General features: G+C 38.6%; 7 protein-coding genes across 13 annotated transcripts; 3 read left to right on the forward strand and 4 right to left on the reverse strand.

Moving 5' to 3' along the window:
• Positions 1 to 5,831: 5,831 nt before the first annotated feature.
• Positions 5,832 to 8,188, reverse strand: LOC143706452 (thiol S-methyltransferase TMT1A-like). The gene is made up of 3 exons (XM_077198367.1): positions 7,630 to 8,188; positions 7,187 to 7,272; positions 5,832 to 6,283 (listed from the first exon to the last, which is right to left on the reverse strand). Exons 1-3 carry the CDS (start codon positions 8,122 to 8,124, stop codon positions 6,133 to 6,135), a joined length of 732 nt encoding a protein of 243 aa, XP_077054482.1. The 5' UTR covers positions 8,125 to 8,188; the 3' UTR covers positions 5,832 to 6,132.
• Positions 8,189 to 10,197: 2,009 nt separating this feature from the next.
• scn8ab (sodium channel, voltage gated, type VIII, alpha subunit b) lies at positions 10,198 to 70,105 on the forward strand. Of its 5 annotated transcripts, XM_077198372.1 has the most exons (27): positions 10,198 to 10,308; positions 15,016 to 15,353; positions 21,123 to 21,241; positions 22,617 to 22,706; positions 24,506 to 24,634; positions 28,145 to 28,236; positions 31,792 to 32,013; positions 32,272 to 32,335; positions 32,538 to 32,679; positions 33,168 to 33,374; positions 33,495 to 33,770; positions 37,808 to 38,134; positions 42,011 to 42,143; positions 42,403 to 42,641; positions 43,758 to 43,931; positions 44,695 to 45,051; positions 45,401 to 45,877; positions 48,630 to 48,747; positions 49,412 to 49,566; positions 50,867 to 51,040; positions 53,698 to 53,820; positions 59,160 to 59,444; positions 62,076 to 62,129; positions 62,209 to 62,346; positions 63,609 to 63,713; positions 64,256 to 64,526; positions 64,624 to 70,105. In XM_077198372.1, the coding sequence occupies exons 2-27, from the start codon at positions 15,072 to 15,074 to the stop codon at positions 65,778 to 65,780; spliced, it is 5,910 nt and encodes a 1,969-aa protein (XP_077054487.1). In that variant the 5' UTR covers positions 10,198 to 10,308; positions 15,016 to 15,071; the 3' UTR covers positions 65,781 to 70,105. The 5 variants fall into 5 exon arrangements, with proteins under 5 accessions (XP_077054487.1, XP_077054484.1, XP_077054486.1 ...); XM_077198369.1 differs by lacking the exons at positions 10,198 to 10,308; positions 15,016 to 15,353; positions 21,123 to 21,241; positions 28,145 to 28,236; positions 53,698 to 53,820 and adding an exon at positions 27,809 to 27,900 and having other exon boundaries at positions 22,632 to 22,706; XM_077198371.1 differs by lacking the exons at positions 10,198 to 10,308; positions 15,016 to 15,353; positions 21,123 to 21,241; positions 28,145 to 28,236; positions 53,698 to 53,820 and adding an exon at positions 27,809 to 27,900 and having other exon boundaries at positions 22,632 to 22,706; positions 37,808 to 38,101.
• Positions 70,106 to 77,608: 7,503 nt separating this feature from the next.
• On the reverse strand, positions 77,609 to 82,058 carry LOC143707202 (fidgetin-like protein 2). The gene is made up of 3 exons (XM_077199948.1): positions 81,873 to 82,058; positions 81,468 to 81,568; positions 77,609 to 78,485 (listed from the first exon to the last, which is right to left on the reverse strand). Exon 3 carries the CDS (start codon positions 78,475 to 78,477, stop codon positions 77,644 to 77,646), a length of 834 nt encoding a protein of 277 aa, XP_077056063.1. The 5' UTR covers positions 78,478 to 78,485; positions 81,468 to 81,568; positions 81,873 to 82,058; the 3' UTR covers positions 77,609 to 77,643.
• Positions 82,059 to 84,695: 2,637 nt separating this feature from the next.
• Positions 84,696 to 89,184, reverse strand: krt18b (keratin 18b). 2 transcript variants are annotated; one of them, XM_077198389.1, is made up of 7 exons: positions 88,451 to 89,184; positions 86,843 to 86,925; positions 86,490 to 86,646; positions 85,797 to 85,961; positions 85,597 to 85,722; positions 85,247 to 85,467; positions 84,696 to 85,156 (listed from the first exon to the last, which is right to left on the reverse strand). In XM_077198389.1, the coding sequence occupies exons 1-7, from the start codon at positions 88,889 to 88,891 to the stop codon at positions 85,126 to 85,128; spliced, it is 1,224 nt and encodes a 407-aa protein (XP_077054504.1). In that variant the 5' UTR covers positions 88,892 to 89,184; the 3' UTR covers positions 84,696 to 85,125. The 2 variants fall into 2 exon arrangements, with proteins under 2 accessions (XP_077054504.1, XP_077054505.1); XM_077198390.1 differs by having other exon boundaries at positions 85,234 to 85,467; positions 88,451 to 89,054.
• An 8,655-nt stretch (positions 89,185 to 97,839) lies between these two features.
• On the forward strand, positions 97,840 to 107,372 carry LOC143706467 (keratin, type II cytoskeletal 8). Of its 2 annotated transcripts, none has more exons than XM_077198391.1 (10): positions 97,840 to 98,032; positions 103,431 to 103,711; positions 104,638 to 104,846; positions 104,941 to 105,001; positions 105,367 to 105,462; positions 105,673 to 105,837; positions 105,996 to 106,121; positions 106,227 to 106,447; positions 106,553 to 106,596; positions 106,730 to 107,372. In XM_077198391.1, exons 2-10 carry the CDS (start codon positions 103,433 to 103,435, stop codon positions 106,987 to 106,989), a joined length of 1,461 nt encoding a protein of 486 aa, XP_077054506.1. In that variant the 5' UTR covers positions 97,840 to 98,032; positions 103,431 to 103,432; the 3' UTR covers positions 106,990 to 107,372. The 2 variants fall into 2 exon arrangements, with proteins under 2 accessions (XP_077054506.1, XP_077054507.1); XM_077198392.1 differs by having other exon boundaries at positions 97,884 to 97,911.
• A 16,909-nt stretch (positions 107,373 to 124,281) lies between these two features.
• On the forward strand, positions 124,282 to 130,162 carry krt4 (keratin 4). Its single transcript, XM_077198394.1, has 9 exons — positions 124,282 to 125,822; positions 127,414 to 127,622; positions 127,716 to 127,776; positions 127,898 to 127,993; positions 128,099 to 128,263; positions 128,350 to 128,475; positions 128,563 to 128,783; positions 128,888 to 128,952; positions 129,055 to 130,162. Exons 1-9 carry the CDS (start codon positions 125,427 to 125,429, stop codon positions 129,192 to 129,194), a joined length of 1,479 nt encoding a protein of 492 aa, XP_077054509.1. The 5' UTR covers positions 124,282 to 125,426; the 3' UTR covers positions 129,195 to 130,162.
• On the reverse strand, positions 130,083 to 136,897 carry LOC143706468 (uncharacterized). The gene is made up of 8 exons (XM_077198393.1): positions 136,749 to 136,897; positions 136,061 to 136,111; positions 134,793 to 135,125; positions 134,392 to 134,703; positions 133,659 to 133,994; positions 132,807 to 132,934; positions 132,509 to 132,686; positions 130,083 to 132,073 (listed from the first exon to the last, which is right to left on the reverse strand). The coding sequence occupies exons 1-8, from the start codon at positions 136,750 to 136,752 to the stop codon at positions 131,874 to 131,876; spliced, it is 1,542 nt and encodes a 513-aa protein (XP_077054508.1). The 5' UTR covers positions 136,753 to 136,897; the 3' UTR covers positions 130,083 to 131,873.
• Positions 136,898 to 144,179: the final 7,282 nt, after the last annotated feature.

The following is a 144,179-nucleotide window of genomic DNA, read 5'->3' on the forward strand; positions in this document are numbered from 1 at the left end:
TATTTGTTTTCCCAACAAGAAAGTGTTTATTTTAAAGACATTGTTGGTTATATGTTCAAATTATTGATATTTGTGACCAAAAAAATTACTATGTATTAAGGCAAGGTGTATTTTAATAAAAAACACAAAGCCATTTTTTCATTTTAAAGAAGACCGAAGCCTCAAGTTTAATTTTTTTTTTAAATAATTTAATTGATTAAACAATTGTATAAATGATGGACCAAACAAAACTGATAACAACAGTCCTTTAACTTTATTTTTTAGAAAAAAAAATTTGTAACAGGATTGAACACTTGGGTAACAGGAATGAGTGTCCATATGTGTGTGTATGAGAGAGTGTACATGAACATGACTGTGTGTGCATGAGATTTTTGTGTTGAAGTGATGTACTATGTGCTAGTAGTACTTCACAGCGAAGGAGGTGGGAAGAGAGAGAGGGAGGGTGAGAGAGGGAAGTTAAGACAAAAATGAGGGAAAAGAGAGGTTTGGGGGTGTGTTTCAATCCTTCCCCTGCAGGATGTAATGGGTGGGTGTTACATGGGTTCTGGCACCTGCATAGTATGGGTTCTCTCCATCTTCTACAAAACATAAGAAAGACAAAACATTTAAGTCACTTCGTGGTGGACTGGCTTTCTTGAAGTATGGTATTCACATTGTAAAACTAATACTAATGTCTACAATTTAAGTAATTGCAACCTTAAAACTACTAATTCAGGTTATATATCAACTGATATTTACAATCTTAAATCAACAAAACAGGGGACTCTACTCACTCTCGTTACTTTAACTCACTCCTGTTATTTTTTTCATATGAGTAACAGGACTGAAAGTAACAGGATTGAGTTTTTAAGCAAAAAGTTCTCAAATACATGGCATATGGTCGCGTAGCATACATGCGAATGCATGAGGACACTGAGCAAATTCTAGTGACTTACCAGAAGTTAATATTTTTAAAATAAACAACATCTAAGAAATAATTTAGGTAACAGGACAGTATGTTGAGATTGACCTTCTCAGTCATAGTTACAACTTCATCAAATATACAGAAATTAAAATGAGAGGACTTAAGGCCTCATTATGCTTCTGCGTCAACTCCACGGCGTCGTTGCCGTTTTATGGTTCTGCGTCAGGTTGAGTTGCATCGCGCTGCATTTGACCAATCACAGCCCTTGTGGTCTGCGTCGCCTCGACGCGTAGTTACAATTTTTTGGAGGTGCGCGTCGAGCTACGCCGGAGGGGTTCGCGGCGACGCAGAGGAGTCTGCGTGGGTACGCCGTCGATTCGACGCAGAAGCATAAAACAGGCTTTATGGTCTTCAGAAGATCCAGATGATGCAACTTCCTGTTGAAAATGTGTCTTGTGGAATGTTCCAAGTTTTTCAGAGGGGGTAATGAGTTAGGGTAACAGGACTGAGTGAAAACCTGACATGACTATATCTTTATTGTATTTAAAATATAAGATGAAATATTTTTCTTCTCATGAAAAAACCCCAATCATTTTAAAGCATAGATTGGATTTAAATTCACACAACAAGGCAAAATAAATAAATATTTCTGAATATTTTTAGTCATATTTCATGGTAAAGTTTAGAGATCGAGAGTGGGGACATGCAATAAATGCTATTTTTTGTGTTGGTAGTTTTTATTAATGTTTTTAATACATTTTTAATTTGCAGTTTGCTTATATGTGGGATACTTTGCTTAATAATAAAATGTATTTTAGAGTTAATTTTTATGCATTTTTATACACAATGTCCTGGGGACATAAATGTCACCCATTTGGTGGAATGGCTCAACCTTGTACAATATTTATATTTCTCAACCCAAAATTGAGAATATAAAAAGAATGTATTCAAAAGGCTGAAAACAGTCTAAAAATGTCGCTTAAATTTCATGACCGTGGCTTAACAACTACTACATTTGCGCGAAACTTGTGACAACTGACCATTCAACATCTTGGATTTCAGGCACTCCAGGGAAGTGCTCCAGTCTGTCAGCAGGTGGTGTCCGTGTATCCACATTTGCTTTGCACGAGCAATTTAGCTGTGTCCCCTTAAATTGGGCACTATTTGAAGGGACAGTCATTTATACACTCACTCGTTTTTATTCACTCCCTTCAAGTGAACTGTATTAGTGGACTAACGTAGGGAATATGGTTTAGGGGGCGATTTCGGATTCAGCCTGCAACTCTTTTTATTTTATGTACGCTCAGCGGCTAGAAAATACCCACAATGCACTGTGAGAGAGTCGTGCCGAATGAATTCCCGCGTCTCGCCAGAAGATGGCACCCGCAACTGAATCATTCATCCATCCATCCATTTTCCAAACCGCTGGGACAATGTGGCTACATCGTTTTATTATACAGGTATAACTTAATTTTTGATTAATAAATCTTTTCATTACTACTGGAGCTGCCAGTTCCAAATGATTATTAAACAGCAAGCACAAACTATGCAAATCGGCAGCCCTTCCGGCGCACTCCGTGTCCGAATTCATTTACTCATTTTCATTCTCTCCTAAGTGAATATATAAGTTACTATATTAGTAGAGTAATATAGGTAATATTGAATGAGGTTATAGGGGGCGATTTTAAACACAGCCACAGCTACTTGAAGGCAAGCCTGCAACCTTAGCCAAAAAAAACGTAACGCTGTGGAAGGGAGACGAGGCCTTTTTTTTAAAATAGATATCAATGGAGTTACTTTTTCTTCAATGGTAGAGCCACGGACCCTCGTAGGGTTGCCACCATGGTTGCCACCCGTCCCGTTTTTTTTTTTAACAACCTGTCCCGGGAAATGTATACACTCTCCTGTCACAAGCGCAGCAGTTCATCTACTTTAAATTTGATTGAACGAATAACACACGGGTTTAAAACTTTTTGATAGATGATGGAAGTAGCCAATAGGATTTCTCCTGTGTAGCTGTTTTGCTGTTTCTCAGCCTCACTGTTGCTTCAATGGCAAATAAAAGGGCCGAAACATGGGAACACACCTCACCCAATCCGGCCATGCATGTACAATGTCCACAAATCACGCTGCCAGTCTTCTCCGCTATCAATGAAAAGGCGGTAAACATGAGCATGACAGCTTTGACACACAACATGGCGGCGCGCCGCAGAGGATAATGGGTAATGAGAGAAACGGAAACCCATCTATATGGGGGTAATCCATCAGCCGGAAACTGAAGCCTCGCGGGAGCCGCCATAGTAGCAGAACTTCACCTGCTGTTAGCATTCCATTGACTCCCATTCATTTTGGCGTCACTTTGACAGCGAATAACTTTACATCTGAGGCGTCCAAAGACTTAATTTGTCAATTATTTATTTCTAAAGAAACACGACAATGTATAAAATGCTCCATTACTTTGTATCTTACGTTATGGCCCCGTAGAAGCCGTTTTTGTTAAAAACAGGCTAACGATTGCGTCATAACCACACGACTTTATGTCGCACAATAGAGACATTACCGTATAAACAGGAGGAGAAGCTCGCAGGCAATCTTTTACTAACATAGATAGAGAGTCCATAAAAACAAAGGGACAAAATATTTCAACAATGTTTTTGAGGAATTAGGTGATTCAGATTTGTCTTGCCACAGCTACTAGAAGATTTACAACGTTCAGATTGTCGTCAAGCTCAGTTTGAGCCTGCGCAGTCACTCAGCCATCAGACAGGAAGTGCAATAATCGGGCTTCAGTCTTCTCCGTTGAAATCAATGGGGTCGCTGCGTCCATTTCTTTTACTGTCTATGATCTATACCATAGACAGTAAAAGAAAGATCTATACAAGCAGGAGCCATCTTTGGAAAACAGTCTCGACCAGTCGAGATGGTACGTTCTGGTCGATAAGTCACAGTTCAGCTCACGTAGAACGGCGTTCGTGCTTAGTAAAACTGGGTACATTCGATTATCATAGAAAACCCATCCCAGAGAACGGTCGACTCGGTACCCATGTGTTATTTACCCCTAGGTTCATTTTTGTCCTTTGAGCATAAAGTGATTGCAACCAATTAGCCTAGAATGTTTGAAAAAGTATCAAAGAACATTATTTTATACAACTGTGGCCATGGAAGTGATTGGAACACCTGAATTCAAAACTGTCCCAATACTTTTGGCAATATAGTTTATACAGGGATGATTAGGATACATAAAGTACATGGGTAGGTCAACGGAGGCTTCCATGTTGTTCCGCCATCTTGAAAAACTATAAGAGGGTCAAAAAGTTCTAGGCCAACGCAATTCGTTCAGAGTCAGCGTCACGTAACTGAAAGCAGCAGAAACGGAGGAGCAGAGCAGTGAGAGGCGCTTGTCACTGCCCCGGCAACTTTAAAAGGCTGCATTGCACAGTTATTTTTAATGGCATACATATGCCGAGCCACAGGAGAAGAAATCCTCGTCGCCAAAAAAGTCCAAAATTGAACGTAAAAGGAAACATGACCGGAGATTACAAAAAACAAGAGTCAATGTCGGGATGGCTTTTTCCAGGTGGAAAGAGCTAATGCAGGAGAAAGATTTCAAAAGAGACGCTGAAGTCCTGCTTTCTCCCCAACAGGTTGGCTAAGTCAATATTACAGTCTAAATGACATGCTTTTTTTCATTGCTTGGTTGTGTACTTTATTATATAGACAGTAGAACATTTATAGTTAAAAGTTAAACAGGCTCTTTGATGAATAGCACCTATTGAATAAAGTTGGTTACTTTTTGTAACCTTGAAATTCGATAAGAATATATTTTTAATAGAGCATATGATTGTTCTTGCATTGTTTGTTATGGCTTTTTGGTACATAACAGCTACCGTAGATGCAACACGCATTTGAAAAAGCGAGGCGCTGGAGTGCACAATTCGTTTGAATGCAAAATACAATTTCACCGCTAGATGGGAGAAATTCCTACACAATGTCCCTTAAAATAATTTCTAGACATTTTTGGTCTTTGGACATCTTGTATTGCTCTCTGTGAATTGTATAATAATAATTTTCTCTATGATTCTTTACCATTGTTGCACAACGTTGCCCTTGGGCAACAAAAAAATATTTTGGGGTGAGGGGTGGGTCAGGGGAGGGAAAATTTTCAATAAATCAATAAAATGTTCCCAAATGAGCCAAGAAATGATGTGGAATAATTTTTATCACGTGCCATCAAAATGGATGCAGTAGAGGGTTAAGCTAGTCCCAGATTAAAGGTCCTTGTGCACTGAAGCTGTAATAAATGATCTGGCCTATTTTGAGCTGAAATTTCAGACACATTTTGGGGACATTTATATTACATCTTGTGAAAAGGGGTATGATATGTCACATTTAAATGGAAGCAACTTGTACCGACATCTTAAAATATGTCAGTGCCATTGCTTTTCTCAAGATGCACAGGGAACGTTTATAAAAGTTACTTAAATATCCTAATTGAACTAAGGCCTAATCCTGGCTTAATCTATCTAAGCCCTGTCTGTGAAACCAGAGTATATTACCCAAGTATATTAGTATGAAGTCAAGGTTTTATGCTTAAAGTGACCCTATTATGCTTTTTTGAATATTACCTTTCATGCAGTGTGTAATATAGCTGTCTGTGAATGTAATCGGTTTGCAAAGTTGTAAAGTTGAAAGTGCACGAAAAATAAAGTTATTGTCTCCCAAAAGAAAGAATCAACTCCGACCCGCCTAAACGAGTCGTCAGGAATTCCAGCCGGTAACACATTTGCATAAAATGTATGTATTTAAAAAGTTAGTTTTGTATGCATGTATGACGCACATTCCTCCTAACCACTAGATGGCTGTATGGCTCTTTTATGCATCAACCACAACCTCACAAAAGCTGCCTGCATTAACTTCCTAAAGTCTGTTTTTATAGATAAAACTATTTTATTGTTTTACCTACCTCTATTTTTGTACCATCTTGATAGTGATATGTTTTACAGACATTATACCCATGCAACAAGGTACAGTCATATAAAATATACAATGTTTTTAGATGAAGTCTTTGCAAGTTAAACAAAAACATTAAATTTTATGGTTTATTACAAATTGCTCTTTCATACAAACACATTTAAAAGTAAATGGTGAAATGAAAGAAACATGCTTACTAAAAGAAACATGCTTGAGAAAACCTTTAGAAGGTTGTACTTTTGTGGCAAAATGTATACTTATTTTTTGATGGCATAACCAGCAATGTGTGGTTTGATCATAAAAAACAGAGGAGCTTGGATGTGGCGTAGCTCCAGGTCAGAGAAGCCAGCTGCCTCGATGTGCTTCCAAGTAGCACGGGTTGTCTCACAGCCATCGCCAAAATAGTACCTGACAAACATACAAGTAGTTATAGACTTTCCTATTTTATTGTGGTCATATGCTTTGTTACAAGTATTGTAAATGGATACATTCTGGTTTTATAATCAAATCAACCCCCTCTCTCTCTCCAAATAAACCCATGACCTCCAGTTATGTGTAGGTGATAAGCAGTGGGAGAGTGAATTAGGGTGACCACCTGGTTATTGCTCTGTTGCAGGACAGTAAGTGTGATAATGCGGGACACATGTGTGAGAGATAAATTGTAAATATAGATTAACATTAGTTGGAATGCCCGTTTCCCATCACGTTGGATGATAATGTTTTAAATGTTGTCAATAAGCTTCATTAATTGTGACTGGCTCTATGACTGGCAATTCCTTTGCTTCATCCAGGCAGACATCAGCAGAAAAATTACCCTCTTAAAATGCGTTGGTTGGTTATTTTCCCACTTTAGCAACAACATTACAGCTGCGCAAATGTATTTTTAAACGCTAATCACATTTTTTTTATTATATTGTTGTATTTTAGTATTCATATATTGTCCTATTATAATTTCAGGAAAGAAATAAAATAATACAGACATAATTGAAATGCTGGACACTGATGTGTCTTGCGGGACAAAGCTCACAATTTCGGGACTGGTGGTCACCCTAGAGTGAATATTTATTTTTGATATATTTATTCATGAATTTAACCAACCCCACGTTTTTCAAAGCTCCAACATAGTCTTTTAGCTTTTACATTCACAAAATCTATCATTTCAATTAGAATGCATTAATTTGCCACTATACGAATGCCCCCCTAATTTTACATAGGGCTATTCTAGCTTTAGATGAATAACTTATAGTCTCCAATGCATTTGAATAACTTTTATAAGTAAAATATAATGGTGAATGTTTTTTTTTTAATTACCAGAATGGCTGAAGAACATGTTGAAAAAAGTAAGTCCATGTTGAGGGGTCAGACACCACATGTTCAAGGAAGAAAAATGCTCCTCCCTGAAGACCAAAAAAGTACAAAATTTATAGTACTCAAACCCAAAATTGTGTATTCGAAGACAAGGTGTTCAGTTTACAAGTATCTAGTTTTTAAAAGCTTGAAAACAGTTGTCTACTACTCTGTGTGGCGACATTTGCCCTAAAACAAACAGTTGTTTCTAATGGGATTATCACTGCAAACGGCAATCTACATGTGGTTACGTAATGCTGTTACGTTTCATCTCAGATGTAATTATTGTAATCTTTATGTACTCCTTCATGGATTGGGAGTGATAAGATGACAATTTATGAAATGTGACAATAAAAAAATGAGATGAGATCATAGTTCCACCTGAGCGCGGACTGTCATAAACTTACAGGCCTTAGGACTCTCTTTACTTCTTGCAGAACTTTCGGCGTATCTTTGACTGAACACAGAACCAGTGTGCACACCACAACATCCACTGAGTTTTCCTCCACTGCCTGTAGATTCTCCCCCGACGCCACTATGAAGCTGTCATATACGAGGTGGTCGTTTTTCGCCATACTTTTCTCCAGGTAGTTTTTGAAATGCGGGTTGGGATCGATGCATGTGATCCTGCAGCCCGTCGGATAGTGCTCGAAGTTCGCTCCGGATCCGCAGCCCACTTCCAAGATGCGCAGAGAGCCTTTAGTGGGGTAGAATTTGGACAGGTTTCGAAATAGTTCCCTTTTCTTCTCGTTCATTTTGTCATTGTACGAGAACGTTATTTTATAGACGATTAGAGGAAACACGCGTTTGTAGAAAGACAAAAGTCCAATCAGCTCCGCAACATGCAGCGGTAGAGTGAGGACTTTGCATAAAAAACCGCAAGCGTTCATAAACAGCGTCATTTTTAACAACAAACCTGAGTTACAATTTACAGACAAGAGGGGAGTAGCTGCACGCACCTTGTGACAACTGACCAATCAGCGTCTTCGACGCATGTAATGTACTCCAGTCAGGGTAGTTCTCCAGCCTGTCGACAGATGGCGTCCGTGTATAAAGAATCGCCGTGGATCCTCTTTTACGCGTAGTGTTGTCTTAGTCATTTTCATCACTAAAAGTTTTAACACTGAAAGAAATGAATAGAAATTTTGAGAAACATGTTAAAAAGCATGTACACAAATAAGAAATGAAACCTCAACCAAAAGAGTTTTAAACTAATAAAAGCGTATTCTACGTGGATTGGTCATCTCATTAAGGGCCAATACGTTGAGATCAGATGACCAGATCATCTCTCAGTTTATCTTGGTTACCATCCTATTATCGGACACTTTCACTTGATTTTTGAAGATGCTTCATCCACATCACTGTGTCGGTAAAGTCCAAGACAAATGCCATATTAGCCAGAACAATAAAACAGACAATATCCGTCAAAACAAAAATATCTATCTATCTATCTATCTATCTATCTATCTATCTATCTATCTATCTATCTATCTATCTATCTATCTATCTATCTATCTATCTATCTATCTATCTATCTATCTATCTATCTATCATCTATCTATCTATCTATCTATTCTATCTATCTATCTATCTATCTATCTATCTATCTATCTATCTATCTATCTATCTATCTATCTATCTATCTATCTATCTATCTATCTATCTATCCTCCTGTCAGATTAATTTATCCCTAAAATCCTCCATGGTGACTGAGATTAGGATTCAGGGATTTCTTACTTGAGATTATGTTTACAGTAATATCTTAAGACACTATAATGCGTGCAGGACTACAGTCTTAAAATATTTACATCACAAGCACCTTAAAATGTGTTCTATTAATCTCTGTTTGCTCTGCAGACAGTGTTATTCTAAGATGCCTTTATGTCCCATTTGGCTCACATACAAAGTGGGGCTTCAGCACCAAGGACAGTGACCAAACACAGACTTGGCTAGTGGTGCATTGCACAGCAAGGCTTCATCCACTTGGGGCTCATCAGTGAGGACTAGAAAAGATGCTCAGGTGGCCCAGAAGGGGGTGTTGGAGGTAAGCTGAAAGTCTAAAGCTGTTGTTTCCTTTCACTTCCTAACAGGATTAGAGGAAGATTAACTATTGCCAGCAACCCTTGACCACGTACCTGCTTCCACAACCACACTGCTAGAGAGCTTGAACCAACCCCACAAATACAAACAATGCTTATTCTCAGCATTATGCACAGCCTATTCTCAAAACATCAAAGCTCCAGATGAAACCTGGATTAGTTTTCCTAACACATACTATTTTGTGTCCAGACGTTCCCCAGGAGTTTTCCTTGAAATCTCTGTTTGTCTTTACATTTAAAATCAAAATGTAGATTTTAAGTGACATTTAATAACAACAACAACACATAAAACGTGTTGTTGGAACACGTTTTAGATGTTATGTAAATCAGAATTGTTCCAGCCAGGTAACCATTGTGAAGATATTGAAATGTGACTTGTGTGTGCCAAAGTAGAAATATCACTATTTAATTTGAAAGTGAAGCATTTTCTCTTCTCATTTTCTCTTCTCTCTGATTCATCAGTTCCACAGTGCCATATGATGATATGCTTACTTTCATAAATTCATATTGTGTGCATTGTCCAATGCTCTATAGAACTTCTTTTCAAATAATAAAAAAAACTGTGCAAAATAGGTGGGCCATTCAAGTCTTATATTCTTTAAAATAAAATGAGTTTATTTTAATTTAATTATTTGAACAATTCAATTTGAAACAATTTGACAATTGTTGAGACAGAAATTAGGAGATTAGATGAATTTTACGGAGAAGTGGTAAATATAATTAGACTCCCATCATTGTGATTGATATCTCCTTTTAGCGCTGTTTCGCTTACGTTGCGGCGTTCCCCCGTCAGTACGGAAGTCGGAAGTAGGGTACTTGTAGACGCTCCCTAACAATTTGCTGAGAGTCATCAATTATGCAGGCTAGCCGTACGCACTGGGAAGGAAGATAGCGGCAACAATATGGCGACATCCGCAGTTTCTCCTGGGTCTTTTAAACATCCTTAGGCACGCAAGATCTACATGGATCGCTCTTAATGCGGAAAAAGTAAGTAGACTTTATCTTGTCTACAGCGCAAGTGTCGTGATTTTTTTCAGGTGTTTATAGCCCGTTCTGAGCGTGTCTCATACCTGGACTCATCTGCCGCAGAGCGGTCTCTCGCGCTCAGCATCTTTTCTGCTCACAGATGTGGATAGGCTTGCTGCAGGAAACACAGGGAAACGCCAATTAACACGCCAGCACTACTTAACAGCTATAGTGCTGGTCAAATAGAAGCAATGCAAAAGGAAAAAGTCTGACTGAGGTAAATTAGGGTGTTGGCCTGGCGCTGGAAACATAACATTAGTCTGTGTCGAAATGTAGAACATACGCATACCATGGGACAGGCAAGTAAGACCGCAGCAAACTTTATTGCACAGGAATATTGTGCGGACAGACTGACGCAAGACGCAGTATTCAGCATTCAGATGACATATATGACAGTATTTTGCAACGTAACATGTCAAAATCACTAATATGGCAGTTTTTAGTCCCGCTGCGCCTGCATTCCCCCTCCCTTCGAGTCACCCTCGCCATACTTCATTGGGCTGGACTCTCTAGAATCGGTGTGTTTCCGTTTTTGCCGTTAAAAACAGCGACTACCACCCTTGTTTTCTCACTCATTCCTCCCTAAAGCGTTAGAGGCATGCCCGACCGTTTGCGCGGTTGCGGGTTAAATCATAGAGAGGACGGTCTGACTGCACGGGTGTGGTGCCGAAGCGGACAGGAGTCCCAAATGTTCTTGAAGTGTTCAGATGAGAATGAAATCGGAACCTAGTGAGATAGAAACTCGAGAGGTGTAAAACATTGCAGGCACGACTGTCTGAGACGTCAGTGGCGTTGAGATTTAGATGTTTCACAGATTGATTCGCTGGCTCGTGCCTTTGCACGAGCTCCCTTCAGCTCCACTGCAGTATTTCAGTCGAGAGAGTGGGGCCCACGCGTGTACGTCCAGATGCCATAATTACCGCAAACAAACTTGGGCAGACTAATATGTGAATCCCATAACATGTAGCGCCTTCAGACGCCCAAAGCTTGTTTGGAGGAGAAATTCCATAATACATGTGTGAGGGGCCAAAATGGGCGGAAGTATGAATCAATTGAATGGTTTTGGCGATCGCATATGTTTTGTAAATTAGGCTATAATTGCTTTAAAATGGCAAAGACCGTTCACTTGAATAAGCTGCATATTACTGTTGGTGTAACCAAACAAATATTAAAAAGGTATAATATGAGATACATTTAATCGGACATATCGGTGTTTATGTGTGTTGGCTTTTATTCTCCACACGGGATAGGCCGGCAAGGTTCGTCCTCGTGACAGCTGTGCTGCTCCCCTCCCCTCGATGTACAGTGCCAGAGGCCGAACATTCACTTTCCATATCATTCAGTTAAGGACATCAAATACGGAAAAGTCGCTTTAGTCGGGATGTTTCATCATGCCTTGAGGCAGCATCTGTGACCCCCCCCCATATCACCTAACCTAGAGGACAAGCGTGAGCTCGCGCTGAGCGGTGCTGAACGGACAGCGTCGCTGAGAACCTGCATTCGACGGCAGTGGATTTGTGTTGGCTTCCTAAATACAGACGACACTTATTCTTGCCTGATAAGGAATACCTTTGCGCTGGTACCGGAACGTAGCCTACATTTGACCAGATATGAGAGTATAGGCAATGACTTTGCTTGAAGGCACGTAAGTAGCATATAACCTGTCGAATGGTATCTTTATTTTGGTTTTAATGTGTAGGTGTTTAACTTGGAGCAATCGGAAAGTGGAGGGCGTACCATAAAACAGCATACATTTTCTGTAACCAGTGCTGGCAGAACAGCGTAGTCTATAGGGAAGAAAATGCACGAGTTTTGTTAAGGTCATTGTGTGTATTGTCAGGGCCTGTCTATCTGATGTATCACCTTGAGCTGAGGCGTCTCTACACTATCCCAGGAAGGAGACTTGGAGGTTGGACACAACCAGCGTGTAACTTAAAACGCATGTCGTTTCTTTTGTCTAATCTGTTCAATTAAAAAAAAAAATACTTTGTTGCTGTACCTAATGCATATATGGCAAGCTGTTTTAATAATTATTCATTAACTTGTATCTATTTTTATGTTTCTAATAATAGTTTTTTTTTAAATACCTAATTATAATTATGAGTGAGTGGTCCATTTGTGACTTGTATCTTATACGATTTTGCTATTAACTATTTATTATTCTATTGTTTTTTGTATCTAAGAAATAACTTCTACTGCCTAATGAATAGTAAAACTGGTACCAGCAACAATAGGAATACATAGATGGAAGTAAATACTTGATTTCTGAACCAAGAAGTTGCAAAGAAATAAGTACTAGTATATGGACTGTCTTGATATTAACGAACAAGTACTAGAATCTAATGAATACTGAATAATGAAAAAATGAAATGCTAAAATAAATGCTAGTTATATAATTCTAGTTTAAATTAATAAATGTTCAAATGACTTGCCATAGTCGAACAGGAAGCGTTGTGTTTTAATGATGATAAAGTCGCCCATCATAAAGAGCAATGTCACGTGAACATGGGCACTTTACTATTGATTTGGCCCGTGCTGACTTAACTGAATCAGTTTTTGCTGTATAAATAATTAACAGACTGTGTTATTAAGGATATAGAGAACAGGGATTCAGCATTGGACATATAAAACAATCCCACGAAAAGACAAGTGATAAGACAATCGTTGACGTTGGCTGTTAGGTTTAATATATTTAAAAGTGAATGTGAAGGAATGCGATGTCTGTATGACACTGCTTTGGTTGATTTCTGTACTGTCATAAGCTTTCAGCACATCATACAGCACTTACATTAGTAAAGATTTGTGGATGTATGGAGATAATGGTGTGCAAACATGCGGCTACATTAATCAGTTGAAGAGGGGATTATGGCAGTATTATGTGCATTTAAACAAAGAGTCTCTCATACCTTTTTTTCTTATTTTTGCTTGTCTAATTAATTTAGTACTAGAAAAGGTTAAATGTCCTGGAAAGGACCATAAATGCAAGTCAGCTTTGCAGTACAAAATGCATGTAAAAGGACATTCTGGAAAAGGAATAGCCCAGTTTTGTGGAGCCTGAGGGACTAGGCTGGGACTGACACTGCGACACACACCTGGAACACAGGAGAGTGTGACTAAGTAGTACTTATGTCATTTGGAGATTTTCCTGCACATTTGTGATAAATCTCTTTGATTGGATTCTCCAACAAAGCTCCACGGTGGAAGTAATTTGTTAACCTGCAATAGAACTGCTAAAGCAAGTTTAGTGGGCAAATTGTACAGCATTTCATGAGTGCAAGTAATTCTGTTTGATTGGATTAGAGAGTTTGATGTGCAACATTGTTTTTGTTGCAACTGTGTTTAAAACCAAAGTCAGCCGATATGGGACTTCAATGACTGATAACTTGAATTTACTTGCACCAAATGAGCATATTAGAATGATTTCGGAAAGATCATGTGACACCGGAGACTGGAGTAATAGCTGCTGAAATTGACATTACAAGAATAAATTATAATTGAAAATACACTAAAAACATAAAAAAATAAGTGTTTTTATGACAGTCTTTATTGACAGACACATATTGTGCCAAAAACTTTACATTGCTGTTTTTTTCTGTATTATTTAGGAAGTTCAGTCAGAAACTGGATCCTGTGCTGGAGATTCATTGTCAAGTCACTAAAAGTCAGCACGCGGATACACAAATGCATCTTTGCAATAGAAATGAAGTAAGATACAGTATCAGGTGAAATAGTTCCTGTTAGAACACAATACATCACAAATGTGACATGACAAGTTTGACTTGACATTAATGTTGTCTTTGAATTTGTTAAGACTGCACTTTCTTGAGCAGCCAAACATCCTGCAAATGAGATTACGGACTAAAGCAAACATTTGCATAATGAGATAAAATCTTGCACAGAATTCTCAGTTTTATATTATCTGAAAAGAAAAACCTGCAGTCTGCATAGTGTGTCTAATGTTTAACCTTAGTAATAAAATAAGTAAAGTGGAGAGTTTGTGATATGTGATCCACAAACACCTGATTAAATGTGGAGATTTCCATCTGAACAATGACATTACATAATAAATCCGAAAGGGGCAGATTAAATATGTCTGAATTGATCGAATATTTAATATGATGTTGTTTGGAACGGGCTTGATGACATCATGGACTGGAATATTAGTTCGATTATCCAGCTCATCACAGAAGGTTGATAAGGGCAGTAATGCATTTATGACCTTAGCCTCTAATGTACAGTCTCTCTTGTTCTCTGTCTCTCAGTCTCTCTCTCTCATGCACACACACATACAGGTTGAGCCTCCTGTGCTGCAGTGCATTTGGTATTATTCTGCTTGGTCATCTATTTCTTAATGGATGTAATGAATGTGTGTGTGTGTGTGAGTATAAGAGTGAGAAAAAGAGCAAGAGGGAGAGCTGCAAAAAAGGATGACCGATAACACAGGCCACTGAAATCAATGGATTATTCGCAAACACACACACACACACACAAATATGCTTGAAAAATAGAAATGTTATATGTTTGTTTTGTTTGTGTGTGTGATCATTTGCTATGTTGAACTTTTACGACTTTTGAACTCCATTGAATTTTAATTTCTGTTATTTTTCTTTCCTCGTTTTTCTCTTTCTGCATCTGTCTGGGTGCCTCCCTCTCGCTTCCTTTTCCTAGAGCTGGCTGTCCTGAATGGCTTCTAAATAAAGAGGACTCTGCTGCAGGATGACAATATGGCTGCGCAGCTGCTTGCACCTCCAGGCCCCGATAGCTTCAAGAAGTTTACCCCAGAGTCCTTGGCCAACATCGAGAAGCGCATCGCAGAGGAGAAGAAAAAGAAGCCTGTTAAGCCCAGATCTGACAGCAGTCACCGTGATGACGATGATGACAACAAACCGAAGCCCAACACTGACCTGGAAGCAGGGAAGAGCGTGCCCTTTATTTACGGGGACGTCCCCTCCAAAATGTTGGCTGTGCCCTTGGAGGACTTGGACCCCTTCTATATGAACCAGAAAGTGAGTGAACGTTGAGCCTGTTAAAACTCATCCTCCATGCAGGTGGAATACAGTTACCCTCATTATGGTGAAGTAAGAAGTGTTCAGGGCGCTTCGCTTTCCAGCATTTGGTAGTACAAGATTGGTAGTGGGAAGGTTTGGAGATGAATCAAGGAGACTAATGTTACATACTTTGTATATTAGGATGAATGAACAGTTAAGACGAGATGGTAACAAATAAGAATAGGCAAGGCAAGGCAAGTTTATTTATATAGCACATTTCATACACAATGGTAATTCAAAGTGCTTTACGTAGAAGAAATTTAAATAATCAAAAGAAATAAGAATAAATAAAACAATTTAGAATAAAAAAGAAAGTAAAATACAGTACAAACAGTCGGACGAACAGTGGCACAGTACTCATTTGGATAATGATTTCTGAAAACAAAACAAACCGAAAAACTAAAAATATGGTTATTAAAGATTTTTGTTGAGATTGATTTGATTTGTTTTGCTGAGATTTCTCAGCAAAAGTTGACAGCTGACAGTTCAGAATATATTTTTCTTTTCAGTAGTTTGGGTTAAAATGTATGTATTACATACAGTTAAAGATGCTATATGAAGAATAAACGGAGTGAAGTGCAGCCAGCACCTTATTGCTCGCACATACGTAACATACAAGAGACCGAATGTGATTCAGTGTGAACTCACGGCAAAGTTATTTTTCTTTTTTTGCTCTTTCCGCTCAAAAACAAAATAAACAACAGTTAAGAAAGCATCTGATCATAGCGATGTGGATATGTTTTTCCCCCTTCTCTGCAATTCACTGGCATCATTTCCCCTTAATCTCTTTTCTTTGTATGACACATTTACAATAAAGAATGGCTGTTTCGGCATTATCCTGAACATTATATAAGCATTCATTTCATGTTTTATTGAACGAAAGAGAGGCTCTCAGGAGCACGCATAAGCACCTCATCCTTTTGATTTTCCCGGTCAAAACGTTCCGAGCCCTTCACATTTTTTAGGGTCCGGGCAATAAAAATGTGATTAACACGTGTCAGGGGGGTGTGTGGCTTTAACAAAGCTCACGGCAATGGAGAGTTCACAGTAGTCTTTTGGTAAACAAAAACCCAAGATAAACACACAGTAGAATAAATAAGAGATTACGTACAACCACTACACAAATAACAACAAAAAGACCAAACGCAGAACTGAGGAAACTAAGGGTTTAAATAGATCGAAAGAGATAATCAACTGAACAGAAACAGGAGTGTGGAAGTGATTAACAACCAAGGAAACTGACTAGGAAAACAGTACACAGGAAAAAAACGGGAGCATAGCACTGACTGAAAACGAAACCAAAACACAGTGAAACTAAACAGAGCCCTGACACCATGAATATTCTTATGTAAAGCCCCTTTACATTTGTATACAAGATCTAAATATCATAAAATAAACATAGCATTTGCCTGCTTGCTATAATCTAATTAAGAATGTCAAAATATTTAAATGTAACATTTCATTAATGGTTTGGAGGAATATTTTTTATAAATAATATGTTATTGTATAGTTTTTTATTTTATTTATCTTTTTACTGTTGGTGGAGTTATTTTAATTTTTAATATTTATGTATTTATTATGAGATGGCTTAAAGTTATTTTCATCATTCTTCTGTGGCTTGAGCGGTGCGACCACATCAGCACCTCCTTGTTGGCACACTAGAGGTGTGTGTTACATAACTGAGCACAGTGTAGCATGTGTTATATAGTGGGAGTTGAGGAGATGTTTTAAGATCGAAAATTAGTTGAGGAAAAAGAATTGCTCTTGTCTGCCTTTTCATCATCTGTTGCACACTGTAACTATATCCACCTCACATTAACAGAGATAATGTGCATTGTTCCCAGCATGTCCCATCCATATTACATCCCCTTTTCGGCCCTCCCTCCTCCTCTCCCTCTTGGCAGTGGTATGTTTTTGTGTGAGGGGGTTATAACTGCAGCAGCTGTGGCACACTCATGCTTTGTGCGGAAGGGTTAAAGTGAATAAAGAGACGAGAGGATTGCAAGGAAGAAGTGCAGAGTTGCAGTTCTACTGATCCCTTGAGAAGTGGGGTGAAAAAGCCATTCAGAATGTCATGGGCGTATAAACCCACAGAAGGCCTGTACTCATGTGTGTTTGTTTGTATGTGATTGAGAGATATGGGATGCAGTTTTCTAATGGCTGTTATTGCACCAGCTGTGTGTGAGGCTTTGACCTTTGGAAATGGAAGTAAAAAAAAAAGAGATATTTGAGGTTTTAATAGAGAGATACTTTAATGGATGATTTATGACTTGGTGATTGATTATATCTTGTTCATTGCGTGTTTTATATCTATATTCTTCCTCTATTTTGTTATTTTTTATTTTATAGATAAGGAGTTACTTATATTATTTGTAAGATGAGTGATTATATCTTTTATACCATATATCGTATCTGTATTATTACCCTTTTTTTTCTTTTTTCTTTTTTAGATAAGTAAATAGTTCAATGGAGTCTTATTATCACTATGATTCGTGATTATTTATACCATATTTAGTATCTGTATTATTACCCTATTTTATTTGTGTTTCATTTTATTATTTTTTATTATTATTATTATTTTTAGATAAGTAAATAGTTTAATGGATTGTTTATTATTACCATGAGTAGTGATTATTTTGTTTATACCATATTTTGTATATATTATTACCCTATTTTATTTTGTTTCATTTTATTATTATTATTATTATTTTAGATAAGTATGTAGTTTAATGGATTGTTTATTATTACAATGATTATATTTGTTAAGACCATATTTTGTATCTATATTATTACCCTATTTTGTTTTGTTATTTAATTTTATTACCTCTTTACCTCTTTCCTTGAATTTTTTTTCTTGATTTCTTGTATTTATTTATTAACTGCCTTTGGCAATACTAAGAATATTATCAGTTATACCATGCCAACTTTCACTCTCTTGATGGATGGATGGATGGATGGATGGATGGATGGATGGATGGATGGATGGATGGATAGATAGATAGATAGATAGATAGATAGATAGATAGATAGATAGATAGATAGATAGATAGATAGATAGATAGATAGATAGATAGATAGATAGATTTTGGTGCATCTTGAAAGTATTAAATTAAGACTGAGAAGTGTTGGTTAGCATTTGGATGGGGGTGTTGGTCATTTGAGTCCTTACAGTAAGTGCATTCGAGTAGATCGGATGTACTTGGAGCTAAGTGCAACAGTGATGCTATATCCAGTTTTTTCCACTATTGAACCCCCCCACCCCTTCTCCCTCTCTCTCTCTCTCTCTCTCTCTCTCTCTCTCTCTCTCTCTCTCTCTCTCTCTCTCTCTCTCTCTCTCTCTCTCTCTCTCTCTCTCCCTACCTCATCCACCTCCCCCGCAGCAGTTCCCTGAGCTCTTGTCCACATCTTCATGGCTCTCTGGCTCTCTTCTCTGTAGATGATGAAATTTTCAGTAGCTTTGCAGCATATCACTTAGGCTGTCAGAAGGAAAGTCCAATAGGCTGCATTGTGTGTATGCAGGTGTTGACATAAGGGTGTGATCACATGTACGTGAACTTTGAGCTTCGTGTTTTCGTAGCATGTTTTTGTTGCGCTCACATGTATCCACATTATCATCTGCATAAGTGTGATCGTGCAAAATCTCTGGTCTTTTATAGACACAAGGACAAAGGGTTGAAGTCACAGTTGGCACTATACTAGTGTTATGATCGTGGGTTATTTGGATAGAACTGTTTTGGCCTGATGACACTTGCTGTGAAATTAATATGGAAATCATGTGTTTGTCACACTCATTTTAACATTGTGATAAACATGATGCTCATAAATATGAAGATTTAGAAAAGATAAAAAAATGTCTTTTGTATTTTTAGGCCAGGATATTGAGAGCTGCAGCTATGTCCTCGGTGAAGAGTGCAGCATTGTGAGAGTGGGAGCTCCCGCCAGCGGAGGAAGCCCACAGTCTGTCGCAGTGTGTGTATGTGTGTGTGAGAGAGAGACTCTGGGGAAACCAGTGCTCAGTATTCAGTAACACATGGAGCCTTCTGGGCGGTTCGCAGCTTTTGCTAGTGTGACAGTCTTTGGGATCCTGTGCCTCAAAATGACAGCTGTCTTCAGAAGGACGACACAGCGTTTTCTCTCTGACATACGCTATATCTTTTAAATGATGATTTTGTTAAGCGGTACTTTTGTTAAGTAGGATTTTGACATGATTAAAGGCACAGACAGACACACAGAGAAATACAGTGAATAAAAGGAGATGGAGAAATAGAGAGAGATCGGGACACTTTGAGGTTAGGGCGTTCATTTTGTCCTCCTTCAGACAGATGTCTATTTTTAATCTAATTAGATTTCAGGAAGATTCTCATCCACTCGACTGTGTGTGTGTGTGTGTGTGTGTGTGTGTGTGTGTGTGTGTGTGTGTGTGTGTGTGTGTGTGTGTGTGTGTGTGTGTGTGTGTGTGTGTGTGTGTGTGTGTGTGTGTGTGTGTGTGTGGGTTCAGGTATACCCTAAATTATGTAATAATCTAATAATCAACAAAGATGGCAGTATCCTATTTTTTGATGTTCTGTGATGGGTAGGTTTAGGCTTAGGGGAGATAATATATAGTTTGTACAGTATAAAAATCATTATGTCTATGTAATGTCCCTATAAACATGGAACCCAACATGAGTGACTTTAGTGGTGTTTTGTGTATCATAAAAAGACTATTCTATGTGTGTATCACAGGGTTAAAGAAATATTGTCTTAATTAGTATTTTGTCTTGTTTTCCAATAAAAATCTCTAAACATCCTTAAAACAAGAGAAATTTATTTGAAGAAAAAATGCAAAAGGTTTTAAGAATTTAATAAGATATATAATTAAAATTACATAAGATATTAAGACTTTTCTAATAATATATTTAAGTATAAATATGGATACGTTTTTTTTACCCCATTGGCAAAAATAAATAAATAATTTAATTAAATAAAAAAATATAATAATAATAAATAAATATAATAAACAAATTAATAAACATATGATGTAAACACCGAATTTTACTTGTTTGACATTAAGTCTGTACTGTATATGTGTGTGTGCACTTGGAATGACCTGAATTCATGTGGTTTCAGTGATGAGGATTTGAATGAAGGTTCTCTTGTCTCTTTTCTTACATTATGTAGGATAAAAGGAGCTTTGCAGGGCTTTTGACCCACCCACCCTCCTTCCTTTCTTCCCTCCCCCTCCCTCTCTCTTTTCCCTGTCCCACACACACTATCTGGAGTCAGCACTTCTGCTTCTGATGGATCGCAGTGTTAGCGGTTAGCATTAGCGTTAGTATTACAGTTTGAGTTCCTGTAAGAGGGCCATCTCTTTGCCAGAACTCACTGCGGTTGTTTTAGCTCAATCCGTGTAAATAAATCCCCATTTGCTTTGTAATAGGCTTGATTAAGAAATGGTCTTTGACCTGAATGTGATTTTATTTTATTTTATTTTGTGAGAAAATGCTATGTAGGTGTATTAAGATATTGTATACATTTTGCATAGTTTATTTTGAATGCAGCTGTAATTTTTGGATAAAGTCAAAGTTCTTGTCATGTTAACCTGTCATATACAGTATGTTGTTTATTGCAATTTCTCATCTTGGTAATTTTTTTGTGAATGACTGTGCTGTCTCACCATAAAGACAGATCTATATAGCTAACATATCTTCCTCTCTCTTTTTCTCCCCTTCTTCTTTTTCTCCCCAGACCTTTATAGTTCTTAACAAAGGAAAAACTATCTTCCGGTTCAGTGCCACGCCCTCGTTATATATCATTAGTCCTTTTAACCTATTCAGGCGAATAGCAATTAAAATTTTGATACACTCATATCCTTTTTTCAGTGCTCCAAACATGTTATTATGTCCATGTTATTATGATTGTGCTTCGATCTGCATTCCATGCTTTATTATTATTTATTTATTGGATCCTCTGTATCACAGTACATGGTTTTTCACCTAAATTATTTCACTTGGGGGTGGTGATAGCGCAGAGGATAAGACACATGCCTTTGGTGTGAGAGACCCGGGTTCGAATCCACTGTGAGACACCAATGTGTCCCTGAGCAAGACACTTAACCCCTAGTTGCTCCAGAGGCCTGCGACTTCTGACATGTATAGCAATTGTAAGTCGCTTTGGATAAAAGCGTCAGCTAAATGCATAAATGTAAATGTAAATGTACTTAAAGGCCCACTGAAATGACTTGAATCACGCAGCATTATTCAATGTGTAGACGTAATTTCCAATGAAACAAGACGGGGGGTGACATATCGAACAGCTCCTCCCCTTTTTAAAAATAGTCAATAGCATTGAGTTTATATCACTGCTTGGCCAGAGCTCGATAAAGCCGCAGTTTCCTCTTAATCTCTAACCATTTCTCCTCCTAATCTCCTCCATATTGCTTTAAAATATAGTATTCTATGCAGAATTCAAATGTTCGATACATTTTCTGGTCTGCGCCAACTTGCACATATGATCCGCTCTGTACTATCTTGTCTCTGGACTGGAGCAGGGACACTAACGTGAAAACAGACTTCATTCGCCCCAATGGAAAGCTGATTTACAGTTCAATTACAGTCTGAATCGTTCCCTATCCCCTATATAGTGCACTATGTTCACCATGTAGAAAACAGTAAATGTATGAACAAGTGACCGATTTTAGCTGCAGCTTCACCATCTATTTATAATTTAGGGGCGGGACGGTTTTGATTCTAGAGAGCATTTGATTGGACTGAAAACCTGATGAGAAGCTGAAGTGCAGTGATGTCATCAAAATCATTGAATCCATATTGGCGGAAGTGAGAGAATGTAAGTTTTGAATGGTTACATCTTCTAAATGCGAATTTTGTCATTGTTTTGGAGCACACCAGCTTATATATAACATTAAGGCTGACATATTCATAATAAAAGCCAAAAAAAACTTTAAACGTTATTTAGAAAAAGAGTTCCGAATGAAAGCTCATAATGCTGTGATACAGACGGTGATTTTAAAGGCCATTAATTATATGGAGGTTAACAACATCCTACTCCTCATAGGAGGAACTGCCTATGTCTTCAACCAACAATTGACCTCTGACCCCAGAGTTTGCTACATAACATCCTGAATTATTCGGATTTTGTATTGATGTCCCTTTTTCCTTCATAGTTATGATATCTAATCAATATTTATGACATCACCTTAGAATTTCCTTAACTACTTCTTACAGTTTTCAGCATGATCATCATGTGTACAATTTTGACAAATTGTGTCTTCATGACATTCAGCAATCCTCCAGAATGGTCCAAACAAGTAGAGTAAGTATTCTATTCTATTCTATTCTATTCTATTCTATTCTTGGGGGGTGGGGGTGTGCGGGGCAGGGGCGTGTCCGTCATGGCGATAATAAAAATATTTTAATTAAAACACTGTCATGAAAATTAATGTTGAAAAATAAAAATATGACCTGAAAATATGTCTATGAAAATATGACTGGAAAAATAACACTATATCAATAATCCATCAATGTTTTAAAAAAGAAACATCTATCTGCACAAAAGGACGCAAATGCAAGTGAACTTGAACTAGTTACGTGCTAGCCAGAAAGTCTTATTCCCATTGTGGATGCACTCTTCCCGTAACAACATGCTGAAACACGGACAACTAAAGTACAAAGAATTCACAACATTCTTTAGTGTGCGCATTATAATGTTATATACAGTAAATGGCAGATTGGCGCTGCACATCTTACACTTAATTGTATTTTCATCTACTTTCTTTGCCCGCGCGTTTTTGAAGCCATGACGAGAAACCATTTTAATGAAAAAACAGGCTTACTGTTGAAAACATATGAGAAAAAATAACATGTTCAAAGTGATTCCAGGCATCACTGCGCACTTTCAAATCCATAGTTTCACTTTATTTCACCAGTCTGGATTGCCTGGTGTCCTAATGCTAACCTAGCAGACCTCAGGTACTGCCCAAAATGCCCCAATCATACAAAACAGAAATATATTTTTTAAAGTCCCTATGAACCGGAATTTGCAACTGACTTTACTTCAGTGTTGTGACATTTTTCCAAGTGAAACGTAATATTGAATAGAGGGCGGGGTTTTACTTTAGCGCGCCTCCTCTTCATCCCTCGCTCATCGCAGACTGACGGTTGGAGGGGAGTGGTTAAGGATATTCAACCCATGCCGTCAAACTGACATCATCAGGGAAGGAACGCCATTCCAGAGCGGAAGCAAATTTTGATTAAAGATTACCACGACAAACTTTTTTTTTCTGTGTATTAATTTAACACTGATTAATCGTTCACCACAAGACTAGTAATGAGCTCTAACAAAGTAAATAGGGTTAATTTTGATTTCAAGATGACTTTAAAGTCACGGCGATCAACGTTTTCATGATCGAACGTCGCTGTCAGGTCTGAGTACTGGAGTACTTGTGCACATCCCCATTCTATTCTATTCTATTCTGTTCTATTCTCTTCTAAATGTGACTGTAATGTTATTTATGATTCATGCGCAGAGATTTAATAATAAAATTGTTATAGCAAAAATGGTTAGAAGTTCAAAGATCATAAATTTAAACTCTGAACCAGCAACCACTCCAGTGTGAGTGCTTGTAAAGCTGGGCTTAAATTGTTAGCCCAGTGACAGGCTAATGACTGGCTAGGAGGAAGGAAGTGCTGAAGACGGTGTAAGCTCCACTTGGAAATTTGGCCAGTCCTAAAAATCGCTGGGTCTATTTTTGGGGTAACTGGGGGTGATGGAGTTTTGTGGGAGTTCTTAACCAATAGTAAGCTTGGTTCCAAAACCTAATGAGCTGCCTATAAAAACAGCATTATAGGACATCTTATTAATTATACAGCCTCCTAAGACACTAAAAGGTTAAATTCTAAGGCAGCATTTATGTGCCTTCTGTGCTGTAGCAGATACCATAATGCACTGCGTAATGAACAGTAAAAAAAAAGGTCAGTGAGGGAGAGAGAAATATTATTTATAAACAAACCGATATTTTAATTAAGAATAAAAAGTATCAATTAAATATTTTTTTTTTTTAAATCTAAGCATACGATTTATTTATATGCATTCATTTTATTGCACTCTATCAGGTACACCTTCACAGGAATCTACACTTTTGAGTCACTCACAAAAATTGTGGCTCGAGGTTTCTGTATAGATGGCTTCACCTTCCTCAGAGACCCCTGGAACTGGCTGGATTTCATGGTCATCTCAATGGCGTAAGTATAATCCTTTTGTAATTCAAACATTAATGGAACATTTCGATAATGTTGCACTTAAAATCTGTTTTTGCATGCAATGATTACAGGTGCATAACACTCTTCTGTGCAGCATTGACTTTTAGACTATAGCGGCGCCTCAGTTGGTCCCAACTTTAAATTCAAGCAATATGGTGATATTATCTAATAAAATTATTAGAAAATAAATCATAAAATAAATAAGCTGACGAAAAATTAAATAACAGCTTTAGCATTCAATCCTTATACTATGTGTAGCAATTTGAAATGGGCTCTGCGCTTTTTCTGGTACTTTCTCACTTTCTCACAAAGGCAAGCTTCTGCACTGATTATAGGGCAGTTTTTGCCTAGAAATCTAGACGCACCCTAACGGCAGCAAAAATGATTTTGCAGCCAGTGGGGTCTATCAACTCTCCGTTGACTTTCGAGCTGGAAAAACCAAAAACTGGTCAGGCCAATCAGATCATGTATAGAGTCGGCGGGCGGGCTTAACATAATGACGACAGAGTTGCGACGGTTCACTGCTACTTGAAAACAAAGAATGGCTGCTGTTGCTGGCGAACAGCGGTCTTTCGATTCGGCTTTGGCCGCGACTCTGGATGATTTGAAGTTAAACTTTTCTTTGAAACAAGAACAAAGAAGCTCTGACTCTGACTCCGTCGCTCTGACTCCGTCAGAAGTCCAAGATGTCCATGTCTTTCTTTCTTCAGTCGAAAAGAAATTAAGGTTTTTGATGAAAACATTCTAGGATTTTTCTCTATATAATGGACTTCATTGGGTACCAAACAATCTAAGGTCCAATTGACAGTTTCAGTGCAGCTTCAAATGTCGAAACAATCGGCCATTTCAAAAAAAAAAAAAAAAGTTTTATAGGCACAAATGCTCGCCTTGCTCTGTTCTGTGATGCACGTTCGTGACTCTCCTGTTCGAACTCGTTCATCAAATTGAACAAATCTTTCTTCGAGTCATTTCGTTCGTTTAATGAACGAAATGACTCGAAAAAAGACTCGTTCAAAATTAACAAGCCATTTTAAAGCCATTTGAAGCTGCACTGAAACTGTCATTTGGACCTTGGACCGTTTGGTACCCAATGAAATCCATTATATGGAGAAAAATCCTAGAATGTTTTCATCAAAAACCTTAATTTCTTTTCGACTGAAGAAAGAAAGACATGGACGTCTTGGATGACATGGGGGTGAGTATCAGCAAAAGTTTTTAAAAAAACTGAACTACTTCTTTAAGAAGCATGAACATTCTGACAGTCTGACAATGATAGTTTTGCACAGTAGAGGTGTTAGAACAGTTTGAAATTGAATGATTAATCGATACTATGACCTTTATTAAGGTCATAAGATGACTTTTGATCCTTGATGTCATGCTTGCACAAAAGAGTGTGTGTGTGTCTGTGGTCTTACGTGATAGAGACAGAGGCTTGTGTCCTGCCTCTCATAGGTGGTAGATGGGAGTTCAGTGCTCAAAGATGACAATGTCTGTGCTTATACCTCTGTTTATGTGTGTACATATATACTGTGTGTCATAACACTCTCTTTCTTTCTGAACTTTGATTCGTCTGTTCATCGCACCTTTTCTGTCCATATCTACATTCATCCATTTCTCTGGAGGGCAGCCATTTTCATCTTATTCAAGATCTTATTCATTTTCATCTTTCATCAAAGACAACCCTTGCCTAAAAAGTTAAATTCTCAAATTGAGAATATGGTGAAATAACTATTTTTAAACAAGATTTAAATGTGTTTTTGTTTTCCAGGTATAAAATGTATCATGAATTCTATATGACATGTTGTCAGAATCTGAATATTGTTCATGTTTGATTATTTTTACTTTGGCAGTAAAGAAATGTTCCGGGTTCAATAGAAGGAAAGCTCAATGGACTGTATCTGCAAAATCTTGTCAGTTACCACAGAAAATAATTTAAACTTCAATTTGTTAAAACAGGAAAACTGTGTATACAGTAATGCTATTACAAGACTATGGGCACAAGATTTAAATTCTTACGCTGGGATCACATTGTGTCGAAATTACTGTAATTACAAGATAGCAACTCTAAGATTGTAATTGGAGCCATTCAAGTCCTTGTCTTCAGAAATAATTGGTTTCTAAGGAAATGCTCATAATGCCATGGATCCATGTGTGGCGTTGCAAATAATTTAATCGTTACATTAATCCACCTCTATATGGAATAAATTTTTTTTTTCTGTTTTTAAAAGAAGTCTCTTATGCAGACCAAGGTTGCATTTATTTGATTAATATACAGTAAAAAAATAATATTGTGAAATATTATTACAATTTAAAATAACAATTTTCTATTTCAATATGTTTTAAATTATTATCAGTTATTATTGGTGCTAAATTATTAATAATTGTTCTTCTTATTATCAATGTTGAAAACAGTTTTTGCTGCTTAATATTTTTGTGGAAAGCGTGATGCATTTTTTGATGAATTGACAGTTCAATGAACAGCTTTAACAAAAATAGAAATCTTTTGTAACATTATAAATGTCTTTACTGTCACATTTCTTACCTCAGACTATTGAATGGTACTATATCTTGGTTTCAACAAAAAACATTGAGCAGCAAAAACTGTTTTCAACATTGATGATAATAAGAAATATTTCTTGAGCACCAAATCAGCATATTAGAATGATTTTCTGAAGGACTGAAGTAATGATGCTGAAAATTCAGCTTTCGTCACAGGAATACATTACATCTTAAAGTATATTAAAATAGAAAGCAGTTATTTTAAATTGGAACAATATTTCACAATATTACAGTTTTTACAATATTTGTATCAAATAAATGAGCCTTGGTAAGCATAAGAGGCTTCTTTCAAAAATGTTAAAAATCTTATTCATTCAATTTATGTCAAGTGAGAGATCTTTCAGAGTTTTGGACCTGCGATTTCAAGTTCAACGAAAATGCAAATGTTTTTTTCTAGTCTGAAACTTGTATTTACAGTAATTCTGAGATGAAACATGGAACCTGGAACATTGTTTTTATGTGATATATTTTTACTATACTTAATTTATCTTGTGAATCATCATCTTCCTTCACTGCTTTTTCATCCTGTATCTCTTCTCCTCTCCATCCTCTCACTCTCCTCTCTCTCTGGTAACTTTGTTGCGATCCATTCTGCAGGTATGTTACAGAGTTTGTAAACCTAGGCAATGTGTCAGCTCTGCGCACATTCAGGGTGCTGAGGGCTTTGAAAACTGTTGCTGTGATCCCAGGTAAGTCCAGCATCAATCAGGGCCAACAGAGGGCGCCGCTCGCTGTCTCTCTTTTCACACTCCTGTCTCTTCCTTCCTCCTCCGCTCGTTTCTCTCTCTTCTCCCGTTAGACAGGCTTTGCGTGATGTCTTCCTCCCAGTTCAGTGGTGGTGCTGGTGGTAGTGGTGTGCCGTACGTGTTGTGGTGTTGTGTGTGTGTGTTGTGTCATGGTGTTTGTTCTGTGTGTGATCCTCCCTTGTTGCAGATATGTAACAGAGTTTGTGGACCTCGGGAATGTGTCAGCCCTGAGAACCTTCAGGGTTCTACGAGCTCTCAAAACTATTTCTGTCATACCAGGTGAGAACGCATTTAAACACGAAGGCTGAGCTGCTTCCCACGCCGATGCAAACTATTATTATTACCAGTATTACTACTACTGTTATTATTATTTTTTTTTATTTTTTTTTTTTTACTTGACTTGCTGTACTTTTTCGAGAGGATGCTGCAGGAAGAATTCTTTTATGTTCAATTTATGTTTTAATACACAAACGATCAAAAATGGTAGTGATACATTTTTGATAGGCTTTGCAGTCTGCAGTCAAATCAGTGATGGCAGAAAAATCACATGCCCCTCCAGTAAACTGGGAATAAAAGGTCTTTATTGATCAAAAACTGCATTTATGTCAACGGCGACGTGTTATAAATGTTAGCTGTTATGACGAAAAGTAGTGGGAATACCTCAAATATGCATCTTGCCCTGCTGGAAAATCCACTTTAAGGTCATAGCTGTGTTTTGGAACATGGTAACTGGTTTAGGTGGACTAACAGATGGTGGCTAACTTTCTTCAAAGGCCCTGTTGGTTCAAGGTGGTCAGGCTGGTTGTTTGTTGGTCCAAGATGGCCGACCAATCAGTTTAAGACTCTGGGACCAATTCATGGCCAGTTTGGAAACCAGGTATCATGTTTCAAACCACCTTAAGCTTTTAACTGGATTTTCCAGTTTGGAGATCACATTTCCTATTATGCAGTTTACACTCTTAAAAGTATAGGTTCTTTATTGGCATCTCTGGTTCCATTCTATTGCACATTTCTATTCTTTATAGTGGTAATAAGGTTATTTAGATTTATTAAAATTGATAGTCTAAAGAACCTTTTACCACTGTAAAGAATAGAGAAAAGAAAATGCACACTGACAGGTTCTTTGGGGAACCCAAAATGGTTCTTCTATGGCATCGCTGTGAAAAAATCAATTTTGGAACCTTTATTTTTAAGAGTGTAGTACTCTAGTTTAGTACATGTAGACACAGAATACAGTTCTTATTACTCAACCGACCCATGTTAAAAAAATAATAATTAACTGTGTAAAAAGAAAAAAACTTAAGATTGCTGCCCTATGTTCTATACTGAAAATATCCAGCCTCAGAGTGTAAAACAGCATAGGCCAGATGTCTTTTCTTTGCTGTGTTGAGTTTTAGTTACAGGACCCTAAGCAGACAACATAAAACTCAACCTATGGACATCGTAAAAGCATAGCAACATTTATATGTGCATTACATCCTAGTCTGTTTTTTGATGAACATCTCATCAGAGTTTGTCCAAAAGAAGCTGATGTGATGTGTCATGAAGCAATGGTTTATGGGTAGCGTACTCACTGAGACTGCCAAGCCTAGTTTGACACATTTCTGCTGCATGATGCTTTCGAAGACACCTGCTTTTTTTAGTTTGTCTTTCTTTTATTCTGTTTTTTGTATTTTTAAACAAGTGGCTTTATTCAAATTTCTGCATCCTTTACACACATGTAGATTTATATATTTTTTACCTCATTTTTTTGGTAAAGTTACTGTTTTGTAACTCCCTCCCTATTCTTATTTTGAAGAACTCGGAGTGGAAAGTAAAACAGAGACATCAGAAGATGTAAGAAGAATTGTTTGTATGCACGCATTGTTGCAGGAAGGCGAAAGATCAGGATTAGCTATGTTTACTCACTAGCTTCCCTCACACAATCACACTCAGCTACGTTAAACACACTCACATTGTTGTAGACCCCACATGTGAGTATTTAGAATAGAGAATGACTTCTTTATTAACCTGGTTTCTCTTAGCTAAGAGATTAGCTGAGAAATGAAGACGGGGTTACACATTCTCTGGAAAAGAATGATTGGTTAAACAGACATTGACACCATGGTAATAAAGCAAAGATGATGATGTTGCTGCCTTCAGCCTTGGCGTTTAAATGACCTGCATGCCCTTCCTCCCCTTGCCTGTCCTCTCCTCTTCCTCTCTCTGTGTTGGCTCTCTGCATACTGTTTGTATGGCGCCGCTCTCTTCAAGCAGTGTCCATTTTGCTGATATGTGTTGAATATTGTATGTGTGTTTAAAGACGGTTCCTTGTGTCTCTTCAAGATCTCCACACAAACTGCCCTGAGAAAACTGTAAATGTGCACTTTTTGGAAATCTTTTTACCAGTAGTCTCCACAGAATCCTGTTCATTATATTGGCAACTACTTCATTTGAAAGCCTGAGCTCCTACACAGAAGGAAATTTATGGCATTAAAAAGCAAATAAATGGTATCAACTTTCTTTTTGTGCTCAAAAGTTGAGCTCACAAATGGTTTTTGAAACATGAATGATACATCATAAGTCATGAAAGTCATGTGATTATTGAGGATACTAATACTTACTTCAGCCACAACTTATCAGACTTCTTTTGGCAGACCAGAAATGAGGAAATAATAATATTTTTTTCAGTTGACATAATGAACTGGTATGATTTATAGTATTATATTAATTTAAATTATAAATCAGTGTGTTATACATAAATTCAAATGGTTAACTGATTTGAAATGAATGCAAAATGAATGCATTTCTATTAATGGAGATAGACACAGTTTGTGTGCATCTGCCCTGAGGAGACAAGAGGCTCTTTAAACTGCCTGTTCAATGTAAATCATGGTTTTATATGAACAAACCACACTATTATTGCTTACGATATGTGTGTGTATGTGTGATAGAAAGTTAAGGAAACCAAGTAGGTTTATAGTGTTATTGCTTGAATATTTGATCTGAAGAATTGTTTTTCTTATTCATATATGTTAACTGAACACTACGGCCGTTCAAAAATTTGGGGACAGTAAGGTGCATTTATTTAAATTTTTTTAAAGAAAATGAAATGAGAAAGGACAGACTATTCAGCAAGGATGCATTCAATTATCAAAGGTGGCAGTAAAGACTTTTATGCAAACATTTTCTTTTTCAAATAAATGCTGTTCTTTTGAATTTACTATTCATCAAAGAATCCTAAAAGATATGATATACGGTTTCCACAAAAATATGAATAAACACAGCTGTTTTCAACATTGAGGATAACAATAAGGAATGTTTCTTGAGGGGAAAATCAGCATATTAGAATGACTTTTGAAGGATCTGCTGAAATTAAACTTTGCCATCACAGGAATAAATAACAGTTTAAAATATATTAAAACATTACTTATATATATATAAAACGTTATTTTAAATTTGTAATATGTCACCAAATTACTGCTTTAATACATTTTTATTAAATAGATGAAAACTCTTACAGACCCCAAACTTTTGAAAAGAAGTGTATGTTAAATAAGTGAATGATTCTATTAAATATTTACTAGTAAAAACAGCATAAAATGTAAATGTATATTGTGAGACTTATAGGAAAAAATTTACATCACAAATTGTGTGAAAGAATTTGTGCATTTATGTATATTTTTGTTTGTTCCACTAACAGTATACAAGTGTAGAATCTCATAAGATTTTTTTAATGGTTAATAGTGTGAGTACTAGTGTGTGTTCCTTCGCAGATATGAGCATTATCACAAAAAAGGCATTTGTGGCAGACTGTATATTCCTTGTTGCCTTTGTCTCCTCATCTTCTCACAGGGCTGAAAACCATTGTGGGAGCTCTGATCCAGTCAGTGAAGAAGCTGTCAGATGTGATGATTCTGACAGTGTTCTGTCTGAGTGTATTTGCCCTCATCGGTCTACAGCTGTTTATGGGTAATCTTCGGCAAAAGTGTGTCATCTGGCCAGTCAATTCAACTGAATCCTACCTGGCCAATGGGAGCAAAGGCTTTGACTTCGATGAATACATCATGAATGACAGTAAGTAGACAAAGCTCTGACTACTTAGGGTAGTTGCTCATGCAGTAGCGTCTAACAGTGCTGCTTTCAGCTTTTTTATATTTTTTCAGTTTGATTGTCTCTACAGTGCAGTTTCTACAAAACAAGTTTTTACAACCTTTTCATAATAAATCAAAAGAACTATAAATTGCATTTAAAAAAATACAAAAACTAGTAGACGAATTTCTGGTGATTTCAGGCATGGTTTTCATGTTTTACAAGTATCTCCTCTTGTTTCAGCAAATTTCTACTTCCTGCCAGGCATGCTGGATGCGCTGCTATGTGGAAACAGCTCAGATTCAGGGTGAAGAGCATACACATAACATACACACCACTAAATTAGCAAAAATTGTTTAATGTTATTTAAATCTAAATTGTAAAATCTGAATATTTATTTCCAAATAATAGCACACTTGATTCACTTCATGGTATGATCCGTTAAAGACAAAAGCACAAAAATATTTGTGGTATAGTATTTGTGTGTGTGTGTGTGTGTGTCTGTGTAGGCGGTGTCCGGAGGGCTATTCTTGCATGAAGGCTGGACGCAACCCAAACTACGGCTACACTAGCTTTGACTCCTTTGGTTGGGCTTTTCTTGCTCTCTTCCGACTCATGACACAAGACTTCTGGGAGAATCTGTACCAACTGGTGTGCATTCATTCCTCTCACCATTGTTATTTTTTTATTTACTACTTCTGTTCCATATCACACCAGTTTATTTTTTGATGAACTGGATACAATTTTTTTTCTAGTTTTATATTACTTCCAGTTTTTACTCACTAGCTAACACATTTTTTTTTGTTCATTTTTATTTAGAAACAGCCAAAGTCAAGTTAATAGAATTGACTTGAATAACTGTCAAATCTTAACACTTCTTCCCACTCCTATATAAACCAAGGTTATTATGTGAAGTTTTATTCAAGGTCTGCCCACTGAGGTAGGTAAACAATCATAGTTTAGAAGTTTCGGGTGGCCAATCAGATTTTAGGGGTGGATCAGGCCACCATCTGTACATGCCTCTGATAAAGCACACAGTGAACATACTGCATCCTACAGAAAGTAGTATGGTATTATGCTACAATACTCAAAAACATATTCAAATACCATTATGGGAGCTATGCCCTTCTTTCTCTTAGACTCTGCGAGCTGCGGGGAAGACGTACATGATCTTTTTCGTACTTGTGATCTTCGTGGGCTCGTTCTACCTGGTGAATCTGATCCTGGCTGTGGTGGCCATGGCTTATGAAGAACAGAACCAGGCCACAATGGAGGAGGCAGAACAAAAGGAGGCTGAGTTCAAAGCTATGCTGGAACAGCTGAAGAAACAACAGGAGGATGCACAGGTAGTACACAAGTACATGCATATAACAAGCTGAATTAGTCAATTCTGCGATGTGCTTTTTTGTTCTTTTTCATTTCTCAATTTTTGTTCTCATTCTTGTCCATTTGCCCCTCATCACTAGGCCAATGCCATGGCAACCTCGGCCGGTACAGTATCTGAAGATGCCGTTGAGGATGATGGGGGAGGGCATCTCTCCCGCAGTTCCTCTGAGGTGTCCAAGCTGAGCTCTAAGAGTGCCAAGGAGCGAAGGAACAGAAAGAAAAAGTGGAAGAAAGAACAGGAGGAGAAGGGTGACAGCGAAAAGGTGGTCAAGTCAGAATCTGATGACGGCAGCAAGAGGAGCCGCTTCCGCTTCAGAGACAACAGGCTTGGGCGGAAGGCCTCAATCATGAACCAGGTGAGAGCGGGGTTATTTCCACAGAAGCCCACATAAACACACAGTCCGCATGATTCATGTCTCATGTTAAATGTTAAATGATATGTCTGGCTAGGCAATGATAGATACAGTGAATTTCTTGAAGAGGAGATCATCATTATTATGTTCATTCAGACTTTAGATAAGAACACTAAGGTGAAATGAATATAAGAGGTGTTGTTCTTTGTTGTCATTATACAAATATTTTCTTTTTGTTATTTTGAAAAACTATTGACCTATTTTTTGTCATTGTTAAGTTGACCATTTCATGTGTGTAACTAACTATATCAAAATTTAATCAGCCTTTTAAGACCTCATTCATCATTGTGGCATTTATTCCATGTCTGATAGCAATGAGGCATTTTCAGAAGAACTTTTACCAGATATACGGTAGTTGACATGTCATCTGTACTACAAGCTGTACTCCATCTAAAATTATTATTTTCTTCTTCTTCTTCTTATTATTATTATGCATGCAGATTTTATGACCTTATATTAACCTATGTTATATGGATAAGTCATATTTAAAAACAAATTGTTACACCACAGGACCATTTAAAATGTAACTAATGTAACTAACAAACAAATCAGTAAACATTTTGACTATTTACAGGGCCAAATATATAAAATTTATTTTAAACCTGCACAAAAATTCACAGTGCGCAACTTTTATTTTTATTTTTTACTTACTTACTTAACTTAAAGGAGCATTGCGTAGGTTCTGAAATTTCTAACCGTTTCGAAATCGCTTCTTTCCGTCCGCAGAGTCCATTTGAAACACTAACGCTACTTACTGCTAGCGATTGCCGGATGTAAGCCCAAGTAGACGAGAACGCGCAAGACGTCACATTTTGTGAATTTTCGCGCCAATTCGGACTCGACTCCTCCACACACAATTGAGCCTACATGCTGATAGAGGCAACCGTGGTGGACATTAATGTGTCATTCTTTCTATTACATTATGGTTGGCTCATAAATGTACAAATGAAAACTCTATCTTAAAGATTTTTATAAGTAAAAAGCTATGAAATGCTCCTTTAATTACATAGATATGTTATGCATATGGGAAAATTGACCAAAAATATTCATCGAAAATGACTCATCTTGCACACTGGGGCTTTTGCATGTTTTATTCAATAAACTCCCTTCTAGAATAAGATCTCTTCCACCTTAATCATAAATACCCCTTGCCATCGGCTAGCAATAGCATGTATTGAAATCAAATCACGATTTGTCAGTGTCCCGTGTGAATTCGCCAAGCGCATTTGTTTGATAGACAGTATCTTATTAGTAATGTGAGTGATTAAAGCTCAACTGTGCTCTCTGATTGTACTGATGCGCCTCTTTTATAATTTGTTATGTTGCAAAAGCAAGCCGCTATAATAACCTCTGCTATTTGCTAACACAAACCCAGTTGAGCCCAGCCCAGCCCTTGCTACTACTGTTCCCTGCTCTGTGCAGTCGCTACCACTTTCAGCTGAGTCATCGTCCATATCACCAGGGTGATTAGACAAAGTGCTTCAGCCTTACACTCAAAGATCAGAAGAAGAGGAAGTGCTCTTGCTCAGTGCCCATCTATCTATCGCTGTAATTCTTTCCATCTCATTCATTGTCTTGCTTTGGGCAGCATCTTATGGATTTACGATTGTACACTTGTCTAAAAGCTCAGTTAAATAACTCGAAACCATGTCAAACCTAGTGCTCTGGTGTTCTTTTATTTGATCTCTCTTTCATGTTAATATTGTCACCTCTCACTGGTTTAACGAATAACACGTAGCCATTCCCGAGGGTAGTAGGAACACCTGTTTCAGATAAATGCTGGGATCTGTATGTTGTTGTTGAGAGATGTGAGGAATGGCACAGGAGCGCCATACTTTCACTGGCCCTGTGAATTATTTAACCACCCACTATAAATCTTTCATCTGATGAGAGCAGTAATATAGTGTGCTTAGGCAGGAAGTCATACTCCTGTGCCCCACCCTGCAAATTGTGCTCATATCAGCCTCACTGTGATAATGGATAAAAGCGCCTTATTAGGGCAAATCGCTGCCTTTAATTGGAAGCTGGTTTCATGACTTTAATTATTACCGTGTGATCCGACATTTTACCCCTGGTAGTGTTTTTTCCCCCTTGGATTTAGCATGGAAAGCCACTGTTAGAGATCGTTATGGATATTGAAATAACCCTCTGCAATCTCTGTAGGAATTTTGCATTGCAGCACTGGGGTCACAACACTTTAGCAGATCAACCCACTTCTTTTCAGTGAGTGGTCTGAGAAAAATAGTCCCTGCTGAGAGATTTGGGCCTCCTTCTGCTGTACATAGTGTGCAGTGGTCAACTGCCCCATTAGGGAAAAGGCTTTCAGCCGCACCGCAGTGAAAATGCCTGCGCTAGCAACTAGCATTCTGCATTATCAGTGAATTTCAGCAAACAGTTAGAACTCTGCAATATTAGTGGCCTCAACTAGCATTTTGGATCATCTGTGAATTTCAGATGGGAAGTGATTTTTAGTCAGAAGTGAGTGTTCTGCAGTAGGATAACTGCTTCTTTTTGGTATATGAGCAAGAGTGTGCTTATGTTAACACACTAAGCTACCGTAATATAATATGTTTCTCTGTGAAACAAAATATTTAATGTGAAAAGAATGTATTGATGGGATTGTGAAGTTTGGGTGTTGCAATATTCCAGAATGAAGTCAGAGAGTGCAAGTTTGCTAAAAACAATTGCTAAATAGATGTTGACTAATACATATTGGGTTACATTAAGTCATTTCAAGCAATGTTATTTTGGTATTATTCACATACTTTTATAGTATGTTTTGAATGAGCTTTTATTTGTATATTTTAATAGTTCTAATTTTAGTTTAATTTTAGTCATTTTGTTGTGTGCTTTTGTAAAAAAAAAAAAAGAAAAAAAAAAAAAAATATATATATATATATATATATATATATAATTAGTTTTAATTTATTTTTTATAACTTCAACCTAAAGTTATTTTATTTCAGTTAGTTGCTAAGGCCACGTTTCTAGTTTTTCATCTAATATTTATATTTTATTTAAGCTTTTAGATAATGAATTTGAATAGTTTAAATTGTAAGCCGTGCATACATGGTGCTATTTTTGCTTTCTTAGGAGCTCGCAAGCGATTTTTTTTCCCCCTCAGGAAAATGCACATATGGTCACCCCTCTTCCAAACTCATATACATAAATACATCATAAACCACATCACATAGGCTACCAGAAACCCTATAGCACACGCATACACTGACACACACAAATGCACTCTCTAGTTGTTTTTTGTTAAACAAAACGACCATGCTGCTTTCTGTTATTCACAGAGTCATTTGCATAGCTGTCTTTGATTTATTTTTATTTTTCTATCTGAAGCTAAAGCAGCCATATTGAAAACTCCCATCTCCCACCATTTAGTGCCAAAGCTCACACGATTGCCACCGGCTCGCCATGCAGTAAGTCGTACCGTGTACCAACTGCTTTGACATGATTATCAGGATTACTGACTCGTAATGTGTGCAAGCAAGGGCTTGCGAGCACCTAAACTCACATAGTGTACTAGTGTGCCTTAGTTAACAATAACAACACTGATATTAAGTCTTTTAAGAGGAAAACATGGAGATATTGAAATGAAATGAATAAATCATAACATAAATAATATATATATATATATAAGACAGTAAACGGTCTGTTTTGATTTCATGCTGACTTGCATTGGTCAGCTTTACTGGGTTCTGAGTTATGAAAGAATAGAGAACAAGGGTTCTCTGAATACAAGGAGTGACCTGCAGTTAGCTGTTAAATTATTCATTTAATGACTTTGGTCAGCAGTTATTGTTCTCCACGTCTCTGAGAATCACTAGTTGGCAGACCACTCAGAAAAAAGAATGGAAGAAATCAGTGCAATGCAAATGTCCTTTTCTTCTCATGTTTATCTGTTGCTCTGGCTTCTTGCACTCACTGAAGATTCCTCATTCACATGTGTAACGTTCTTCTTTTTTTTAACAGTCCCTGTTGAGTATCCCTGGCTCGCCCTTCATGTCCCGCCGGAGCAGTATATTCAGCTTCAAGGGCTCGGAGAACGAGTTTGCGGACGATGAGCACAGCACGGTCGAGGAGAGTGAAGACCGTCGTGGCTCCCTTTTTGTCCCATACAGGCGCAGCAGCTACAGCGGCTACAGCCAGGGTTCCTCACGCATTAACCCACTGGCGCCCCACCCAGGCTGCAAGAGAAACAGCACGGTGGACTGCAATGGCGTGGTGTCTCTGATCGGGCCTGGACCCGGCCGGCTACTGCCTGAGGTGAAAATAGATAAGGCAGCTTCTGATGACAGTGTAAGGACGTCCACAGGGGGCAGGTTCAGAGTATAGGCATGACAAAAGTGGCCGATTATGATTCCAGTTCAGATTTTTCCTCTCTCTTTCCCTTTTCGTTTACCGCATTTTGACTCTGTCCTTTCCTTCACTGAGTTTCTAATCTGTCTGTTCTTTCTCAACTCCAAAATGATTCCTTTTTCCTCCCTTCTTGTCTCTTTTTTCCCTTCTTGTCTTGATTAACAATCTTACCAGTCCCACTCCCTGCCAGTGCTCTACCTCTGTGAATGGCATGGCCAATAAAAAAAAACAAAAAACATCCCCTCTAAACCTAATTTACATACTAATTCCATTACCACATTAAATAAGGAACCTACAATATTCTTCAGGTCACACTTAACCCACACCTTCATGTCAACCATAACATCAAATTTGTCATTTTATTTGATAAAAATTTCTCAGAATTTCAGGACCACTCTGTTACCTTTCAAAAAAAAAGTGTGATGCAAGAAAAACCTATCCTTACCTTTCCAATAACAGCATTCTGCCTAATTTTAAATAGCATGGTGGATTGACATCCTTATACTCTCTTTGCCTTCTCCTCCTGTGTGGAAAGCATGATCTCGGGCCCAGTTTTCACCCAGCTGTACAGCATGCTGTTTCAGACATTTAACTGAACATGCAGCCTTCAAGTAATTGCATTGTAAAATCTAGATGAAATAACTTTGAAATTGAAAGGAACAGATAAACATTAGCCCATTTCACATAGCAATTCCGATAAATTACTGTAAAATTACTAAAACAACTTTTCTGGTAAATACACAAATCTGCTGTTTGCACAAGCACAGTAAGATACCATTCACACATCAGTACCAAAATACCAGTAAACTGATGTCAATCATCAAAAATGACCTTTAAATGCTGAGCAGTTTTCTTCATCCACCTGGATGAAGATGCAATAACTGCAGAACCGCAACACTGATGGATGGAAAAAAGGCATTATCTCGAGCGTGAGAAGCGGCGCATCAGACAGATGTTCGTCTAGCTCACCTTTGCATAGAAAAGCAAATTAAAGGTAGGAAAGGCAATTTCAGAGAGGCAAGCAATAGCAAGCTAGCTTTGAAATCATAAGATCCCACCCTTTGGAGCATCTCCAAATCTCCATGCCTCCTCCAAAACACATGAACGCGCATAACCAGAGCAGAGTCTGCAAAGCATTTAATTAACTTAATTAACTCTCAAAGCACATAACATTAGAATAATAATGAACTTAAACAAATTAAAGAATATTGACTTGTACCACCTGACTGCTGCAGATTCATTTCGGCGTTGTTAGTTTTGCTATATAAACCTATAAATCCGAGTCTGAGGATGTGAACCGGGAGGTGAGGATATTATGGCGTGAATGCAGCATAAGCTTGTTGTTTTTTTGCGGAAGAATTGTATTTTTGAAAAGGTCGTATTCACACATGATGGTGGTAATTTCCCAGTAAAGACTGTATATGTGAAATGGGCTGTTGTCTTGACCAACACCAACAATACCAAGTGAATTGATATTCAAGAGATTTTTCTAATGGCAGTGAAAACTGGACCTTAAGCAATGTGTAAATTGTCTTCTTGCATGATGATGTTCTCTGGAGCACAAGTAGGCAACCGTTTGAGCAGCTGGTAGTGATGAATGAATGGTCTTGTAACTGAAGTAAAAAAAAAAATAGGCTAGGTATCTTTCATTTACAATTTCATTTCATACATTTAGGGCCCCAGCCTCCTGGATGAGAACCACTGTTGAAGGCTTCAATTATTTATACTTTGTTCTAGTGTATCCACCTTATTCCTGACTAGCTTACTGCGTTTTGAATTATGGGTGGCACTTCTGGTTTGGGGAACTTCCATTCAAAAAGACTGAAAAGAAACATTTCAAATCATAAAGTTGCCCTACAAATAAAGCGTATCCGTCAGTTTGACTTAATGAGCTATCAGTTTCCTTTCATGTTGTATTTAAGAATAACATGAGAATACCGTAACACTTGGTATTTTAACGTGACATGTTATAACAAGAATATCTATGGCAAGAGCTCTTTTCAGTCGCTGCTTTCTTTTCCTCACGATTATTTTCTTTTTTCCTTTTGCATTCCGCTGTAATAGAATGAAAAGGTCAAAATATTCTGCACATTTGTGGTCTGTTCTCAACGATTTAATTTACGATATATGCCATTAATAATTCACTGGAATGCACGAAGAATCTCTCTTTTTTTTCTCCCCAAATCCTCACGTCTCTTTCCAGGTTTGTTTTCATAGGTAAATACAATTTATTATCAGTCAAAATGACTGAAATAACTTTGAAATAGCATCATCCAATGCTGGACTAGCTAAAAAAATTATTAAGGCAACGTATGTTACATAATACAGATTACCACAGTGATATTTAACCTTGCGATTTTGCTTTGGAAAGATTCACGCTTTTGGGGTTATTCATGGTCTGTTGAAAGTACCTTGTTGATGCTTTTAAACTTTTAAATGTCCTTTTAATTTTCAATGGTTCAATGTTCAATGGTCAGAATAATGTAATGTCATTGTACACAGTTTAAAAATATATGTATTATTGTGTCCATAGAGCTAGTCTTTCACTGATTGTTTACAGCTAAACGGAAGTTACACCCATAATTAGCGCAAAGCGTCATGAGGCGTAGGAATAATGTGGATAAAAGTAAAGGATGGAAATTTTAATTTTAAATTGAGGGTTATGTATGACCATGTATATTATATAGCTACTTACTGTAGAGTGTCTGTGAGGGAAGCTATGGTAGGTCCATATGCTGTTGTCTTGCAAGAATCCAATTCTATTGTATTAAAGCAAGTCGTTTGTTTAAAAGGGATAGTTCACCCAAAAATTAAAATTCTGTCAGTATTTACTCACCCTCATGTTGTTCCAACCTCGTAAGACCTTCATTCATCCTCGGAACACGAATTATGATATTTTTGATTAAATCTGAGAGCTGGATCTCTCCTCCATAGGCTTCTTAAGGGATTGAAGCTTGCCAGCCCCTAAAAGTTATTAAAGATATCGTTAAAATAGTCCAAGTGACTACAGTGACTCAATCTTAAGTTTGTCAAACGACGAGAATACTTTTTGTGCCCAAAAAATAAATAAATAACAACTTTATTTCAACTATTCGTTTCCTTCTCTGTGGGCCTCGAGTCAGTTCATTAGTGATATAGCGCAGTTCTTCTGTTGTTATACGTCACACGCATCACACACATGACCAGCGTCGGCCAATAGTGAGCCTACGTGTAACGTAGCTCTACGCAATCACACTAGTTTAACTGACTAGAGGCCCAACAACAAGGAAATGAATAGTTGAAATAAAGTCGTTATTTTTGTTTTGTTTTTTTCGCACAAAAAGTATTCTCTTCGCTTGATAAACTTGAGATTGAGCCACTGTAGTCACTTGGACTATTTTAACGATGTCTTTAATAACTTTTCTGGGCTGGCAAGTTTAAATCCCTTAGAAGCCTGTGGAGGAGTGATCCAGCTCTCAGATTTCATCAAAAATATCTTAATTCGTGTTCCGAAGATGAACGAAGGTCTTACGGGGTTGGAACAACATGAGGGTGAGTAAATACTGACAGAATTTTCATTTTTGGGTGAACTATCCCTTTAAACTCAGTGTGAGAAATATTTTGGCACAATTCTTTATTTAGAGAGAAAATCGACTTTAGGAATATATCAGACAATTCAGCAGTGGCTAAATGGAACAATACAGTTGAGTATGAGTTTGGGCTTGTGTTTCTGTCAGCTTGTGCATGTGTGTTGACATGGGTTACATGGTTCATGAAAAAAATTCCATCTTTGATTGATCTTTGTCTTTCTTAACATCATGTCACTCCTGTCATCAGACCACAGAGGTGGAGGGGAAGAGGAAACACTCAGGTTCTCTAATGGTGTCAGTGGACCAGCTCAATACTTCCTTTAGTCGGAAAGAGCGAGCCAATAGTGCAATGACGGTTGTAACAAACACGCTGGTGGAAGGTATAATGTGACATCTATCTATCTATCTATCTATCTATCTATCTATCTATCTATCTATCTATCTATCTATCTATCTATCTATCTATCTATCTATCTATCTATCTATCTATCTATCTATCTATCTATCTATCTATCTATCTATCTGTCTGTCTGTCTGTCTGTCTGTCTGTCTATCTATCTCTTTCCTTCTATCTGTCTATCTATCTGTTTTCAATATTTTGATATTCCCCTCTTCTCCTTATTCTTTTTGTCCTCACAGAGCTTGAGGACTCTCAGAGAAAATGTCCGCCCTGCTGGTATAAGTTTTCCAACACATTCCTGATATGGGAGTGTTGTCCACTATGGATAAAAATAAAAGAGATTGTCAACCTCATCGTGATGGATCCGTTTGTAGATCTGGCTATTACTATATGCATTGTGCTGAACACAGTCTTCATGGCCATGGAGCATTATCCCATGACAGAACAATTTGAGGGGGTGCTTTCTGTTGGAAACCTGGTAAGAAGATGGAGATGAATGTCACTGACTGTTTTAAAATTTTTGAATCGCCTCATGCATGACACAGCATTCAAAAAACACGGCGCTTATGTTATACTTTTTTTTTTAAATTTGATTATTTGCAGACCTTTTTGTTGTATTTTACTGCTCTAAGTTTTGCGCTTTAACCACAAAAACCCAAAGGGGCTATTCATACAGGATGCATTCTTGTGTTGAGAAACAGCAAAAGTGGAACAGAATGCGGGTTTTGCACTACGAGTAGTACATTATTTTGAGTCCATTTTTTATTTGAATTATATATATATATTTTTTCGTTTGTCTTTATATGAGGACTTTTATCTCATATACATAGGTTTAATTGATTGGCATATCATGTAATTAATTTGATTACATTTTTAAATCAATTGACAGCCCTAAATTCAATGGTTTCCTTTCTCAGTCCTAACCATCTTCTCATTTTTGTATTGAGCAGCAACACTGGACCCTGTCCCACATTTCCATTTTAAGTTATGTCTCTGGCAGTGTAGCACTGATGTCTGCTCCTTGGTATATGATGTACCTACATTGAAAAATACAGCCTGCATTACACCAATCTTCTGCAATCGTTCCAGTATCTTCTACAACCCATCCCCTCCTTCTTATATCTGATTCAGTGGTCTAGCAGTATTTTACATTTTATTTTTAAAATACAGAAGAATTGAGAGAGATATGTGTAGGCACTTGTACAGGAAGCAAAACATTAATATTTCTGGCAGCTCTGTGTATTAGTACAGTGATAAACTGTTAAGGTATGGCGAACATGTCCAGTGGTTGAAATATTTACATTTAGGAAACATACCCATTGACAGTTCAGCATATATTTATTGAATTTTTTTAAAGGAAAGTTCAAATCTGGTCTTTGCAATGGAGCATTCCAGTAAATGATAGCTGGTAATTATCACAAAACAAACCCCAACATGTTTATATACCTCCAATCTAAGTTATTTTTTTTCTGTGGACTAGATACTAACATATTTATCTACAATGTCAATCTAAAATTAAAATTTTCTTTCAACATTGTTGTTAAGGTCATCCTGAATGACATTTTTCTTTGTCTACTTTTTTTTTTTATCTCAGGTGTTCACAGGTATCTTTACAGCTGAAATGTTTGCAAAGCTGGTAGCCATGGATCCATACTACTACTTCCAGGAGGGCTGGAATATATTTGATGGCTTCATTGTGAGCCTGAGTTTGGTGGAGCTGGGGCTGGCCGATGTAGAGGGACTGTCTGTGCTCAGATCCTTCAGACTGGTGCGTTATGAGTGAAGACATATCCATGCACATGTTTTTGTATTATAGATAGTAGTACAAAATTGTATTAGATATTACCAATTAAATATTTACATAAATATTTAATTGTATATATTAGCATATCCGTTTTTAATGTGGTATTAGATCTGGTATCAATAATAGTGATGTTTTATTGGTATTGGTATCAACTACTGAAATTTGGTATGACATTCATAGTTGTATATACTCTACCATTCAAAAGTTTGGGGTCAGTAAGATTTTTTATATTTGTCAAGAAATGAATACTTTTATTCAGCAAGGACACATTAAAATGATCAAAAGTGAAAGTAAAGACATTTATAAGGCTGCAAAAAAAAAAAACTATTACAAATAAATGCTGTTCTTTCTAATCAACTTTCTATTAATTGAAAAATTAAAGGTTTCCACAAAATATTAAGCAGCACAACTGTTTTCACCATTGTTAATGATAAGAAATGTTTCTTCAGGCACCAAATCAGCATATTGAATCTGAAGAATCATGGGACACTGACGACTGGACTAATAAATTAGAATGTAAAATGTTAATAATTGATTTAAATTGTACACATATTTCACAATATAACTTTTTTACTGTATTTTTGATCAAATAAATGCTGCCTTGGTGAGCATTAAAATGAAAAAAAGAAAAAACCTCCTTCCAACCCCAAATTTTTGGGTAGTGTACAATGTCTCATATTTTCTCATTCCAATCCTTTTGTGAATCCCAAACTTCTCTCTCATACAGCTGAGGGTGTTTAAACTGGCTAAATCATGGCCCACTCTGAACATGCTGATAAAGATCATTGGTAACTCTGTGGGAGCTTTGGGAAACCTGACCCTGGTGCTGGCCATCATCGTCTTCATCTTTGCTGTGGTGGGCATGCAGCTGTTTGGGAAGAGCTATAAAGACTGTGTGTGTAAGATTGCATTGAGCTGTGAGCTGCCCCGCTGGCACATGAACGACTTTTTCCACTCCTTTCTTATTGTGTTCCGGGTGCTTTGCGGAGAATGGATTGAGACCATGTGGGACTGTATGGAGGTGGCTGGACAAACAATGTGTCTCACTGTATTCATGATGGTGATGGTCATTGGAAACTTGGTGGTGAGTTTTAAAGTTTCCCATGTTGCAGTTCTTTCAGCTTCTTTGTCACTATTTCCTCCCTCATTGTAAGAAATGTCCTGCAAGCATGTAGGGTACCCTATGTCATCTTGTGGTTCAGAAGGAGTTTGGGCCTCATTGGGGTTTGCACATTGTTGAAACAATGACGCATTAATTTTAAAGTCTTCAAAAAAGGGTGCATCCAGGATGCATTGTGGCCACACAAGAGCACATCTTGAGCATGGTCGAACCAAAAAATGACAAACGGGACAGTCTATGGTCTTGTGGGCTTCAAGTCTACAATCAAGTGCAACATATAAAAAGCTAAATTGTTGATCTTTCTCTTGATCAGGTGCTGAACCTGTTCTTGGCCTTGTTGCTCAGCTCTTTCAGTGCTGATAATCTGGCAGCCACAGATGATGACGGTGAGATGAACAACCTGCAGATTTCAGTGATCCGCATTAAGAAGGGTATCGCTTGGTTCAAAATTCACGTACGTCTATTGGTGGCCCACGTCCTGAAGAAGAAACCTTTGGAAGACGAAGACAAACCTCTTGATGACATGTATGACAAAAAACTCAACCTCATGGGTAACCACACTGGTGTGGACATTAAATGTGGTGATCTGAATTACCCCAAGAATGGTAATGGCACCACAAGCGGCATTGGTAGCAGCGTAGGAAAGTACATGATTGATGAGGAGCCCATGTCCTTCATACACAACCCCAACCTAACTGTACGGGTTCCCATCGCTGTGGGAGAGTCGGACTTTGAGAACCTTAACACAGAGGACTTCAGCAGTGAGTCGGATGTGGAAAATAGCAAAGATGTGAGTATTCATAGTTCCTTTCAAGGAAAGTCAATTCACCTGGCGCCATTATTATATTTGCCTCTTGAAAGCTATTTCGGACGTGCAAGATATATCTATTTGCTATATGTTCGGTCTTTGGTATTGCACAGGTTGAAGTGAATAATGAATGGTTGTAATGGCAATAGCAAAAAAAATTTACAACACCAAAGCAGCATCAAAAGCACCTCTGATACTAGTGGCAGAGCTAACATATTTTAATGCTACTTTTAATTCCATACTGGATCTTTATAGAGACAAATTTTTACTAAAATACATACATTTATTAGTTATTTTTCATTCACTGTAGGGGAAACTCTTATTAATATTAATTCTATAATCTCAGAATAAAGCTGTATTATTTAGATGTAAATATAATTGTTTAACAAATAGAAAAAAGAAAATAATTCTGTTCTGATGACTTCATATTTTAAAACTAAAGCAGGTGCTGAGGTTATTGTAAAAAAACATTTATTAGGGTGAGGAAAAGCAGTGGAAAATGTTATGTAGCCCATACTGAATTCTTTGAGGAATTGAAAATGGCTTACTACTGCTGCTTACAGTACAGAATTCACAAGGATCATCATTTTGAGTCCATGTTGGTTTTTGCATCATTTTACTTCAGAAAGAGTTGGCTTGTGTATGCTGGAAGAGTCAGACTTTCTCTTCCTAGTACAAAATGATTGTGTAACATTCAGTCGCATCACTTTATATATTTCCATATAGTTGGGCTTTTTGATTAAAGATGACTTATTTATTAATAAAATGACAAAAGGAGGCTCCTTGATTCAGTAGAGGATGACTTCTCAAATAAATATAGATTATTAGGACTGCATTGAATTGTAAAGCAAACTAGTCATTTTTATTTTGTATTTGATACTTTGGGAACTAAATGCATTATGCTTCCATGTATTTAATTAATCAAATGATGAGAAACTTTGATTAAAGGAATTGTGATCAGATTATGACCGTGTGTGTAGATGAAGTCAGTCTCAGTAGTTGATTACGGGCTGCAGATTACAGCAGTATGGGTGGATTAAGGCTTTGCAGGCAGTATAAGAATGTTGAGTAGTGCTATTCCTGTGATTTATTGCCTTGCTGCTTCTGCTGAGTGCTGAGCCACTCAGCCAAAGAATAGATGCAGTCCACCAGATGATGTAATGTTTTTCCTTTGTGTGTGTGTGTGTGCTGTAACACGTGAATGTGTGTGTAAGTTTCAATAAAATTAGGTTATTAAAGCTGTTGTATACCCCTCAAAACAAAGAGCATAGCTAGCCCCTAAAAGGTATTTAATAGTTTTCTGTTCTATGTATGTATTAGCATTGAACCAAAAAAAAATGTCAGCAGTCAACTTGTCATCCAAAATCAAATGTAGTTCAACATGTGTAGTACATACATTTATACTGACTCTCCTGTCATTGTCCTGGTCTCTGTGCAAAGACTGGGTCACCTTGACCCAGTTTAGACGTAACAGATCCAATACTGCTGAACTACATGTGCTGAACATCTAGCCAGTGGCATTACAGTAGATCACTTTTGTTAGCCAGTCAGAGCAGTGCTGGGTGGGTCTTCAGTTCTGATTGGCCAGGCTGGGTCAGGGAGGACTGCAGTGGTGGTGTGGAAGGGTTATTTTATCCCTTTGATGCTTCCGACTGCCGGTGTGTGTATGTGTATTAACATTTTTAAAACAGTTTTATAAAACAGCTGTGTCATCTTGGCCTGCTGTGATCAGGGTCAAGCTCTTACACTAGGCTTAGGAATGTGATTGTATGGGTATATGCATGTGCCTGTGTTTGCATTCTTATTAAATTATGATACTGTAGGTACTTGCAGAGAATATGATGACTCCGCACATGGAGTTATATGCCACATATAATTTTCTTCCTTTTAATAATATAATATAATATAATATAATATATGAACACCTAAATTATAACAATTTATATTATATAATATTTATTATATAATATTTTTATTAAGATATTAACTATAACTAGGATATGTTGCTCCTTTTTTCTCAACATTATTATTTTCTGTTGTAAGATAGACGTAAATACAACTGTGCTGTACCATAATATGCAACAAAAAGTAAATCAATTGACAACACCTGATTTGCATAAAATACAGCAAAAAATCATTCATCACTGTCTGATTTGCATATGTAGATGATAGTTTTTAACCTTGTTAATTTAGTTAGTGTTGAGTGAAGGTTAATTGTGTCTTGGGTAGAGTGAATGCTAATTAAGCTAGACACCCAGAAGAACAGTGAAGGTTAGCTCTAGGACACATCTGGCTTCAGTTTATAACTTACTAGTGGGAAAGATTATTGAGCCATCGTAACTCAGGTGCTGGTATCAAATTATATTGCATCTTGCATTCAGGGATTTCTGTGGACTAACACAGGAGAAGTTTTTCAGTACAGAAAGCATTGATTGGAGTGCTGGATTAGTCAGGATCACACACACACACACACACACACACACAAACACACACACACACACACACACACACACACACACACACACACACACACACACACACACACACACACACACACACACACACACACACACACACACACACACACACACACACACACACACACACACACACACACACATGAAGGTTTGTGACCTTCTGAAAAAACTCTTGTTAAAATAAATTGATAAAATAGAAGTCGAAGAATTAATCAAAATAAACAAAATCTATTTTTATATGTGTTTTTTCCCTTTAGCTGGATGACACCAGCTCTTCCGAGGGAAGTACTATTGACATCAAGCCTGATGAAGAGGAAATGGCTGTAGTGGAGGTCGTCGAGGAGTACTTGGACCCAGAGGCCTGCTGGACTGATGGTGAGAAATATATGTGTGTTTGTTTGAAAGTTAATATGCATCTGACTTTGTGAATTACTTTATGTATGAGTTTTTAGGGCTGTCAGTTGAAGAAATAGGTGAATGAATTACAAAATAATAAGAAAAAATTCATGATCATGTAATACATACCAGTATATACTGTATAAGCTGTGAATGATCTGCATACCCAAGCCATTTGTGGACTCGCTAAGTAATATTAACACTATAAATTAAAATATTTTATATTTACTATAAATTACCTTATTCCCTTGAATCTTTGTTGTTGTTTTTATGTTGCCCTGTTGAATGTTAAATGGATCAAATCCATGTTCTATAGAAATGTTTTGATGATGCAGCAATATACTAGCTAGTATACTTTAATGCGTGCGTTTTTGAACTTTTCTATTTTAAAACATGATCAAAACATCTATTTTAATGACAAAAGTTCAAATAAGAGATCAAGTGACAAATATCGGTATTGGATTCGGCCAATAGTTGTTTGTTAAAATCGGTATCGGCCCAAAAAATCTGTGCAACCCTAATAAATATATATATATATACACCATTGTAGTAAATTAGTTTTACCCTTAGACAATAAAGCAAGCACTGTGAGTGTCAATATGATGTAAATGTGTATTCAGCATATATGTAATATGTTTTTCAGCCTGTGTGGCACGGTACAAATGTTGTGATGTGCCTATTACGGAGGGCTGGGGGAAGTACTGGTGGTTTCTGAGGAAAACTTGCTACCTCATTGTTGAACACAACTGGTTTGAAACGCTCATCATTTTTATGATTCTTCTCAGCTCTGGAGCTCTGGTGAGGTCACACACACATGCACACACACTATTCAATTATTATTTAAATGTTGAAACTGATATTATTTGCTACTATTCTCTCATAAGTGCAAAGATGTAAATCATCTGTAAATTGATGTAAATTTGTGATGTGATGATTGAAGATGTAAATCATTTCCACAGATGCATGTGTACACTTTGGTGTTCCAATCATTTTTGTAAAGTGTTTGAAGCACACACCCTATGTTTTAAAAAAACCCAGAAATAAATAACTAAAGCAACGCTCTCTTTTTTTACTTTTATTATTTTTTATGTTTATGAAATGTATGTTTCTTTAAAATTACTAAATAAAACAAATAAGGGTTTAAGTTGTATTTCGATGTTTTTTATAACAGGGTAACAATTAATTTAATGTTTAGTTTGACCTTCTGAGGTCAACATTTTCTGAAGGTTAACCTCCTTTTTTTACTTACCATTGTTTAAAAAGAATTAAAAAAATATATATTGAAACTCTTAAAACAATCTTAACTCTTAAAAGTCCCAGGCCTTATTTTGTACCTTATTCGTTGAAAGTGATTTAAATAACTTTGATGCATATTACAGATAACTTATAAGTAATTTAATTCAGTCTAACAAGCAGTGGAGACCTCAGACATTTGCCAATTCATAACTGCTTTGGGCATTTTTGAAAGTCAGTGATATAGATTTACAAAAGCTGAGATAAAGATTCTCTGAGATGGAAGATATATGGGTAGATTTCTCATCCTTGCACAATGTATATGTGCAAAACTAATGCGCTAGAAGTGCAGGTAGATTGTAATGTGATTGAGGCTGCATAGCATGCTGTGTGCTATATGATCTATGTAAGTTGCTAATGGCTATCACTATATTGCGCTGAACCGGCCCCTGCACCTCAGCAGTCTGTCTTGGGGCTGCAGTATCTCATGTCTGCTGTTAGGGACCATAGCCAAATGCTGTGGAAAAAGGCCCCACATGCAGAAGATGCTGCCGCCTCTCTCACAGCTGCTGTTAGGGACCATAGCCAAACTCCCACTGAAGTGAAAGTGTGAGCTTAAGTAAGTGGGGCTGCAGTGCCACAGTTTGGTGATGTCAGGCACTGAAAGTGATTGTGGGAAATTTGCAGATGATAAATCTTTATCAATTCATCAAACAAAACAATTATTTTTGACAAACATGCATCATTTTATTAACAAAAATTAAAAAAATGTGAATTAATATTGCAAAAAGTGAAAATGAAATAAAATTATGGCCTAATTAAAAGCTGATATCGAAATAAATCCTTTTCTCTGTTTTTTTCCAAGGCGTTTGAGGATGTATACATTGAACAGAGGAAAACCATCCAGATCATCCTAGAATATGCAGACAGAGTCTTCACATACATCTTCATCCTCGAAATGTTGCTAAAATGGGTGGCCTATGGGTTCGTCAAATACTTCACCAATGCATGGTGCTGGCTGGACTTCTTCATTGTGGATGTAAGTAACTTATAGTATGTCCATAAATCACAGCCATTATCCCTTGCAGTGCCTCATCATGTCATGCTCTCACAATTAACTTAATTTTCACACAGTACAGATGGATTATTCTGCAGATGTATATAGTGGTTTTGATTATTTCATGGTGCATTGTTAGTCATTTGGGCGATTTGTTTTCCATTTCTGGACCTTTGGGTCCTTGTGGTCTGCTTTGAGGTCAGTGGTCATTATCTTAAAATTAGATTTGATTTAAAATGCTTGGGTGCTGCGCCACTTACCACAAATCTGTTTATTATACGTTTCCAACAGTGTCCATGTCTTGACAGTCTTGATAGGGGCGTGCGGTCCATATAAGCTGCGAATGCTCTTCATACCCAAGCCATTGGTGGACTCACTAATTAGTATTAACACTATTCCCAAATGAACAAATTCCCTTGTTTGAGGTGTACCATAAAGCTTACATGATAAAATCTTGGTAATATATATTTAACTGTCCTTTATTTATTTGCCAAACGACGGTAATTTTCTTCAAATCTGCCAGTTACGGAGGGTTTCGGGTTAGCAGATCAACAACAACTTTGGTGCCTACACTCTGTTGTTATGTATCATCATCATTGTCCCGCTTTCTCATTGGTTTGCTCAAATATGGGGGATTTCTTGTGCAGGGACAGCTGTCCGCTAATCGCTAGCCCAAGCGGAAAAATGTGCAGTTGCTGCCAGATCTCGATCAACGAAAATCACATTGTATTTAATAAAAAACTAAATAGACTAAATTAGGGGGAAAAAAGTCATAACTGAAACTATTTTCATAGTATTTCATTTTCTCCATAGGGAAATACATTTTTTACGAAAACTGTTAAAGACAGTAGTTATGTAGACCTACTGTAACTATCAGAGCTCATTAATCGATATTCTATGCTTTTGTTAAAGACACTAATAGGGGTGGCACCATAGAGGAATTATTAAAATACAGCATATTTTGCAAATGGCCCTTTCGCGTGTCGTGCCTCCCTCAACTAAAACATCACAATCACAGCTCTTATGGTTGCTTGTGAAGGCATGTCTCAACAGGTAAATGTAGGCTTCTTTCAATAAAAGGTGCGACATATTAAGAATACTTTTAGCTGTTTTGCTATGTGTCATGAGAGTAAGCAAATGAGTAGCTAACACTCTGTATAGAGCGAATGCGAGAGTCTCGCTTATAATAAACCCATCCAACGTATCTGCGTCGGGCACTTTTTTTGACATGACGCACCATCTAGAATACCCTGTTAAAGAAGTCACTAAGTCTTGGTATTTATGTACTGAAAAATGTTATGGAAACATTGTTATTAGTAACATTGTTATCTTCTTTTATTTAATTTCCAGATATATTATGATGTATTATTATTTCCTTGAGTCAGCAAAAAACTACTCAATGTAAATGTTAGGTATATGAACAAATTGAGCCTGAATTCGTCTACTTGCAAATTGCAATCTTGAAAAATGTAAACAGAGGAATGTTTTACATTTTAAATGTATAATTTTATATCTATTATAAATAAGTTAGTTGAAACCACATTTGAAAATACCACCATTTAATATGACTGATTCATTTTGCTTTTCCATGTCAAAAAATTCAAGTGACTAAATTTAGTGTGAAATCCAGGTTCAAAAACCAGAAAATCAACCAAAATTCATGGAATTATTAATTAATTTTAATTAATAAATGTTTTTATGTAGTAATTAATCATTACTACATACAGTAGATATACGAGCCATATTTTTGTAAATAAGACTGCAAAAATTGGTCATTTGGAAATGGCCGATATTGTTTTGACATCAAAACCTTAAAGACATCAACATGACTGCCCATGTTTACATACATAGCCTGTTTTGGTATGCAGCAATTTGGCAGGGCCAAATTTGTGTTCTATGTGGATGAAAGTCCTAAACGCAAGTGTTTCCAGTTGCTAGTTATTGTCCCTGACAGGTGCTGTAACCTTGTCTCTCTATAGTGCTGATGGACACAGAGGGCCTGAAGGGGCATAAGAGGGCCAGGAATTGAGGGTCCAGGGTAAGGTCTCTGTTAGGACTCTCTTGTTCTTTTACAGGAGTTCCTCTCTCTTTGCCTCCTTACTCTCCCAAACTGCCCTATTACCCTAATGACTCTCAAATGGTCTCGTCTGTACAGTACACGGTTGGTGTTTGTACGTATTGTGTGTATTTTGTGTGTACAAAGTACAGTGAATGTGCTTCTAAGTTTGTGCACACCTCTTCTCTATATGTGTCCCTTCACCTCTGTTTTTTGTGTTTCTCAACCACAAGTTTCCTTCCAGGTTTGCTGTAAGCTGCTTTTCAAGCTTCGTCTGCCTACGATATCAAAAATGAATCGCACAATAAGATCAAAAGTGCAAACATTTGGGTCGCCCAACAGTACCTATGACTGGTTAACCCCATGTTTAACCTGAATCTCTCTCCTTCTTTCTCTCTGTTGTTGAATACACATATATGCATACATACTTGAGCAAACCCTTCTATATGTATGTATATATCTGTTTACTGCCTCTCCAGCTCAGTGTCAAAGTAGGGTCCTCTCTCTTTATCCCCGACATCCTCCTTGACTCTAACACTTTGGCCCACTCTCTTCCTCCCTTCCTCTTTCTCTCTTTGTATAGGTGTCTATAGTCAGCCTTATAGCTAATGCGCTGGGCTACTCAGACTTGGGCCCCATAAAGTCCCTGAGGACTTTGAGGGCTCTCAGGCCCCTGAGAGCCTTGTCCCGGTTTGAGGGCATGAGGGTAAGATCCAGGGCTGCCTTATGCATGCCAGTCACTCTGTGAGAACACGACTGCATGCCGAAAACCACCATTGTGCAGAAACCAAAACCACAGCTAAAGAAGAATAAGCAAACCTATCAGGATTCTGGAAATCCACATGACATTGTTTTGGCTAAACCTATCTTTCAAGTGCATGTATTTGAAAACTCTCCGCATGGACAACCTTTTCAACATTGCGTCATGATGCAGCTGAAATATGAAGATTTAGCTTCCTTTTATTGATTTGTTTGATGTCTGGAAGAATAATGAAATTCATTTTTCCATTCAACTGACATAGAAAATAATCTTATAGCAACTTTTGGGGAAACTTATGGTTTTTAGAATAAAAACGAGAGAGGATATTATATGAAGCTGCCTCATCACAACCATTAATTTATTTTTTTCTGTCTTTTAATTGGGCTAAGATCGCTACCATTCATGCAACATTAGTCAAAGGCCTTTTTGTGATGTTTCAAACATCCAAATGCCTTATGGTTCATTGTTTCTCTCAAAGTACCTCTGTCATTTGCTCAAGTCGTCTTCCAGCCTGAACCCCAGTTCCCATGCTCTGTCTTCACCATGCTCTTTTTTGCAACCCAATACTTATCCATCAATTCCTGCATCCTTACTCCAGTCATTAGCAAATACTGTGGGGAAAAAAAGACACAGCTTTCCTTTTTCTCAGAATGTGTCATTCATAATGTATTCTGATTAAGCAAAGACCTTTGCCGGTAGGTCCAGATGACCATATTTTAGGGTTAAATATCAAGAGTATGAGCCAGATCATTTGATCTAACAGCGAGTCAGCATGGTTAATATTAACCAATTAATCTTATTGGATTTCTATCCATCAGTTTTCCTCACGAGTTTTGTGTAGCAAACCTGTTTTTATTTGTCATATAATTTTCTCAGTCCTTAAAGCTAAACTTTAAGGACTAATAGGTAATGCAAATAAAAGCAACATAATTAGACAGTAGAATGGTTTCTTAATAGTTCATTACTCAGTGAAATTTAGAAATTTATAATCAGATTTTTTTGTCACTCAAGTATTGAATTACTGTTCTTTGTATCCACTCAGTTGTTCATAATCTGGTTTCATCTCTTTGCATCGCATATCATGTAGAATGCATGTTCTTGAAGGTGTAAGCAGAAAGTCATGTTCCCCTCCGTGGTTCTGTCGTAGCTAATCTCTTGAGATTGCATAACCATCTCATTGGCATCCTTTTGATACATTCATACACTTTGAAAAACAACAATAAATTCAAGTTGCACTAATTTAAGAAAATTTGAAATTTATGAAATTTGAGGACCCTGATTTGTGTAAGGATCACCAATTAATAGGTTTGGAAAACGAAAATCGATTCCGATTCTAGAATCGGATTCCTAAAGGTCAGAAATCCGATATTTGTAATAAAATTAAAATTTCGGTCCCACTTATCGATTGCTTTGTGCAAATTCTAATGTGATTTTAAACCATTTACAGTTGAACCATTTAACTCAATTCGGCATTCGCGCGAAAGCGGTTTTCTTTGCGCACACATTCAAAGCATATACACAGAGAGACGCCTCTCATATAGTGCTCGATACTAAATTGAGTTCTTGTGCGTATCTTCTTGCTCTTGAATGCACAAATACTCACAAAATTCTAAACTCGTAAACAGTTATGAAAGAAATAGCATGTGTAACAGTATATTGGATCCTGCATGAGGTCTTAAAGTGACAGCAACCTAATAAATCTGCTCCAGACTGTCATCAACATTAATCAAAGAAAAACACTCAGTGATCTTGACTGAATGACTTTTGTACCTCTTATAAGGATTAATCTATATTTTATTTATTTAAAAGGAAACTATGCAGTGTTATTTTACATTTGATTACAATTTCTGTACCTGAACTTTGTTCAGTTGTATTTATTTGTGCTATTTGCTAATTGCTTTATTTGTTCTCATTTTATTACTCTTTACTTGTCTTTAATAATGTTTGAAATGTATATTATTTAGTCTAGTTGTTTTTGCTGTAGTATTTTTATTAAAACCATAAGAAACTGTTATTGTTCTTTAGGCTGCTGATTTTTTGTTGGCTGCTGATTTTTGTGCATGGAAATCAGCTGCAACAAAACATTTTGCCAAAAGACACAGAATAAATATATTTGATATAAATATTTGACTAAATGTTTTTACCTTACTGTAAATTGAAACCGGGAATCGATAAGAATTGAAATCGATAAGCAGTGACGGAATCGGAATCACAAAAAATTCAAACGATACCCAACCCTACTAATCAATAAGTTAGTAAAATCATTGATATGATTAACTAACTATGTAAATGTAATGGGGGGTGGGCATGGCTGTTGCTAGGACTGACGCCCTGCATGCACTGTTACTGGCTGACCATTTTGACATCACCAAACCAGTGTGCTGACATCTCAGCTTTTCTGTGTACCATAAATAAGAGGTGATTGGGAGGGTGGGAGTCTTCCTCTACAACAGTGGTTTTTAATCCTGGTCCCGGGCTCTGAACATTTTGTATGTCTCTCTTATCTGACCCATCTGACACAGGACCAGGATTTAAAACCACTGCTCTACAATGTCTACCTTTACATTTCAACCACAAATGGGATGGGTCGTTTTCTCTTAATATCTGGGTTCTTTCATGACACTAAGCAGTGTACTGGTATGGCAAGAAAGAAAGAAAATGTTTGGCTGTTATGTACATATGAGCAATAATAATTCAAAAGTGGCAATGGTCTACAAATTTAATTCCACATGTCCTCTGGATACCAGCGTTGTTTTGCTTCTGCTTGTTCTTTACTACTTGACTCACCATTGTCACACATGAAATTGCTGCCCATTCATATTTTTGAAAACTCAAATTACTTACATTTAGTAGAATTCTGAATTCTTTAGATAGTATAGCATTTATAATAATACTTTTATCCAATCATCTGAATGGGTAGCAATATTGACTTATTGGAAATAAGGTAGCAAGTTAGTCATGATAAGCAAATAAGCAAAGCATGTGATATTCAGCATGCAACTGAGAAAAATCAGTGCTGCTCTCCTGCAAAAAGAAAAAAAAAGGATAAAATTTCACTTTAAATAAAACATTTAATCAAGCACTTACAGAAAGAGTTGTATTGCATTTTGTGTGTATAACCATTGCCATTTTAATTATAACTTTGTAGTTGTTTTTAACCTATAGCTTAAAAAAAGCATATTAATTTATATTTGGGGGATCAAGCCATACCATTTTACATCTTAGTGCTGTCATCTTTAGAATCTACATTAATTTATAATATATTTGTGCATTTATCTCCATGCTCTTTAACAAGAAAATTATAAATTGACTTTTGAGTAATTCATTTTTAAGAGGTCAAAAACTGAGTAAGTCTTAGGTATAAGGCTTAAACTTTTCGCAAACTTTTATTAGTGATACTATATTTGCATGTATATACAGTACAATACTATAGAAATTAAACTTGGATATATTTTAGTGTAGTCAATGTGCTGCTTGTATAGCAGTAAATATTTATTGTCCTCTGAAAAAAAACTCAACATACAGCCATTATTGTCAAAATAGCTGGCAACAAAAGTGAGTACACCCTAAGTAAACATGTCAAAACGGTGTCCAAAGTGTCAATATTTTGTGTAAGCACCATTGTTATCTAGCACTGCCTTAATCCTCCTAGGCATGGAGTTCACCAGAGAGCACAGGTGGTTGCTGGGATCCACTCCTCCATAATGACATCATGGAGCTGCTGGATGTTAGACACATGGCGCTTCTCCACCTTCCACTTGAGGACCCCTCACAGGTGCTCAATAGGGTTCAGGTCTGGAGACATACTTGGCCACTCCATCACATTCAGCTTCCTCAGCAAGGCAGTTGTCATCTTGGCGATGTGTTTGGGGTCGTTATCATGCCGTTCACCCAGTTTCTGAAGGGAGGGCATCATGTTCTACTTCAGAATATCACAGTACATGTTGGAATCCATGTTTCCCCTCAATGAAGCTCAGCTCCCCAGTACCAGCAGCACTCATGCAGCCCCATACCATGATGCTACCACCACAATGCTTGACTGTAGGCAAGACACAATTTTCTTGGTACTCCTCACCAGGGCATCGCCACACATTCTGGACACCATCTGAGCCAAACAAGTTCATCTTAGTCTCATCAGGCCACAGGACATGGTTCCAGTAACTCATGCTCTTGGACAGGTTGCTTCAGCAAACTGTTTGTGTGCTTTCTTGTGAGCCAGCTTCAGAAGAGGCTTCCTTCTGGGAAGACGAACATGTAAACCGACTTGTTGCAGTGTGTCTGGTGCAGGTGCAGCTGACATTCCGCTTCTGCAACCTCTAAAGCAATGCTGGCAATCTGTTTTTTGAAGCTAGCTTCTGCACCTGACGCACAGCACGTGGACTCAACTTCTTCGATTGACCCTTGCGAGGCCTGTTCCAAGTGGAACCCGTCTTATAAAACCTCTGTATGACCCTGGCCTGTACATGTAACTCAATTCCAGGGTGTTACCAATCTTCTTATAGCCTAGGTCAACTTTGTGGAGAGCAACAATTCTAATTCTCAAATCCTTAGAGAGTTATTTGCCATGAGGTGCCATGAACATCCAGTGGTCAGTATGATAGAATTGTACTCAAAGCACACATTTGAACTGATCTAATACAAGATACAACAATTTGTATGGTCCTGTCAAGCAGACAAAACATGAACATGATGAATAGGACACTGCATGGTTAAACGACGTACAGCTATTATCACTTAGGGTGTACTCACTTTTGTTGCCAGCTATTTTGACAATAATGGCTATATGTTGAGTTATTTTCAGAGGACAGTAAATATATACTGCTATACAAGCAGCTACTCTAAAATATATCCAAATTTCATTTCTATAGTATTGTCCCTTGAGAAGATATACTAAAATGTTTACTGAAATGTGAGGGGTGTACTCACTTTCGTGAGATACTGTACATGCAATGATAATACTGATCTACAAATGCCTATGTAATACTATTTATTTGTTATTACACAACAAAAACTAGATATCGTTCCAAAAGAGATAAGTTTACCTTTTTGAGTTTGACTAAATGTGTAGAGGCCTTTGTAGTAGAAGAAAATTGGATTGCTTTCAAAAGAGCTTGGAGATATGCACATTCCATGTTTAACATCTGAACATCAGAATAGCTCAATTTTGCTCTAACTTCCTCTTTCCTTATCTCTCCTTCTCTTTTTTAATTTCTCCCTCTCAAACACTGAAATCCATCTCCCCTTCATTGCCCACTTCCCCCAATCTGTTTTTTTCCCCTCTGTAGGTTGTCGTTAATGCTTTAGTGGGTGCCATTCCCTCCATTATGAATGTGCTGTTGGTGTGTTTGATCTTCTGGCTTATCTTCAGTATTATGGGTGTCAACCTGTTTGCTGGGAAGTACTATTACTGCTTCAATGACACTTCAGAGGAGTATTTTAAACCTGACATTGTCAACAACAAGACAGAATGCTTTGCTCTCATCTCTGCTAACTACTCAGAAGTTCGCTGGAAGAACGTGAAGATCAACTTCGATAATGTAGGCGCAGGTTACCTGGCACTCTTGCAAGTGGTAAGCCATTGTCTTTAACCACTCACATCTTTTGTATGTCAGTTGTTTGAATACAATGATCCAAGTTCTTGCTCTGGGATAACAAATCTCTTAAACTGCTCAAATACAGGGGTTGGACAATGAAACTGAAACACTGGCCAATATATTGTTGGAGGTTTCATGCCTATGTGTGGCCTGGTGGCCAATCTTCACTTTTGCATTTTACATTCCATCAGTAAGAGAAGGTATGAAGGTTGAATTAGCATAATTTGAGACATATCGGAGTTAAAAAGGGGACAAATTGTTGTTTGTACACTGTAATGTCAGTGTAACGAGGTTTAAGATTCAGGGAAGGAGGAGGCGGAAACCGGCGAACATTTAACAATTTTAATAAAAAAATTAAACAAATACAAAAACAAAAGTATAAGCCAGCAGCCCCTCACGGACGACTGCTGGTCAAACAAAACAGAAAGCCAGGCCTGTTCCTCTCTCTCTCTCTCCTCTGTCGTCGCTCCCCCTTTTATGCTTCCGCTCCTCCGGGAGAGATACGAGACCGGTGCGTCGCGCAGGTGGCGCTCATCAGTAATCACATCACCGGCCTGGCGCCATTCTCCCACGGCCCTTGGCCTCGTCCTGCTCACCACATACCCCCATCGCAGGCCGGGGGGTACACCCGAGACAGCTCTCTACTCCCTCTCGGCAGCGGTGATGGCAGTACCTGGGGGTATGGACAGACGAGGCGAGAGAAAAGGAGACGGAAGCATGAGGAGCGACAGAGACGAGAGAGGGAAAAAAATTGGTCCGGTTCCCACAATTCGCTGATCTGGTCCTCCACCAGCTGGGCGATCTTCTCCATGGTGCCTGGCGGTGGCGCTGGATAGCCCTCGGTGGACGGCTCGACACTCCTCCGTCGCCTGGTGGACGGCGACGGCTCCTCCGTGTTCGGGCAGGCGGCAGGAGTCCCCCGTTCCCTGCTCCTCCGTCATGGCAGATGGCAGCAGGCTCCGGCCCACGGCGACCGGCGGCAACTCCTCCGCTCCCTCACGGACAGCAGCCGTCCCTCCAGCACCCAGGCGGCCAGCAGCGAGCAGGACCGTCCCCCCGGCAACTCATTCCAGCGCACCGCCTCGAGCGTCCATGGTGACGGAAACTGCCCACCATGCTCGATTGCACCGCAGATTCCCCACAGCAGCGAGGACTCTTTGACAGCGTGGTCCTCCTTCTTTCCGGGTTTCAGCACCAGTGTAACGAGGTTTAAGATTTAGGGAAGAAGGAGGCGGGAACCGGCGAACATTTAACAATTCTAAAATAAAATAAAACAAATACAAAAACAAAAGTATGAGCCAACAGCCCCTCACGGACGACTGCTGGCCACACAAAACAGAAACAAAACATAACATAAAACTAGGCCTATTCCTCTCTCCCTCCCCTCTGTCGTCGCTCCACTTTTTATGCTTCCGCTCCTCCGTGAGATATACGAGACTGGTCCGTCGTGCAGGTGGCGGTCATCAATAATCAATCGTCCTGCTCGCCACAGTCAGCATACCATCACGAAGGACAAACCACATCCAACAGGAGTAACTGTTGACGCAAAAGGAAGCTGTCTAAAAGGGATGTTTAGGTACTAACCCAGATTGTATCCAAAACACAAAACCACAGCTGCCCAACTAACTGAAGAATTAAGTGATGTTAATTAAGTTAATTGAAGTGATTAAGGATCAGTGATGGTTTGGGCTGCAATATCATGGCATTTCCTTCTGTGGTTGATGGGGGTGTCACTTCGAAGGACTACCGAACCATTCTCGAGGACTATGTGCACCTAATGTTTCAAACATTGTACCCGGAAGGAGGTGCCATGTATCAGCATGCATGATAATGCACCATACACACAGCAAGACTTGTGACAGAATGGTTTGATGAACATGAAAGTGAAGTTGAACATCTCCCATGGCCTGCACCGCATTTTTGAGCCACTTTGGGGTATTTTGGAGGACCATGTCATAAAAGGTTTTCCTCCGCCAGCATCACATAGTGACCCACTATTCTGGAAGTGGAATGGCTCAAAATCCCTCTGGCCACTGTGGATGACTTGCATTTGTCATTCTCAAGATGAATTGATGCTGTATGGCCACAAAAGGAGGCCTCACATAGGGTGACCAAAAGTCCCGAAAAATTCAGGATAGTCCCGAAATCTAAGCAGTTGTCCCGAATCGCGAATTTGGCCCTGATTGTCACGAAAATTATACTTAAGCAAAATCTTGAGTAGTTATTGTCTGATAAAACATTAAAAACTGTCCGTGGAGGTTGAGTCGTGAAGAGAGTGCAAGTTGCAGCAGCCGTGAGCTCACTGAATGAATGTGCAGGCAGCCAGTCGTAAAGGAGTGATTGATTTGTCGCGGTACTGTGTACCCAAAAATATTTTGGCATCGAACAATGACTACATATTCCACCCCCCAAAGTCACCCTAGCCTCACACCATACTAAAAAAATGGTTTTCAGATTCATTGTCCAACCCCTGTACATAAACTCTTAAGAGGATAAACCCAAGTAACCAAATAAACCCATAGTTCATAAGCATAAAACAAGCATAAAGAACATTAATTCGTGCTGCTGTACATGGCTTCGAGTTTGTTTTTTCTCCATATGACCTAGGCCACATTCAAAGGCTGGATGGACATCATGTATGCTGCTGTGGATTCCAGAAAGGTGCAGACACTACTGTCTTTATAGTTTGACACTACTGGCTTTGTTCAAGTGAGTCACTTTTTGCCTTTGTTGCTTGCAGGTTGAGGACCAGCCCATCTATGAAGACAACATCTACATGTATATTTATTTTGTCATCTTTATAATCTTCGGCTCCTTCTTCACTCTAAATCTATTCATTGGTGTCATCATTGACAACTTTAACCAACAGAAGAAAAAGATAAGTGTTCAGTCTCTTTTTCGCCTCTACAAAGCTGACTTTGCCTGAGTATCTTCTCTATTCTTTGCACTTTCGCTCTTTCTGTATTCCATGTCATCTCCTATTCTGTCCATATTTTTCTAAGACATGCTTTCAGTTAAGTGCTAAATGGTGAAAACTAAACAGTGCAAATTAGCATGGGAGTCCAATTTCCCCCCAAAAAATGCAGATTGAGGTGCAGAGTTCTATTAAAGTTTAAAATGAAAGAACATAGACACAGCCGGGTCATTTACATAATGACCAACACAGTCTACCAAGAGAACCACAAATTAGCATCTGATGCTTTTTTGGGTGTTAAATAATGGTGCAAATACCAGTAAATTGACTAGCGGAAACCTTACTCTGCGTCTGAAAGGGAAACTCCTACAAATGCATATGTTATAAGGTCAGCTGCAAAACTGACCCTGTTCACGCCTTTTTAGCACTAATTTTTACTGCGTGTCTTTAGTAAATCCTGACAGTTGTTTTTTAACGCCAAAAGAGGGTTTGCACTGGCACAAACTGTTATTAAATCTGGCCCTTAGGCCCTGTTTACACAAGAACGCTCGCGGGTGAAAACGTAACAATATTTTATCAGATGTGCCTTTCGTTTATACGGCAACCGCGTTATTGGGGCTTAAGAATGCAAAAAAGTTAAACCACCCTCCAGAGTGGAATCTTAAAAACGCTCCAACGTCGCGTTCCCGTCTACAGGGTAAAAACGCAAATCTGCTCACGGTGGCTCTCGTCACGTACGCCTTTACGTCACAGGCATGCGCCAGTACAGGAAAATAGCAACCAACATGTCGGATTATTTCCATACGTCGGACCTTCAAGTTGCCCTAGCAGCTCTGATAAACGTACAAGGGTTTTTTTGCTGTTTGCTTCGCAATGTTTTGATTTCGCGCTACTAGGGAGAGAAGGAAGGTTGTACGCAGGCGCACGGACTTGGTGTTGTTGTGTGGCAGTGCTTCACATTGCCACCGAGCCGCCCGGAGTACATACTACATCGAATTTCACACACTTTTGCGTAACCATATGCACGCAGACCCCCCCCCCCCCCCATAACGTTCGTCTAAACGCAAAATAAAAAGTGATAACGCAACGCCACTCTTCAGATCGTGTCCATGTAAACATAGCCTTAGTGTGTTATGCTGTAGGTCTGTATGGACATGTACCCCATTTGAGCACATATGGTTGAGCAAGATTATTAGGTTGTAACCAGTCTTCTTTTGTCCCTATACTTTGGAGGTCAGGATATTTTCATGACAGAAGAACAGAAAAAATACTACAATGCCATGAAGAAACTGGGATCAAAGAAGCCACAGAAACCTATCCCTAGACCTCTGGTAAGCATTTAGACCTGGGAAATGTCTATCTTCTTAGCAGCAAAAAATTGTGATAATAGTTAATTCAAAATTGACTTATTCCTAAACCACTGCCTTTCAATGATAGAACACTGTTCTTTACTTTATCTATGTCAGTGCTACTTAAAAATACAAGTTCTTTGGCTGCTCCCATGAACTGTCCTGTGACAGACTATAAAAAAGCATTTGACAAAAGGATCATAAAAAAATGTCAATGTTAATGTTTTTAAAAATGCAATTTAAACATTGCTTTTAAAAATGTATTACATTTGTTTTAATTTGTATTTGTCTGTCATCAATTATTTTTATCAATGTATTCTTTAATTTGTTATATTTAAATATATTTTTAAACATTAATTAATTTGATTAACATTAAAAAATGTTTTTTTATTTTGTCAGTTTAAATTTTTTTATTTACATTTGTTATTGATAACTGATTTCTTCATTTTAATTTTAAGCAACATTCCTAGTCCCCTGTACTAATCCTCCTTTCTTCTGTATTTCTTCTTTTCCTTTTCTTACAGAACCCAGTCCAAGGGATGGTTTTTGACTTTGTCACTCAGCAGGCCTTTGACATTTCGATCATGATACTCATCTGTCTTAACATGGTAACCATGATGGTGGAAACAGATGATCAGTCCCCTGAGACAGAGAACATCTTGTACTGGGTAAACTTCATATTTATTGTGGCCTTCACTGGTGAATTTGTCCTGAAACTCTTTGCTCTGAGACACTACTATTTCACCAATGGTTGGAACGTCTTTGACTGTGTTGTCGTCATTCTGTCCATTGTGGGTGAGTGCTGTTTCCAAATGTTATTTTTCTTGACATATCCTTTCACATTCTTTGAGCTATGGACAATTTTGTAATTTGCTTTTGCTTCATTTTTCAGGTATGTTCCTGGCAGACATCATTGAGAAGTACTTTGTGTCACCAACTTTGTTCAGGGTAATCCGTCTGGCTCGAATTGGCCGCATCCTCCGTCTAATCAAAGGAGCTAAGGGCATTCGGACATTACTGTTTGCTTTGATGATGTCACTTCCTGCACTGTTCAACATCGGCCTGTTGCTTTTCCTAGTCATGTTCATCTTTTCTATCTTTGGAATGTCTAATTTTGCCTACGTGAAACGAGAAGTAGGAATTGATGACATGTATAACTTTGAAACCTTTGGCAACAGCATGATCTGTCTATTCATGATCACCACATCAGCTGGTTGGGATGGCCTCTTGGCTCCTATCTTGAACTATCCGCCTGATTGCGACCCAAACAAGGAGAACCCAGGAACCACAGTTAAGGGCAACTGTGGCAATCCCTCCGTGGGAATCTTCTTCTTTGTAATGTACATTATTGTGTCTTTCCTGATTGTGGTGAACATGTACATCGCTATCATCTTGGAGAACTTCAGTGTTGCCACTGAGGAGAGTGCTGATCCACTGTGCGAAGATGACTTTGAGTCCTTCTATGAAATCTGGGAGAAATTCGACCCCGACGCTTCGCAGTTCATCACCTTTGCCAAGCTGCCAGACTTTGCGGATACATTAGAACATCCTCTCCGTGTGCCAAAGCCAAACATCATCGAGCTGATCGCCATGGACATGCCCATGGTGAGTGGCGACCGCATTCACTGCTTGGACATTCTGTTTGCCTTTACTAAGCGTGTGCTAGGCGACAGCGGCGACCTGGATATGATGCGACAGCAAATGGAGGAGCGCTTTGTGGCGGCAAATCCTTCCAAGGTGTCGTACGAGCCCATCACCACCACGCTGCGCCGTAAGCAGGAGGAGGTGTCAGCTGTCATGATCCAGAGGGCATACCGTGGCCACCTGGCGCGCAGAGGCTTCATCTGCAAACGCCGACCTGCCAACAACAAACTGGAGAACGGAGGGGCCAATCAGGAAAAGAAAGAGGGCACACCTTCCACTGCATCCCTGCCATCCTATGACAGTGTAACCAAGCCCGAGAAGGAGAAGCAGGACGACAACAACGAAGGCAAGGCCCGCAAGGAGAAAGGCCGAAACCAAAAAGATGTCAGGGAATCCAAGTGTTAAGACTGCTGCGATACAACTCATGGACAGTGATAATGATCATGACGATACTATAACAAAAACTGTCATTTCAAGCGAATGGAAACCCTGATTAAACTATACAGATGTACAGATTAATTTCATTTAAGGGGAAAAAACAAAGCCGAAGTAACACGACATAAAATTGTTTACAAAACGTCACTGGTAATCGAGGCAAAGAAAAGTGTTGGGGTTCCTCAAAGCTTGAAAAACTCTTTACAAGTTAAACCAAACATAATCAGCTTCCTGTGTGACACTGTTGCATCAAGACTTGATTTAAACAGAATCAAATACGAACTTAAAAAGACCGATACTTGATCAAGTGTATTTTAGAGGGCTATATCGCGCTTCAGTATGGAACTCTTCACCGAGCGGGAATGTGATAATCCAAGGAAATCTAGGATCGAATCCCATGCTTCTGAACTGCGTCGGCGAACTTTCCATGCAGATAACAAACACTCATTCATGAAAGAAGCGGCTTCCCGAAATGGATTGCGAAGGAGTCTGCACCGTTTCATTTCACATGTGTAAGAACTCAACGTTACTGTGAGAGTGAGCAGGATAGACATGAGTGTGGAACAAAACTAAGAGTCTGGCTGATTCCAACGGTCTCTTTGCGTTTGTTAGTGTTGAATATATTTTACATGGTCTTTACATTATTTGAGCGGCAAAAAAGGAGAAATGGGAGGAAAAAAATGAATTAACATTTAACATTTTGCCCATGTCACCCTCAGTAACTGTGTCATGATAACTTTGTTATACCTGCATCAAAAGGCTTTTTCTACATGGGCTTTCACACCGATAGGACCGGGGGCAATAACCAGGGGCCCCCAATACACATCTCCAAATGAATAATAAATTATTGTGCTTGTTCAATGCATAGAAATGACTTGCATGATGGCATGTTTTGATCAGAAATTTTGCATGAGTAATCATAGTCCACAAAACACTAATACAGACCACCACAGTGGCTTGACGATGTTTTAGGCTGTCCACTGGCTAAATTTAGGACCAGAAATCAAATTTTATTTGATACTGAGAAACCGGAATTGGGCCTAAGATGCTAGACTGCATCTTCTCCTCTACTTAACATTATGAAATAGATTATCAAACATTAGGACAGAATTTGGGATTGGCTTCAGATGGTGCAAAATGCCTGTGACTAATCAGTGGCTTACGTACATTGAAACAAAGACTAGCATTGTGGCACATTATTGGAGAGGAAGGATACAAGGGACATCCCTTTTTTTTTTTGCTGCTCAGGAGATAATGAATGGGAAAACTAAATGTTGGAATGTGTGTGTATGGCGACTGGAGGAAAATGATACAAAAAATAACACTGTAATTCCTAAAGCTTCTTATTTTATTTGTATGCAGCAATATTGCTTACCTCACCTACAGCACTACCCGCGCTGCGGGTCATATGGTAGGTGGGTCCAGGGAGGGGCAAGAGGGTGGGATGGGGGTCAAAGTTTTGGGCATTATTAGGGGTGTAGCAAGTTGGTTGGCATTTTTAATCCTCATCAGGGGTTAGATGAGAAGATCTATAACTGTTTTGAGAAAGTGGCAGTTTTTTTATTTTAGGGAAAATAGAATTATGATACTTTTTCATTTGATTTTTACATACTATATTACTTTAAAGAGTTCTGCAGCGTGTCTACGTCTAGTCTCGTCACGGATTGTCCCTCGAGGATCAACCAGACATTGTTATCCGTGTATAAAGCCATCACATCCTCAGCAATGGTTTGATTGTAGCCAGGACAAAAGGACAGGACTTGAGAGAGACAGCTGGATGGTTGGGCAGTCACAGCTGTTTAAGGAAAAGCCAAAGATGTTTGTCTGATTATTCGGTGTGTGCAATTTGTGTCTGGAAGTTTCTGGAGACTTTCCCCATTTTTCTCAGGATACAACACAGATGTATCATGTGACAGTGATGTGATCAATAAGGGCCTTCAGTAGGTCCCGAGAATGTTTTTAATATGGAGTGGAGCTAAAGCAGGAGCGCTCCCACCACATTGAACTCTCATGTAGAGAGAAGAGCAGGACTATCTGATACAGAGCCGAGCTTCAGAGATTTCAGGCCGTAATAAAAGTGTTGTTGTGGCATTGACGATGAGATGAGCTCCAGACTGAACATACTGAGGGCCTTGGTTTTAAATGTGCAGTTATTCGACCCCTGGTCAGCCTTGTTTCTCATCAGTAGACCACCACACTAATGCCAAATAACCATTAGGCACTGGTCCCACAGCAGCTTACTGTGAGCCGGGCAACTCCACACATCCGTGCAACTACATTTTCAGTTTCTGTTAGTGATGTCAGCGGTTTTCCCTTACCTTTCATCTGGTGTCGATGGTCCAGTTGCTGCATGCGAGGGTGTTGACCTGAACCAAAACAAACAAACTAACAAACAAACAAACAAACAAAAACTCTGCTCAGCAAAGCTCAGCCATTCTCATTTATGCAGCCATGCAGGCTCAACTGTATAAACAACAACACAATGAGCAAATAACACATCATAAACTCATTTAAAAACAAAAATGAATGAAAAATCAGTTAAAAATATAATGTACAGTGTAGGCTATGTTGTAAGCAGCACAAAATGCTGAAAAGTTAAGAATGAACTTTTTAAGAGACTATAAATAATGTAATATATAATTTTATTTTAACAGCATGCATAGTTTTTTGTAAATACAGAAATACTATAAAAAAACTACTGCTATTAATCTAATACTGAAAATTGATTATAACCTTGATAGAATGGCTTCACTCATTGCCCTGGTCTCACTAGGTAGACTGTGACATATTTGTTAGAAGGTGTAGATTTTTTGACACAATTTTCACATTAAAGAGGGGAATCCAATATATGTTAAATGCAAAAAGTATATATAAATCTATACATCAATCAAGACATATATAGAGCTATACAACATATGTATCTATGTATACATGTATATGTACATATGTGTATATATATGCACACATATACATATGTAAGTATATATGATATGAGAGCACTGTCCTCCTCTGTGTTGACCTCTGCTTGGAGTGGAGAGGAAGCACTACTGGCGACATTTTCTCACGTTCTTCTTTCTTTCGTGCAATACATTCGGTGAACGACCAAAACTCTGACCTGGCCCACACAGTGTGCGCTTGTGTGCGTGTTTGAGATGTTTGGGTTTGAGCGAGTGATGTCTGTGTGCGTGCGCGGGTCTAGCTTTCGATGCACGATGATGTACTGGCTGCTCGCTATGGCTTATGTCGCCCGTTTTTGGGAGAGGAATGCACTACCAGCAATTAATTTACACCCTGTGTGAATACATCCTAACATCTCCAACTTACATACTAAGTACATATGCACTGGACGCCACATGTTCTTACCCCATAAACCCTGTTTTCATCTTCCGGCTTAATCAGCAAATGCCATGATCTTTCAGTCCGAGTCTGAGAAAGCGAGTATGAATGTGTGTGTGCGTGAGTGTGGGGTGGGGTTGGAGGGGATGAAGTGTGTATGTGACCGTTTGGTCACTTTAAATGTGTGTGATGCAGCTTGACTTAAGCTTAGCTTGTTCTTCATCTCTTAGATACACAGCCATCCAATTTGCAGTCTTAGGTTTGGTTAGGCTTTATATTATGCTTTTCTTGTCTTTGTATGTTTGTTTAAGGTGCCTTTTGCTGCCAATTTTGTTTGTCAAAAATGTAGATGATGTTGCATAAAATTCTCCTAAACAAGTGGAGCTTGTTTCAAATGAGCACTGGGAGAAAGAACTGAACTAAAGAATGTCTGTGACATCTATTAAAAAGCAAAAAAATAAAAAAATAATAAAAATGAACAAAAAAAATTACAAAATACAACAAAAAAAAAAAACTACAAAAAGAGGAAAAAAGAAAAGAAAAAAAGAAAACTTAACTGGCATCAGCCTGACTTCATCATCAGAGATTGTCAAATAGCATGGGGTGGGAAATGGAGTGTGTTGGTCACTCGATGAATCTCTTAAAGGTTGAGTCTGTTGAAAGAGAAACAGTTTGCCTTCTGTGCTCAGCTTATGTTAATTTTCAGCCACTTCTTTTTATTTTTCTATAAATACTGATTTCTGTCTATTATTTTGTAGCATGACTGAGATGCTATTTCCTTAATTTGCTGAAAATAATTCAAGTGGTTTTTGGTTCATAAAGTTGTTCTTATCTCTTGCCACTGATGTTGGAGAGGAGAGGGTGTGTTGCACAACCACTTGACTTAGTGAGAATCAGTGAAAGATTGTCTTCATTTGAGCACGAAACCTTTTCCAAACAATAAAGCAGCCTTCCAGTTATGCCTGAGTGCGTGTGTTTTTTCTTTCTTTCTTCTGTTAATGATGTTGAGTGTACAGTATATAATTTAGGAGGGTGAAAAAGCACTCGCTAAGGCTTTTCACATTTAAAATATTTAACCTTCTAAACCCTGGGTTATGTTTCAGTCTTTAACATGGGGTTGGAATTTATGTATTCAGGTTTGTATAAAATTTATACTGCACGTTCATAAACTGAGGCCTGGTTTCAGAGACAGGGCTTAGATTAAGGCCTCGTCCACACTACTGCGTTTTAGTTTAGAAACGGAGAATTCAAACGAATACGATCTCCGTCCACACCAGCGTTTTAGCTGCGTATTAGAATAGAATTGATCTCCGTCCACATTAAAACGACTGAAAACGCGGATCACGTCACCATTCACCTACACTGAGCATGCGCGTGCCGGTGTAAACAGGAATCAGATTGACTATTCCTCAGATTTCGCCGAGGTTGATAAGTGCCGATCTGGACATTCGAAAGTTTTCGCACCATTCCTCAGGAACCACAACTTCATTGATAAAATTACCCCACCATGCGCTGGTTCTTCCCGGCTTAACCCAAAACCGACGCTCCATGTACGGTCGATACCGCCGCTGCACACGGGAATTGTCACAGATCGCTCGAATAATAGCTTGCCTCCGGCGCTTGTAGGCAGTAAAATACAGAATTTACTTGCACTAACGTAACTGGTAGTCCAGGCTGTTGTTGTATGTTTTCTTCCGTTGTATGATGACTCCCAGAGAGCCGAGCGTGAGCCTCTGCGTCATCGTTTCTAAAGTCCTCCGTTTTAGGTCTTCGTTTTTGCCGTCTTAGTGTGGACGGGAGGTGCAAACGTAGCAAAAGGTCTGCGTTTCTAAACTAAAACATAGTAGTGTGGATGGGGCCTTAGGCCCTGTTTACACGATAACGATTCTGGGTGAAAACGTAAAAATATTTTATCGGATGTGCCTTTCGTTTACACGGCGACGGCGTTTTGGAGGCTTAAAAACGCAAAAAAGTGAAACCACCCTCCAGAGTGGAAATCTTAAAAACGATCCACCAATCCAACGTTCCCATCTAAACAGTAAAAACGCAAATCTGCTCACTGTGGCTCTCGTCGCGTACGTGTTTACGTCACAGGCATGCGCCATTACAGGAAAATAACCCCAATATGTCGGATTATTTCCATACGTCGGACCTTCAAGTTGCCATAGCAGCTCTGATAAACGTACAAGAGTCTTTTCAGCAGTTGTACAAAATATTCTCAGATATTGGTGTTGTTGTGTCGCAGTGCTTCACATTGCCACCTAGCCGCCTGGAGTGCATACTACATCGAATTTCACACACTTTTGCGTCATAGTATGTTTTTCAGTGAAAGTATGTGAACTTAGCGTGTTTCTTAAATATCTGCAAACATATTGGGGTATTTTTATGCTTTAGTACAGTAAAAAAAATTAGGCCTACATACAACACCTTTAACAGTTGAGCCCAAGCCCCCATAACTAATTCCAAAACATCACTTTAGAACTATAGCAGCTAGAACGCGGAGTTGTTTATTGCATCTAGCTGATATTCGCAGGTCAATCTTATATTCATAATTACAAAATTAGTTTGAATGTCCGCTGATGAAAGCGATATCTTTGTTAAAGTTAGGGTAAGCGGTTTTTCAAAAACACTGTTGAACATTGTTGATATTTTAATTCAATCCAAACAAGCACACCCCTCTCTTCATTCCGACTCCAAAACTCCGCATCCAATCCTAACGCTCTGCTCCGAGTCAGTCTTGAAGCTAAACACTGCATTCTATACACTCTCACTAGCTGGCCTCTGTTGCACATGTAATGTCTGTTTATCATAGCAGAAGCACCAAAAAATAATGCTTCACGAAAAATAAAGCGCAGATGATGAAGGACAAAAGAAAGTAGCTACAGTACACAATAGTACTTACAAGAGTTTGTTAGTTGCCAACTGCACAGCAGCTCCAGACAAACAATGACACTCAAACCCAGTTACTCACGTGTGGAGTGGAATCAAAACAACCTTCGCATCTGTTTTCAGGCCTTATCGCTTAGCTCTCTCCAGAGCTGGAAAGCTTTTCTAATATTAACGCTCTTGCCCAGTTATAACCCTTCATTTTCCAGTGATTTCTTAAACTTTTCTCTTTGTGTCTTATCTCTGTTTCTGTAGTCTTTCTTTAAATCTCCCTCTTGCTCGTTCTCTCTCCTCCAACGTAATACGGCCCCTAATGTTGACTGGCTACACATGTTTGTTGTTTGTTCATGTGTCGGTCCAACTAACTTCCAAACAGCGTTTTTCAAATATCGCTTACCCCTCCTTTAAAGAGATTCCCCATGACAGCGCTAGTCAACGCATTTTTAAGTTGCATCTTGTTTACACACTTCACCTTATTTCAGTCTCTTTCAATATAAAAGTCTTTGATCCTGACTCACTGATAAAAGTCCCAATACTAAATTACGACATGTTATTTATATAAAATACATTTCATTCATATAAAAACAATATTTAAATAAACAATATTAGCCATTATAAAAGTATAAGAAGTCCGTACAATATGAAATAAATACAAGCAAACAGTTTATTCAAAAGTAGGCCTACAAAAGCAGCACTAGTACAGGATTTCAGTTAGGCTAATGTTATGAAAATTATCTTTGGCCTTTGGACCAAGTAGGCTAATAGATTAATAAGACCAAATATTACCCGCTTGATATACCCAAAATTAATTATACTTCATGTTAAAACACTATCTACATAAGAGCCAGTGGCAAATTCCCGAAGGACTGGACAAGAGAAAGCTGTTCTCGGCGGGTAGAGCTCTGAATGGCCGGTGATGCCCTTGACCTCGCATCTGGGAAAGCGTCTTAACAAATTGTCAAATATGTGCTATGTTTATATACCTATAAATTGCATATTTGAGGTCTAAATAACTACATTCTTGTCTAAAAACTATTCAAAGACACAACAAAAGTAGTATTTGTAAAATTATGGTGGTTTGCTCGTCCGCATGACATTTTCCGTAAGAAATGCTGCAAGCAGAGTGATACAAAGGTGTTACGGTTCCCGTGGCGATACTTGTAGAATATATTGCATGGCTGGAAAAGGCTCTCAGCCAATCAAAATCGAGAACCATAACGAACTGTTAAATTATATAGCCTATGTATAAAAAAAATCCAAAAGTACCTCCTGGGCCCTCAAGGTATGCATACATCCTCTGTTCAGGAATCACTGTTCTATGGTGTTGCTGGATCCACGCAGCATTGACTTTGTAAGGATGGCTGACAAACACTTCCTAAGGTTTCTGTTTTCGGTGTCATGATGGGGTTGTGTATGTTCCCTTTCTGTGTTCTTATCATGATGAATTGAAGGCTGTGTTGTTGGCTGTTGAAGAGCATTCATCCACTCCAACCCCGTCAACTGTGAGCCAAACAAAGAATCACTAAAAACAAAAGTCCACATGTCCTTACATCCGACTGGTGCTTAAAAGAGAGAGAGTCATAGCTTGACTAAAAGAACAGGCAGTATAATTTGTGGTACTTTGAAGTGAAATATCTTTAATTAGGCTGAATACCAACATATACAGGGACTAGAGTTTTTACTCGATTTATCAAGTTTCTGGTGCACTTTGCCCAGCACCACACCCAATCACTGGTAAATTTGTGTAACTGGTAAATATTTAAACTTTAAATATGTGACTAAAAACCAGCAGATCAACATTTGTTTTAACCAAAGGATGTTTGTACCTGACAGGGCCAAAATGTTGGGAAACATTTGATGACACAGTCACTTTACATGTTTATCTTCTTTTGTGTTCCACAGAAGAAAAAAAAAGCATAGAGTGACATGACGTCGAGTAAATAGTGACACGACGGTGAGTAAATTGTTACAGAATTTTAATTTCTGTGCAAACTCTCTCTTTAAATGTGTTAGGAGAGCAGCTGCAGGGGGAATATCATCCTCAGGAGAAAAATAATACAATAACATGTACAAAGCTTCTGTAGTTACTAAATAATGTGTTATACGGTATATGTTAGATGTCCACCTTCACATTATGTCCCATCTATCACTGATTTTTTTGTAGATGTACATGCTAGATTATTTTTCTTTATGTTGTATAAAAGAGAGTAAAGTGCTAGAAAGATCAATCACAGAGATTTTGTTGGTTATCAATAAAGATTGATCTAAATCAGAATTTGAAATATATACAGTATAATTATATACTGTATGGGTCATTTAAATTTGTAGACCAAGAACCATTCTCAAAACTGGTCTTAGGCTGCACAAAGATGTTGATCCGTCAGACGAAAGACCCGATTCATCAGTCTAAGATTAAACGGCTCACACTGAGGCGAGAACAATATTGAAACTTCTGAAAAACAAAGCGCTGAGGGATGTGTGTGCTGGGAGGTGGGGGGTGGCTGGAGAGAATAGAGCATCTGTCACACTCTGCTGCACAGTGACTGCAGGGAGCGCTTTTGGGTGGGGGGTCGCCATAAGGAAGAAGTGGAAAGTCAAAAGTCAGCATCTGTGTTTAGTGTTTAGTCCGAGAGAGTTGAGGACTTCCAAAATAAAAAGAATGTGTGGAAAAAAATTATAATAGAAGGAATATTCTATGATTTTCAGGATAGTTTGAGTGTTTAAACGGTTGGCCACTAGAGGGCAACACACAAATAATACACTGTATGATAACTGTCAATAATAGAAAAGAGCGTAAAATTGTATTACAGTTATAGAGTAAATTTAAAAAAATATACAAATAAGTTTGAGTGTGCTTCCTACGTAGATGGAGGGGACGGTGGTTTAGAAAAGATTTTCACTTTATCACTGAACACTGTTTTAATAAAAGGACGATACAAACCCATACAAAAATGTAATATATGGCCATATATGTACTTATATTTTAAATAGCATGACATATATCTATACATTTATCTGACTTATCTGAGAACACAATATATGCCTGCAACATATATGAACATTTATGTGTCCAAACATGTGAAGAAAATATTTGAGTTCATCCATATATGATACCATATATCTGCATATATTACAGTATAGCATTGGTTTCTCGCATATATGGACAACATTAAGTATAAATATGTGACATAGATATTTGTTTCCCACATATTTAATAAATGTATGTAAACATACATGCATGTGATACTGATGCATTGAAATAAGTACATATATGCATATATACCTATATGCGTCTTACATATATTTAACATTTATGTGCATATACTGGAAAATATATGGCACTTACATGAAAACGGCCATTTTTGCTATATTTTGAAATATATGTTTCATATATGTCTATGTCTTTTATATATATGAATTTTGCATATATTCTCATATATGCAGCAGACATACATGGGCACTGACATTAGGCCTATATATGTAAATTACATATATTTACATATATTACATTTCTGTATGGGAATATTGATTAAAAAAGAAAATAGCCAATAGAATTAAAAATACAAAAGAAAAGAAAAGAAAAAAGAACACAAAACCCTCTTGACCTTTTCCTTGAAAAACCATGGGTTTGAAGGGCTTATATAGACACATCTGCACAGCCATAAGGTTGTGATTTTCTGTTGGGAGTTGAAGACCATGATATGTGAATATCATTCTGGACAGGATACAAGGTGACCTAACGGCACCAGCTGTGCATTTGGCATTATGGAACTACAGTGCTAAGCATGAATACTGTTAACTGTAAAGCCTGTAAAAGCCATATTAGCAGATTGTGGAATCATTAAATCACTGTGTATTTGAGGACTGCATACATTACTATGTTTTTTTTATATCAATATCAGCTACATTTATTTAGAAATAAATTAATACTTTTATTCAGCAAAGATACATTCATTTGGTCAAAAGTGCATTAATGACTTTTAAATTCTTACAAACATTTCGATTTCAAATAAATTATGTTCTATTCATCAAAGAATACTGAAAATATATTATGGTTTCCACAAAAAATATAAAGCGGCACATCCGTTTTCTACACTGATAATATAGGAAATGTTTCTTGAGCAAATCCAAAATCAGCATACTAGAATGATCTCTGAAGGATCATGTGACACTGAAGACTGGAGTAATGATGCTGAAAATTCAGCTTGGCCATCACAGGAATAAAGTACTGCATATTTTCAAATATATTAAAATAGAAATATTAAAATAGAATATTTAACAATATTACTGCCTTTGTGAGTAATAACAAAAATCAATAGAGCAAATGCTGTATTGGTACAATAGTTTTTATTTTGTGTATTTTTCTTTCTTGAGGTAGACATTTAGACATGTAATACACAATTGCATACTTTGAACATACAGCAATGTAACAGTGAGGTAGATGAAAATTGTACATGCATCTCCCATCTATTGTATTTGTGAGTGTTAAAATAACATACAAATTCAACTTTAAAATATTAGCTATACTGTCATTTTTATTTTGGTTTGTACATTTCAGTGTATGTCCCACTCGCCTCTCCATAACAAAAGCTCTCTATTCTCTCATTTAAAACAGAGAAGGGTCAGAGGGTCAGAGGAAAACACATCCAGTGATCAACTCAAAGGGCTAGGACAGCTCTGTGGGTTTCCATAGTAAACGTCACAATAGGTGAATGGTGGAAAAGACTGCAAAGACCCTTTTAGCCTTTTTTTTGCAGTAGCCCTGTGAAAGCTATATTATGTGTTCTGTACGCTTTGCATTTTAATCATTGAAATACTGTTTGTAAGGTTACAATTTATTTTTTAAATGATGGACATGGCAAAGAAACTACTAGACAAGAAAAGACGAAAACTTCTGTCAAACTCAAAAATATGTGTAAGATAAACATTAAGTATGGCTTCATTCACAATTCCTGAGGGAAATCAGATTTACATTCAAAGCTTATAGAGGAATCTTAGATAATATTCCTAAAATAAAGAGTTTAATCCCACTGACTTCAGTGTTGAAGAACATCCATGACAATTACCACTGACATGCTCACTAACAAAATGTATGAAAACAATATGACATATGAAACTTTCATATGTGTGCTTTGATATACAATCAAATGTGTGTTTTGATTTACTATATTTTCTCTCTTTTCTATTTCTCTCTTTCAGTCATTCTCTGGCTTGGATTTCATTGATTAAAGCGCTGGATTAGTGCTTGCCATCATAATGTGCTTCACTGCACAACATATATATATATATATATATATATATATATATATATATATATATATATATATAGAGAGAGAGAGAGAGAGAGAGAGAGAGAGAGAGAGAGTAAAAGAGGAAAGGAAGAGAATAAAAAAAAAGTAATTTCATGGCTATAAATGAGTGTTTGTGCTACAGGTCACATGGAAGCTGCAGTCAGGAATAATGATAATGCGCATAAGAGAGACATCTATCTTCACAGACCGTCATCTCGTCTCATACCGTAATAATAATCGCCCTGATGTTTGATACGTGCAAGTATTGCTATAATCATGTATTAAAAAAAAAGGATAGACTGACTATACATCAAGTAGACTCAAGGATATGTGTACTGTCCCGGACCTCCGTAAGACCTTGTCTCCGGAGGCCGTAGATGACTGGTCTTGCCCACAGAATCTGCCTCGAGATCGGACTGAGTGGAAAGTCTATCGGACCTGTAGCTTGGAATATCCGTCCCACAGCTTTCATTGGCATTTCCACCACTGTCGTTGTTCTGCCGTTCGCTCTTTTCCCTGATTGTGTAAGGTGACACTCTGGCCGTTTTGGACTGGTCGAAGCCAAACTTCCTGTTGCGTGGGAGATCAGCAGCACCGTGGCTGCTGTGAAGAGGTGTGGGGGTGTGTAGACCCGAGGGCAGCAGAGTAGGGGTGCTGTGGGGGTAACTAGCCGTCAGACCGCATTGCTGGGGATAAGCGTAGCCTGGTGCGGGGGGCAGGTATGCAGAGGGCAAGGCAAACGCTGGTGACGGAAGATAGGATGGTTTAGGTAGCAGATGTTGGCTGCTGTAGGATGAAGGGTAATCCTGAGACGTGGGACCGCTGCTGTACTGTTGCTCTGAAAGATCACTTCCGCTCCCCTTCAGTGGGTCTAAACCGGGAGGCCCGTCCGTGCTGTACCCCCCAGGCCACGGCTCCTGGTGCTGCTCACTTCTCAGGAAACTCCCATGTTCTGGTAAGGCCGAGTTGAAGGAATACCTCTCCGCATAGCGCTTTAGCAGGCTAGAGGCACTGAGGGCAGTGATGTCATCAGTGTAGCCTGAGAACGCAGGACGACTGGGCTGAGGAAATGGGAGGGGCTTAGGGTGAACTGGAGATGGTGTGGTGGAGGAGACATCATAGTGTTGCTCCGCCCACTCAGATGACCACATCATTGCCACACCTGGAAAATCAAAATATTTAATGAAAAATTCTGCACAATGTTACTATTACTTTGTATTCATCGTTGAAACGTGAGGCACACGATAGCTAGAAGTGGTATTTAAGGGACAGTTTATGCAAAAATGAAAGTTCCGAAATTCTGCATGGTATTAGGCTACTATCTACTTTTTATTCCTTGTTGAGAAATAATGAAAAAGAGAAAAGAGGTGATTAAAGAGACACTTTATTTACTATTAGTTAATAGTTTATTTACTATTACTTTTTATTCATCGCTGAGAAAAGATGCACATTATAGCTAGAGGATGTATTTAAGGGGATAGTTCACCCAAAAATGATAATTCTGTCAGTATTTACTCACCCTCATGTTGTTCCAACCCCGTCAGACCTTCGTTCATCTTCGGAACACGAATTAAGATATTTTTTGATGAAATCTGAGAGCTGGATCACTAGTCCTTACTAGTCCATAGGCTTCTTGAGGGATTGAACTTGCCTGTCTCGAAAACTTATTAAAGACATCGTTAAAATATTCCAAGTGACTACAGTGGGTCAATCTTAAGTTTATCAAACGACGAGAACACTTTTTGTACGCAAAAAAAAACAAAAATAACGACTTTATTTCAACTATTCATTCCCTTCTCTCTGGGCCTCGAGTCAGGTTACTAGTTTAACAGCGTATGATCTGTTGTTGTACGTCACATGCATCACCCACATGACCAGCGTCGGCCAATAGTGAGCCTACGTGTGACGTAGCTCTACGCAATTACACTAGTTTAACTGACTAGAGGCCCAAAGAGAAGGAAATGAATAGTTGAAATAAAGTCGTTATTTATGTTTGTTTTTGCGCACAAAAAGTATTCTCGTCGCTTGATAATCTTAATATTGAGCCACTGTAGTCACTTGGACTATTTTAACGATGTCTTTAATAACTTTTCGAGGCCGGCAAGTTTCAATCCCTTAAGAAGCCTATGGAGGAGTGATCCAGCTCTCAGATTTCATCAAAAATATGTTAATTCGTGTTCCAAAGGTCTTACGGGGTTGGAACAACATGAGGGTGAGTATAATTACTGACAGAATTTTCATTTTTGGGTGAACTATCCCTTTAAAGGGTAGTTCACCAAAAAATGAAAATTCAGAAAATTCTGCCTGATGTTACTTTTACTTTTTATTCATTTTTTACTGAAAAAATGACGTTATCACGGCAAGTCATGACAGCATGTTTTTTTTTTACATTACTTTAACTTAAGATATTTAATTTCAGTTATGTGAGATTCAACTTGATTTTAAAAGTCAGTTTAATACAATTTAAGTTGCAATGAGTTGTAAAGCCAATCTGATTATACTTAAAATGTAAGTGCAAAAGATAGCTAGAGGAGGTATTTAAAGAGACAGTTCACCCCAAAAATTGAATTTTTTAAAATTATGCACGATACTATTACTTCTTATCCTCCATTGAGAAATAATCCAAAAGATATCTGGAGGAGGTATTTAAAGGGTCAGTTATCAAAAATACACATTCTGAAAATTCTGTATTGTGTTATTATACTTTTCATTCATCGCTGGGAAATAATGTACACAACAGGGAATGAACAGTTTACCAAAGAGAAATAATTCATAAGATCTATCATTTAGCTACTCACCCTCATTCCAAACCTGTGAGTAAATGATGACAGAATTTTCATTTGGTCCCTTTAAATAACTTCTTTAGGTACCTTGTGCCTTTTTTCTCCAACGAATAGAAAATAAAAACAAAATCACGAGGTTCAGTGGTTTTGCAAAACCACTTCAAGTTCACAACTGGACTGCAACAAGAATTCACCATATGGAACCGTTTAGTATAATCTGGACAAGATGTGATCTATTCTTTGCATCTTAATCTGTGCGAGTGTAAACCTCTCAGTAACCTTGCACACATCATCCTCACACATTTTGATGAGGGGAAGACGATTTAAATGAGCGATTGAACGCTGGATTTTCAACCAGTTATATTTATATATGTGTGTGTGGATGTGTGTCTATTTTCGTGTGCTTTCTGGAAGATGAAGGCAGATTAGAATCGACAGATTAGAGCGAAGTTCTAGAGGAGACTGACAGAACACTTAGAATTTAAGATAATTTCATTTTAAAAAAATATACACAAGCATTAACATATTAGCCAGGGTTCTAGAGAGTTGAAATTCCTTGCTAATCCCAACAAATCCTTGCGAAACACAACTACTCTTGTTCATTTAAAAATATTTCACGTCTGTTTCTATACAAATCTGCTTTTTATCTATGTCTTTATATCTTTATGTTGCTTCCCTCCAATTGACACACTTCCTAGAACTTCCGCTGAAGATATGGATCCCATTTATAAATATGGCTGCACCCGGAATGCCAAGAATTCAGCCTGGAATCTTTTTACAAAGCACATCCTCTACACAAACACACAAACACACATACTCTCTCTCTCTCTCTCTCTCTCTCTCTCTCTCTCTCTCTCTCTCTCTCTCTCTCTCTCTCTCTCTCTCTCTCTCTCTCTCTCTCTCACACACACACACAGACACACACACACAGACACACACACACACACACACACACACACACACACGCTCCAGGTTGGACATCATAAGAAGAGTTATTTAAATGCCTGAAGATCTGTGGTGCTAAATGTATTATTCATTATATTACATAATTCCATGCACTGCAAATGACCTTTGAGTTGTTGGCCATCTTTTAGTTTGAAAATGTAAATCTAAATAAAGGTTTTTGTTTTATCAGTAAAACAAATAATATTCAAGACTTATTATTCTTCCCTTGATATAGTGAAAAGGCTAATGAGCTGAAAGCAAAGAAACAGCTGGTAAAGTCATTACTCTTCTCTGGCTACTGCTGAACACACACACTTTCCAGCAGAATCTTATCCAACATATGCACACATCTACACAGACATATAATAAATATGCAATTATTAATATTATTATTTTTGCATTGTGCATTAACTCACCATGCTGTTTTAACCAGAATTCTGTACCAGCGTGTTATTCTTGATTGTAAATGCTATTGGGGTGCACAAATCTTTCCACCATTGCTCATAAACACGGATACCTGAAAGAAAGAGAGATAAACTATACTTTGCATGATGTCACACTTTCTTAAAATTAAAATAGCACCATCTTAAAATCTCACATACCTATAACCATACAAACCAAAAGGAACAAACAGTAGACATTATAATATATAAACACAGAATGCCTGTGCAACCAAAATGTTTTTTCTCTCTCACTCTCATTAACTTTACAAGCAAAATACTAATAACAGATAATGAGAGACAGAGATGAAGACAGAGTGGTTTTAAAAATGTAAACAGATAAAAGCTGTCATTGTATTCCACATGCATTAAGAAACATACCAGTCCCTCTCTGTGAATCCCTGGTGAATCCCCATTGCACTGTTGCAGTTATACGTAAATTCCCAGCTTTACGCTGCCATGCCTCTCAGACTCTTTTTTTTGTCTCTTGCCTCTTCTTTTTTCCTTCTTCTATCCAACTCTGCACTACCTCCCTCTGTCCCTGTGACAACAGCCCACATGCACAGCCCCTCCCCCACCCAAATCCTCCCCTCCCCCTGCCCTCCCTTTTTGTTGAAAGTATTTAAGCAGATAGAGAGAGAGAGAGAGAGAGAGAGAGAGAGAGAGAGAGAGAGAGAGAGAGAGAGAATGGAAATCTCTTTAGGATATTTTAATTTTAAATAGCTGTTACTGTTTATTTTAATTTAATATATTCAACTGTGTCTTATAAATCATGCACACATGTCATTGGTGCTGCTTTTTAATAATTAGTCCAATGCAATAACTTATATTTGTCTAAGTTTCTCTGAGGGCTTTGATAAACATCCCTTGTGGGGGATAAAATGATCTGGATACAGCAAACAGCTGAGGGTGCTGTTGGCTGTAATTCCACTGCTGAGGTGTTGAAGATCCCTGGAATGCGAAGAGGAATCCTTCCACATAAATGAGCTTTGGAGAAGCTCTCTGCTGTGTTCTAAACACTCTTCCTTTCCCCTCATCCAAACAGCTTTCATGTAATCATTTGCATTCTTTTTATTGAAGTCACAATCAATTACAAAATGTATTCATTTTATGTGGAAACTTTCCCTGCCGTGTGAAATATGTTAAATAGAAAATTCATATTTAAAAGTCAAAACAAAACTGAAAACCTTAACATATGTGCTTGTGCTTGTCATTGTTTGAACAGCCGCTATGTCAGTCTCTGAAGGGACGCTTGATAACCAGAGAAAGATAAAAAAAAAAAAAAAAACTATTAATGAACATGCAAAGTTTCATCTGTAGAAATACTTTTGCAAACTCTTGTTAGAAAAGCTTGTAAAATAGATGTTTTCTGCGGAACACTATTGCCCAAAGCAGAGAAACAGAATGTCATTCATGTCATTACTTTCATTGGACAGTCTAAAAAAAAAGTACTACATTGTTAAATCCATCAGTGTTTTTTTAAACATTGCTGCTCTCTATTTAAATGTATAGCAATAATAGGTTTTTCAGCAATGTACAAAAAAAGTTCCCCTTATTTTCCCTTGACAGGAGATCAGTCACATGACAAATGTTCCTGTAAATGCCAGCCTTCAGGATGTACTGTATACTTCCAGTAAATCATGCAACACTAATTGGGAATGCTAACAACTTTTCTTCAGGAAGGCTTGGAGGTTTCTATGGTTAATAATGTATGGCATCTTAGCCATCAAAGTACATCAATTAATATATTTTAAGCTATTCACCAGACATCAATTTAGTCATGACACTTGTTTTGGCACTTACACATCCCCCTCCCCCCAACAAACTAGTTTTTCTTACATCTTCTGTAAGTTTACACGCACTCTCTGTTGTAAGTTTAAACTCTCAGTTGTTGCGTGATAAACATAAATGATGTATATATAGAATAACCACTTGCAACAGGTCATTGATGCCATTACTGTCATTTATTTGTATACACTGTATACAACCTAAAAGTTGTTGTATATTTCAGCTGATTTTACGTAGCTTTCTGTCTGATTGCAAATAGGCTATAATAGCTCTTTCAGAATATTTTAGATGTGTGTGTTTAGTAAAAAACTTTTTGCCCCAGTGTAATATTTGTATTATTATTGTAATTCTATTTTAAAATAACTTCCTTTGTGAAGCCAAAGTGTAACTGTGCAACATACGGAACTGTTATCAAATAAGCAGCTGTATTATATTTCTTGTTAATTAATTAGAAATGGTACTTTTGGAGCTATTCACAGTCTCTCAATCTTTTTGGAGAACTCAAAATCAATCCACCTTAGCTTTTCAGCTAATCAGTTTAGTTAGAGGCTTACAGGACCCAAGCAATGGATCTCTAACTAGCTAATTAGCTATCATGGCATTAGCTCATTGTGCAAAAGTCAAGTAAACAAATCCCAAAGACCTTTCCAGATTGATAAATGCTTCATTGTCTTATAGGACGATTAGCAAACTCAGCAAAATATCATGTACTAATACTGTTTATTTTTGTCTTGATAAATTATATGTTTTACTTTTAAAACTAGACTAGAACTCATATGGATTTGTAGTAAGAGGTTTTTCTTGGATTGAAACCAGATGGCCTTTCACAGCTCTTCAAATGGCTAACATTAAATGCTAACAGGCTTGTGTGTCTTGTTAGTGGAAGTTAACAGCACTGGCAACTAAAAAATCTGTACCTATATATGATTTTAAATGTTGTCTATCAAATGCCTTCTTTTTGTATCCTTGGTGTTAGTCTCACAGCTGACTTAAAACATATCCATAGACCACAAATATTAAACCAATCATTTGTATGAATCCTGTGGAATTTTAATGTTCAGTAAGAATGGAAGTCCTGCCTTAGAAGAGCCAGTCACAGTTTTGGTTGGGTTTGTTTCATATGAGCACATTCATATATGAGCACATTGGAATATATGAGCAAATTCATTTTGACCAACCTGACAACTGGAGACCGAATAATGAGCAGTAGCTAGACTTACCGTGCTAAAATTTGAATTTAATGAATTTTTGTGTGAAATCTTATGAAATCTTACGACCCATTTATGCTCACTAAGAGCCATTCAATCTAGTGGATGTAAGTACAACATCAAAGAGGAAACCATTGTACTGTGTTTAAAAGATTTTAGATGTCTGTTGACTCTATGTTTTCTTGACTCCAAATTTCACTTTCACAAATTTCACAAAGCACGTTTTTATTTCATTACTGCCTTGACTTGATAGAGAAGTTCACATTTCTCTTCACATTTAATCGTAATGGTTAGGTTTACTGTATAAATGTGCAATGACATGGGATTGTGTATTATAAAGACTCATCCTCAACTAATGTTTAAAAAGCTGCCTCTGTTCTGTAATTCATATTGTCTGTGTTAAGTCAGACTGGTGGAACAGGCTTTGTTGACGTAAAGTAATAATTAACCTGTAAATGACAACCAAAGGAAACCAACATGACAGACTTTGTTGTGTCTAGACATAGTGGAAAGGGACTTTCAAATGATAAAGATTTGCCACAAGTTTCAATGTGAATGCTATCTAAAATTGTAACTTTATTTGAGGAGTCGTTTAGCCGACATTCTGTAGTCTGCTCTTCAAGGTTGCCGCTTGTATATTACTCTCGGCCGTCTAGTGCATCCTGGAGTCTAAACAACAGAGAAAAATCAGAATCAGTAAGTGTGTATGTATTATACACTGTAAAATATAACAACTAAAGTTTTACTTCATGTCTTTACTTGAAGTCTTCCCCATCAAGAAGTTTCCTGTAAGTGCTGATCTCTGCTTCCAGTTTCATCTTCATATTAAGCAGGGCTTCATATTCCTGACCCTGCTCTGTGATATTTGACCTCAGCTGTCCCAGCTCAGCTTCAAACTGCAGAATGATGGTATTGTACTTCTCCATCTCTGCATTTGAACGTTGCTCTGTGTTCCGCAGGGTATCTTCAAGTGACGCTTTCTAGAAAGTTTGGCATCATATAATTTCAACATGAACTTATTATTTTATTAAAAGTTTAGCTTTTATAGATCTGAAATATGATATCTGAAATCTAAAACATTCATAAAGTGGCATGTGTGTGCACGTTACCAGGCTTTGTTGGGATGCGAGCTCTATTTGTAGCGTTTGCATCTGTCGCCGAAGATCATTAATCTCCATCTGAGCTCCTTGTAATGCCTCTGTGTTCTGAGCGACCTGCACCTGAACTTCTGACAACTAAGGAGAAAGAGTTTGATGGTTAGATTGGTTAGTTTCATGGCAAAATTGTTGTCATGTCAGGGGTTCTGTACCTGGGTTTCGTGCCACATTTTGAGTTCTTCTGCATTTTTGAGAGCTTGTTTTTCATAGTTAGCCCTCATATCTTCCATCACTTGAGCCATATCCTGTCCTTTGGGTGCATCAACATCCACCTGAACACCTGACTGGGAGATCTGGTTTCGCATCTCCCCAACTTCCTGTCAAAGTTGAACAGAAAAGAAATCTGAGACACTTGGAGTAAATTATGCCTTTTCTGAATTTCGATAATGTTAATATGTTGTTGAAGTAAAAACAGACTGTGATCAATTTAAAGGCCCCATGAAGTTTTGTGTCTTTTTGTCTATGTCTGTAAGTTATAAATCCATCTATATGCTAGCGTACCCCTAAACGCTTACACAGTACATTTTTAAATTTTTCAAATTTCCCTTCTGACAATATCCATCTGATGACTCATCTTGCACCACACAGAATTTTCTACAATGCTCTCTAGAATTAGCTCCTCCCTCTAATACCCCCCTGTAATTGACTTACAAATCATTGTTTGTGGTTGTGATAAATCAAAAGCCTATTGCTGACCACCCTGATTTGTCCCACCCCAAATTTCTACTTTAATAGGAAATGCATCAACACTGGTAAAAAAAAGGACTCATCAAATTATATCATGGGGTCTTTAAGAGAATCTCTTTCTGTGTGTGTTAAGTGGCTCTTATGCAATGGTTGTTTACATTTTCATGGTTTTTCTTGAGGAAGGCAAGCTCTTCTTTCAAAGACTCAATTTCACCCTCCACATTCAGGCGTCCAATATTGGTGTCATCAATAACCTTCTTCAGACCTGCAATATCTCCTTCCACAGACTGCCTGATGGCCATCTCATTCTCAAACCTATAAGACGCACATACATACAAGTCTTTAAAGTAATGCACTATAATGTTTTGGTGAGCAAGTCCTCATCATGTCCATCCATTGATTTTCTGGCTTGTCTATTTTGTAATTCTAAAAATTATTACATTCCAGAAGCATGTTCATTAGATTTCAAGTTACAAGATGCTTGTGGTGTGGTGTAATAAGGGAAACTAACTTGACTCTGAAGTCATCTACAGCCAGACGAGCGTTGTCAATCTGCAGAACAAAACCAGCATTGTCCACAGTGGCATCAAACACCTACAGGCAAAACAAAGCACACACTTCACCAAACAAAACCTGTTTTTGACATCCATCCATCTTATTTTTTCTGTGGCGAAAGATAAGATTTGTCAGATGGTTTTGATTACAGCGTTCTTGGAATGAGGTTCAGACGTATCAGTTCTTATCTAATCATCGAAATACCTGGAATCATATTTTGTATTACTGAATTAACTTTCTTTATGAAATTCTGAACCATTAAAGGGTCTGATTGAGCAAGACCATAAAATAAGAAAAAAGGCAGAAAGGGTTTTTTGGTTTATTGCTATATGTTTGATGTGTGCGTGTGAGAGAATGTGTGTATGTCTGTATATACTGTATTATCTATGTGTGTAGAGCAGAACATTTGAAATAGAAGTTATTATTAAACAATAACTCCTACAAAGTTTGTCTATGTGCCACATCCTGCACTGGTGAAACCAGAAGCTTATCAGACCTGGGTGTTTGAAATCTCATAATATTTGTAGTAAAATTGAATTTCCTAAATTAAGAATTTAGTAATAATTCATCTTAGTTTAAGGTTTTTTATTAGCTCAGTTGTCTGCTTTTCAGTATTGCTGGAATTAAGGAAAATATTAGACATTTCTGAACTCTAAATGTTCTGTAATGACTCAGCCACATCTGCTAAAAATGATGCAGTTCTTCATTACATTCTTGTTGTGCGAGAGAGTGCTGTTGTGACTGTGTGGGTGCATGAGCGTGTGCGATTGCTCATCCAACATCTGTTTTGCATTATGACTCTACTTAGAGACTCTGTAGGAAGTTTCAGCTGGCTATAGCCGTCAAACATACTTCGAATGTTTTAGAAACAATTGTTAATGTTGTATTTGTTTTGACCAATGTCATGGTTGCATAGATTTTTAAAACCAAATTGGAAGGTTTTGAGGAAAGTCCTGGTAGTAACCAGAATGCATAATGAAAAGCAGAACAAGCACAAAAGAAAGAAGAGAGCGAGAGAACAGGGCGTGTGCCACACCCTCCATTGAGATGTACGGAAATATGATCATGGATTTTTATTTCACTGAGGGTTCTCATGAACACAATTTTTGGTTGACATATTCTTAAGACATGAAAGAGACTCAGGTTTTGGTGGCAAACAAACAAACAACAACAAAAAAAATACACATAGTTTTCATTAGTTTAATATCCACAAAAACTAACAAAAAAAAACCTAAAAGAAAATTATTTATGTTGTAAATTGACTATGTTATATTATATACATTTTTACATACCATAAATTACAAGATGTCTACAGTACACTACACTATAGGAATTCATTGTGTTTTGTTGAAATTAAAATATAAAATTACTATTTTCTGCTTGAGCAAAACTTTTACATCACTTCAAAGTTTTGATTATGATTCTCTTTTTAGTTCAAAACATCTGGTATCTCCTCCTCCTAACATAAATAACTGCCTGCCCTTCTCAAACTCTCAAATGCTTCTTTTTGCAGCTTGAAAACCCCCTCACATGGAAAGCATGTAAACCCAACAATGTCTCTCACCTTCCTCCTGAGGTCATCCAGGATGGCGTTGTACTTGCTGTAGTCGCGAGATTCTGGTCCACCTTTCTCCAGAGCCTCTCTGATCTGCATCTCCAGTTTGCTGTTTTCCTGTTCCAGCCTGCGCACCGTGTCCAGGTAAGTGGCCAAACGGTCATTTAAATTCTGCATCTGGCCTTTCTCATTGCCAATTTGGGCCCCTGAGGAGCCAGCACCGGCCCTGAGGGAGCCCCCTGCACCAGCACCCATGCCGGCTGAGCTCACCTTGAAGGCCGAGGAAGAAGAAAGGCCACCACTTCTAGGGGCCGAACGGAGAGACATGGAAGAGGCGGACGAGATCCTGGTGCCCTGTCCACCTGCCCCACCATACGTACTAGCAGCACGGTGTGCGGGCACAGAGCGGGTGAAGGACATGTGAGAGGCCTGAGGTACGTAGAAGCTCATTGTGGTGGAGAAGTGAAGTACTGGTGGCACGAGAAAATGAGTGTACGCTGAGGGAAGTCAACCCTTGAGAGCTACAGGAAGAGAACTGTGCAGCTTATATACCCCCACTAAACTCTTTCTGTTCCTCCTTTTCTCTCTCTGACTCACACACACACTGACCAGCTAAGACCCTGCCCACATGGTCCGTTTTTTCCCTTACTTTTTTTTACTAACGCCCTTCCCACATCCTCTCTCCCTCCTTTCTTGTCTCAAACTCACCTCCCTCCTACTGAACCCAGTCCCTGAGCTCGTCTGGCCCCGGCCACATATACATACTGCAACAAGATACAGCCTTGAGATCAGGCTCATTTTGTGCTTTTAGTCTCACAATGCTTTTGTGAAAGCTTAAATGACAAATCCAACTAAGAAGAACAGTGGTTGAGAAAGAAAACAATGGTTTATGATTTTGATCAGGCACCTTTGGGATATGCATTTTGTGGGATATGCACACTGTGTTCATTTTCTCAAAAGAATGGCCACATGTGGATTGGATTTAAACTTTTTTTAAAACTCAGGTTCTTAAAGGGATAGTTCAGCCAAAAATGTCATAATTTACTCATCCTCAAAACAACATTGACCTTTATTGCATGAACAAAACATAGGCCTACCTATTTTTTTGTTTCACAGAAGAAAGTCATACGGGTGTGGAACAAAAATGAGAATTTTAATTTTTTAGCTGAATTATCCCTTTAAAACATCTAAAACTACTACTACTATTTCTGCAAACTGCAGTGCTACAAATAGTTTCACTTGCTTTTGGCCTTTTAAGGTCCTGCTCAAAATTACATAACTGTCCAAATATGTGGGCTATGTTTAAAAAACTTTGATAAAGTCTAAACACTCAATAAAAAACAAGGTTGTTAAGGCAAAACCTCAAGATAATGTCTGAAGGTTTTGAGTTCATTGAATGAGGAACTGTGTGAACCTCTACTTACCAGGTTTAAACTTTATGATTTTGGTAACAATTTTGCTGTCTGAGACCAAATTCAGAAGAGATTTCTTGTAGCGCAAAACTTGCAAATGTGCGACTGAAAATGTGCAAAACTGTAGTCTTGGCTGCGATGTGGACGTAAAATATTGTTGATGTTGCACAGTATGCCATGGCTTTTACCCAAGATCTCACTAGGATCATATTGAACAGTCTGACAGGCAACAATTATAAAGGATTGTAAAAATTGTACAGTATGAACCCAACCGTAAACTAAAAAAAAAAAAACTGAGGTTCCCTTTCAAGGGAACTTCGAGCTGCGTCAAACGCTGCGGGAACGCCCCTGCGTTGTGCGTCATGAAGCACGTATGGAATCAGCCCAATGGAGAGATGAAACGTCATAGGCGGGTGACGTCATCGACCAGGAAACTATAAAGCACCCCAAAAACACAAGCGCATTAGCTTCTGTGCTTTCAGTCGCGCTACATGTGAATCTGTCCCTGTGTGATATTGTCTGTCTTACATACCCTGCACCACACAAACAATTTATCCCTATATATATATATATTGAGAGATTATGGCGGACGAACAGCAGTTTAGAAAGTGTGTTCCTCCCTGCTCGCGTTATTTAACGAGCGGGGATACACATGATCTTTGTGTTGTTTGTTTGGGAGTTCAGCATGCCCAGTTTGCTCTCGAGGGAGCAGACTGTGAGCATTGCGAGCGTTTGCCGTTAAGGACGCTCCGCTCCCGCCGGTCGCTCTTTGAGGAGAGCGGTTCGGTGCGCGCTCCCCGCGGTTCGGGTCCCGCTTCTGCCGAGGCAGAGCGGCGGCGCTTATCGTGGGGATCGCAGATGGATCTCACAGCGGGGTTTGAGACGGGCTCTGCCTTATCTCTCCCTTCACCTGTGAGATCCAGTGCCTCAGTCCCGGGTTCGGAAGCACGCGCTGCGGTTTCTTCCGCTCGGGCTGAGGCACCAATGCTATCCAGTTCTGAGGAACTTGATGTTGTTAGTGTTGAGGGAGATGTGGAGGATTCGCCACCCCACACTCCTGAGAGTGATGAGCTTATGGAGGTGTTAACAAGAGCTGTTGAAAAACTTAATATTGAATGGCCAGTGACTAGACAGGAGTCTGTTTCTAAATCAAAGTTGGATGAGAGATTTTTGCCGTCACGTGTGCAGCCTCCACGCCGGTGCCTGCCGTTTTTCCATGATCTCCACACCGAGGTGTCGAAATCATGGAGAAAACCGGTGTCATATAGAGTGTTTAGTCCCCAGACTTCAACATACGCTAATATTATGGGAGCCAAGGCTCATGGTTATGGTGCGTTGCCTCGTGTGGAAGAGACGCTTGCGAGCCATCTCTCCCCCGAAGCAGCATCATCTTTTAAGGCACCGGCATTACCCACCAAGCCTTTAAGAAACACTTCGGCTTTGGTGGGTAAAGCATATTCGGCAGCAGGTCAGGCTGCGTCATGTCTGCATACTATGTCAATCTTGCAGGCATACCAGGCTGATCTGCTAAGGGACATGAGTGAGAGTGAGGAGGTCAGTACTGACGTAGTTCGCGAACTGCGTCAGGCTGCTGATTTATCCCTGCGTGCCACCAGAGAATCGGCCAAATTAATGGGTCGTTCTATGGCAGCTCTGGTGGCCGCAGAAAGACATTTGTGGTTAAATCAGACTAATATTAAAGAGAGAGAAAAAGCTTTTCTTTTAGATGCTCCTCTTTCTCCCATGGGGTTGTTTGGTGATGCTGTGAATTCAGTTATCGATAAATTCCAAGAAGAAAAGAAACAAACTGCAGCTTTTAAAAAGTTTCTTCCCCTTAAAGTTCATGTCCCTGGGGCTGCTGGGCGGGAGCAGCCCCGGCCGTCTTCGAGCTCATCACATAGAGCGCAGCAGAGGCAGAGTGTCGCGTCTCGTGCTCCCCCTGCTGGACAGTGGGCTCAGCCGCGACACTCTCAGCCGAAGCCTTCTCCCAGTAGAACTGATCTGAGGACAGTTATATTGGCTAAGAAGGCTTCGGCTAAGAAGAAGTCCTGACGCCAAGCCGTTCAGGATGCTGAGGGTGGTCCCCACCGAGGCGGAAAGGTGTTCACCTCTTTTTACGGTGCCCATTCCTCCTCGGTGCCCTCAGGGGCTCGTTCTGCCAACCCCGCCTTTATGCCGGGGCACAGACGATCCCAGCGAGCGCTTTCCCGAGGGACGCTCGCTCCCTCTGAGGAGGGTCTCAGAGCGGTCAGACCAGTTGTTCCCTGCCGGTGCGCCGTTACAGGGCGCTGCGTCTGCTGCTCAAGTTACACCAGAGGCCAGTCTCGAGAGGCTGGTACCCTTAGTAGAATTTCTGGCAGAGTGGAAAAGCCTTCCAAAAATATCTCATTGGGTCCTGCAGACAGTAGAAAAGGGTTATGCTATCCAGTTCAGGTGTCGTCCACCAAAATTCAGAGGGGTTCTGCACACAGTGGTGGGCCCCGAGCAGGCTCTGGTATTGGAACAAGAGGTGAAAACGCTCCTTCAAAAAGAGGCTATAGAACGGGTTCCTCCTCCCAGTTTGGAGTCAGGTTATTACAGCCGATATTTCATCGTTCCAAAGAAGGATGGGGGGTTGCGTCCAATTTTAGACCTGCGCATATTGAATCGCTCGGTAGGGAAGCTAAAATTCAAGATGCTCACTATCAAGCAGATCGTGTCTCAAATCAGGTCCGAGGACTGGTTTGTCACGATAGATCTGAAGGACGCATACTTCCATGTGTCCATCCTTCCACAACACAGGAAGTTCCTGAGGTTCGCCTTCGGGGGCGAGGCGTACCAGTACAGGGTTCTTCCGTTTGGCCTAGCTTTATCTCCCCGCACTTTCACGAAATGCATGGATGCAGCACTAGTGCCTCTGAGGCTTCAGGGCATTCGTATTCTCAATTACATCGACGATTGGTTGATTTTAGCTCAGACCGAGCAGATGGCGGTTCGGCATCGAGATGTCGTCCTCGCTCATATCAGAAAGTTGGGGTTGAGGCTGAACGCAAAGAAAAGTGTATTATCTCCTTCCCAGAAGACCACTTTTCTGGGTGTCGTTTGGGATTCGGTATCGATGCGGGCGCGACTCTCTCCGACCCGCATCGCTTCGATTCTCTCAGCTGTGAAACAAGTGAAGCTAGGCCAGCTACTCACTGTCAAGCAGTTTCAGAGACTGTTGGGTCTGATGGCAGCAGCGTCCAACGTTATACCTTGCGGCCTGTTGTACATGAGACCGCTACAGTGGTGGCTCAGGACCAAGGGATTCTCCCCGAGGGGAAATCCGCTCCGCACGTTCAAAGTCACGCGGCGCTGCCTTCGTGCTCTGGTCATGTGGAGAGAAACTTGGTTCCTATCCAAAGGTCCTGTGCTGGGGGCTCTTTGTCGTCGCATAACGCTAACGACGGATGCTTCCCTCACAGGGTGGGGGGCGGTCATGAGTGGTCGCCCAGCCCAAGGTCTGTGGCAGGATCATCATCTTTCGTGGCACATAAATTGTCTAGAGATGTTGGCTGTGTTTCAGGCTCTGAAACACTTCCTAACAGACCTGAGAGGCCATCATGTGTTAGTTCAATCAGACAACACGTCGGTGGTCTCTTATATAAATCATCAGGGGGGCCTGCGGTCTCGCCGGCTTTACAAGTTGGCCCGTCAGATCCTCCTGTGGTCCCAAGGGAAGCTACTATCTCTGAGAGCAATGTATCTCCCTGGGTATTTGAATGTGGTAGCAGACTCCCTGTCGAGGCAGGGGCCGAGGCCAGGGGAATGGAGACTCCACCCCGAGGTGGTGGAGCTCCTTTGGTTGAGTTTCGGTCGCGCCGAGGTGGACCTATTCGCTTCCAAGGAGACCACTCATTGTCATCGGTGGTTCTCCATCACTCTTCCAGCCCCCCTGGGGTTGGATGCTATGGTGCAGCCGTGGCCGAGGTCACGTCTGTACGCCTTTCCCCCGATTGCTCTGTTACCAGGAGTTCTGGAGAGGGTCCGCCGGGACGGGGTCAGTCTACTACTAGTAGCCCCGTTCTGGCCGGCCCGAGTATGGTTTGCGGACCTGATTTCTCTCCTGGACGGTTCTCCTTTGGAGCTCCCGGTCAGGAGGGATCTACTCTCCCAGGCGGGGGGCACGATACTTCACCCCCGCCCAGAATTGTGGAAACTGTGGGCTTGGCCTCTGAGGGGGCCCAGCTCATAGACTCCGGTCTCTCAACCGAGGTTGTTGAGACCATTCTTAACTCCAGAGCTCCATCCACGAGGAAGCTTTATGCCTTGAAGTGGAAACTTTTCACTTCTTGGTGTGGAGAACACCTGCAGGACCCAGTTAACTGCCCAGTGGGTGCAGTGCTGGAATTCCTGCAGGAGCGCTTCTCCACAGGGTTATCCCCCTCCACACTAAAGGTGTATGTGGCGGCACTAGCTGCTTACCACGTCCCTTTCAGTGGAGTTTCTCTTGGGAGACACCCGCTTATAACTCGTTTCCTCCGTGGCACTTTGAGGCTGAGGCCAGCAGTTCGTACGAGGGTGCCGACTTGGGATCTGGCCATTGTATTAGAAGGTCTTTCCCTAGCTCCTTTTGAACCTATCGAAGAAGTTCCCGAGAAGTTTCTCACTTTTAAGACTATCTTTTTGCTTGCTATCTCTTCACTAAAAAGAATCGGAGATTTGCAGGCTCTGTCGGTTTCACCCTCGTGCCTGGAATTTGCACCTGGCATGGTTAAAGCTTTTCTGCATCCTAGACCAGGTTACGTTCCTAAGGTTCCTACTAATATTGTTAGACCTACGGTTCTGCAGGCTTTCTGTCCTCCTCCATTTATGTCATCGGACCAGGAGAAACTTAATTCACTCTGCCCTGTTAGGGCATTAGACGCTTATGTCCACAGAGCTGCCCTGTGGAGGAAATCAGAACAACTTTTTGTATGTTTCGGGCCACCCAGGAAAGGGTGTCCGGCGTCTAAACAGAGAATGAGCAAGTGGGTGGTTGAGGCTATCTCACTTGCTTATGAGTCGGCTGGCCAGCCTTCACCTTTGGTTGTCCGAGCTCACTCTACCAGGAGTATGGCTGCTTCTAAAGCTCTTTTGTCGGGGGTTTCCCTGAGTGATGTTTGTGATGCGGCTGGATGGTCTTCACCGCATACTTTTATTAAGTTCTATGACCTAGACTTAAGCTCTACCCCTGGGGCACAGGTGCTCTCGTCCTCTGTGCGCTAGTCTCACATGACGGTCATTTGGTCCTATGGCGACGTGGGTATTCGCGTTCCCGCAGCGTTTGACGCAGCTCGAAGTTCCCTTGAAAGGGAACGTCTCGGTTACGTATGTAACCCTAGTTCCCTGATAGGGAACGAGACGCTGCGTCGCTCCGCCATACTCCCGGCACTCCCGTTAGCGCTTCCTTCAAGCCTATCAGAAGCTAATGCGCTTGTGTTTTTGGGGTGCTTTATAGTTTCCTGGTCGATGACGTCACCCGCCTATGACGTTTCATCTCTCCATTGGGCTGATTCCATACGTGCTTCATGACGCACAACGCAGGGGCGTTCCCGCAGCGTTTGACGCAGCGTCTCGTTCCCTATCAGGGAACTAGGGTTACATACGTAACCGAGACGTTCTTAAAAGGATAGTTCACCCAAAATTGTCATAATTTACTCACCCTCAAAACAACATTAGACCACAACACTGACCTTTATTTTATGGATTTTAAATTCGAGAAGGACAAAAAACAACAACACAGCTAATTGTTGTGATGAAGATGTTGCTTTGAAATGCCTGTGATCCAAAGAACAAGACACCCAGAGGCCTAACACACCCAGGAGATAAAAGAAACATGAGGAGTTTTCAAAAAGCATTTTTGAAAGATGATATTTTTTTCTTTCTTTCTTTTAAGAAAAAATTGAATGATTAAGGAATGTCTGTTTTCTAATTACATTTTTGTACAAAGTGTACAGGGTCGCTAGCGACCCAAGGTAGGTAAGTATTTTTTTCTGTGCAACAAAAGTTGAATCTCTGATGACTCAAGTCCAATTAATATTTATTCCTCAAGGTGGCAATGTCTGATACACAATAATGACGTGATGTTTCACTCATAATTACTGCAGGCATAAAACAAAAGAATACATAAGTCAGCAAAACTTGAAATGGCTCAGTGATTTAGGCTACAGCAGTGTAAGTACTGTATGGAATCTTGCACTTGATGGTGGCTCTGGTAAAGAAGCTGTGAGTGATCAAAATTTAGATTTTGAAGACATTGACAAGGATAATTTTGAGAATATGGTTGAGATTGCGAATATGAGCCAGATGCTGAATGTACTGGAAAATGAGCTCTGCCGAGGACAGTGGTGATGGTAAAAACCATCTGCTCAAATTGAATCTTTCAGAGTTCCAAAAATTTACGAAATATGCTTTATTGTAATAAAATATGTAATTGATATTAAAATATCAGGAGAGTTTTACTGAGTATAATATACTAAGAGATCTTAGAGATCCATCCATGTTAGATTTCCGGGTCACTAAAGACCCGAATATGTAATATTGATTGGCGAAACATTAATGCATTTAAAGGTTAACATGCTTATCCAAACTTGTATCTGTTTTCTTGAGTTCAGTGATCTCAGCAGTACTTGTATTAAATTATTTTTTTTGTACTCACACAATGTTTGTAAATGGCTACAAACTTTTAACGTCAAGGAACAAATCGTTTTCGATTACGATATAACGTTTGCATGTGCAGCTTAAAATAGCCTACCTGTGATGTGTAACAGGCAGCAGACTGAATTCATTGATTTCATGGAAAGTTTCTTTGACTTGGATCAGAATGCTAACTGCATCTTGTCTGTGTCTATAGTAATTTCTTTGTCAAAAGTGCAATCTGCAGTGTCTTTGTTTGGATGGGATGTCTATAGATTCCAGAGAGCTTTGGTTACCAGATGAGTCATCCATCCCATGATTTCCGAGAGCTCTGAATACAAATCACAAACTGCCCTGCAGGGGAAAAGTGCATGGTTTGTTCAACCCTCTCTTCTTTCTTCTCTACTTCATGCTTTAAGTCCCCTGCATGCTCTCCAGCGATAGCTTTTGCTTTATATACATGGAAATACATTGTCGCATTCAAGACCTTGAAGGATCAAACTGATTGTTTGTTTCAATCATACACATGGCAACCTTATGTGTGTGTTTTGTTGTTTCCTAGCAACAGTTTCATTTCCTTTTTTGTGGCTACATCACCAATGCGCTGTGCACATCAACAATAGTCACATTGAGATACATCACTTAAATCAGGAGGATAGAGCGCTGATCATAAGAAAATCTTTTTACAGTCTTTTCTCACTTCATTATTTAATTCTTTCCAGTCAGTAGCTTAATGGATGTCACATGTCTGAACAAAGATCCTCCTTGTGTTGATAAGATCTGCAGAGCACAGACAAGCCATCATGGTTTACAAATGAAGAGTCTAATGAAAAGTTGGCAGCCACAGAAAAAGGAAAGGAAATTTAGAGGAAAAGCAGGAAAATAGAGGGAGAGTGAGTCACACTCCAGAGTGAAGGAATTTCACCACCCTGCCCCCTTTTACAACATGTGACCACCCCCACTCCTAAACTCGTTTTCTTCATTTATTTCTGTCACCCACAAACGTGCATGCTTTATTTCTCAGTTACATGAATGCAATGTTTTAGGCTTATTAATTAACCAACCGGCTCAGATTTACATTCATTGCATTTATGAAACTGATAGCCTGCCCTTTTTTGACACATTTTAATGTGTTTGCTTTGAAAAGGGTGGAATCACATTTTTAGTTCAGTTGCACCCATTTCCAGATGAAACTGCATGCAATTGGCTGGACGGGATGTAGCAAGAACGAAATGAAAGTCCTTGGCAGATCATATTAAAATCAACTTTTTATTACTCTTTGTGTTTGTGTTTTTCATATTCATGTTTCCACAGTCACCCTCTGCTTTACCCGCTCATTATCTGCAACTCGGACATACTCAGGAAAGTGAAAATAAAAAAGAACAATGAAAAGAACAAGGAAAGGAAAAGCTGAATCCTTCAGTAAGGGGAAACTGGAATCAGAAATCTTTTTTCCTTTTCTTACTCACCACCAAACCAGCAATGTACATGTGTAGAATGTGTTTTTGCTAGCTACACCCACTGATCAAAAGTTTGGGAATCGGTAAGATTTTATTTAATTGTTACTTTTATTTATTACATTGTGACAGTAAATATACATAATATATAAATAAATTGTTTCTAAATATATATATTTTTAAATATATAGGGTCATAAAAGGTCTTGACAATGGCTTCTTCAAAAATATCAAGCACCACAACTGTTCTCAATGTAGATAATAATAAGAAATGTTTCTTGAGCATTCACACGCCACAGTTTGTGACGAAGGGCAGTTCCAATAACTGTGTTGATCAGGACTGAATCAGCATCTTACAATGATTTTTGAAGGATCATGTGACACTGAAGACTGGAGTAAAATTCAGCTTTGCCATCACAGGGATACATTACACTTTTAAAATTCATTAAAATAAAAAAACATTTAATTCAAGTTGTAATATTTCACAATATTACTTTTTTTCTGTAGTTTAAATCAGATAGATGCAGTATAGGTGAGAATAAGATACTTCCTTTTTTAAAAAAAAACTTTTTAACAGTAGTTTATAAGGGAGTACAATGAGAAAGTAAAGACAAAGGTTCTTTCATGAAACTAGCAGTCAGAAATATACACAACAATGGCGACCTTAATGATTAGGGCAGAGTATGATGACTCTTTGTAGATGGAATATGTGGCATGATCACCTATATGTTAATGCTAATTATAGGCTAAACATTATCTCTTTTTGCATAAGAAAAAATGCTGTAGTTTGATAAAAATTTTAAATCTGCACTCAGAAACATCATACATACACAATCAAAAGTGAATATTTTATTTCAACTTAGTATATAAATGTTTAGATTTTTACTTGACAATCTTGTTTTCTGTGTCTGTAGACTAAAGCAAAGATAGAAAGCTGTGAGATGTGTGATTGGTTCGGGTGAGGTCAGATGTTATGATGGATTAGTAGAACAGACACACCCTGCAACATGCTACATTTAAATTAATTTTCTCAGCAGATTAAGAAATCATTTTTATGATTGGCTTAATTCAGTTGGTGAGAAAAGGCAAAAGAGGGTGAAGCTACAGGAAAATTACGTCCTGGCAACACTGAATGGCACCGAAAGAGTGCACACAGACCAAAACCTCCCCTCTTCTGTAAAGTCATGGAATTTTGTTGCTTTCAAAAATAGTTTTTGTTAAGTCTAATACACTTACTTTTGAATGGCTGTCAATGGAGAAAGTTGTGTAATACAGAATAGCATAATATCCATCTAAAATTATTATTTAGCCCTTGCTAACCAGCTAAATCTAAACTCCTTGGTTTAAACCAAAAGTCCTTAAACTGTCAATATTCTGTTAGTGGTCTGTAGAAAAAATGCAATGCCAAACTCAGGCACTAGGGAGTGCTCAAATCCGCCACATTACTGAGGAATCACAAAACAGACTTACTAGCATGTCGTTAGTTTACCGCTAGCACATGTTTTTGATTAGCTTCTTTTCCACTACATCTCTCAGTTTTTCTCTCATCATTCACTGGGTCAAAGCACACTTGTATCCATCTTCAGAGCAATTAATTCTATTCAACATTTTACTCTGCTAATGCTTGCAATGCAACATGTTGCAGTCATCCATTACATATTTTCAGATTGCTTGTCTTTGTCTATTACATTAACCCAACTCCTCATTGTCTTCACTAAAACCTACCAGAGTACTGTTTATGTAAAACAGCTCCCTCCTTTAGTTCAGCACCTAGTACTTACAAAGAAGGCTTTCTCCTTTGGTGAAACATTTATCCAAAAGCAAACAGATGTTATGCCTGCCTTCACAGCTTGTCACTCATGAGCCAATTATTTCTTATTAGTGTTGTCATAGATTTACCCCCCTGGTGCCTTAGAAGGGAACACCAGTTGTGGTGCAATTCTCCTTTTTAAAGATCTGTTTTAAAGACAGCCACCTGTTTTTGCCTTCAGGACAGCACGCTCTTTTTTATATTACAGAAATACAGACAGTGCATGAAGAGTAGATACAACCAGAATTATACTGCTGAAAACTCATACCTCAAGCCAGCAACAGCAGGTCACCAATGGCTAGCTGCGGGTTTGGGCTTGTTTGTGGTCATATAAGTGATTGACACGACTTCCAGCAGTCATTAGAATTAACACGAAATAGTAGAAAGCCCCCAAGGAAAATTGTGTGTTTATTGTTACTCTGTGTCGTGACCATCCCCATTTTACTAAATGTAATACTCTCCTCTGTGGTTTATTTAGGAGCACAATGAATTTACTAACAATTATTAATGTAACTATATTATTCATAAATAATTCATTAGTATATTGTAGATTAATAAAATAAGTCACCACTCTTCTCACTCAGACCCATTTATTCATGTTATAATTTTAATAATATATTAGTTTTTACACTCTGTGTCTGTGTGTGTATTTGCTGAGACTGAGGCTGAGACTGATATATCAGAACTACAATATTTACTTCTTTATGGCGTCTTCCAGATAATAGATATGCAGTTAAGTTGTACTTCGTTTATTGATTTTTGTGTAATCATGTTTAATCATTAATTCCAGGGGGCGTTTCGATTTATATCTTTTTTAAATTTTGATGTGCATATTCAGTTTTGCCATCACGGGAGTATATTAAATTTGAAAATATCTTCAAATAGAAAACAGGTATTTTAAATTAATATTATTGTTTTATAACATTTTTGATTAGTTGAATGGAGCCTTGGTGAGCATAAGAGACTTTTTTGAAAACATTAAAACAAATCTTACCTACTCCACACTTTTGATCAATAATGTAGCCTATATATTGGTATAGCTCAAGTTTATATATAATGTTTTCTCTCCATTTTTCTCTGTAGACTGTTGTGACTGTTGTTAATTTGGCAATAAGTGCTAGAATGCTGGAAGGCATAGTCTTGCATTGTGCTGCCAATAACTTGCAATATTCCAGTAAAATGCAATATTTGTTCAATCATTTCTTATTTTGTGTATCATATGTCTAGACTGTCACATCTTATCACATACAGTTTGCATACAAGTTGTTTGTTGAGTTCAGCTCTAGTTCCTACAGAGTCTGTAGGAGAGAATCCTCCTTGCTAGCAAAAGTAACAGTCATTACACTTTATATCTAATCTTACAAACGAGTGCCACGTCTACTACTGTCTGTCTTCACGGCAAGCGGACGATATTAACCGTTTTTCTAATGTCATGACAAGCCGCTCACAATCACTCAGTGCTGTAAGTTTTCTCTCACCTATAAAGAAAAGACAGTAAAAATAAACTTTTTTTAATCAACTGCCTTTAGTCTGCATTAACCTGCATTAGCAGAGGAGAACTGAAATGTGTCTTCAGTGGCATGTGACCTTCATGAAAAAGGGGAACAAAATATTTAGACATTTTTATGACAAAAGTACATAGACTTCTCCCCTATAAATTACACTCAGCAACAACACGAACATGATACACATACATAATGAATATAAATATCAAATATTGCCTTAAAGGCCATAACTTATAGGTATAATTTATTTTGATGGTGCCCTTTAGACATTCTGTTGACAATAAATAACACTTACCTATGTCAACTAACTCTTATTGGAGTATTAGTTGAGTATTAGTAGACTGTTAGGGTTAGTAGAATAAGGGGTGTGGGTTGGTAGAAATTTGGGAAGCTGTTATATTTAAAGGGAAAGTCTATCTACTTTGTCATCGTTTACTCACTCTCATGTTGTTGCAAATGTTTATGCATTTCTTTCTTCTGCTGAACACAAAAGACGATATTTTAAAGAATGCTGGTAACCAAACCGTTTCAGTTCCCATTAACTTTCATTGTCTATATGATGGAATTCTATAGGAACAAACACTCCTTGGTTACCAAGATTCTTTCAAATTAGGGATGCAGGATATATCGGCCACATTATCGGTATCGGCCGAAATATGTTCATTTGTAATGTTATCGTTATCGTCTCGACAAGAAAATTTTGCCGATAAATTAAAGCTGATAAATAATGGATTATTTCCATCAGCTGAGAATTTTCAGATGTGCACTGTTCAACATGATGCTTTTAAATTGCTTGAAATATGATGGAAAATCACCTCCAAAAGGAAAATCCAGTTAAAGTGCAACATGTGCAGTGCAAGTCTGTCATATCGGCTACATACTTTATTATGAGAACATTATAATTGTGTTTGTATCTTGGCTTTTCATGGTGAGACTTTTGTTTTTGTAATCAGGCTCTCAAAAATTATTTAGAAATTTAGATTTATCGGCCAATATTGGTTATCGGTATCAGCCAAAATGGTCATATCCCTAATCAAAATATCTTCTTTTATGTTGGGCAGAAGAAGAAAAAAAGTCATAAAGGTTTGAAACGTGATGAGGGTGAATAAATAATAACAGACTTTTCATTTTTGTGTGGACACTCCCTTTAATAGGCGCTATTATCCAGGGACCATAATCGTGTCTTTCCTGCTGATTCATAATTTAGAGATCTAGAAAAAAATCAGAATGCTTTTTCTGTAAGTTCACAAGAACATATTAGATTCTTCATAGCATTATATGAATATATGTCATTCCATTAGGTACTCATTTTATACTATACTATAGGCCTATACTATGTTGTGGAGGTCGCAGTTAAAGGGTTGGCTACAGTTAGATTGAAGTTAGACTGTAACTTAGCCAGAAATATGCAGCAGTTGAAAGTCTTGGACTGTTATCTTTACAACAAGTTGGAGGGATCAACCCATTATGGCTTTTGCCTCCGGAAAAGTACAACATACAACCAACCAATGTAGTGTTTGTATGGAGGAGGCTACGAGGGGAAATCAGACTTGTTTTTATAATGAGTTTAAAGGGTAATTATTTTTGTATTTGTTGATAGTGGGGACAGACTCAAGTCAGCAATTAATGATCCATTCTAAGGATATAGAAGTAAAGCTGTCAAATATCATACGTGAACACTCATATGGTTATGCACTTGTGAAATTATATACACTTTATTTTGTGTAGTTATAGGTTTTTTGATTCTTAATAATTGAAATAATATTTTTGACTGGTCTTCGATTCTTTTTCTCTGATTGGCTGATCCTGGATCTACTTTCTGTGCTCTCATGTCAATTAAGGGTGCAAAGTAAAAGTATAGATTTGCTTCATGGTGTCTCTAGCATATTCAGATATCACAAAAAAAAAAAAAAAGTTTTTGAGTATTCGAAGCATTTCCCCTTTGCTCAGGGATCTAAGTGAAACAGTTAATCTATAACTGTAGGATTGTCCTTTTGACGTTCAACCCCATAACTCTCCATACATATCTTGAAAATAGTTTTTTGACCAATAAGCTGGTCTTGAGCCACTCCCTGCACTCCATATAAGAGTTTGAGGGCACGTCTGTCATCCCACCACTCCGACCCCTCAACTCTCTGTCCTCTCCAACTCTGATTTCTGTATTGTCCAGAGATGCTGAGCACGCAGAAAACCGCGAGGTCTTTCAGCAGTCACTCCTCAGCGGGTGTGAGGAGCAACAGGCGCACCCCTCTCACCCGTTCAGGGATGGTTTCGAGGGAAGGTTGGGGCTCCAGTCCTGTTCTCTGCCCTCCAATTACAGCTGTAAAGGTCAATGAAAGTCTTCTGGCACCTCTGAACCTGGAGATTGACTCAAACATCCAAGCCATTAGGACTGACGAGAAAGAGCAAATCAAGACGCTCAACAACCGTTTTGCTTCATTTATTGATAAAGTAAGTTACTTCCTTTATCTTGTCTTCATTTTAACTTTTTGCCTGGACCTTTTATATTTTCACTTCTAACCGAATGCATGTGCATGTGTGTGGTTCATATGCTGGTGTGAGGAAGTATGTGGTTGTAATAATAGGTCAGTAACAGTAGGTCCAGTCCTATCAGTGTCATATTTTATCAGGACCCCCACTTCACTGACTTACCTGAAGGGGCAATGTCCATTCTCTGCCATAAACACACCTTTGTCGTTTTTTGGGGCAGTATCAGTTTACTATCAGGTGCAACGGCCACTCCCTTATACATTCCTTTCCTGAACACCCACACAAACACACACACACACACACACACACACACACACACACACACACACACACACACACACACACACACACACACACACACACACACACACACACACACACACACACACACACACACACACACACACACACACACACACACACACACACACAAACACCTATCTGTGCACACATCTTTGAACTCACGTAATCTGGACAATAAAGGACAGAGAGACATTTGCACTTAGGCTGCATTTAACATTTCATTTGAAACTCTGCATGACTATTTAATTTCATCTTATTTACATTTTATTGCTAAACAAATATATTTTTCTTAAATAATGACCAGTTACAGTATCTAAAAATATATCCTTATACACAGACCTAAGTAAAAATAATGGCACATTTATTTTTTGACAAACGTTAAAACAAGGCTGTACAGGGAAGCACAGTGTGTTTAATGGATTTTACTGTTGTTTAACATTACAATTGTTCAGCTGAGGAAACACCTTTAGAGGATAGAGACTCCATAAAACAGTTCTGATAGTTATGGGATATAAAAATTAAAACCTAACCTTTAAAAAAAAAATTCTCTCTCTCTTTTTCACTCTCTTCTTGTCTTTCCCCAGGTGCGGTTCCTGGAACAGCAGAACAAGATGCTGGAGACTAAGTGGAGTCTCCTACAGGAACAGACTAGCCGCCAATCCAGCATTGATATTATGTTTGAGAGCTACATTGCTAACCTACGCAGACAGCTGGATGTTATGGGGAATGAGAAGCTGCGTCTGGAGTCTGGACTGCAGGACATGACCAGCCTGGTAGAAGACTTCAAGATCAAGTGAGAGCATTGGAAACATCTGCACAAATCTAGCATGTTTGTACATTAAAGAGTTGAAGGACCTTCCCCACAAACTTTGTACATTTCTTCTCAGGTATGAAGATGAAATTAACAAACGGAATGATTTTGACAATGAATTTGTGCTGCTTAAAAAGGTACAGTAAGCACAAAATAAGTGCACACAGATCAAATACTTTTACCCCCCGGTTTCACAGACAAGTTTTAAGCTAGTACCAGACTAAAATGCATGTTTGAGCTGTTTTAACTGAAAGCAACTTACAGTGACAAATCTTAAAATATGTCAGTGCCATTGTTTTGTCTCAAGATGCACACCAGTAATGTTTTTTTTCAAAGGCACACTTATAAAAGCTACTTTAATGCCCTAATTGAACTAAGGCTTAATACTGGCTTAATCTAAGCCCTGTCTGTGAAACCTGGCCATAAAAACTTGACAACTAATTATAAAAACCATAATTCTATTATTATAAATATATTTTGTACTGTTTTATGTTTATGTTAGGAGGCTGATGGTGCATACCTGAATAAAGTGGAGCTGGAAAGCCAATTGGATAGCCTAACAAATCAGATCAACTTCCTTTGGCAGATTTACGAGGCGGTAACATTCATCCTTCACATTTCTAATTACCTACAGTCACATATTCACTTTGCCGATAGAATGTATTAAGTTAACTGATAGTAAAACATAAATCATAAGAGCTTATAAAACTTATTGAGTGTAAGCAATGCAAACCTTCAAAAATAGTGGTAAATGGATGCATAAACAAGATTCAGAATGTTTTCAGTAGTTCTTGTTCCATGTTTATAGGAATTGCGTGAGCTCCAGTCTCAGATCAAGGACACGTCAGTTGTGGTGGAGATGGACAACAGCAGAAACCTGGACATGGACTCCATTGTGGCTGAAGTCCGTGCTCAGTATGAGGACATTGCCAGTCGCACTCGTGCTGAAGCAGAGAGCTGGTACCAACAGAAGGTGAGTTAACATTCTTGCATTGTGTGTGTGCATGTCACAAATCACACATTTTTAAACATGCTTATTTTATTGCATTGTAATATGAGCTTTTCTAAATATGATGTATTTTTTGTGTATGTGTCTGTACATGAATGTTCATGTGTCCTACACAATGTTAGTATGAAGAAATGCAGTTGACAGCATCCAAACATGGAGACGACCTGAAAAGCACAAAGGCAGAAATCACAGAGTACAACCGAATAATTGCACGTATACACTCTGAGATGGAACTTATTAAGGGACAGGTAAGAACTCTATTAAGATGATCTCAATTAATCCCAGTTGATCACAAGTTTTATGTGCCAGAGGGTGGGGGTAAGGATGTAATATTTTGTCTCCTCTTATTTTAGCATTCAAACCATGAGGTGCAGATCAAAGAGGCAGAAGAACGTGGTGAACTAGCTGTGAAAGATGCAAAACTCCGTCTGCAGGAGCTGGAAGCAGCTCTTCTGAGAGCTAAACAGGATATGGCCCGACAGGTGCGCGAATACCAATCATTGATGAACATCAAACTAGCTCTGGACATTGAGATCGCCACCTATCGGAAACTCCTGGAAGGAGAAGAGAGCAGGTGGGTGAAGCTTGAGACATCAGTGCTTGTTTAATACTATGAAACTTTAGTGAATCACAATGGACTCCTATGGACGTCATGTACTTTTTGTGTGTTCCTTCACAGAATGTATGGTTCATTCCAGACTTTCTCCATCTCTAAACCAAACTGTGAGTTTCTTTAGGCACATAAAGTATTTTTTTAATATACACGCTTTTAGAAGTATTTCACATCAGCTACCCACATATGTAAGACGCTGCATTTGAACAGCATTTGTGACTGTTTAATGTCCTTTTTTCTTAGCATTGAACTACGACATTGGAAGCAACCACTTCTCATCCCAAAGTGCTAGGAAAGATGTTCATAACACAGGCCTGGTTAAGAAGGAAGTCCCAATTGCTAAGGGTGACAGCAATAGCGGCTTCGTCAGCAGCACTGCCACTGTTACCAAAAGCACAAAGACCACAATCATCACCAGTGAGAACAAACTTGCAGCTACAGAGGGAAGTATGCAAGTGATGGATAAGTCTGCAGGCAAACTAGAGGAGGATGTTTTTGAATGACGAAAGAACAGATGAAAGGATTGTCTTGTGTACAGAGCCCAGGATCAGATTTGTATAGGTTGGCCTTCACCCCCTCCCTTGGGCTCCATTAGCATGTCCAGTTTAGCATCTGTTTTTAAGGTGTGGCAGATCAAAATGAATTACAGTTATACAGTATATCATATTAAATTATGTTGTATATTTTTAAGGCCCTACGATAAACTCATATATTCTCTTATTTCTAATTTGCTTTATATAACTAAAAATGACTTAATGTCTGTCACTCTAAGCACATCAAAACAAATGGAGAAACATCCGTTGTGCACTTTTCTGATTACTATTGTGGCCTATATTCAAATAAAGTGAATGGAGTAAAAAATAAAGAAGTACATTTCCAACTATGAGTTTTGAAGTCTTTATGCTTAATTTTATGTACTCTAGTCTAGAAAGCCTAACACTGATGCGGCAGAAATAGACTTTTGTTCAAAATATGAAGAAAATATATTCACATATAATATATGACTTTATAGGGTCTGCTTGACGGTGATTGTGATGTTCCTGGATTGACATCTTTGTTCCAATCAATCAATCAATCAATCAATCAATCAATCAATCAATCAATCAATCAATCAATCAATCAATCAATTAATCAGATTTGAGAGACAAGTTTAGGCTACAGTTTCTGTCATGTTTAGGCTTACAGGCAGGGTCAGGTGCTCCTACATCAGTGTTATTCACCTATCATTTCCTTTTGATTTTAGTGATAAGCAATGGGTAGAGTTATGTTTAGGGATAGAATTTGGATTACGACTAAATATTCAGACAGGAATGTTGTTCCAGGATCAACCAAATATGTTTGTAATGAGGTTAGATGTTACGGGAAGAATGAGGCGGGAACGTAGCGAACAGTCAACACTTTTAATAAAATAAATAAACAAATACAAAAACAAAAGTATAAGCCAGCAGCCCATCACAGACTTTATGCTTCCGCTCCTCCGTGAGAGATACGAGACCGGTGCGTCTCTCAGGTGTCTACCATCATTAATCACGCCACCTCTCTCACGTCCCTCGACCTCGTCCTGCTCGCCACAATGTTGATCCAGGAACATTGCAAAATCATAGTGACACTGGCTTGACAGTCAGTTATGAAGCAGGCTAGAATACAAATGAAGTGGTAAAAAAAAAACTGTGATGCAACGCAATAAAACTACTTTCTTTGAGCTTTAATTCAACCAGTTCAGCAATTTACTTTGAATTTGCTTATTTGGAGGTGAACCAACCTTGATGGCACTTCCATTCTTAACCAACAGAATTGTGCACAGAAAAAAAGTAACAAAGGGTTTTTTAACTTGAAAATGTATAATGTTAAAAAAATTACAAATATTTCTGGTTCATTTTATATCAAGAAAATTCAATCAACTGCTTGCTCTTTTAACTCAAATAAAAAAATGCTTTTGCACGGAATAATATTGGCGATTATTTTAAAGCAAATGTGAATGTGATATCTGGAACTCTGTGAGTAGCCTGGTAATAACTGCATTTATGACAGTGTCTCCTCCCCTTTTAGCAAACACTGCCGTTTAAGGTTTTCCAGTCGTAAAGGAATTTAGACTCCACACCTATGAACTGGTGTAAAACTCGCTCAGACCCGACTAACCTAATCCTTCACAATCATTTGAGCACTAGGCTATTGAATTATTTTAGAAATAACCAATTACTTTTACAAATCTATTAAATGATTATATTTATGTATTATGTATATCTATGTATGCACCCATGATGTGACTTATCAGCCAATCAAAAAAAAAAAGAAAGGGGCTACACAATAGCCAATCAGAAAATAGCACTATTGTATCTGGGTAAGATTTAACGCAACAACCAATGAAAAAAAAGCATATCCTGGAATTGTCACTCTTGCCTGTCTTCAAAACTTGAGAGCTCTGAATTTGTTTAGACGTAGCCTACTTTTGCGATTTTAATCCCGTCCCAATCTGCCACGTTTGTGTTTTTCAGGGCAAAACTTCTACTGTTTTTCGGAAAACACAACGGTCCTCTGAGAAATCTAACGAGAATGTCTGTGATTGCTGATGCTGATGTTGTATCCTAACACTTCTCGTCTGTTTTGACCTACCTGAGCTACCGTTTGTGCACCAATCTTCAGCAATGCTTTAATCTCGTTTCGATATGGATGGTATCCAACGAAAAAAAATAACATATACAATTAATAAATAGAGCCAAATCGCGGCAACTGCAAAGACTGCCCATTTTTATAGGCTATGTCAGGTAAGAGTAAGATATTTGCCTAGATTTCTCTGCTCACTTATTTATAATCAGCCACTGCTGAACTCGTGAAGTTTACTTTAATGTTTTTTTAAATAATAAATCAAAATCATATCAACAAATAATAGGCTAAATTAAAAGACATATAGGTGACGCACGCACAGCACATGACCTTCTGTAACGTCCACGTATAGAAAACACACTCCTACTTCTATAATAAACACGGAGATGTTAGTCCTGTACGAATCGGTAGCCTACATGAAATCACTGACGTCGAGTGATAAGAATTGTAACTCAAACTTCGCTTAGAAAACTATTTGCGTCCGAATAGCTGCTATTGATAAATAAATAAATAAAACCTGCCCTTGTGGTGATAAATGGTCCTTGTGGTGGGGACAAGTCACAATAAGTTGCACTTGAATTTCTTTAGTCTTGCCACAACATGCACAGAGCTATTATATGTTCGGTTTCATGTACCCTCATTGACTCCAGCTGTGCAGTTATTTAGAAGTTATTAACACGATGAGAAATGCAGTTATGGCAGTTATTGTTTTCTGTGGTTTGTTATACAAAAGCTATAATGAGCTGAAAGGTGAAATAAGAAAAAATTACTGGTTCATTTTATATCAAGAAATTCAATCAACTGCTTGCTCTTTTAACTAAAAAAAAAATGCTTTTGCACAGAATAATATTGGCGATTATTTTAAAGCAAATGTGAATGTGATATCTGGAACTCTGTGAGTAGCCTGGTAATAACTGCATTTATGACAGTGTCTCCTCCCCTTTTAGCAAACACTGCCGTTTAAGGTTTTCCAGTCGTAAAGGAATTTAGACTCCACACCTATGAACTGGTGTAAAACTCGCTCAGACCCGACTAACCTAATCCTTCACAATCATTTGAGCACCAGGCTATTGAATTATTTTAGAGATAACCAATTACTTTTACAAATCTATTAAATGATTATATTTATGTATTATGTATATCTATGTATGCACCCATGATGTATTAAACTAAAGAAACTGACAATAGCCCTATTTTGCGTTATTTAATCGTCTACTGCGTAGCCTACGACGTACACTAAAAGCCTGCCACTTATCAGCCAATCAAAAAAAAAAAAGAAAGGGGCTACACAATAGCCAATCAGAAAATAGCACTATTGTATCTGGGTAAGATTTAACGCAACAACCAATGAAAAAAAAGTTATTAACACGATGAGATAAAATGCAGTTATGGCAGTTATTGTTTTCTGTGGTTTGTTATACAAAAGCTATAATGAGCTGAAAGGTGAAATAAGAAAAAAATTGTGAACCCTTGTAGAGAATACCACACATAGCAGTTCAGTGAATGCTTGATTTTGGTGATACATTTTTGACACATGTCGGCCCTTGGTGTTTAACCTTTTTCCTGAGTTACCACACCTAAAAAAGACCCACCTAACCAGATCCATATCTTCCCTCCCCCACACCCCTCTTGCAACACATCCATTATTCACTCTGACTTTCTGCTATCAACAGCTGCAATCTGTTCTAGTTTCTCTTAGTTTGACCTTTCACGCCTCTCTTTTATTGATATATATCAAATTATTATTTTAATTTTACTCCTGTAAAGTAACCTTCTCTCCTTCTTTCACTCTCTCTATGTCAGTCTCTCTCTTTCTGTGCAGGCCTCAACCTGCCGATACTTTTTTTGAGGATACCAACAGAAACTCAAGAGATTACAGGGCTGATGCTCTGGTCAAACCTCTCCATAAACCTCCTACATCTGCACTCATTCTGTCACATATTGCAAAACCAAATCTTCAAACTACATTGAGAGAACATCGGACTCTTCTGATAAAATCAAACAATTGCCTCAAAAACATTTTATATGTGTTCAAAATCAAATAATGCTTTCTTACACACAGCCAGTCACAATATAAACACTACAGATCATTCATTAGACACTATACATAAAAAAATGGAGAACATAGCATCTAGCATGCAGTTACAGAAAATAGTATATTGTAATATAGTTAACAAAGTTTGCAATTACGTAAAAAAAGTAATTGAAACTTAGAAGTAGTAAGGTGAATAAATTGTATACTGTATACACTGCAAGTATAAAATTGTACTAAATATTACGGAATGTATGTATATTTAGCACTTGCATACTGTAAAATACAGTAGTCCAACTGCAAAAGCCAAAAAGGTTTTGCAACACGAGTGCATCACAGTGCAATATGTGTTTTATTGAGTGATCATTTTTTGCTCTAAAAAACACACAAACTTGTGTGGGTGGTTTTACAGAAAGAAAGAAAAGGTTTTACAGAAAGAGTGATTTGGCTTTTCTCAAGTAGTAAGCTTGCTCGGTAACTCAGTTATATGATTCCCCTGAAAAATAAGTCAAGATAAGAGAGCTCGAAGACTTGTAGAAACAAGCTAAAATAGCATGGTTGCAGATTTGTTTCATGTATGGGGAGGGTTTGATTTAAGTGGTAAGTTATTTACATAACGCGATAGAGCATTAAAGCAACACTGTGTAAGATTTTCTCTCATCTAGCGGTGAAATTGTAAATGACTTCCAACTGAATTACTTTCTAGCCCCTCCCATTCCGAGGGGGTTTTAACTCCTACGGTGGCCGTATTATTCCAAGATTAACTTGGCCTCCAGTTTGACTTCGTCCATAAGTGTTCCTTCAAGTGATGAGGTTACTTTAGAAAACAAATTGCATTTACAGATTGCATCAGCTATCAGGTTCCCAAAGGAATGCAAGCTAATGTTAGTAAAGTATCAGTGTTCTCGTTATTCTGTATATTGTACGAGATTAATAGTGTAAGGCAATGTTTACAGCGTAGAATAGACGTGATCCTCCATCTTCAACAGGCTTTCAAATCTGCCGGCAGTCGTAAGTAATCTCCCCCTTGCATTCGTCACGGTGCCACTGACTTCAAAAGCGCGAAAGGTAAAGCTTGAATTTCCAGGTATGTCCCTCTTTGGCTAATGTATTTTCAAGACGGAGGCGTAACATGGCTGCCGCCATTCGAGCGACTCGCTCGTATGTATTCTGACTGGCAGATTCTAAGCTTAAGAGTATACTTGATTAGTTGGTGGAAGTAATTACACATGAATGAGCACATATAATTTTGAAAGAACAAAGTGTTTTTGCTAAGAATCAATTTAAAATATTACACAGTGTAGCTTTAACCATTTTGCGACATTCACCAGACATTCATTTCCGATCTGCCATGTTACAACAACTAACCTAATAAATTGTTACCAGATTATCGTTCATAATTATCGGCCCCCTATTGGATGGACTGAGGACAAGGTAACGCGGTTGGTGAGCGCTTCCGTTAACTCACACTGAGCCCCGCCCCATGTGTTTTTCCAATGGTTTGCAAAAAACATACGTAGTAGTTAGTAGTTACTTAGGCCTATTAGAGACACTTAAAATGAGTATAAACTATTTAGAGCCAAAAACCTGCAAAGATTTACAGCTGATGTCAAAGCATGCTGCATAATCTCTGACTTTTTTTCATCATAAAGTGAAAGTGTGCTGTTTTTATCTATTTCTATTATCTATTTCTTCATTATTTAACTCAAAGTGGGCAGGTCTATTCAGCCATATTACATACCACATTCCAAGCATATGTGTGAGATACCTAGCAAAAAATTCTTAAAAATGTTTACATTTTCAAAATGAACTCAATTGACACCTTAACTTCACTTTCACATGCATACACACAAACTCCATGAAATTGCCAAAGACATATGCATACACGTGCAACTTGCACCAATATGCGCAAATGGAGTGTGTTTGTATCTCTGTTTTTTTTTTAAATGCTTACGCACTAAAAGTGGTTCTTGAGGCTCATTCAGTGCAACCATTCAGTCATGTACCTAATCTTCAGACCAAGTCTGCAAAACTGCAGGCACGTTATATGCTTTACATTCAGTTTGCATTTGTAAAACAAACTTTTTGCAAAAATGCTGATAACAGTTCTCTACATAAGACACTTCAATCAAAACTAACAGCTTTTGTGTTGCATGTAGAAAATACTGCCATTTAAATGCCACAATAATTACCCAATTACCTACACCCAATGATCATGTGGGGAAACACTTGTAGATAAATATAACATAACTCAATGTTTTGAGAGACAAATACATTTTTGACCCTTGCATTTCTGTTTATTGTGTAATATATACTGAAAATGCATACAAGTCACCTTCATTTCTATAGGACTTTACACAATACAGATTGTTTCAAAGCAGCTTCACAATAACAAATTCCAATTCTGCTTTAAAGCAGCTCTAACAAGCCAATAGTGTCACTATTCAGCTCAAGTTCAGTGTTGATTCAGTTTAGTTCAATAACTGTAAAGTTTATCAATTGTGCATACATACTGCATGTCCAGTGGATATGTGTACATGTGTATGTGTGACAAACCCCTGTGTGCTCAACTGCACAATGAACCAGCAAAACAAGATAGTTGTGTTTTACTTTTTTCACATATGTGTTTAATTTGGCGTGTATGTGGCTAATCATTTAATGGTTTGTGTGTAGAGTTACTATGCAAAAACCAAAATTTTTAGAAGAGTTAAAATAGTTTTGAATGAAGCGTTTGCTTTTGCAAGGGATGTGTTCATCTCCAGCCAATCACAATTTGGAAAATTAGCAGCTTTTTACAATTCTTGTGGTATCCCTCCCTCTCCCCAACTGCATCTCCACAAATTAAACACTGGTCACATCAGGTTGAAAGGTTACATCAAACATTTTTCTCTTTCTCACTATCTTATACTCTTCATTTGCATAATCTGATGGATATTTCTGACAGGTGTGTCTCATTCTTAAACTCACATTCAATTGCTCATTAAGTGTTAAGATTAGCCCGATACTGGAAAGAAACTTGAGAAACCAACAAACCAAGGAGCAGAAATGACTGGCTCAAAGTTTTCTTGGTTTTGGGACTGTTTCAGTTGCATTAGATTTATTTTAGTTAACGCTTCTGCATTTATTTACAAATCTGCAAGGGTGTACTGCAAGAGATACTGCAAAATTCACTTATGTGAATGCAATGATTATGTATACTGTAGGTTTTAGCCACATACTGCATACTGCATAATGCATATAGTGGGATCCAAAACATATAAACATTGAAATAAACAAGTGCTGAATGTGATCCTTTAAAAAAAAAAAAAAAGTATAATGAAAACATTAAATATTTAATTTAAACCTAAACTCATTAAACTTTCATTTAAAATAAGCCGTTTTTAGGGTTAGAACTAAACAATGAAGATGCAATTTTGTGCTAATCTGCACTATTTCTTGGTTACAATTTAAATGTAAGCAAATGTGTGACTAACCAAACTAACCAAATCTTTTTAAATCTTGAGATGTTCTTGGGATCATTCTCAAGTCATTCTGGATATCATCATGTTTATTAAACATGATTATGGCTAGTGGTGTGGGTTTACTCTATAGAGTAAGGAAAATGGAACATTCCTTTGAACATACATATGAGGTCAATGTGTTTTCAACACAAGCTGCTGCTGCAAACCTGCTGGAGCTGTTTCTGCATGTATGTATGTGTGTGTGTGTGTGTGTGTGTGTGTGTGTGTGTGTGTGTGTGTGTGTGTGCGTGCGTGCGTGCGTGCGTGCGTGCGTGCGTGCGTGCGTGCGTGCGTGCGTGTGTGTGTGTGTGTGTGTGTGTGTGTGTGTACCAGGTATTCCATATGTTATGGGGACCAAACGTCCCAACAAGGATAGTAAGAATTTGAACAAAATTCCCATGAGGAATATATATAGGCCTATATATATATATATATATACAGTATATATATATATATATATATATATGTATATATATATATATATACACAGTGTATATATATATATATATATATATATATATATATATATATATATATATATATATATATATATATATATATATTAATGAAAACCCTAAAAACACAGACCCCGGTTTTTACAGACAAGGTAACCTATAATTCTTTATATTTGAAAGCCGATAAACGACATATTGGCAGATAAATCAAAATCCAAATTTTTATATAATTTTTGAGAGCCTGATTAGGAAAACAAAATTCTCACCATTAAAAGCCATGTCTCAAGCACACAATTATAATGTTCTCATTATAATTTTATGTAGCCATATGACAGAGTTGCGCTGCACATTTTACTGTATTTTCCTTTTTTGAAGGGATTCAAATCATATTTCAAGCAATTCAAAAACATAATGGAGAACAGTGAGCATCTGAAGTGTCTCAGCTGAATGAAATAATCCATTATATATTGGCTTTAATATATATCGAACAAATGTTCTTATTGGGCCGATAACGATAACATCGAAAGTGATCAAATATCGGCCAAGGAAATATCATCAAATATGATATTTATAATAAAATCATCATGCCTAGGGAGAATCCATATAAAACACATGTACATGTGCATAAGTGTGTGGGCACTTGTGGAGTCTGGCAGATCGGTATAGATCAAGGTGCACAACACAGAGAACTTAGACACTCCCAGCATCAATATTACTTTTTTTTTTTGCATGTGTGAGGGTGAAAGATCTTATAAAGGTTTGGAATGTAACATTAGGTGTTGTCTGTTTGTATAACTTTTTTTCTTTCTTCAAACTGGTTAAACTTTTAAACACTGTCACACTTTAAGATGCACACACCGTCTTGTGACAGATACTTGTATAGACCTGTGTACTTAAGTTCACTTAGTTTTCTTAGTTGTCAATGCTGAAAACTGAAGGAGCTTATTTAGTGACATTTCCCTTCTCCCAGAAGCGGTAAATCCTCACCCTGTCTATTTTTAAGACAGTGGCGGCTTTGTTCAAGGCCTGTCAGCTAATCAAACTTCTAATGTCCCATAAAGGCGAGTGTAACCTGTATGGGTGTAGATGTGTGTGGAGGGAGTGTCCACTTGTCCAAACACATACCCTCATCAGGGGTGATGGGGGGTTAAATCTTTGATTAATGTAGCCTAATGGCACATACGAGTGTGATTAGTAATAATCCTTTTTTTTATATATATATACAGAATATGTAATAAAAATTAGACCACAAACTACAAGAGTAAAACTAGTAACCCCCTCGACTCCACCCGCATTTTATGTGTTTGGATGAGTGCACTCAGAAAGAGATAAGCTTGAGGAACGCCTCAGCATGGTATGATCCACACCCTCAAGGCCTGGATGGAACGTTCACTAACCTGTCACTTTGGGTGACATAACTTTCTGTTATGTGTCAGACAGATTGAGAAAGTTTCATGTCACATTTACATGCAGTACAGATACACATACCCACCCACTTAGACACTACAAATATTCAAAGAAATGAATCTGTTGTGCCTGTTGAAAGGTTACAAAATAATTGCATGTGATTGGTGTTGAGCGGGTTGCTGAGAGATGTTACTAGACTGTCAACTGGCATTGTAATTATGTAATTTAAAGGGCTTGTTTTATAGATAAGAAATCAATTATTTCATTGATATGGACTCAAAATGATCACATTAAGTACTGTTTCTTATCCAAGCATCTCATTCTGCAATGTTCTATTATAGTGATTTAAAAAAGGTAACATTTTACAATATTGTTCATTAACGTTAGTTAATGCGATTAGATTACCAATGAAAAATCTTTTATCTTTTAAACATTTAAAACATATATATTTTTGCATTTGTTAATCTAGTTTACTATTATTCACGGTGAATTCATGTTCCTTCATAATAATGTTAATTTATTTTAACTATTGAACATGTATTAGTATATGTAGAAATTAACGTTCATTTAGATTTAAAAATGCTGTAAAATTGTTAATTGTTTTCATACCTAATACTTTAATATAAATTAAAATTATTGTAAACGTTTTCCAGTAATATTTGTGCACCCAATTATTCATTTTAATATGAAATTATTCCAACATTCAGTTATTGTACTAGCCTTTATTAGTCCAAAGTAATGACCAAAAATGAAAGGAGTAAAGTGAACTAAAAAGTTCAAAATCTCACAGGATTATGAGCGATCATATTTACGATTCTTCCAGTAATTTTGATTGACAGATCCATTGTGCATCCTATCAGATTTCATCTAAGGTCACAGTTATGCTCTGTTTATGATTTCTAGACCATGACCAAATCGTGACATTAACAGAGTTATGAATTACTGGGTAACTAAAGACTGAAAAAAAATGATGGGGGGGGGGGGGGGGGGGGGTGTCAAAAAGTAATAAGTACAATGTGTATGCACAAATACAAGTGCAACAGATTAGACAGAGAACAGATAACAAGCAGCAGATGTTTCAGTGGCATTGGGCAAGAAAAGCTAGAGTTTGCATGTTCTACTGTGAGGTTGATATGGTGAAAGTGCTTGGCTACAGTTGGCATGTGTTACCAACTAGGGTGTGTGTGAATTGTGACTGTATGTTGCCATGGAAATTGTCTTTGGAATATAAGTGGAAACAATGATTTTATATATAGAATACCACATTATTCTCCCCCACATTAATGTATAACAGAAAAAACCTGTAAGTGGGCTAAAACTTGAAACTTGAAATTTTGCGTAGTAGCAGGAATTTAACAAAAAAAGTGGAGCTAGAAAGACTTGCAGGCTGGAGTTACATAAGAAGACTGCTGGGTAATGATCTCAGTATGTATATTACTTGTATGTAAAACAATAACTGAAATACATGATTCACTTCAAAATATGAGTTTATATAGCAAAAGAGAGTCAAACATATTTATAAAGTAAATTTAAGCTACAGCATTCACTGTAGGCTTTAATCTTATGAATGGAGCATATGATGTTAATCAAATGGAGAGGTAGCCTACTGAAAGCTCACTACTGTGAACGGGAAAGTCTTCGTCATAAACTCTGTGGTTGCTAGGTACCGAAAAACAAAAGCAACAATAGTAAATGCTACAGGAATACCCTCTTCTGACTGTTGAGACAAGTCAGGTCTAGGATATTTTATCCTTTGTAAAGAAATATGATCTGACTGCTTTATGCTAACACCTCAAAATAGGAATCCAAAACTAGTTTTAGAATAGAGAAGCACTTCCATGGGAAAAACATTCTGTGGTCATGTCACTGTTGACTGCTGGATTATAGGGGCATTACCATATGTTGGGAAAATATGACTGTATCTGCTACTGATGTAGAAATCAACAGTTGTCCACCACCCAGCCGTCCTTGTCTGACTTCATCTCTCTGACTCCATCACTACATAAAAGACTGTCATGACTAGACAATGTAGTTTAGGGTAAGGGAGTCTCCTCTAGACCAATGGGTTGATGTTTAGTTCGTCAGCATGGTCTAGTTCAGGGGTGTCCAAACTCAGTCCTGGAGGGCCACTGTCCTGCAGAGTTTATCTCTAGCCAGACTCAACACACCTGCCTGGAAGTTTCTAGCCTATAAGACCTTGATTAGCTGGTGGTCCAGGTGTGTTTAATTGGGGTTGGAGCTAAACTCTGCAGGACAGTGGCCCTCCAGGACTAAGTTTGGACATCCCTGGTCTAGTTGTAAGAGTGGCTCACACTAAAGGATTTTTAAAATTTTATCAGATTTTCAAAATGTCAGTGTCCACAAACATGACGATGAAAACAAATTATAGATTTACCAGTGTGAAGTTTCGCCATGTGACCAAGTCAGTACAACACACAATAACATATTCCATTCACATGCAACCAGATTGCGACTACATGGGAAATCTCGCAAAATCTCTCGTGGTCAAACGTGACTTTAGAGTAAACAAACATGGCGGATGATGGGCAAGATATTCACAATTTGTGATCGGTGCCCCGATGACAAAGGGAACCTTAATGTAAAGTGTTACCATTTTCTTTTGAAAGCAACATTCATCCATCTTTCCATGTTCTAGGGTCGTAGAGATGGAGCTTATCCCAGTTAAAATAAATCATAATTCTCTTATTTTATTATGGTGTTTGTATTATAGTGGATGTTTATGACAGATTGTGAAACAAATGCTGATGCGGTCAGTGCCAATAGCCTCGTGAGCAGCGCCGTCATATAGCGAAGTTGCGCTTCGGACGTCCAAGTTCGAATCCCGGCTCGTGGACCTATCCCGTTCCCTTCCCCCTCTCTCTCTCTCCAACTTTGCTTCCTGTCAACTAACTGTCCTGTCATAATAAAGTCAAAAAAAAAAACACACAAAAAAGAAAAGATATGCTGACGCTGGATTAAATTAAATAAAAATGTAGGATTTTAAACCATTTAAGAAATATTTTTTATTAAATATGTATAAAATTACGGACCTAGAGAGAAAAACAATGGATCCGCACATGACTAATTAGGGCAAAAGCTGTCCCAAAAATATTTTATTATAATTTTACAGAGGTCACAAAAAACAAAGGTGCAATAAAGTGCAAGGTTAACATTAAAAACCAAGATAGGACATTAACTATTTTTTGTAATAATTTTTATTTATTTATTTCAATTTAATAATTAGGGGTGTGTGTGTGTGTATGTGTGTGTGTGTGTGTGTGTGTGTGTGTGTGTGTGTGTGTGTGTGTGTGTGTGTGTGTGTGTGTGTGTGTGTGTGTGTGTGTGTGTGTGTGTGTGTGTGTGTGTGTGTGTGTGTGTGTTGGGGTGTTAAATGTTATAGAGAAAATATAAATCAACTTTGCTCATCTCATCTGTGTGCTAATGTTTTTAGCTACTGTATGAGTTCTGTTTATCTCTGCTTCACACCAGCCGACCACACCTGCTGTCGAGGCCCTTTCTCTTCTTATAAGTTTAAGTATTATTATATTTTATTACTTAATTTTTAACTGCGTCTTTTTAGGCTTACACTTGTCTTGTGTACCTATCATAATATGGACAGCTCTGAACCTGTTTTATTTGAAAACAGAACGACTATATGGACAAGTAATTGCTCAACATCATGTTGAACAAGTAGGTAATTGCTCTCTGTATCCGAGTGAGTAGTAAATGGCCATGAGCTACTTGCAATGAACTAAAGCAAATCCTTTCATTCATGAAGTCTTAAAGTCTGCCTGGAGCTGCAATAATATTCAAACACTCATAAATTTCCATCTCACTCTATTTTTATTTCTGTTCTTCCCTGTGTGTATCTTGTGCATTTTTATAGAATGAATCACACATATTGTGAAAAAAGTGAACCCTGTCATTTCTTTTGGTCAAATTTCATTGCCTAACCATTCCAGCTGTTTTTAATTCAGTGGCCTTTTGAAATGGTGTATAAATGTCATAAATGCTCTTAAAACAACAAAGTCTTAAATTTCTAAGGGTAGATTTACTTAGTTTCTGTATAGGTCAGGCTGTACCTTAAAATCTAAAGTCTAAAAAAACATTCCCACATTTATTACAACGAGAAAATGCTGCTTTATACTTATTTTATCATGTTTTTTAATATAAAAAGTTCACAAATATCTATATTTAAAATGTTTTAAAGGCTACTGGATTTTCATAAATATTTAAGCAGATAACATACAAATTTTGGGCTTTTTGGGAAAAATCCACCTCCAAATATAGCTGAACATGGCCGCCCGATTTGTGTGTGTTTGCAATATTTTTTCCCTAATCTTTATTGAGTTCAATAGTAAATCTGTTGAGATTATGGGTGTGCCATAAAAAAATCCCATAAAGGCGACTCTGTGAACTGGCAGATTGATTGTGGCTGTTTATTTGAGCACCCTCATTGTTTCAAGGTACGTTGGATCACAGCATTTTCAGAAGTTGGCAACTCGCTGAGTGAGTAATGAGATACTCCAGAGTGAGTTTCGTTTAGTTCTCTAAACCAACACATGTCCACTATAAGAAGGCATGTTCATGTTATCAGGTAGGACAGGGAGAAGAAAAGAGGCCTGTAGAGACAGAGCCATTCATACACTTCTTGCACTCCTTGGCCTTTGAAAAAAACAACAACAAAAAAAAATAAAATAAAATAAGGACAATAAAATAAATTTTTAATTGATACAAAAGTATTCTAGTTCAGTGCTGCACTTATAGTCATGATGAATTAAATTTTTTATACCATCTCTATTGTAGTTTTTTAATGACATGATAAGTGAAGAAATGGTTTGGCAGACCCCTAATAGACAGTAGACCCACCAACTTAAATAACTTAATAACAGCCACAAACTAAAATTTACTAATTTACGTCTTACCTCTAAATTACTAACATCTACATTTGTGTGTGTGTGTGTGTGTGTGTGTGTGTGTGTGTGTGTGTGTGTGTGTGTGTGTGTGTGTGTGTGTGTGTGTTTGTGTGTGAAAGAAAAGTCTTGCCTGTGCAGATGCATGAAGTACTTTTGTGTAGGTGTTGGTTGTGTCTTTATATAATTAGGTCTCACTTTTGTGTGAACAAAATATCTGGTATATCATGATGGCTTTTAAAAGAAAAAGTTTGAAAATAGCAGTTTTGGGTGGATGGAATGTGTGTGATTAGTGACACCTTTTTAGTGCTTCTTAAGAAGCTCAGTCATGCCAAGCTGGGACAGGTTTAGCAAATCATGGATAGGGGACTTCAGTCTACCCTCTATAATCCAGAAATACAGACCCGACTGGTTTCATTCATCTTAATTCTTAATAGAAACCTCAGATCTAAATTTAATTTAGTTTTGCATATTGGGCACAAAGCTGGGTGGACTTTATGCAGTAAATCAGTAGAATTCTGAGTAAACCTCAGAATTGAGATATCTTACTATTAAAAAAACATTGTGTAAACTATTAAAAATGTATATTCTAGAATGCCGAGTGAGTCTCCATTGTGCATTTACATACACGAAAAAAAAGAAAAGAAAAGAAAATGAAACCCTGCTTATATGCAAATTACACAAATAACAGCATCTAAAAGTCAAGTAAATCCAGGTATTCAACTTTTAATAATAGACAGACATGTTCTGTTCTTGATGTTGTTTAAAGTTCAGTTCCAAAGATTTGAAAGATCTGACTGTGGTGTTTTAAAGTATTGATATCGCTATAATCCAGAAATGTTTAACGTGAAAGAAAACCTAAAATAATGAGTCCTTTTCAAAGTGGGTTGACATGGAAATACTGAATTTATCATCAATGAATAGGACAATTAGAAGATAATAGCATCCCATCCCCACATGCATTATTAAAAATTCAAATGAATGAATGTGCTGTTCAGTTGTGTTTTTGTTGTATTGACTTTTGTTTTGCACTCTTTTAAAATGCAGACAGGTGTTTTGTCTGTTTCTCTTGTTAATTCCCTTCGGAGAAACTACTGCGACTAGACTTAATAGGATTCAAAACAAGATTTTAGCTTTATTTTATCAGATCTAGACTATTGGGTGCCATTAAAATACATATCAGAAGATGACTGACTGGTGGCCTGCATACTCTTTTTGTGATGAATGTGATAATACACATGAACTACTCTTACTGAAATAAAACTGAATTTAAAAAAAAGTATTGTGGGATGTGGGTAAACGTGTGGGTCCAATCTATCCATGTGTTAATCCATAATATTTTTTTAATATTTCAAAGCATCATTTCAAAGGTGTTTTAGCGTCAGTCAGTTGATGACCCTTATAAAGGGTGTGTCCATTCTTGTCACTACTACTTAAACTAGGAATGTAGCAGATCTCTCATCACCAAACATGGCACTTTACTTTTTTTGCTTACACACAATTTGTGAAACTATGGCTCCATTTCTCAAAACTCTACACACAAAACCTCAGAACAAACACACAAGATGCAAAAGCAAACACTTCATTCAAAACTATTTTAACTCTTCTGAAAATGTTTTTGCGTACAACACTACACAAACCATTAAATGATTGGCCACATACACGCCAAACTACACCAGATGTGAAAAATGCAAAACACAACAAAGTTCGGTACAGAGTGTCATAGCACTTACGATTACATCTATGTGCACAAATACACTTTATATACAGTATGTATGCACGATTGATAAACTTCACTGTTATTGAATTAAACTGAATAAACACTGAACTGACTTGAGCTGAATAATGACACTCTTGGCTTGTTAGAGCTGCTTTAAAGTAGAATTGGAATTTGTTATTGTGAAGCTGTTTTGAAACAATCTGTATTTAGTAAAGTCCTACAGAAATAAAGGTGACTTGACTTTTTATGCATATTGAGTTTTCTTTCTGAAAACTTTGAGTTTTGTATAAGTGATTTACAAGTTTCACACATCATCATTGGGTGTAGGTAATTGGGTAATTATTGTGGCATTTAAATGGCAGTGTTTTCTACATGAAACACAAGAGCACAAGAGTGTCTAATGCAGAGAACTGTGTTTAGCATTTTGCAAAAAGTTTGTTTAACAATTGCAAACTAAGTGTCAGTTTTGCAGACTTGGTCTGAAGATTAGGTACATGAGTGAAATTTTTCACTGAGTGAGCCTCAAGAACCACTAGTGTGGAGGGATTTAAAAAAAACTGTAATAGATAGATAAATGCTCATTTGTGTATATATTTCCCTGTGTGTGTGTGTGTGTGTGTTTGTGTGTGCGTGCGTGCGTGCGTGTGTGTGTGCGTGTGTGTGTGTGCGTGTGTGTGTGTGTGCGCGTGCATATTATTTAGTAACATATCTACTGTCATCACGCTGGATACAGAAAAAATTGCATATTCTTTTCACAAAACTAGCAAAGAAAATGCAGGTGCTTACTGCATTGCACTAATTCCAATGTGCCATGCCCTGTTAGATAGCAAATAATGTACACATTGGAAAATATGCATAATACACCCCAACTTCAGATCTGCTAAACTTGCAAACACAAAAACATGCTTGCACACCTATACGCGCATATGAATAATTTCCAAAAAGTTGATGATGAGTCTGTACCCAGCAGGTAGCATACAGTCTAGCCAAACCCCAGGCCAAACCCTTGTCTGACTAGTGTAATGGTTTGCTACATTAAACTTTCTCCACAATGTCCCGGAGATCCAGCCCGGACATGCATTCTCTCGCCTTACCTTCCCGCCTGACGTCTTTAAAGGGGCTTGTCCACGCCATAGCTAAAGACAAGCTTGTTACTCATCAAAAACAATCGGGCAAAGCGATGATTGCTGTACCATGATCTAACCTTTCACACCTGGATTATACTATCATAGTGTCATGATAGTTTATATGATTGTGTAATACTATGCGATGGTGACTGTGACACCAAACCTTTGGCTTATCATGTTGACTTGAACTGGAAATGAATGGTCTGACTATGCAGGGCGTATTGCGTGGGAACGCTGTATGAGTGAGTGATCATAAAGAAGTTTAAAGGTAGAGTGAAATGTACTGTACTTTTGTGGAAAATTTTCTCACTGTTGTTTTCTCCCAGCTCTATCACACCACTTTGCTCCACCTCAAACACACACTCATATGTACACACATATGGTGGAGTTTAGAGTCATAAAATACATTAGCTGCATTAGCCGCTAGCGCTACAGTGCAGAAGAGTGTGTGCACATTTTCCAAAATCAATCCTGACGGAAACTCCGCTCACTGTTCTTTTTCCCTTGCAAATCTCAACAATGCAACTCTTCTTCTCTTAGGGGAAAAAACGCCCTGCCAGTTTCAAACATTGGCAAAAGTAGATGGAAAAAGGCCATTCATAAATGTGAAAGTTGCAATGTGCCTGAAAAGAGCAGAGGTTAACTCACTCTCTACAGCTGCCCAGCCAACCAGATACTGAGGCAGAAACACTCCCGCTGGCAGACTGTGAGAATTACACAGTCTTGTCTGATTTTTTTCAGAGTTTTACTGGAATGTCTGTCCTCAAGTCTCTGCCTCTCCTCTCATTTTCTCACTCCACCTGGGGCAAAGCCTGGGGCTGGGTGTGACACCATTTATCTTGAACTTTCTCTCCGTACCTGTCTAACAGGTAGGGTGTGTGTAAGAGTAAATGAGTGAGTGAGTGTGTGTGTGTGTGTGTGTGTGTGTGTGTGTGTGTGTGTGTGTGTGTGTGTGTGTGTGTGTGTGTGTGTGTGTGTGTGTGTGTGTGTGTGTGTGTGTGTGTGTGTGTGTGTGTGTGTGTGTGAAAAGGCTGGCTCCGCCCACAAACCCCCCTTTCAGTGTGTGTATAAAATCGGTCAGCTAGCTGCAGAGAGACACACAGAGGGACTTTGACTCTCCTTTGTGAGTAATCTCCTCCACTCCACTCCTCTCTCAAAGAGCAACTGAAAGACACAGGCACCATGGCAAGCACCAGGTCTATCAGCTACAGCATTGGTGGCAGCAGCGGTGGCTCCGTCAGAAAGAGCTACTCCAGCCAGTCAGCCTATGCATTTCCCGCCGGCTCTAGCAGGATCAGCTCTGTCAGGAGATCCGGCGTGGGTGCCGGCCCAGGCTTCGGTGCTGGAGGCAGCAGCTTCAGCAGCAGCAGCATGAGCGGAGGATATGGTGGTGGTTTTGGTGGAGGTCTCGGTGGAGGCATGGGCTTCATTCAAGCACCCATCACTGCTGTAACTTACGACCAGCGCCTGTTGACCCCCCTCAACTTGGAAATTGACCCCAATATTCAGGCTGTCCGCACTCAAGAGAAAGAGCAGATCAAGACCCTCAACAACCGCTTCGCATCATTTATTGACAAAGTGAGTATTCATGCATTTGTTCTCTCTTATAATGACAATGTCTTTTACATATTATGCAAATATATGAAATGATATAGCTCTGCACAGTGCCTGGAGTGCATTCAAATGCAGAATTCTCATTTTACTACTAAGTGTGACCTTTGAAGCAGTATGAATGCTGCAAGTGTTACTACACACCATAAAAGCTGGCAGCTGTAGTAAAATTAATTGACTGACACTTAAATATGTTTAGCCTTGCACAACAGCATTCTTTAAGAATATCTGCAAGCTAGGCTTTTTTTCTTATTTGTAAAAAAAATTAATCTGCTTACACCAGAGGCCTGTGTGGTACTATATTTACTAATTGGGCAGTGCAAGCATAGTAGTAGTGTTCAGCAAATAAGCTAATGTAAATTCTACAAATGTTAAACCATTTGTACTAGATCTCTCTCAGTATGGCTTTAGCCTTGGAAAAAAGTCCTCAAAAAACAGATGACTGGAGCTTTCCAAATATGGGTGGAGTTTAGGTAATAACCTAGCAACCATGTGAGTCATAAATACACACATACATAGAGAGTGCTACTAGTAGCCAGTGTGTGGATAGTCCAAAGTCTAGACTTTATTACACCACAAAAAATCACACAGCTTGTGAAATTGATAGTCATTTTGATCCCTTTGTGCTGTGCATTTTTATTTCACTAAAGTCAGCTGTATGTTACACCCATATTTGGCTGCAAACAAACACTTCATAACTTTCTGAGTAAATGTGGACAGAAGACACACCCTAAAGGGCATGCAGTCTACACACACACCTTTATTTTTTAGTGCCTGTGGGAGAATTTTCAGTAAGCAGTGTGTGACCAGGATGAGTCACCTCGGCCATAGACGCTGGATGCTCTAAACGTTTACCCTGCTTTATAATTTGCTAGTAGGTTACAGGCCAGGTTACCTTTGAGCCTTATCTGAGGTTTAGATAACAGGGAAATGCATGTAAATCATTGTTAATTTAAGATTATTAAATCAAGAAGTCTTGAGGAATAGGGCATTAGTATTTTTAGGGTACATTCATACAGACATCTAAAAAATCTTTTTTTAGTAGATTAGCTAGGTAGGTGCTGTCAGCTATGGCTGATCTCCAAAGACCACACACAAAACCTGCCTTAAGGTGTGGCAGGTATGTCTTGTTTCTCTGATGTTGCTGTTTTATCTGTGAAGCAATGCAGGTTTGGGGCGAGGCCATTACTGAAAGTTTTTTTCCGGAGTATGTAGCTTCTGTACAGCACTGCCACACCCAGTCAGTCCACTCTCACCTTCCCCTCCCCCTTCCCTCACTTCACCCTGCAGGAAAAAAAAATGCCAGCTTAAATGACTCATGACCATTTGTATTCCCTTAAACAATGCTTCCAGAGAGCATACACAAAGATACTTAAAGAGCCAGCACTACAAAGGAGTCATACAAGCCCGACAAAACCACCAATCCACTTCATGCAGTCATGTTTTTTAGAATGCATTTTTCCTCAACTACGTTTAACCCCCATTTAAGAAGCTTGAAAATCAGAAAAAAAAGAAAAGAAAAAAAAACATCACTTATTACTTTCTTTTTTCCCCCCAGGTGCGCTTCTTGGAACAGCAGAACAAGATGCTGGAGACCAAATGGAGTCTCCTCCAAGAACAGACCACCACCCGCTCTAATATTGATGCCATGTTTGAGGCCTACATTTCTAACCTGCGCAGACAGCTCGATGGCTTGGGAAATGAGAAGGTTAAGCTGGAAGGAGAGTTGAGGAACATGCAGGGCCTGGTTGAGGACTTCAAGAACAAGTGAGTGAAGTTGTAATTTAGAAGGTGAATAATTTAATCGATAAAACACTGAGAGCAGAATTGATTTACTCACATTTTCCCATCTTTTAACAGGTACGAAGATGAGATCAACAAGCGTGCTTCCGTAGAGAATGAGTTTGTCCTGCTCAAGAAGGTAATGATGACCATTCATATTTTTGAATGGGTGGGGGTTGCCTCCCTTTTCACTGCCTTAAACTTTTTTTTCGTCTTATTTTGTAATAGCAAAGGGGTATAATGTCCTCTCATTTTTTCAGGATGTTGATGCAGCCTACATGAACAAGGTTGAGCTTGAGGCCAAGGTTGATGCTCTTCAAGATGAGATCAACTTCCTCAGGGCAGTCTATGAGGCTGTAAGTTCCATTCTGTTGTGTTTGGCCAACAAAAACTACTTAGCATATAGCACTGCTGCTTTGTTATGGCGTGCAATTTATAGATTGTTTGGTCTGTGTTTGCAGGAACTGCGTGAGCTCCAGTCTCAGATCAAGGACACGTCAGTTGTTGTAGAGATGGACAACAGCAGAAACCTGGACATGGACTCCATTGTGGCTGAAGTCCGCGCTCAGTATGAGGACATTGCAAACCGCAGCCGTGCCGAGGCAGAGAGCTGGTACAAACAGAAGGTGGGTCAAGCTCTTATAGGTTCAACTCTTGAAGCCCACCTCATCTGTAGCTATGTAAGTGCTCATTGTCTCAATATGTGTTACAGTTCGAGGAGATGCAGTCCTCTGCTGGTCAATACGGTGAGGACCTCCGCTCAACCAAGGCTGAGATTGCTGAACTCAACCGTATGATCGCCCGCCTGCAGAATGAGATTGATGCCGTCAAGGGACAAGTAATGATGAGCAAGGATTGATATGAAAATATTTCACATTCTGTTTATGTGAAAAAGCTGACTTTATGTATGTTGTTGTCATTTTAGCGTGCCAACTTGGAGGCTCAGATCGCTGAGGCTGAGGAGCGTGGAGAGCTGGCAGTGAAAGACGCCAAGCTCCGTATCAAAGAGCTTGAGGAAGCCCTCCAGAGGGCAAAGCAAGACATGGCCCGCCAGGTGCGTGAGTACCAGGAACTCATGAACGTCAAATTGGCCCTGGACATTGAGATCGCCACATACAGGAAGCTGTTGGAGGGAGAGGAGAACAGGTAGGAAGTGTTAAAAAAAGTGTTTCTTTGATATTTACACTTTTCCACCAACCTCTGGGTGTTGAAAAACATCACTAAGCAAATCTGTCTTATTCTTTACTCAGACTGACCAGTGGTGGATCTTCAGCCACCATTCATGTGCAGCAGACCTCTGGAAGTCTGTCATCTGGTAAGTAAATCCTTCTTACTCTCTCTCAATCAATCCAACTTTTTTATGATCTTATTCTCCAGGTCACGTTGGATATGTTTCTGAACCTTCATTCTCTTGCAGGTTTCTCTGGTAGTGGCTCTGGATTTGGCTATGGCGGCGGTTTTAGCGGTGCTTCAGGATTCGGAGGTGGTTCAGGAGGATACAGTGGCGGCTCCATCAGCAAAACCAGCGTCTCCTCTGTCAGCAGTAGACGCTATTAAGGAGAAGCCTTCCAAACCTACCCATCCAAGCGTCCCACCTTTCTTACCTGCAACCAGATCACTTCAAACCTTTCTACAACTCAAACAATCTATGGTGCTATATTATAGCCAGACAGCTATCCCCTATTAATGAGGAGATGAGGACAATGATTTGTAAAAACAAAATATGTTTTAGGTCGTTCTGTGCGTTTGATGGTAGTGACCCTTCAGCAATAATCTATTGTCTGGTGGTATCACTGCCATTTTAAATCATCAACGCAACTTAACACTTAAATGACACCAGGAAGAATTTAATGAAGAATCTGTATTCCCAGCCACTGAATTTTTATTTCTGCACTGGTATGTATGGGGAAAGAGAAACTTGAATGAAATACACATAGAAACCACTGAAGTAAATTAGGCCTTTCCCAACAATAGGATTTCAAGTCTCATTAGCATGACCACAAGCAGTACCATGTTTCACTGGATCAGGGATGTGCTATACAGGTTCTTAAAGTCCTGGTTGAATGTTTTGTGCTGTGTTACAACTCCCTGCTGTATTTTAGTTGACTAATATGTCTTTTATCATTATGCAATGGCTGTCAGTGTCAGTTTACCGATTTGCTATAAAAACATGCCCTACAACCTGTAACTGATGACAATGACTTGTGGGCTACCAAAGTCCAGCTACCTCACATTCAAGGGAGATCTATTACAGCAAAAAATAGGCACAATGGCATTTCTGTGGACCATCCCTCCTTAACTTTGCATACTTGCTGAGTTGGAAGCTGAGAGCTCCATTTACTTTGTGGTGACTGTACTACCTTACACTTTCCCCAGTATTCAAACTGCTTCCAGAGCATATTTTACAATCCCTGCTATAAATGGAAAAATGCAACAACACTGAAATCATGTTCAACCAGATTTATTTTGTATCGATTGACTTGACACCAACTTAAAATTTAAATACAATAAATCTGAGACCACAAGTTTTGCCTTGCTTTGTCTTTCACTGCTTGTTTTGTTTGGGTCACTTCAATTTTCAAATCATCAAATAGCTACATATGGCTTAAAATTAGACAATGGAACCACCAAGAAACTATAAATAGTAAGAGATATTTCAACATATATATATATATATCTTTTAGTTGTTGATATATATTTTCACTTATGTTGGCCTTAAACTATGATGATGACACTTGGCTCTATTTCCTCAATTAGTCTTCATTAAAATCCTGCCTAACATGTTAAGCATCTTGCAAGGCAGAACTTACTTATTGCAACCATTAATGGCAATAAGTAATGTAATGGCATTACAGACTCCCTTATTCTTAATACTTTTAAAACACTATGTTGGTTCATTTTCAAGATACAGTTTTAGCCACGTTAACTTTGTCCCACTTTCCTTTATGAAGCCAAATTTTGATGTCTAAAATTCTCTTTTAACCCTTTCATGCATAGTGGACAGCTATGGCAAAATTGCACATCAACCACTACAGTGGACACCAGTGCATCATCCTATACACTGTCACAAAGTGGAAAGCCGTTGTATGTTGATTTTATTTCTCCAAACCAAGATGTCTGACAGCTGAATTACTCCGGAAAATCCATCTATTCCTTCTTTCCTAGGAGGCACTTGCAGGTAAAAAAAAAAAAGTTGTAACATCTAAGGAGTCATATCATTGTTACATCGGTATTGATTTTAGATTGGAAGGAGATTCTGATTAATCATCTGTCCACTAAATTGGACATCATACATCACTATATTTCAGATACAACTCAAACTATTACTGTGACAGTTGTTCTTAAAAATACTCCAGATGTCAAAAAGTAATTTGATTACATAATGTGTTACTTGCAATGCATCACATCAAAGAAGTAATCTGATTACATAATGCATGTTACTTGTAATGTGTTACATGAGATTGAAAACACCTGATCACTAGTTTTTCCACAGTCTGAAAACATTAATAGATCAATGATGTTCTCTGAGAGGAGAGCTATGGTAGAAATTTGTCCATTTTGAACATAATTTGAATGATTAGCTAATACGGGTAAATCAACGTGGGAGCATGAGCATTTTCTACATAGTCGTTAGAGTTAGAGTTAGAGTTGGGTTTTCACAGAGTTGCACCTTCACCGCAGTTGTAGAGATCTTTGATGGAATCACGTCCTCATGTTCTGATATCAAAAACACACAAAGTTCAACTTGTATGAAGTTCTCGGTCTAGTGGTCGAACGGGAACAAACTCAATTGTGTTTGGAATAATTTAAGCTGTATTCATTTTTTGTATATATTTTATAGATTTCAAATGATTTTATATAATTTTATTCATTGTCTTGTTAAATACACACAGTATTTAACAAAAACAAAAAAACAAAAAGCACATAGTATCCACTCAATCTAAAAATCTTTTTGAAATTTTTTTTGTTCAAATCTAGTTTTTCATAACCTAAGGCAATAAAAACACAGAAAAAAAATCATGACTGAGGTTGTCATAACTAATGCAAGAAAGGGTTAATGAACCTTTCCAAGAACTCCTTGTACAACTTTGCAACTTTACACATTGCAAAATAAATCTCTTAACATTTCTCAACATTCATCAAACGTCATATTTCATGTGGAAAGTTGTTGGGATGATATATTTCTATAGTGAAGTTCTATAACAAATTTCAACCCATAAATAATTTTTCTTTGGTCTACAGCTGCTGTGGTATGTAGACATTGTTTTCTGGGTTTTCAGTATTTGTTGCTGGGTCCTGGGAATGTGCTGGAAACTCATTGCCCTGTACCTCTTGTGTGGCGGTTCTATAGACACAAATATATGTCAGAATTACTAGCCCAATAACAGTTGTGAGAACACCTGCAACAATTGGTACTGGATCCGGAGGATTGTAAACTGCAAAAGACAAACAGAAGTGAACATATGGAAAAGTCAGAACAACATTTAGGGACACAGTCAAAGTTACATTTTAAACCAAAGGACCTTGCCAGTGTGGCGGAAATTAATATTGTGGCAAACATTGTTAAAACGTTGTTTAATCAATCCTTTAAAAGTGGCCTGCTCCATCTAAAATAAAACAGCTTTTATTAAGTTACTGATATGACAGGGGTATTGACAGAAAGAACTTCATTCTTTAGGTGTATTTTTTAAAGATGTAAAAATTACAAATTAAAAACTCAGCACTGACCCCTAGTGTTTGTTCTTTAAAATTCTACACTAAACATTATAGATTACAGATCAAGAGCATGACTAGACGCAAAAAAGTGCTGAAACAAATTCATTTATGTTAGTTATCATGGATTAAAAAGTTAGTTGTTTATAGGCACTCACTGTAAATGAAGACTGTATTGCTGGGCTGAGACACAGGTTTCATTTTTGAAGAATAAAGTTGGTATACACAATCATATTCTCCAGCAACTTTGTCATACAGTGTGATAGACGCAGAGGTGATTGGTTTATTGTAGATTTCACTAAAAATAGCACCATCCTTTCTAAACATGATGTACCCCTAAAAAGGAAAGAAAAGACTATTGTAAAGAAAACTGCCGCATATGTTCCAGAAACAATATTTGCAACGTAATTATAAAACAATTCAGTGTAACAGTATAAGTGTGAATGGGGTGAGTACATAGTCGCTTGGTTTTAAATAAGTTGAGTCAATGGAGCAGGAGATTTCCACATTTTGTTTGTCCGTGACATACAATTTAGGGACAGGACCGTAAGTCATCACAGACAGTTTAGGAGGGGGCAATGCATCTGGCAAAGAGGAGAGTGAAAGAAAACATTTATTAGAAAGGTACAAAGTATGCAGGAATTAGTCAGACCCCATGAATTGGTGTTTTGTGGGTTTTGGACCATTTTTTAGAAAGCCATTCATAAGCTTAGGTAGTGTACTCCTAAAAGTCACCTCAATTAACCTTTAGCTGATATACAGGACACGTACATTAAAATTGGCATTAAGAACTCTCTCTTCTGGGAAAATGGGACAAAATGTTGATGATTCATTTTGCACTACACAGATTTTTGTCCAGTTTTAAGTCAAGTCAAGTCAAATATATTTATATAGCGCTTTTCACAATACAGATTGTATCAAAGCTGCTTCACAGTATCAATCAAAACAACTTAATGTTTGTTTATTACTGGAAAAAAGACATCCAAGTTTGGTAGAGCTGATCAATGGTATGATTGGTTAATTAATTTGAATATCCCCAACTGAGCAAGCCAAAGGCAACAGTGGCAAGGAACCGAAAAACTCCATCCAGTGACCTAATGGTGTCCTAACACCCCATCAGGTGACCCAATGGAGAAAAAAAAAAAGTTTTACCCCTCTAATAGTACCTGCAGCCAACTAGCAAGTAGCAAATTAGGGTTCATGAAAACATTTCATGGTGTCTTTAAAACATCTTCGGGTAAAATGACATCGCAATCGTGCAAATGACAAAAAAAAAAAAATAGTATTATTAATCTCAATCTGTCTCACCTGAACAACTTATGTAGAGAATGCCTCCATTTTTGCACAATTCAATTTCATTCATTGGGCAATCTCTGGTCTTTTCTTCTTTCCCACTGCACCTGATACCCCCTATTGTGTCTGAGAAATGCCGGTTGTTTTCCAAAATCCTCTTCCACTCCAGCACATGCCCACATCCTAGTTCCCTGCACACCACTTTAGCCGTAGCAATAGCGGCAGATGCATCGGCTTCAGTATCAACTTCCTTCTGACAAACCGGTGCCCACTTGCCTTTGAGCTTGACATTCAGGTATCCCAGACAGCTTTCTCCACGATCTTGCTCCCAGAGGCGAACCGGAAGCTCTTCTAATGGAGCACAAGGGAAGACAATGCACCATGTCTTTAGAAAACATAAGTGCACTTGAAATGTGTAAACACATGGGAAAGAAAATCTCTATTGCTTTTTAAATAATTTGGTCAAAGATTTGGCATCTCAGATCTCAAAGCCCCTATTAATCTCAACCAAGTCTCCTTCTTTCAGAAAAGATCTGAACAATCTAAAATTAAACTCAGATGCTATCCACATTCATTTTACAGTTTAATACCCTCTTTAATTCATTTTTATATTTCTCCTAAAGAGGTTTAGAATAAATATCCCAAGCTCCATTAAGTCTTTTGAGTGAATCTTTGGACCGTGTGTGTGTGTATATTAGCACACATATTAACTCTCATACATACAAAGAAATGCATTGCTTCTCTGTACCTGGAAATGCTTGCTCAATTTTAGACTGCATTGAATGCAAAACTTTTCCATTGTACAACATCTCCATAGTGCAGGCAAACTCTATTTGGACGACTGCATTCGTCTGTCTTAAATAGATTCTTTTGCCATCTGTGAGAAACACCGAACCAGCGAAGGTCCAGTTGGTTCCGGGTGTGACAGGGAGGATGCGGTAATACAGACTTAATGTGAAGTTTGTGACTGGACCAGCGCCTGAATCACAGTACACAGTGTAATTCCCACCCACAGGAAAGAGATTGGGGTGCAAAGACACTATGGGAGGAGGGATGGCAGCTGGTAAAGGGAAACAGAGAGAAATAGTGACATTTCAGTAGAAAATTTCTAATATATATTTTTTAAAACACACTTATAATCAAACTTACATACAACTAAGGGAACAGTGTTACTGAATTCAGAATAAGAATTCTTCAGTTCAGTACGAGTGGATTGGTACCAGCAAACCATTTTCCCTTCGTACTTGGCTATTGCGGGGATATTGAAACCCACTGAAGTCGGATAAGTGACGACCTTAGAGGTCACCCAGGGTTCTGTGGTCTCTGGGGTCTGTGAGGGGCTTTCCAGTTTGCCCACAGACACAGTTACAGGATACGGAGCACCACTAGGGGCATCACAGGAAACATGTAATAAAGTGTTTAGCACAATATTACTTTCATTCACATAGTACGTGAACTTGAGTTTAGGGGCTGGAACAGATGCTAGAGGTGAGAGACAGAATGAGAAAGAAACAGAAAAAGAAAAGGGAGGACAATACATATTAATGCAATATTGGACCAGAATTTATAGTTTTTCATTTAGTTACTGTGTGTTTGTTAATTTCAAATCAATCAGCAAACCGCATAAGCAACACGAAATAATAACAAATCATCGGATTTGTTTTTATTTAGTGTTAGGATTTTATGTTGCACTGACCTTAACAGGCCATTTGAAGTCACACATACGGTTCAAAAGTTTGGGTATTTTGGAAAAGAAGAGAAAATAAATTGCTTTCATTAGTCAAGGACATTGATCAGTAAAGACAGAAAATGTTGAAAAGGTTTTCTATTTCAAATAAATGCTGTTCATTTGAGCTTTCTATTCATCAAAGAATCCTGAAAAGAAAAATGTATCACAGTTTCCAACGAAATATTAAGCAGCACAACTTCTTAAGCACTAAATCAGCAAATGAAAGATCATGTAACACTGAACACTTTTAAAATGTAAAAATATATATATATATAAAAAAAGAGTTTTTATAAATTGTAATAATAGAGACTTCTTTCAAAAACATAAAAAAATGTATCAACCCAAACCGTTGAACTGTAGTGCACAATAAAAAGAGAACCTGCATAAGTTAGTCCAGGCATGATTAACTTAACATTATGAATACTGTTATTCATCAGATTTTATGATCATTCACATTTTTACACATTTATGTAGCTACTTTTTAGGTTGCCAGAACCCTGATTTTCTTTAGATAAGGACAAGTTGGTGAGAATACAGTACTTCTATAAACATCATGACATATGTACGATTATATGACCTGTCACCTGAATGGAAAACAAAATTGCCATTCTTCCCTCGTACTGACCATACAGTATGTGTGCTTCTGCCTCTGTACAGGAGTAGGTTATTCAGGTGAAATGATTCTTACCCTGCGACACCGTGATTCTCACACACATTATCCAGCACACCACAGCCAGCGCTATGAAGAAAGAGCGATTGCAATATACTGTGAAAATAGGTCTTACCAAATAAAGTATATGAAATGTGCAAGTTTCAACATTTTATACATGGGGAAACAAACAACAAGAAATTATTTGAACACAAATAAATTATTTAAACCCTTAATATAGTTTTAGGCTACTGGTTGAAATATATTTTTACTATTCAAAAGTATATTATTGTGAGTCAAACAAACTCAAGATTTAGAGGAGTACTGTTTTCAACACTTATTCCTTACTTGGCTAAACTGACTGGTCTGCAACTAAACAGTCCTGCTAATGCAAATGTTATTAACTCAAGCATTGGGGACTTATGATGATATTTTCAGAATCAATAATAGTGCCAGCTCTATCAAGCCAGTTCTCTTCTAGTAAATGCAAATACATTGTATATCTTGTTGCAGAAAGAATTGGGGAAGAATAAAGCATGTTCACTGGGAAGCCCTGATTCATACATTCAAATTTAATGAACTGAAAACAACAATCGTTAACTGGAAATCAGAACATGTTTTTGCATTTAGCTAAATTTAATTAAATGTTCCACTAATGGACATTGTACTGCAATGAGATGAGCAAGATTTACTTTAAAAACATCAGGAACATGAAATAAACACTTACCCATTGTGTTTGGGAGAAATATCCTGACAGGTAAAAGGACCGGTAAAGGTAACTGTGACACAGTACGAATGAAAACTTAAATCCACAACAAAGCTGAGCAAAAATACCCAACTGGTGAAACACTGCATTGAGTAACTAACAGGAAGTCCATCGAAAAAAAAAAAAAAAAAGGATATTGACCCCCAAAAAAGGATGTGACAGTTTTTTGAAATTCCGTTTAATTTTTGTAAGACTGGAAAAACTGGAAGGACTTTAAGAGAGGGCCACTCTCTGAGAAAACAAAGGAAATTAACATTTGAACTCTCCCTCATGCACTATTGAGTCGAAGGTCTCCACTGCTAGCAAATGGTGACTTACCACTGTGGATGATGTTTAGATTTGAAATGAGGCCTGGGTATATAATGAACGCAGCGAGAGCTCGGGGTCTTTTCTATATTTGAGATCGGCCCGTGAGGCTGAGAGTTGCGAGACTCTCAGCCTCACGCATTTCTTGTCGGGTAAACTTTTTCCTCTTTGTTCTAGAGCATTTGATGTTTTGCATTGATTATCCTTGAATTGATTATGAAATTATAATGATACATTTACCTGACATATTAAATTGTGACATTTGATTATTCTAATTGACTTTGACATTATTTTCATTCAACAGTTTAAAAGAATAGTAAAACATTCGCTCACATTTAATGATGCACAGATATCATTAAAGCCTTTTCATTTATGGAGTCAGATGAAATAACGAGAAAATACATATGAGAAAATTAATTGCATTTAACCAAAAATACTTTGCCTCCAGAAAAGACAGTAACACCAAGAGACCTTCACCGCTAATTCGATTACCGCCATTGGATCGAGTTAGACGGCCTTACATTTTAATATCCTTTTAGTTCACTAGATACTGTGTGTGTAATGTATTTAAAATAATTCTATCTTGAGTATTTTTGTATTATAGTAGAAAGGAGTCACTTGGGCTTCAGCCTAGTTCGTGCTTACGGAACAGGACACAAAAATCTGAGGAAAAGGACCCACGGTCTAGCTAGGACCAAGGAGCAGGACCGGAGCACAGAAAGTTTTATATATATTTATTAGTACAGAATGACTAACGTTTCGACGCCATGCCTCTTCTTCAGAGTCAAACAGTCAATGGCAACAATATACAGAATTTAAAGAATCCAACTTCAAGGTATTGGCCACTGGCCTAGGTGGGTGTGGTGCAACAATTAACCAATCCTATACAAGCAATCAAGCCTATTTTTATTTATTTTAGAAATTAAATAAATAAATACAAAAAAATAATAAATACAAAAAAACATAAAAAAACAAGCCTATAACCCATATAGACATAGACGGTATATAAACATATATATACAAATATACACATACACATATAAAAACATACATAAAAACACATACATCTACACAGACATACATAAAAAAAAAAAAACAACAACACAAAGGTACATGCAGACACGCTAGTGTAACGTGATGCGGTGAAGGCAGATATGAGGCTGGATCCAAACGCAGTGTACACGCTTTATTTAAACAAACTATAAACTCAAACAGAGACTCAGAACGTGGAACAAGAAAACTTTACACAGGGAACGACCCACACTCACGTTAATCCTGAAACATATAACAACTCCCAAAGACAGGGCAGAAACACAGGGCTTAAATCAGAAACTCAATAACCAATAATGAAACACAGCTGAACATAATAAAACATAATGAGTCCATAATAAAACATAACATAAAGAGAGAGTGTCCTCCAGAGGCTCTCGAGGGCACTACAGCTGCCGATCGTCACAGCTAGCAACATGCCTATAATTAAATACGAAAGTGAATTATGAATTATAGAAAGCATGAAAGGCCCAGTTCCTCATTAAGGCCATTTGGTTCTACTGTGTTAAGAGTGAAAATCCAGAAAGCGCCCCGTTGCAGTAGGGACTTCACTATGTCACCTCCTCGCTGGGAGGGTATAATTTTTTCTATACCCCAAAAATTTTATTTTAAATGTTTCTTAATTGCGTGTTTTATTTCTCCACCAATATGGGAGAAATCTGTGGAGAAGCAGAGTCTTTGGTCTGAGGCGCGTTTGGTTTTAACTAGGAGATGTGCTCGTTGCGTCAGTCTAGCTCGTTCATAGGCTGCAGAGATGTCACTTATAGCATAGCCCCTGTTAATGAAGCACTCTGTCATTTCTACTGCCCCACGCTCAAACTCTGCATCACTACTACAGTTCCTTCTAAGTCATAAAAATTGGCCAATAAGAATATTTTTAATCAGTTGTTTGGGATGGTGGCTGTCCACTCTGAGGAGGGTAGGCCTATTCCTACTAAGAGGTTTACGATAAATCGATGTCTCTAAAACTCCCTGAGAATTTTTGTAAATAGTCAGATCCAGAAAGTTAATATTGTCTGTGGAGTGGTCTACTGTAAATCTCAGGAAGGGTGTGGTAGAGTTAATATAGGCCATGAATTTATCCAATTCAACCGAAGTTCCCATCCAAATGAAGAAAACATCATCAATATATCTCTTCCAAAGTGGAATTTTAGGGAGGAATAAGTTGTTCAAAGAGTTATCAATAAATTTCGCTATCCATAAACCCATTACTAGGCATGCGTACGATGGTGCAAAACAGCTACCCATACTGACCCCACGCTTTTGCAGGTAGTAGGCCTAGTCGCCGCATACTGAAAATAATTCATTGTTAAAACAACTTTCGACAGTGTCAGTAAGAATTCATCGGGAGGAGCTATATCAGTGGCCCACCTTGCAAAGAAATGTAGTAGCGCCTCAGTCCGTGCTTCATGAGGAATGCATGTATACAAACCCTGATATAAACTTTGCACGTCACAAGTTACCAGCATGAAGTCGTGGTCACATTCAAACGAATTTAAAAGTCTCAATATGTCGGATGTATCACGTAAGTAAGATGGTAGTTCATAAACATATTTCTTTAAAAAGAAATCAAGATATTGTGACAGAGGTTCAGTTAGACAGCCAATACACAATGGGCCTGAGTGGTGGATCAATCAGGGATTTATGTATTTTGGGAAGTCCATAAAATATGGGACATACAGGATGTTTAACAGTCAAAAAGACTTCTTCTTTTTCAGTGATCCAACCCCCTTGTAATGCCTTCTCCAACACCTGATCAATCTCCGATTTATGATGTTCTATGGGATTACGAGTTAATAGAGTGTAACATTCTTTGTCATTTAGTTGGGACATGATGCTCAAGTTGTATTTTTAAGTATCCATTACAACAATCGAACCCCCTTTATCGGCAGGGCGAATAAGAATATCTGATCTTTTTTCTAATTCACTCAAACTCTTTAATTCGGATTGTGACAAATTCGATCTCTTTTGGCGTGCTTTTTTGCACATCTTATTAAACTCGTTTTCTACTTTTGAAAATAAATCTACTTTTGTTCCCTACTCGAATTTGAATCCTTCCATTACTACATACAAGAATTTAGTGGAAAACGAGTTTAATAAGATATGCAAAAAAGCACGGCAAAAGAGATCGAATTTGTCACAATCCGAATTAAAGAGTTTAACTCTGTGAACAACTTATTCCTCCCTAAAATTCCACTTTGGAAGAGATATATTGATGATGTTTTCTTCATTTGGATGGGAACTTCGGTTGAATTGGATAAATTCATGGCCTGTATTAACTCTACCACACCCTTCCTGAGATTTACAGTAGACCACTCCACAGACAATATTAACTTTCTGGATCTGACTATTTACAAAAATTCTCAGGGAGTTTTAGAGACATCGATTTATCGTAAACCTTTTAGTAGGAATACCCTCCTCAGAGCGGACAGCCACCATCCCAAACAACTGATTAAAAATATTCCTATTGCCCAATTTTTACGACTTAGAAGGAACTGTAGTAGTGATGCAGAGTTTGAGCGCGGGGCAGTAGAAATGACAGAGTGCTTCATTAACAGGGGCTATGCTATAAGTGACATCTCTGCAGCCTATGAACGAGCTAGACTGACGCAACGAGCACATCTCCTAGTTAAAACCAAACGCGCCTCAGACCAAAGACTCTGCTTCTCCACAGATTTCTCCCATATTGGTGGAAAAATAAAACACGCCATTAAAGGTGCTCAAAGTGATGTCACGCGTTTTTTAGGCCAAAACATTTTTTGTCACATACAACAAACATCTCCTCACTATCCGCTAGGTGCCTGTCCCCTGAACACACTGTAAAAAAACACGGTCTCTGCAGACACCCCAGGCTCCACAAACATCAACAAAAACGTCTCGGTTACGTATGTAACCCTCGTTCCCTGAGTAGGGAACGGAGACGTTACGTCGGATGACGACGAATGGGGTTTCGCTTAGAACACCTATCGACTTCGAGTATTACAAAACGAGCCAATGGCAAAGAAATGCCATGGGTCTGCGGAATTTGCATGACGTAACTCCGCCCCACCTCGTGGGTATAAAAGGAGGACGCCGGCAACAAGCAGATATGTTTCTTCGCTGAGGAGTCAAGACTGAGCTCAGGCGATCCCCGCGGTACAGCGGAAAGTGGCAGGCAGACATAACGTCCTGAGTAGGGAACGAGGGTTACATACGTAACCGAGACGTTCCCTTTCGTTGTCACTCCGAGTTACGTCGGATGACGACGAATGGGGTTACCAGTCTAATCACGCCACCTTCTCAGCTGTCTTCCAGTGCCCTGCGTAAATCTGAGATCCCTGTCGTGAGACTGGCACGGACGAAGGACTCCTATTTAGAACAGGAATACCAAGGTACACTGGGGAGCATATCCCATAGCTTAGAGGAAATATGCAATTATTGCCAACCCAGAGGGGGGGGGGACTTAGAGAATACACATGTGACCCGAAGGAGACATGGAGAACACTGGGGTGTCCAGCCGCAGGTGGAATATTTCAACCCCAGGGGTGGCAAGGTGGCTTGCCAAGGGAAAGACACATGCTCAAGAGGCTTACAGTGGAAATACACATGTGGGGGTCGCTCAGGGGAGGGACCATGCACACGGGAGGCACCTAGCCGACGCACAGGCAATAGACACTGGCGCCAACGTCAGGAGTGCTGGAGGAACTCAGGGCTTTCGGGGAAGCTCACCTGAGGAGAATATCGCACGTATCCAGTCCGTGGAGTGGAATGGCGAGCAAGCGAAGACACCTGAGCGGGTCCAGTACTAGCCGGTTGAAGCGAGTACATGAGAGGACACTGGCTCCACTCGGAGATTGTAGAATCTGGCGAATGTGTTAGGTGTCGCCCAGCCTGCAGCTCTGCAGATGTCTGTTAGCGAGGCGCCATGCGCTAGAGCCCAAGAGGATGCCACACTCCGGGTGGAGTGGGCAGTCACACCAAGGGGGCACGGTCGACCTTGCTGCTGGTATGCCAAAGCAATGGCGTCCACTATGCAGTGAGACAACCTTTGCTTGGAGGGAGCCTTTCCCTTCAGCTTCCCACCATAACAGACAAAGAGCTGGTCTGAGGTCCTGAAACACTGCGTCCTGTCTACATAGGCGCGGAGGGCGCGTACTGGACAGAGCAGTGCCAAGGCTGGGTCTGCCTCCTCCGGGGGCAGCGCTTGCAGGTTCACCACCTGGTCCCGGAAGGGAGTGGTAGGAACCTTGGGCACATATCCAGGCCGGGGTCTCAGGATCACGTGAGAGTAAGCCGGCCCAAATTCCAGGCACGCTTCGTCAACGGAGAAAGCGTGCAGGTCCCCCACCCTCTTGATGGAGGCCAATGCAACCAGGAGCGCTGTCTTCATAGACAGGAACTTAAGCTCCACTGACTGCAACGGCTCAAAGTACGGCCAGCAACTTGAGGCAATTGACGTGCCAGAGGCGTCGGGGTCCTGTCCAGGAGCCCGCGACAGCACGTCCATTGCACATGGCACCCCAGCCCATGGAGGAGGCATCTGTCGTTACAACAACATGCCGCAAAGCTCGTTCCAGGGGCACTCCGGCCCGTAGAAAATTGAGGTTCGACCACGGGGTGAAGGTCTGACGGCAGGTCGGAGTAACTGGTACTCGGAGGGTGCCGTGTTGCCATGCCCACCTCGGGACTCGGTCGCGGAGCCAAAGCTGAAGCGGTCTCATATGAAGCAATCTGAGCGGCGAACCGCGGCTGCAGATGCCATATGCCCCAGGAGCCTCTGAAGAAACTTCAGTGGAACCGCACTCTTGCGCTTGATAGTCTCAGGCAAGTCAGCAATGGCTGAGTGGAGAAGGCGACCAAGTCCAAACCGAGAAAAGAGCTCCTCTGCACGGGGCAAAGTTTACTCCTTCCCCGGTTGACCCGAAGGCCCAGACGAGCTAGGTGCCGGAGCACTGGGTCCCTGTATTCGCAAACCTGGTCTCAGGAGTGAGCTTAAGACAGCCAGTCACCGAGATAGTTCAGGATGCGAACCCCGTGTTCCCATGGAGGAACAAAGGCAGCCTCAACAACCTTGTGAAGGCGCGAAGAGACAGGGCTAGCCCGAATGGGAAAACAGCGTACTGATATGCGCGTGCCCTGACAGCAAACCGTAGGTATGGTCTGAGTCGAAGGAGAACGGAGACATAAAAGTAGGCGTCCTTCAGGTCGATCGCTGCAAACCAATCCTGTGGCCGCACACATCCAGAAATGCGTTTGGCCAGGAGCATCTTGAAAGGCAGCCTGTGAAGGGAGCGGTTCGGACCAGGATTGGCCGTAACCCACCAGACTTCTCCGGGACAATGAGGTAGGGGCTGTACACCCGGACCTCCTTTCGGCTGGAGGGACAGTCTCAATCGCACCCTTCGCCAGTAGGGTAGCAACCTCCGCTCTCATGATAGGGCATAGCCATCGACCAAAGTGGAGCGGACTCCCCTGAAGTGGGGAGGAGACCGTGCGAACTGAATCGCATAGCCGAGCCGATGGTTCGCGCGACCCAGCGGAACAGATAGGGAAGCTCTAGGCAGGCTCCCAACTGTGCCAGCGGCGTGGAGAACCACAGACGTCCCCCCGGTGGTGCAGCGAAGCAGAATGACCGGCCCAGACGTGGGCGGCATAGCGGCCCGGTGTGGGGGCAAGGTCAAACCGCACCATGACAGAGGAGGCCAGGGAAGGACTAGCGTTCCACGGGGGCCTGCTCTGTCAAGGGTCTGGCGACAGAGGGGGACAGGGGCGAAGCGGTCGTGGACGGCACGCCGTGTCAACTACCTCCGGGACAGAGGGGGACGAGGAGAGCACGGCATGTGGGCGGCGCTCTGTGACGTCCGAACTCTCTGTGCTCAGAGACGGGAGAGTCAGTTCTTTGGAGAGTAAGGATTCTTCCCCGGCCCTCACCCGGGGAAAGGAGTGGTCCTGCTACCAGCTCCTGGAAAGAACTGAGTCCCATCTCTGAGGAGCCCATCCCAAGAGCGCCGCTTAACCCGGCGGGGGTTAAGGACTGTTTTGGCGTCCGACCGCGGC

This window comes from Siphateles boraxobius, unplaced genomic scaffold (assembly GCF_051911475.1).
Source record: "Siphateles boraxobius isolate OS27281-9 unplaced genomic scaffold, OSU_SipBor_1 41, whole genome shotgun sequence".
Taxonomy (NCBI): domain Eukaryota; kingdom Metazoa; phylum Chordata; class Actinopteri; order Cypriniformes; family Leuciscidae; genus Siphateles; species Siphateles boraxobius.

Excerpts from the sequence above, each read along its gene's own strand:
- LOC143706452 (XM_077198367.1), bottom strand. The coding sequence starts at position 8,124 with ATGACGCTGTTTATGAACGCTTGCGGTTTTTTATGCAAAGTCCTCACT. Across the intron at positions 7,273-7,629 it reads TAAAGAGAGTCCTAAGGCCT|GGAGGAGCATTTTTCTTCCT; the intron begins GTAAGTTTATGA and ends TTTGGTCTTCAG. Across the intron at positions 6,284-7,186 it reads CATGTTCTTCAGCCATTCTG|GTACTATTTTGGCGATGGCT; the intron begins GTAATTAAAAAA and ends TATGTTTGTCAG.
- scn8ab (XM_077198372.1), top strand. The coding sequence starts at position 15,072 with ATGGCTGCGCAGCTGCTTGCACCTCCAGGCCCCGATAGCTTCAAGAAG. Across the intron at positions 33,375-33,494 it reads AACAACAGGAGGATGCACAG|GCCAATGCCATGGCAACCTC; the intron begins GTAGTACACAAG and ends CCTCATCACTAG. Across the intron at positions 51,041-53,697 it reads TGGACTTCTTCATTGTGGAT|GTGTCTATAGTCAGCCTTAT; the intron begins GTAAGTAACTTA and ends CTCTTTGTATAG.
- LOC143707202 (XM_077199948.1), bottom strand. The coding sequence starts at position 78,477 with ATGATGTGGTCATCTGAGTGGGCGGAGCAACACTATGATGTCTCCTCC.
- krt18b (XM_077198389.1), bottom strand. The coding sequence starts at position 88,891 with ATGAGCTTCTACGTACCTCAGGCCTCTCACATGTCCTTCACCCGCTCT. Across the intron at positions 86,647-86,842 it reads GTAGATGACTTCAGAGTCAA|GTTTGAGAATGAGATGGCCA; the intron begins GTTAGTTTCCCT and ends TGCGTCTTATAG. Across the intron at positions 85,468-85,596 it reads TCGCATCCCAACAAAGCCTG|AAAGCGTCACTTGAAGATAC; the intron begins GTAACGTGCACA and ends CAAACTTTCTAG.
- LOC143706467 (XM_077198391.1), top strand. The coding sequence starts at position 103,433 with ATGCTGAGCACGCAGAAAACCGCGAGGTCTTTCAGCAGTCACTCCTCA. Across the intron at positions 103,712-104,637 it reads TTGCTTCATTTATTGATAAA|GTGCGGTTCCTGGAACAGCA; the intron begins GTAAGTTACTTC and ends GTCTTTCCCCAG. Across the intron at positions 106,122-106,226 it reads TGGAACTTATTAAGGGACAG|CATTCAAACCATGAGGTGCA; the intron begins GTAAGAACTCTA and ends CTCTTATTTTAG.
- krt4 (XM_077198394.1), top strand. The coding sequence starts at position 125,427 with ATGGCAAGCACCAGGTCTATCAGCTACAGCATTGGTGGCAGCAGCGGT. Across the intron at positions 127,777-127,897 it reads AGTTTGTCCTGCTCAAGAAG|GATGTTGATGCAGCCTACAT; the intron begins GTAATGATGACC and ends TCATTTTTTCAG. Across the intron at positions 128,264-128,349 it reads AGAGCTGGTACAAACAGAAG|TTCGAGGAGATGCAGTCCTC; the intron begins GTGGGTCAAGCT and ends TATGTGTTACAG.
- LOC143706468 (XM_077198393.1), bottom strand. Across the intron at positions 132,935-133,658 it reads TCTCTACATAAGTTGTTCAG|ATGCATTGCCCCCTCCTAAA; the intron begins GTGAGACAGATT and ends CCTCTTTGCCAG. Across the intron at positions 132,687-132,806 it reads ATTTAAAACCAAGCGACTAT|GGGTACATCATGTTTAGAAA; the intron begins GTACTCACCCCA and ends TTTCCTTTTTAG.